This window comes from Acipenser ruthenus, chromosome 13 (genome assembly GCF_902713425.1).
Source record: "Acipenser ruthenus chromosome 13, fAciRut3.2 maternal haplotype, whole genome shotgun sequence".
In the NCBI taxonomy this organism is placed as follows: domain Eukaryota; kingdom Metazoa; phylum Chordata; class Actinopteri; order Acipenseriformes; family Acipenseridae; genus Acipenser; species Acipenser ruthenus.
Genome location: NC_081201.1, coordinates 11680816 through 11824994, shown reverse-complemented (window position 1 = coordinate 11824994; position 144179 = coordinate 11680816). Strand labels below are relative to the sequence as shown.

General features: G+C 40.1%; 4 protein-coding genes across 7 annotated transcripts in view; 2 read left to right on the top strand and 2 right to left on the bottom strand.

Annotated features, from left to right (window-relative positions):
• The window catches only part of LOC117418610 (protein NATD1), a 16113-nt gene extending 7332 nt beyond the window's left edge, over nt 1-8781 (top strand). The window contains exon 3 of one of the 2 annotated variants that reach the window (XM_034031799.3): nt 8648-8781. In XM_034031799.3, the coding sequence (XP_033887690.1) occupies nt 8648-8764 (117 nt within the window). In that variant the 3' untranslated portion in view covers nt 8765-8781. Of the gene's footprint in view, nt 1-75; nt 2330-8647 lie in introns of those variants that run through there. The other variant, XM_059035679.1, reaches the window with a different exon arrangement.
• Nucleotides 8782-26254: 17473 nt separating this feature from the next.
• On the bottom strand, nt 26255-31738 carry LOC117418479 (transmembrane protein 11, mitochondrial). Its single transcript, XM_034031582.3, has 2 exons — nt 31558-31738; nt 26255-27815 (listed from the first exon to the last, which is right to left on the bottom strand). The coding sequence occupies exons 1-2, from the start codon at nt 31602-31604 to the stop codon at nt 27302-27304; spliced, it is 561 nt and encodes a 186-aa protein (XP_033887473.1). The 5' UTR covers nt 31605-31738; the 3' UTR covers nt 26255-27301.
• A 6846-nt stretch (nt 31739-38584) lies between these two features.
• Nucleotides 38585-143050, top strand: LOC117418285 (ubiquitin carboxyl-terminal hydrolase 22). Of its 3 annotated transcripts, XM_034031182.3 has the most exons (14): nt 38585-39454; nt 40976-41008; nt 93259-93391; nt 110479-110592; nt 111337-111438; nt 124113-124279; nt 125458-125605; nt 127190-127295; nt 132212-132370; nt 136531-136657; nt 136972-137063; nt 137782-137844; nt 140614-140763; nt 142005-143050. In XM_034031182.3, the coding sequence occupies exons 1-14, from the start codon at nt 39335-39337 to the stop codon at nt 142045-142047; spliced, it is 1557 nt and encodes a 518-aa protein (XP_033887073.1). In that variant the 5' UTR covers nt 38585-39334; the 3' UTR covers nt 142048-143050. The 3 variants fall into 3 exon arrangements, with proteins under 3 accessions (XP_033887073.1, XP_058891661.1, XP_058891660.1); XM_059035678.1 differs by lacking the exon at nt 40976-41008; XM_059035677.1 differs by lacking the exons at nt 38585-39454; nt 40976-41008 and adding an exon at nt 65688-65708.
• On the bottom strand, nt 52077-53514 carry LOC117418111 (abl interactor 2-like). The gene is made up of 2 exons (XM_034030717.2): nt 52546-53514; nt 52077-52084 (listed from the first exon to the last, which is right to left on the bottom strand). The coding sequence occupies exons 1-2, from the start codon at nt 53462-53464 to the stop codon at nt 52077-52079; spliced, it is 927 nt and encodes a 308-aa protein (XP_033886608.1). The 5' UTR covers nt 53465-53514.
• Nucleotides 143051-144179: the final 1129 nt, after the last annotated feature.

Below are 144179 nucleotides of genomic sequence, written 5' to 3'. Positions count from 1 at the left end.
ACCTTCGCAAAGAAACTCTTTGTTTTCAAGCATGCTGAGATACTTGGCTGATTTCTTATGATTGCTTCTTCACAGGAAGTCGCACACTTGGTTCTGAAGCCCACAGACTGCTGCAGTGAATTGGCCTTGCTCAGCCATCATACATCGTTATGGAGGAGCAGATCGTCGTTGCTCACTGATGATTCTGCAACCAGCTCTCGGAAGAGGCTGTGTTGCAAGCTTGACGTTGCTCTGATGAAATTAATCATTTTCAGTACTACCGCCATTATTTCTTTACGTTCCCCGCTTAGCCGAGCACACAGCACACTTTGATGAATGAGACAGTGTGCAGCTACTGCAGAAAGTCGCGCTATCAAACCTTTGTCTGCCAGCCATGGAAGGGGTGCCATCGGTAACAATAAGAGAAATGTTTTCGAGCGATAGTCCATGCTGTTTGAATACGCTGAGCCTTTCAAAACTGATGTCGCCAGTTTTCAAGAAGTTCCAAACCTAACAGCATCTCTCGGACATTTTGGCCATCAAAGTGCCTGACGTACACTTGTACACGACATGTTATTGTTCTTGCTGACAGTGTGGCAGGGTAGAACAGAGCCCTGCATGTAAATAGGGGGCAGGCAGAGCCTTGCTGGTAAATGTGTTTTATTGTTAGGTGTTCATTGGGAACGGGAGAATGTATTGTTTATGGATGATGTGATTGGTGTTTATTTAAAATATAATGTTTTATAACTGTACTATTATGGCTTCCAGTAGATTTTTGCAATTTATCATTTTGTAGTTTCTTTGATTACATGATGGTAAATAATATACCTAAATTATGTTCATATCGTTTTTTTTTTTTTTTAATTGTCTCAATCATACGATTCTCGGTGATGCAAAACCTTTTGGCCATAGCTGTACATTATATTAGAGTACATAACCTACTCTGTGTTACTGAACTACCGTTCAATTTTTCTGCAACACTGTAGCAGAGTCAGTCGCGTAGTGCAGACCGCTCATGTGTGGCCGGTTGGGGACTAGCAGTATCGCACCGCAGGAATGCCCAGCGGAGCTGCGTCACCTATGTGTGTCCCGGCCGGATTTATGTGCAACTAAATATACTGAACTGTTATGTATGTGCAATAGACTGTGCATACAAATAAAAAACAGTGCTTGACTTGTTTGAATCAGTTTCACATTGACATATTATTTTGTACAGAAAGTTTCAGTACCGCTGTCAGATGTGCTTTGGAGAGTGATGTTATATACACTGTACCATTAAGGAAACACAGAGTTTGGGGTATGAGAAGATTGCTTATGTTTAAATAACCCTTTTAGGGTACAATATATATTCATGTATTGCTGTTTTTGTTGTGTTCATTCATACAAACTATTTCTATGTCCCCCAAGCTGTTTCGATGACCAGGCTTCTACTGTACTTGTTTACCTGTGATATCTCTGTGTTATATTGCTTCTTTAAACACCCAGCAGACAACATGGGAAGTGCTTTTGAGGCTTGTGACAGGGCGAGGAGCCCTGCACATGAAAAGGGGGCGGGGCAAAGCCCTGCCATAAATGTATTGTTTATTTTTAGAACGGGATACCCCTCCACCCCTGTGCAATTTATTATATTGTATTTGTTTTGTATTCTTCTTCTTCTTGTCATGATTTATTTATTTACTAAATGTGACTGCGAAGAGCTGTAGGTTTTGTTTAGTAGCGTGGATGGGAAGCCCCATCCACAATTTAAAAACCTTGTGTAGAAGGTGGCCATCTCCCGAATTAATTGAGTAATTTGTTGCTAATCGGGAGATGGTCACCTGCATATAAGCCTGCAGTTATCCCTTCTCTGTGTGAGTTGTTCAGAGGAGAGAATGGAGCGAGAGAAAGACAGGAGAAAGAAACAAGAAAGAAACAAAACGAAACAAAGTAAAATATAATAAAAAAATGTATCTCTTTTTTTTTTTTTTTAAGTAAAAATAATCTAGGAACAGTGAAGGCGATTTGCCCAGCCTGACCTGGATCATTTGTTTGGTGTTTTGTGTGTGTGATTTTTGTTTTTGTTAAAACCTTTATTTTTGCTCTGTGAGAAGTGTGTTTGTTTAAATATTTATTTTATTTTTGTTATTTAAATAAACGGCGCACGCCTGCGGTGCAAAAGACGCGTATTTTTGTATTGTTTTCTTCCTGAATTCTGCCCTGACGTCACCACTTAGCCATCCTGTCACAGGGCTGGATTGCAAACACAATATACTACAGATGGTGACAGAGAGGATATGTCATGAAAAAATCTGACTTCCAGTATTTCATTTCATGGGCGGATGCATCGATAGCAAACAAGCCTTTGGGTGAGGGTATCCTTCCGCTGCTTACCGCCCATGACATAAATACCATATAGCATGTTCTTTTCATGACTTGTCTTGTTTATGCCACGAATGTTTACATGTTCTATAACTGGGATATAAGTAAGAGATCTGAAGGTACTGTACAGTAATCTATTACTTTTTACGAGGCAGTACAGAGCTCATCTCTTCATACAGGTGAGCTGGGAGGAGAGAAGCACATTCTTCACTCAGGGTTTTGTGAAGTCTTTTTGAAATTCCTCAGTTAAAATTTCGTCATCTAAATCAAAATTTAGATAAAAGTTTACTTCCAATGTTTGTTTTGATATCGGCATTATATTTGTGTTGCAGTACGTCAATGAAAAGATCTCTAAGATGACATAACATGAAAGTAACTCGTGGAAATGTAACCACATGCCTGGGGGTTTACAGTGTTAACTGAATTAATCCCTAAATCATCTAAAGCCCTGTTCACACTTGCATTTCTATACCGGTATCCAGCGTTCCATCTAAGGTTAAAATATGCACATTTTTTGCAGTAACTGGAAACAACCTTCACATTCGGTTTACTAACTTTCGCAAGTTACTATCATAAATATCAACTCCAACATCTCGAGGTAAACCTATCATTTTGAGAGCATTCTTGCAAAGCATTAACATCAGCATATTTGTGTCTGTCTTGCAGCTGATTATCTGATTTCCCTGTAAAAATGCACGTCACATTCCTGTACAGGGTGGGCGAAGCAGAGAGAGTGCTGCTCGGTGCTGCTCATGAACTCTTCATATAATTGAATACTGATCAGTGAAGCACAATCTTCCTGCATTATTTAGAAGTATAAATACGCTGATGAACATAAATAAAAATTACAGTATTCATACTTTGACATTTTTTGTTTTATTTCCCTTTTAATAAACAACCATTTCAGAAATATCATCATCTCTGGCATTTTGAAACTGGTAAAAATGAAATCAAAATATTAATTTAGAGTCGAAAATACACATTTAAGTGTATAATATAGTAACTGAAGAAGACATACCATGTGCATTTTTTTTCTTTTTTTTTGCAAGTGAGTTTATTCATCATGTAACTTCAGCATGGCAGCTGCACCAACGAAGAAAACAAATGCAATGTTTCAGTAAAAGACAGAGCTAAAAAGCACTGCATTCTTGTATGTTGAAACTAAGGTACTGGACTGCGTTCAGACAGGGCTTTCCCTAAGTAAGTTAGTCAAATTAATAGCGTGTTTAATTATTGTTTAGTTTATTCCTTTCCATGCTACCTGCCTTTTAATAAGGTATAATTAGCAATATTAAACCATGGCCGTTTCTTAATTACATTATATTATCTGATGATGAATAAACAAGCTCAAAGCTATTTTTTCTAGCAATACATTGCTTGAAAAATGTATTGCTTTGCTGTATAGAGGATATATGTTAAAACCTCTTGGTTTTAATAAAAATAAAGAATTGTGGTAATATTTATTAATTTACTTTAATAAATTATTAATTGTAGTAATATTTATTAATTTACTTTAACGATCAACATTATATTTATGTTCAAATGCCATGTTTAATTATTTATGCACCACCTACTCGATTTAAGGCTGAGGCGATGAATCGATTTATTGATGCATTCTATTGTTGGACAACTATAGATAGTCAAGCCTATGCATTGTTTTTGTGTAAAGGGTTTAAGCAAAGGAAAGTTTTTTTTTTATTAAAATTCTTTTTTGCATGAAGCGCAGAACTTCTCTGCTCCCCTTCAGGTCTGACTCGCTGAATCTGCATGTGATGCATTGTCATTTCTTTACTTTTGAGTGAGACTTTTTAGATTGAAAGTAAATCCTAGAATGAGTAAGTATCACGTCAATTTATTGTAGCTAACAAAATAGTCCCATACGTTTTCTATGCCAAGCACATCCAGTGGCAGTTTAGAAAGAAAAGCATGTTTTAGCAAACATGTGTTTTCATTTTAAAACACGATGTATGGTACTATACTAGGTTAAAGAAAGCTTCAAAAAGAGCCTGCTGTGTACGGTTGCTGTATGTGATGGTGCTTTTGGATGACCCCTAATGTAAGTGCAAAATTGATAAGGTTTATTGAATTGTTATTTTAGCTACAATTTCATTTCTCAGCCCGGAGAGAGAAACTGTACACTTCAGCAACTCAAAAGCAAAAATTGAATTGTAGAAACTGGGCACGAACCAGAGAAGTCTTCAACATATCCAGTCAAGCTTCCCAGACATGTTGTAGCTCAAGGGCCTCCCTGAAGATTCCCTGCATGATTTTGAATCCAACTGAGAAAGAAGTAATTACTAGTGAAATGTGTGTCGAGTTGTAACTCACAAAGTAATTCCACGAATCTCGCTTGTTTGGAAGTCTGTTCCTGATTAACTTCTTAAGTCATCTGGGTCAAAGCATATTACTGGCTGAAAGGACATTAGTTATTTGTTATTGATAAGAAAGAAGGTGTTTAAGGGGTGGGGATAATTTTATTCTCCAGGTGAAGTGACCTGGGAAGTACAAGACTACCTGAAAGTTTACTAGAACTTGCTTTTCTTTCAAAACTGCACATTGCATACCTTTATAACGAATGAAAGTGCACAGCAGGTAACATTTTATGGAATCATTTTGTAGACTACAATCATTTTAATTGTATATTTTTGTATAGTTGGGTAATTTTGATAAAATGAAAATAAATGTTCATTTTGTGGTGATTGCAGCTGATAGTCTCTCCATTCATCGTATCTCAAATGTTCAGTTTTGAAAGAAATGCATGTTATAGTAAACATATGGTACTACACTTGGTTAAGAAAATCTCTGTTTGCAAGCCATGCTTTCATTTAGTGTTGCACTTGCTTGGTCACTTCAGCTCGAGAGTGAAATTGTCCCACCTCTTCACTGTCTTCTTTCCGTTGACCCAGAAGACTCTGCTGAGGTGAAATGACCCAGGAAGTGCAAGTGTAAACAGATAACCTGAGAATAAAGCATCGAAGCTGAGAGCTTCCACCTTAAATAGTACCAAAATACATTTGTTGTTTTACACTGAAGTGCAAAATGGCTAAATGTATGGAATTATTTTGTTAGCTTAAATTGCTTTAAAAAATAAATGCAAAGCATCTCCTGAGAAATCTCAAATAAACATGAAGGTGGGTGGCAGTCCCGGCAGAGATTAGACAAAGCTAACCACCGGCATGCAGCAGGCAGGCAAACAGCAGGCTTTCACAACTCGGCGTGGCCTGTGATTCACTTTATAAAAGCAGCACTATAACTGGAAACAAATGTCCTGGCCTGCTGCAAACATGCTTGGAGAATCCGATAGAAGGGATGAGACAGTGAGCGCATGGTCTGGATGCACACCACACAGGTGTGATGAATAGAGCTGGTCTGTATGGATCAGATAGAAGGGTTAAGCATGAGACAGTGAGCGCATGGTCTGGATGCACATCACACAGGTGTGATGAATATAGCTGGTCTGCAGAGATCAGATAGAAGGGATAAGCATGAGACAGTGACCGCATGGTCTAGAAGCACACCACACAGGTGTGATGAATAGAGCTGGTCTGCAGGGATCAGATAGAAGGGATAAGCATGAGACAGTGAGCGCATGGTCTGGATCCACACAACACAGGTGTGATGAATAGAGCTGGTCTACAGGGATCAGATAGAAGGGATAAGCATGAGACAGTGACCGCATGGTCTAGAAGCACACCACACAGGTGTGATGAATAGAGCTGGTCTGCAGGGATCAGATAGAAGGGATAAGCATGAGACAGTGACCGCATGGTCTGGATCCACACAACACAGGTGTGATGAATAGAGCTGGTCTGCAGGGATCAGATAGAAGGGATAAGCATGAGACAGTGACCGCATGGTCTGGATCCACACAACACAGGTGTGATGAATAGAGCTGGTCTGCAGGGATCAGATAGAAGGGATAAGCATGAGACAGTGACCGCATGGTCTGGATCCACACAACACAGGTGTGATGAATAGAGCTGGTCTACAGGGATCAGATAGAAGGGATAAGCATGAGACAGTGACCGCATGGTCTGGATCCACACAACACAGGTGTGATGAATAGAGCTGGTCTACAGGGATCAGATAGAAGGGATAAGCATGAGACAGTGACCGCATGGTCTGGATCCACACAACACAGGTGTGATGAATCGAGCTGGCCTTCAGGGCACCCTGCTTTTTATTTCTTTCAAACATCTCAGTATTTACAAAGAGGGTCTTCTGTGGTGAAAGGAATCTTTTTAAAATGTATTTAGGAAATGTTATTTTTCTTAAACAAATAATGTGTTTATTTTCATCGACTGGCCAACATTCTGTGTGATAATGTTCTGTGCGATGATATTTAACTGTTCAAATGACAAAAATTGTCATGTACATAGTAACAAAATTTAGAAATGACAGAAAAGAAGCCAACACATACATGAACACATTGAAACGGATATTAGCCTGTCCTACATTATCCAAAACTACAGCTGAAACATTTGTCATTGAATGTATTCTGTGCATACAGTATGTCACCCTTTTAGAGCTTTACTAACTGCTTATGCAATTGTGATGAAACTTGGGAACATTATTTCGCTCTCGAGTGAGGTGACATGGAGAACGCTGTACATAGTGAACATTATTTCGCTCTCGAGTGAGGTGACATGGAGATTGCTGTACATAGTGAACATTATTTCGCTCTCGAGTGAGGTGACATGGAGAACGCTGTACATAGTGAACATTATTTCGCTCTCGAGTGAGGTGACATGGAGAACGCTGTACATAGTGAACATTATTTCGCTCTCGAGTGAGGTGACATGAAGAATGCTGTACATAGTGAACATTATTACATGCACTATTTGATCATGGCAATATACTGTGCTTTTATCAGTCAGTCTCATATTATACAGATGTTCCAAAAGACTGCTTTAACAGTTAATAATATGCTCAATAGCAGAACATTTATATGTAGCTCCACTGTTAAGCTTCACTTTGCATGTAGATGGTTTTAAAGGGTACTACTTACACTGTGTTAAAGGTTAGATTTCTTTTACTTAAACATGTAAATAGATGGGTTAAGAAGTGAGTATGGAGGCAGACAGTGGGAGCTCTGTTCTTCAGACTGTATGTAGAGTTACTGAGGTCTTGCATTGCAAAGGACGTTATATCCTAAAGGCATATTATAAGGCCCTTAGGCTCATATGCTTCTATTTTGATAAAGGTTTTTATCATTAGAATTGCATTTCAGGGCAAAGGCAGATTACACCCAGCTTTTTAGTTTTATCGTCAAAAGTAATGGCAAGCGCACTTTGCTTTAGCATTAGAGGTTTGCCCTGTCATCAAAACCAGGCCCAATATGTTTGTTTGTTTGTCGTGTAAACGGAAGTAGAATTTCATCATACCCCTCTGCACTCAAAGAAATCCAGTAGCTGGCTCTTCTTTACTTTGGTGAAGTTATTATTATTATTATTATTATTATTATTATTATTATTATTATTATTATTATTTGTAATAGTAGTAGTATTAAAAGTGCAAAGAAGAGCAACCAAAATTATTATCAGTAGTAGTATTACGAGTGCAACCAGAATTACAGAATTATTCTGGGTTTAAAAGGCATGTCGTATGCAGACAGTCTAAAAGAATTGAATCTGTTCAGTCTTGAACAAGAAGACTACACACCGATCTGGAACCAACTCCCCAGTAATGTTGTTGAAGCTGACACCCTGGGACCCTTCAAGAAGCTGCTTGATGAGATTCTGGGATCAATAAGCTACTAACAACCAAACGAGCAAGATGGGCCGAATGGCCTCCCCTCGTTTGTAAACTTTCTTATGTTCTTATGCTTTAAATTACATAATCTTCCATGAGTCAGATATTAATGTAACATTTTAATTGAATAAGTATCTTGGGATGTCTTGGCACGATCAGGCACAATACTGGAATATAAGAGGAATTCCGTTCCCCCGATAGAAAGATGAGTCTTTGCTGAACAGATTTAGTTATTGCACACTTCACGCCTGTAGTCCAAGCAGTGCTGACTGGCCTCTTGCCCCAGTTATATGGATGACTGCTGCTAATATGATGACAATTCATTGAGAGACATTACCTAGATTTTGTCTTTATCTTAAAATGAATTTTCTACTAATTTTAATTTTAAAATAATATTCTATCATGAAAACACCAGCCTAGGTTAATTTAGAAGACATTGAAAAAGACTTGTCATCGAAACGTCATTGAATTTATTAAGTTTCTTTCAGTGTTTTAAATTCAGCACTCTTTACACATTATGGATGAAGCCTAAGTACTGTTGTTTTTCCTTTATGTTTAGGCAGCCATGGATTTTGTAGTTGAAGAAGACCTGAAGGCTCACCTTACCTGCTGGTATATTCAGAAGTTTGTGAAGGAGAACCCACAGCCTCAATACCTGGAGCGTGTTTTGCATTGATACAGTGGTGCGGGGGTTGGGGTTGGGGTTGGGGTTGGGGTTGGGGTTGGGGGGGGTGTTATAGTGTCTTCATGGGGCATGGGAAACCCACACCCTATTTATTTTTCATTCTCCTTTGAGCTATGCTTACATGTCTTGGTTGATGTGCTCTGGTCCACGATTGAGCTTTGTGGGGGTGATTCGAGGAATACATGCAGACAAGTTTAACTGTATCTCTTGGAAATAAAGAAACCCGAAGAGCCAATTCCTTGAAAGGGCTATAGCTGTCTTGAATCTTAAGAACCCACTGCAGGACTTATAGATTGTAAGTTCCTCCATCACCAGTCATCTAACCGTGTTTACAATAAAGAACAAAACAGTATCCCTCTATCCTTGGCAGCGCTCTGAAAGGCCATATTTCCAACTTGACAGTGCAAAGTGAAGGTTCTCCAGTCAATCAGATGTCCCTTCCTGAAGAGGAACTGATTTATCCCTCTTTATTGAGATCAGTTTGCCTCAAGAAACACACACACAGGCATTTCAATAGAATGCAATTGGGGAGCGATGCGGAGTCAGTGTACTGGGGTCTTCTCAAGAGCAGCATGTGTCTGTTCAGTGTGTGAATTCAGGAAACTTGTGGAATTAAACACGAAGAAGCAAGACCTGGAGCATCCATCGGCCTGCAGATTCAGGGTTTTTCTATTGTTTAGTGTAATAAGGGTGCAAGGCTTGTTGTTCAGCACAGTGGAGTAAGTACAGTGTGGCAGAGCCAGGATATCTGCTAAGGGTAGACCCTCTGACTCCAGAAGAACTCAAGCCCTGACTTCAATGAAACTGCTGGTGATTTTCAAGCTTTGAAGCCTTTTGACAATTTACTACTTTTTATATGCAACTGATATTCTGTGTTTACATGCAAATATTTGTATTAGTGTATCGTATTTTAGCCTGCTTGATTTGGTCAGCTATGTATAGCCAAGCAATGTTCAAGAAAATGAAGACAGCATTTGTATTTATTTTTTAAAGAGGTGAAACAGTTCACACCACACTGTTAGCTGCAAATTAATGAAGAGAAATGAGTTTCATGGAAATAAAAAGGGTTTACTAGTGGAATGCAGACATCATTCTCAAGCACACAGGACTTTTGTTTGTTTGTTTTTCAACTATAACTTGCTCAATCCTGGTTTCATTTACCTTAGCAGGTAATGCTAGGTAGAGGGCACCAGAGCCAAGCTATGCTCATATACACATTGTCATTGTTAAACCTCTAGAGCAGAGGTACTCAACTCTGGCCCTCGAGATTCAATCCAGTCCAGGGTTTTACTCCAAGCATGTTCTAATGTAGTTAATTGAAGCTGTTAAGATGCAATTAACTAATTTAGGACCTGGTTGGACTAAAGACCAGGACTGGAATAGATCTCAAGGGCCAGAGTTGAGTACCACTGTTCTAGAACATGCATGTTCCAGCAGAAGTGACTGTGAAACCATTCTGGTTAACATGGTCCCTTGCCTACTGATAGCACAGTAAAAACATGAAGACCTTGTTGCTGAGGGTTCAAATCTCTCAGTTCAGTATGTAGTTGAACTTTTCTTTTTAATGCATTTTTGTAAATTTGGATAATGTCCACTTTTCCAAAAGCAAGTCCAAGCCAGCACCACTCTATGTTCTCTGGGAACATTCTTAAAAGGAAATTGACAAAATTGCAGTCAATTATGATAAGTACAAATGTAAATTGTAAGCTAATACTTTTTCTTCTTTTTTTACCAAATATTTAACCGAATGTTTACTGTATCATGAATTTCACATTGAGTGTTTCTTCAGTAAGTGTCATTTACCGTATCTTAATATATTGTATACCACTGTACTTTACTGTTTGTGCAAATGAATGTAAAATTTGAAATAAATACAAAAGTCAAGTATAGTCAACAGTGTAGTTTTTTTGTATTTGAATGTGAGTTTAACAGTAAAGAGTTCACAAATGATTGCCTATGTTTTAACATAGAAAAAATAACAAGCATAAGTACCTTAATTTTAGAGTTTATTTTACAAATTGAAGGAGTTTTTTTTGTTTTAATAGTTAAACAATGCAGAACCCCCTGCACGGTTTACAAGAAACACATTACATTACCTTTGCTGTTGTCCATATTACAGGATTATATTTTTTAAACATTTTCGACTCATGTGCTAATACATAGCTATACCCCAAAATGTTGAAACTGTATGTATTTGTAACGTGAAAGAGAGTGTTAGTTTCCTGGAATGGGATGGCAGTTTACAAAATGTCTTTGCACTCCAGCATAGAGAACCCATATCTCCTTGACGAGACAAGAAACAAGCATTCTGTGGGGGGAAAAACAAAAACAAACTAATACTGTTTAATCAGAAGACTCTACTGGGGCTGATGTAATCTGGGCAGTGCTAACAAGTCTGTAAAGAGATCATTTGTATTTAACAGTCTCACTCCTCCCGTCTACAGATTTATTCCTGTTTAAACTAGCAATACATAACCTCATTCTACCAAGAAATCTTTTTATAGTTGTCCTGTAAAAAAAAAAAAAGATCCTGAATTTTGTTTTTTAAATGGCTATTAGTGTGATGTATCCCTGCTGTCCTGCAATCACTTTTCTTGTCAAGGTACAGTGTACTTGTTACCCGTCTCTCAAAACTAACAGCAATAAGTAGATCATGTATGGCAAAGAATCCCCACCACAGCTGTCTTTCTTCCAAGGCAGAACACTTAAAGAGCATCAAAATAAATTATTTGTTTTTCTCCTTACCTTGGTTATGTTTGCACCATTCAGAGTGTTCCTTGTTGCAGTTGCTCCAATATTTTATATGAGATGTTTGTAGCGGTTTTCTTTTCATTGTTAACATGCTGACAACTTTTTACACTGAATAAATTACCATTGAAAAATCAAATTTACCAAAATGTGTGCTTTTTTTTATATAGGAACATCTGAGACTTCCAAAATGATAGCAATAGTTATTGGTTCAGTGTAATGTAAATGTACAGTATAGTAGGCTCAAATATGTTTTTTAATGAACATTACTGTAAATCAGTGCAATACCTAGTACTTTATTTGGTGTTACATTGCAAAACCAGCATATTTGTTACATCAAGTCTTTGTTTTAAAGCTTATTGGTGAACTGATAAAGACTGCTATTGTCACCATTTTTTTTCTTTGCTATTAAAAAGGTTTGACTGTATATTAAAGCAGAGACAATAAATCAGGACTACATGCTATTGCACAGAAATGGGGTCAATGCAGATTTGTATAGAGCTCTCGAGCCCTTTACATTGTTATACTGTGCGTTGAACAGGAACCCGTTGAACAGAACAGTCAGGAATCATAAATGTGGAGAAAATCAATGGGTTTACAGCTAGAAATGTAATAAACAGATTGAATTGGAACTGATTATTGTAGTGATAATATAAATTTTTAAACTGCAAACAAATACTTGATAGGTGAATCAAGTCACTGTAGCTCTACCCTCCAAAAAGTATTGGGATATACTTAGGTGGAGCATTTGTTGCCCAATTTATCCCACTCACACCCCTTGGTTACAAGACTAAGTATGCTGGTAACCCTTAGTCGCCACCATAATAAGGTACGAAACGTTACGTAACCCTGGTTCCCTGAAAAAGAAGACGACCACCAAGACATTATGTATGGGATATGCCTGCCCATTGGGTCAGGTGAGAGGCTTGCCTCCACCAGCGTAGAGCTTCCCAGCATAGGCGAGACACGGTCAGCCGACGGTGTCTGTTGCGCTTGGGGTGTAGTCGAAGGCACTGAGCCACACTTGGATTTGGGCACATGTAGAGTAAACCTAGATGGGTGGGTGATGAAGCCACGGCCATCAGACCCAATAGTTTTTAATACAAGACCAATTGTACTGTGGACCCTTGTTGAAACAGGGCCAGACAGTTGCGAATGGCAGCTACTCTGTCATCCAACAGGTAGGCTTGCATCGTACGGGAATCCAGCCGGAGACACAAGTAGACTGTTGGGGGTGAGACCCAGCCTCAACAGATGCTTCATCATAAATCGCTGTGTGGGCCACTGCTCCTACCTGCGACTGGGGCAAATCGACCAGTAGTCCAGGTAATTCATCACCCTGATCACTTGCAGCCGCAAGGGAGCTAAGATGGCATCCATGCACTTTGAAAACGTGCAGGGGGCTAAGGAGAGGCCAAATCACAGCACAGAAAACTCAAAGATGCTCTTCGGTAAGGCGAAGCGGAGATACTTTCTGTGCGCTGGACAAACAGGAACGTGGAATCTGCGTTCTTTCAGTCCAGTGTGATAAACCAATCACCCGCCCGGACAGCCTGGCGAGTACAGCGGACGCCAGCATCTCGTTCTCGGTGAGAGTGCTACAGTAATTCCTCAACCGCTGGTCCAAAGGAATGGTCAGGGGAGGTAGGGGCTGCTTTTGAAGGAAGGAACCACCTTCCCATGAGGCCACGATATCATGGTACATCTCTGCAATGCTGAAATTCAGTTCTGTAACATCCGGGGCAACCGCCGGTGCAGGTGGGGTCAGCTCCGGGGCAGGCATTATCGGCTGAGCTGGGGCCAGAGCAAGGGCTGCCTGGCCAGGGGCTCCCAATGCCGTGTACGGCTCAGCCGTGTATTGAAACACTCAGGCACCAAGGGTGCAGACGCACTGAGGACACTGAGTGAGGTAGAATACAGTACTGGGGCACTGATGGATCGGGGCACCGAGTACAGGTGTTATTGACATGCTGTGGTACTAAGCACTAAACACCGAGGGCGCCTAGCCTTAACCGCGTGAAGTCAACACAACCCGGGGTAGCGCATAGCATATACCGGGGTGGATATACAGGCTCAAGTGGCTGTGGTAGGCAATCAGGAGAGCAGTACAGGGGAGCGCACAGTGCTGCACAAGGGTGCAGCACGGCGATAACCTGGTTCTGCACCGCGTGCAGTCACACAACGTGGCAGCGCATAGCGTATGCCAGAGTGGAGCACAGGCTCAAGGAGCTGCAGTGTGTTAGACAGGAATAAAAGTGTACTGCTTTTTTTTTTTTATCTAACTGCAAAGCCAGTAATAGGAAAACATAGAGGCTTACACACACAGCAATTCAGCTCTGGGAGAAACACATTCACCATGCCAGGCGGGTGACCAAGTGCGCCGAGTAGGCGGGCTGAAACAAACCGGCTGATTCAACTCAACAGTGGGTCCCGGTGGATATCACACTGCTACTACTTTTTCTTTTTAAACTGCAAGGCAGTAAAGAAAAAACACACACACACACAACAGCAAAGTTGTGAGGGTCAAATAGCAGTCACCACGGCAAAGCGGGTAACTGATTTTGTTTTGTTTTTGCCAGCCCACCAAGTAGGCAGGCTGAAACAAGATGGTATATGTGACTCAACAGAGCTGGGTCCCGATGGAGGAATCACGCTTGTATTATTTTTTATTTCTATACTGCAAGGCAGTGAAATAAAACCACACATACACGCACACAACAGCAAAGCAGTGAGGGTAAAACAACAGACACCACGGCAACGCAGGTGAACTGGAATTTTTAAGCGCACCGACAGGGCGGGCTGAGGCAATTTTTTTTTTAAACTGCAATAGCAGAGGAAAACACAAAACAGCAAGCGCTGTAAGGTTTGAAAGCAGACTGAGAAGAAGGAAAAAAAAACAGCGGACCCGGTCTTTTCAAAGCCCGTCTGAAAGAGTGCTGAAAGTGTCAGGCAGGAAGCCATGACAAGCAAGGAGTCCAGACTGAGGATCACTAGAGTATAGGGTTGCCACCCAAACCCAGACATATTTCTAAGTCAGCCTAGGTCTGTCAAAACTGCAGTATACTGTAATACAGTTTAACACAATACCATCAGATCTTGGTACAAATCAATAATCATGCAGTATGCACAGTATTGTGCTCTTGATATTTCTAGCACTCGAACTTGCAAACCAGAATAATAGTAGCTGTAGTACGTTAGAGGCTAATCTTACCTGAGACAGTGGCTGTGGTGATGAGTAACGCGGTGGCTAATCAAAGCAACTTCTGAAGCGAAGATCCTGTCCACCTGCTTTTTTTTAACAAATATTTTTCCAGACAATCACTGGATTTCTGAGTCTAAGCCCGTTTGTGACGGTCAGAATTATTTTACAGCCATTGTGTCATGGGAAATCCCCCCCCCCATAATAAATATTAACAAACGTTATTAATAGACATTGAAAACTACAGCACTATCAATTGTGTGTCAGTAAAAAGAGACAAAATGAGTAAAAATGTACTCAAATTTGGTTCAGGTTTTTCAATGTTACAAATGGCTACCATTAGATATGCAATGCATATTATACACACACACACACACACACACATATATATATATAAACAGACCCACTGTTCATTGACTCTTCCCACACAATGACATCATGCCACTGGTTCTCCATCTTGCTACCCTTGTTTCCTGAGCAGGCCTGTCTCCTCAATTCTATACCCCTCATTCATTTAGAATTGGAGCAGCCACTTCCGCAGCCAAGGCCAACATCAATATCCACACAATCAAAAATACAGGGCGCTGGGCTTCCTCAGTAGACGTTCATCATCTACTGACATTGCTGAAGCCCACCAAAAAATTGTTAGCATGCCCAGAGTGGGGGCAACCTGAACGCCAGGTCCACCAGAGGTTTTCCCCTAAGAGCAAAGGGTTTTTTTCCTCTCCACTGAGCAGCAGGTATATTATTATTATTATTATTATTATTATTATTATTATTATTATTATTTTCTTAGCAGACGCCCTTATCCAGGGCAACTTACAATTGTTACAATATATCATATTATTTTTACATACAATTACATTATTTTTTTACATACAATTACCCATTTATACAGTTGGGTTTTTTACTGGAGCAATCTAGGTAAAGTACCTTGCTCAAGGGTACAGCACCAGTGTCCCCCACCTGGGATTGAACCAACAACCCTCCGGTCAAGAGTCCAGAGCCCTAACCACTACTCCACACTACTGCCCTATATATACACATACCATCTCACACTAACTCTTTCTTAACCTCTCCCATTTATCTTGTATGTCCTTTCCTTGACTCATCAGACCATTCCTTTGCCCTGAGTCAGAGCCCTTTTATGTGTTTTCAGATCCTCGAGGCTTCAGCCTTCGACCAAGCCCGGTCCTACGTAAAGGCGGCTCATCGGTCGGGGATCTCATCCTATCCTAACTTCAAGTCCGGACCCCTCCAAGCCCACCTCTAAGTTTGGGCCATCAGCTCGCCTTCTATCCTAAGTCCGGGCTCTTTCTGTCCGCCTTTCTCCTTGTTTCTGCTTCTTCTGCTCTATCCTTACCGCCTCAGTAAACGCCCTGTGAAATATAATATAGTAAGTTTAGTTTATTCATTTTGTGCCCACAGGGCCAGCACAGGTACATCTCAATAGCGCAGTACAAATACAAAGAGAGTCATTTACTAAGAAAAATAATAAAACAAATGCTTCTAAAAAGTCCAAATTCCCATTAGTATTTTTACATTTGTTTTAGATTCTATTGAATTTTTAGTATTACATGCAGGACAGCCGCTATAAGAAGTTTATTACCTTTATTAAAAATGTGCATGGATGAATCTACCGATTACTCTACAGGTTAATCAACTAATGCCCATAAATTAACTGATCAGAAATTTGAATCAAGTGACAGCACTAATTTCAATATACACTTTGGTGTGTACGTGTTTTTTTTTTGTTTTTTTTTTTGTTTTTTTTTACTGTAGGGGTTCTTAGCATTTAAACGTTCAAAAAAGCACATCCCTAGAAGGGGGTCTATGGGGGAATAAACTGAAAGGAGTGTTGTGCTGGTTGCTCAGTTTAATCTTGCTGCAGACCGAAGGCCTATAACCAAGTCCATTAAGTTATTGTTTTCTGAACTATACAAAGATATATTTGACTTGAATAATATTGTTTATCAGTTTTATGTTCCTACATACAGGAGTTTCGTCTTCTCGTATGCCTCATCCACTGAATCCTCCCATGGCTCTGTTAGCTCTACCAGTAGAACAAGGCATGCTGAGATGGACCACAGGACAATGTCAGGTCGAAGGGTAGTTGTAGAAATCTTGGGTGGCGCTGGTCACCCTCTGCCTGCACTCCCCAATCTCTAGCAGCCTCCAATTGTCCCAGGTGAATCTTAGTTCCTATAACCTCTCCTGTTGATTGCTCTCCTGGACGGTGGAATGTGGTTCTGTGTGTGAGATGTTGATCTTAATACACTGTTCTTCCAGTGCTAATGCCAAGCACCGCAGCACCTGATCATGATGCCAAGTGAAGCGACCCTGGCTCAGAACCACCTTCCATCCTGTAAGAATGTGCTTCAGGGTAGCCAGGGATGAACACAAAGGATATGCAGGGTTCTCCCCAACCCACACATTCAGGTTCTACGGTGTTGGAAAACATCATATGAGGACCCGATTAGGAAGCTGATCCTCCTCTTCCATTGTCCACAGGTCTTGCCAACCAATCTTACTCTGTTCCACATTCTCCCATCTCATCCATTCTCCCTGCTAGCCTGTGACACCGCCTTCACACACCTCATCCTCTCCTCCTGCTTTACACTTCAGTGACTACCAACTTCCTCCTTTCAGCTGGAGCTGCTTTGTGCCTCTCAGGGGAATGGATCTTTATAAAAGCTCGTTCTTGCATGCTCCTTCTTTTTACAGCACTTTCATAGGTGCTCTGCTTTGGGCAACTTCGCAAGGCTATGTTTTAGATCATTTTGCAGAAGACTGTTGGCCGCCTTCTGACTTCAGCAAGTTTACAGCAGATTAATGTATTAAGTTGTGTTAGCACCATTCAAAAATAAACAATGTTATGCATTATCAGTCTGATTTTCAAAAGGGGCAGAGGGATAAATAGGTCGCAAAACACCTTTGCGACTCCAGATAAGTTGCAAAATGTATTTTCAAGTCGTAAATGGAATTTGTTGGCTTTGCGCTTTTTTGAAAATACACTTGCAGTACCGCTTGTTAAGCAACTGAAATTCATAATTGGTTCTATTTTGCAAATAACGCCTTATTTTCAAAAGGTGCAAAACACCAAAATACACTCGCTAATTAAGACAGCCCCCTCTCGTGTCTTGAACTGCGACCACTGACAAGGCTAATGAGCTGTAATCTACAATGGAGAATTTCGAAGTGCTTCCAATTCTTCGACTGCAGCACGAAAAATGACCCTACACTAAACCCAGAATATTTTGTCCCCGTCAGATATTTCTAGATGTAACTATAAAAAAGTTATGCATAGATACAGATTGGATATAGGCACTATAACGGAGTTGTGTGATCTGCTTAAGTTTGATTTAGAATCACAAACAGCCCGCAGTCACGCCATACCTGTACCTGTAAAGGTTACAGCAGCCCTTCTTTTTCATGCAATGGGTGCCATCCAGACAACAGCTGGGGACAGATCAGGCATCTGTCAGTCTTCTAAGTCAAAGATACTGACTGATGTCACAGATGCACTTTTCCGTAGGGCAAGGGTAGGCCTATATACTTTTTCCAATTGGGGATGTGGAACAAAATAGAACCAAAAAACATATATCAGTTGCCTGGCTTCTCAAACATGCTTGGTGTAATAGATTGCACACATGTTGAAATATCCTCAGATTCAAGGAATGAAAACATCATCATTCTTTAACTGTTCTTTTATGTGATGCTCAATGTATTATCATGGATGTAGTTGCTAAGTACCCTGGCTCATGCCATGACTCATTTATAGTGGAGAACAGTGCCTTGTTCAGAAAATTCAAACAGGGACTTATAAGTGGAGGCTGCCTAATTTTAGAATATATTAAATACATAATTAACATATAACCATTTGAAAACATATGTAACAAACTCATATTAAATAACATTTTAATATGATTTTTCACAAAAATACATAAACATTCAGATATTGCTTGTAAAGAATATTAATATTGCATCAGAGAATACATTGTGATATTGAAATAAATGAAGGATTTTTTTTTTTCTATAGGCACGCTGTATTATTATTAATATTATTATTATTTAGTCATTTAACAGACGCTTTTATCCAAAGTGACTCACAGAGACTAGTGGGTGTATCACAACTTTAGGTCCCAGAATCTTTTTTGGACTTCTTTATTTGTCCTATTTATGGAAGAGGTTTATTTTTTCGGTTATATCTTTCCATATTTTAAATTTCGCAGTGGCTCCGGACCTTTTGCCGAAAATAACAGTTGTATGTGTTAAAATATCATCGAGCAAAAGCTCAGCTAATGAACCTGAAAATCAATTGTCGTTTCAGTTAAATCAGTCATAAGCAGGAATCGCAAAGGGAGTTGCGAGTAGGAGAAATGAACCTGCCCCTGTTGAAAATTGACACTTATAATTAGGTGGCAAAAAAACTTGCAGTGCAAATGCATTGTGACTTCTATTTTCTCTCTGAAATGTGCCTTCTGAAAATCAGGCTTTATGTGTTTAATAACTCCCTGGATCATGTCTAGTTTTCTAAAACTGTATCTTGATTTTTTACAATATTCTTAAGAAAAAAAATAATTTCACAATTATTTGTATTTCATACGAAAAAAATAAAAAATCACATTAACGAATCTGCTATGTGCCTGCGTGTAATATTTGCCATGCATGTGACTATATGCAATCTAAACTGTTTGTTTTTGTAGTGTTTCGTTTTGTGTTTCAACCTGTTTATTTATCATGATTTACAATAAATCCGCGCAGCAGCGCTTGCCCTCACAGTGCTGTGTCTCTGTATTTCCTGGTCTGACATCACACGCAAGGCATCCTTACCACACATTAAGTGACTACAAAGTCACTAAGCTGTGTAGCTGGATAGGACCCACCATGTCAGAAATGTAAGATTCAGACTCTCATTCATGCTTTATAGGCTTGTACAGAAATTAACCGTATTTGGCATCAAATTCATAATTTCTCAAACATATGAAACCTATCACACAGTAATCCCTGATCACTGGCTTTTGAGAATGGCTTCTTGGGGTCTTCTGTTCACTAAAAATGAGTTAAACATTATGTGAAGCTACTTATCTGTAACACTAGAGACAACTTTACACTTGGAAATGTTGTTGCTGAAGGATCAGGTAGACTGATCTGCATTTGAAAAATAAGGGTCCAATGTTTCAAGCCCTTCAGAAACAAAAGTAAAGATTTTGTTTTATAGTAAAGAATGTTTTATATTTTGTTTTAAAACATAGTGTTGGAAATACTGTAAGCAATCAAGAGTATGGAGGTTAAAGGTGTATGGCAGCAGTGTGGAGTAGTGGTTAGGGCTCTGGACTCTAGACTGGAGGGTTGTGGGTTCAATCCCAGGTGGGGGACACTGCTGCTGTACCCTTGAGCAAGGTACTTTACCTAGATTGCTCCAGTAAAAACCCAACTGTATAAATGGGTAATTGTATGTAAAAATAATGTGTAAAAAAAATAATGTAATTGTATGTAAAAATAATGTGATATCTTGTAACAATTGTAAGTCGCCCTGGATAAGGGCATCTGCTAAGAAATAAATAAAAATAATAGTATAGGTGATTCCTTGTGGTTGAGGATTAAAACATATTCTATGTCAATCTTTTAAGTTATCTGTCAAAGTATTTAAAAAAAGAATTAGTTATTGGTATGTACTTTTTGTGAGAAATAGTAAAAAAATGTTTTTGAGAAATTGTAATAATGATAATTAAAACGGGAAGTGCAAACAGATAACCAGAGAATAAGGCATAGAAACAGAGATTCCTTTAACCTACAGTAGTACCAGATACCATGCATTACAATGAAAATACATGTGTGCTATAATGTGTTTCTTTCAGAACTGCACATTTGAGAGCTATTTGACTAATAGAAGTGCAAAAAGGTAATATTCATATGGAAATTACTTTAATATGCAGTAGTGAACAAAACACCTCAAAATTTGTCATTTATATCCGTTATATAACAACTTTCAATTTTCCGTCAGTAATTAGTGATATAGAAACAAGAGGCACTCATGTGAAAATGTTAGACAACTTTGTGCTTTAATTAGGCATCTTAACAACTTCTAAAAAGTCTCCTGCATTTACCAGTTGTGGCTGTGTTCCTTTTCTCTTACTATTTTAAATGAATTGCATATGTGGCCTATTAAAGTCGTCAATTAAATCAGACAATCGCTAATTTGCCTATTTTGACAATTTTCCAACATTTTCAAATGCTCAACCAATCAAAACAACAGAAGCAATTGGGTGTTCTAATTAATGTGCACACTGCTGCAACTCGCTAAATGCATTTCAGCAGTAACATGAAACCTGTCACAGGAACATGCTTCTTACATCATCTTGCTAGACAATAGCATCAGAGGAGGGGACAAGTGGGTCTCATAGCTGCATCTTTAACTATTCCGAGCTGCAGCCTGATATATGTTCAAGTAACTTGTAATGGATTGCTTTTTAACAGTAACACTGGCTGCATGCTTGTTTGTTCCTGATCCTGGCGTCCGTTCAAAGATAAAGCTCAATGTGAAACACACAGATGGCTGGACTATTAGTTTCACTTTGGCTGCTCTTATCTGTGTGCAGCAAGTTTACACACCCAGATATAACCAATTGCTTTGGACAAGGTCTGAGATACACAGTACCGGCACAAACTTTCTATTAAAACACACCTGCCATAACACTGTCAATCAGGTGTGGGGCCACGGTCGACATGACAAGCTTGCAAGATGTTCAGATTTATCAGGGGGAAAATAGATAAATATGATTACTACCCATCATGACGTGCTTGTCCAGATGTATGAAGTGTGATAATAAGAGGTTACAAGGTGCTGCCTGGCTCTACAGTGTTCTGCAATTTGCTTGTCTCCCTCCTGCGCAGCCTCTAAACATGCGACCCAGACCTTTTTCAACTGCATCAGAGCTGAGTAGAACAGTTTGGGATTCCATACCTTGCTGTATTCTACTACTGCTCTTAATTATAACAACTTCCTGTATCTTGTACTTGATTTTACTCTTATAGGTATCCGTATTCACGTTTTTTGTAATTTCTCTTATTTGAAATCAATCTCACCCATTTATCATACTTACTACGTGCTCTTACTGGACTTTACTCGTATAAGCAAATATTTTGTCTATATGTTAACTGCTCTTAGTCAAACTCGCTCTTCTATGTAATTATTTACTGTACTTTATTTTACTCATTCAAATTTGCTACTGATTTTATTGTACTTTATAACTGCTCTTATCTGTAATGTGATATTTTATAATGTGATATTTTGTAATGTGATATGTTCTATTGTGATATTTTGTAACAATTGTAAGTCGTCCTGGATAAGGGCATCTGCTAAGAAATAAATAAGAATAAATTGAGGTGTCTGTGTTCAGCCCAGATACATTCAAACCAACCTCTCCGTTAATGCAGTTACTGGAAATTGATACAAATACAGTGGTGAGACACGTGAAATAACATAAACTGCTTTGTGTACAGCCAGGATGATCCTTCATTAGAAAAACAGGAGAAAATGACTAAGGCCATTTGGGCTATCTAAGCTCGTCTGGCTCAGAATAGCTGATTGATTTAAAAGCTTTATCAAGTTGGGCCTTAAAGGATCCAAGTGTTTCAGCATCAACAACATGACTAGGTAACCCATTCCATACCCTCACCACTATGTGAGGAAGTGTCTCCTTCCCTCTGTCCCAAGTCTATCACCACTTCATTTCCAGCGGTGAGCTGTGGTCCTGGTTTCTGTACTTGACATAATGGTTTGGGTTTGTCAGCTCCTTTAAGATTTTAAATTTTGTAAAGTGGCAACTAGTCAAATTATTGGACTCATTGTACCTCTTAAATGCAGTACTGCAGATACAGTGAAAACTGCTTAATATCACACTGCTTATTATCACCACATTGAAATGTCATGACCACAATATCACTGTGGGTAATATCACACTCAGGTTAATATCAAGATGTAACAGATTGATCTCCACCACTCTTCATATCACTTCAGAATGCCTGCGTCACTGTCCTGTATTTTGACACATTCTGTATACACTGTGCTCAACAGCTCATATGATCACCCAGCCTGACATGTGGAGCTCACACGTGTGTGTGCAGTTTTTTTTTACCATTGCATAAAATAATGAAAAAGTCTCAAACAAGAATTTAAACAGAGCCGCGAAAGCTGCTATAACACAGGAGGCTGTGTGGTCCAGTGGTTAAAGAAAAGGGGCTTGTAACCAGGAGGTCCCCGGTTCAAATCCCACCTCAGCCACCGACTCATTGTGTGACCCTGAGCAAGTCACTTAACAATCCTTCTGCTCCATCTTTTGGGTGAAATGTAGTTGTAAGTGATTCTGCAGCTGATGCATAGTTCACACACCCTAGTCTCTGTAAGTCACCTTGGATAAAGGCGTCTGCTAAATAAACAAATAATAACTGCTCTATTTGAGAAAGGAGAGAAAAACACACCAATATTCACTTACAAATTGTCTGCACACCTGTCAACAATCTCAAAGGTTCTTAAAAACAGGAATGCAATTTTGAGTGCCTGTCATCACAACTCTCAAGTGGCTTGTACTATTGAAAGAATGCATACAGGTAAGTATGAGGACTTAGAAGAGAACTTACATTGGTTTAAATTTAAATTTGGTTTGTTAGGTAAGTGACGAACCCTGAGAATGTCACTCCGCTTATTGTCACAATGCATGCTCAGTCCCTTTTGAAGCGATATGCATATTAAAATAAGCCCAAAGGAAAGTGTGGGCATGGTTGAACTTGATCCTGCACTTTCAGTGTTTTTTCCAGTTCTTGATAAGAACACAGCGGAAGGCAGGGATTGCCATGACGTTGCCATGGTGATGCTTAACTGTGTGGGCAGGAAGAAGAAAGATGTCCGGCTGGCCAGGGTCCTCACCACACTGGACGTCTTATTTGTCAGACTGCACTGGAATATGGAGAAAAAAATGTAAATAACTAGATGGGGAATGCATGGCTGTTTAATACTAGCAGACACCTTGTAAATTAAAAACTACTGACTTAATGTAATAGTCACATGTATTTTGTAAGAAATGTTAGTCTTAATACATTGCATTATAACTGCAGAACCAGTTATAAGGTGGCAAGTTGTGGCTCCTATTTGCACCATCATGCATCTTCTTAATGCATTTTAATAGTCATGCATGTGGGTAGTTTAATTTTGATCCAAGGTGGAATCTATGTGACATATTGTCTATTTGTAGCACCTCAAACATTGCTTTGTGATGAGAGTATTCTTCATCAGTAATTTATGGGACAAAATCTCATGCCTTAATAGAAATGCAGAAGCCATGGTTGAACAAAAAATCTTCATGGGGTTTAAAACAACATGGTTTTTTTTTTGTGTGGCAAAGTTCAAACAGAGACACGGCACACTGAAAACAGCAAGCCACATGACTTGAAGGCCACTGCAAAGGCATTTCTTGCCTGCAGTCAGCATGCGATGATGGATTTAAAAGATTAGAAAATATTGCAGCTGGTGGGGTGGGCAGCTTACCACTGAATTGTTTAACATTGTGTTTTCTGCTATTCTTTTTGCTTTTCCTTCTGCTGACACACAATGCATTTTCAGACACACGTGCACACATAAAATAAGTTTCCAATACATTTTTACCTTTCAGCAGAATCTGAAAATAATTTATAAGCAAAAGAGAAGCAGTCAAAATGACGTATTGCTCTATAAATGTGACATTATGGGCCGGTTTTATCAACACATACATAAAGTTTTCGCACCCTACGCTTATTATAACATAATTCAAGGTAGCAGATTAAGAACAAGCATTTAGGAAACTTTAACCACTTTTTAATAAAACAAAAAGCAGTTTCTAGTGTTTAAACAAATAATCTTTATTAAAAAAAAATCATTTAAAGTATTTGTTCATAACAAAAGTATTGGCATCCCTGCTTCAGTATTTAGTGTGCCCTCCTTTTGCTTTTATAACAGCGTTCAGATGTTTATGATCATTCTTAACCATATTCCATCTTGTTGATGAAATCTGGGCCTGTTCTGTCTTGCGTATTTCCTTCAGCTCAGACAGATTGCATACACAATGCTTAGCTACAGCTTTTTTCATATCAGTCCAAAGCATTTCTATTGGATTGGGATCTGGTGATTGTGAAGGCCATTGCAAAACTTTTATCTTTGTTTTCCTTCAAGAATTCCACAGTTGACTTAGCCATACACTTTGGATCACTGTTGTGTTGGAAGATAAATTGTCTGCCAATCAGCCTACGAGCAACTGGTATCCTTGTACTGTGTAGAATGTTTTGATCCATTGCTGCAATCTTTTGATCTTCAATCACATCAACGTCCCCAGTCCCTGAACTGTTAAAACCACATATCATAATCGAACCACCTCCATGTTTAACTGTAGCTACAAAGTTTTCTTTATTGAAGTCTTTCCCTTTTTTCTCCAAATATAATGTGGTCCATTTTTGGGGAAACATTATATTCTATTCTCACCAGAGCAGAGCATTTTGTTGGAAAAATGCTTCAGATTCCTGTTCATATTTCTTGGCGAATTTTAGTTTGTTTAATGAATTTTCTTAGTGGTTTGCAGTCCAGTCAATCTGGATACCACTCTTCTGTGATCAGGTGTCTTTGTAAAGTTCTCCTGCCTGCTGTACCCATCGTTTTCTTTGGATGTCCACTTCTTTCAAGCGTTTCAGTTTAATTGTTTGGTGGTACTTCTGATTATTGCTCAGATTGTGGATTGTATATTCCATATTTCTGTGACTGTTCTGCAGCCACTTCCTTTGAGAAAAGCACCGGTAACAAACTACAACAAGCGTGACTTCAACTCTTCTGTCTTGACCATCATCTGCTATTTTGCCAAAACTGTCTTCTTCAACATGTTGGAAATAATTACCTATTTTGTGGCTATTTACTTTTTATGCAGTTTATTTACTGTGCAATGGTTTTCAATCAATGGATGTTTTTTTTTTTTTTTTTATTAGTTCCATTGCATTTTTACAGACTTAATGTGAAGGTGCCTATACTTTTATCATGAACACATATTAAAAAGTGCTTTTTTATATAAAGATTGTTTCTTAAACTACCAGAAACCAGTATTTTGGTCTGTCATTTTAATTAGTGGCTAATGTTTTTTCTTGAATTATCTTAAATAGTAAGTGTAGGGTGTCAATACTTTAGTCTTTGACTGTAATGTATATTTCTGTGAAACTCAAACTAACACATTTTGTAAAGACACACCAACACTATACAGCAAAAGGGTTTGAGGCATTAAAATGGCTCAGTATCAAGTCCTAAACTGGAAAGTACATGAAGTAAAATTGCCAGCATTCAGAAATGAGGGTGTCCAGATGAAACATGGTTCCAAAGCACAAACCATGTTAAATCCCAGTCTTTGAATCAGGTACACATATCCACTACATGGAAGGCACAAAAACACAATCACGTGTGCTTATTCTTGGCAACCAATAAGTGGAAAGCTACACAATTCAACACAGACCTAGAACACAGCTTGAACTCAGATTGGGGTATTTATTTATTTCAAAACCTGTGAGACAGAAGTCTAATTCAGTTGTTTTGATAACTGAATTTGAGATACAGTATTTGAGCTACATGAAAAGAGTACGCAAGAAGTTTGAGGCATGTCAATGCAATAAACATCATAAAACAAAATGGATCCCCCATGCATTCTGTTAAGTGTATGAATTTGAAAGGTTCTTGAATATCAGCGTGTTAAATATTGCAACATTCACTCAGTTTATTGTTTACCTAAAATTATTTCCCAGGTAATCAAATGGGCCCTAAGGAAGTTCTTAAGTAACAGCCACTAAAGGCAGACTCTATAGATCACTTCATTTCATTCCAAGAACATGTGCATTAAAAAGGATACCCGAGGTCTGTATGAGAATACTCCACCCAGCGTTGTTGTGCCCAGCACTATTCACTACATGTGCCAACACATTAGACATGTCTGCGCAACAAACTGTAAGCAACAGGGATGACAATAATTAAGCTTTTTAGCTCTGATTTTGTATGAATTTGGTTTTGATAAAATATTTATATTTTCCTGTGAAATGCAGCTCCCAAGATCTGTTTATGCAGATGCATGGCACATGTGTACCTCATTCTCTGCACTTACAGCTTCTTTATTTGCATATTCACTTTTATCCTGGAGCCAAAACAACAAGCATAAAAAGGGAAGAGACGGAATGTGAAAAAAGAGAGAGAACATTTTCTAATGTCCTAACGTTTAATGAAGGGATGTCTTTCTGACCAGCAATGAAGGGTACAATAAAACTACTAGGAAAATAGATGCATCAGGCCTTTGTTAATACTTAAAACGCAGTTTGTCCATTTAAAAGGTCTTTTAATTCTCAAATATTGAATTCAATCCAAACCCACAGTTTAGTGTACGGAGAACTGGAAAAAGAAATATGTAGAGTGATATATAATCAGTGCACTGGTGATGTTACTTCAGAGAATTAAAAAGAAAGTGTGCCAAAACAATACTAGAAGCTTAACATTCTGTCTCAATTTTTTTTCTGTTTGTTTTCTTAAATCAAACAACGTAAAGTTCATAAATCTTCTTTACACAGTATGCCAGGGCAGCTAGTGCTATCGTGTTGTGGAGTCTCTTTCTGTGAATGTCGTCCTTTCTCACCAGCACCACGGGCGTGGAAGTAGTGAGCGTATGCAGTGGCAAGCGGGACAGTTTATAGGTGTCGTACTCAACTTGGTACTTGCAGCAGGGGTCGAACTGCCAGGAGATGCCGTAGAGGGCTGCGCAGGCCACGCTGAGGGCTCCGGCAGGCAGAGCGATGTAGCGCGAGTACTCCAGGGGCAGGGACAGCGGGGTGAGCAGGCAGGCGCTGCCCGACAGCACGGCTGTTTTGTGCAGGCAGTTCCCCACCGCGACCCAGCGGGCCGTCTCGTCCCCAATGCGGGTGGGCTCGATCACGATGTACTTGTACTGCGCCTCCAGGGCTTGCTCCAGCTCGTACTCAAACTGCTCCTGAGCGTTCTCTCCATTGTAGATCTCATGCACGATGTAGCAGTCTGTGGACGACACGACTCTGCAGCGGGAACACAAAGGAGGCAACATCAGTCAATACACACACAGCAATGAAGATAGTGTGCAGTTTAATCCAGGGCAGACCTGGGGTCAATGAGAATTACAATGACTATTACCGCAGAATTGTTTGATGAAATTGCAATTACAATGCTACTTTGTTCAGTTACAATTGGCTACAATTATACGTCAGGAATTACAAAAAAATTACACTAAAAAGTAACAAACTACACACATTAACATGTTTACTATATTTGAAATAACAAAGCAATAATCACAAGTACAAATACAGAAATACACTATAGCTTATTTTATTCAAACAAATGGTCACTAAAAGTGGTTGAAAATACAAGAATGTACAAGAATGATGATCAAATGACAAATAAATGCATAACTGAACTGTAAACGACCAACTATTATACCATCATACTCATTGCGTACAGTTGTAATATGGGAAATATCATGCTGCAGCTCACATGCTCAGTGTTAGTTCGTGGAGCCCTGGTCTGAGAGAATGTAACACAGACAGCTCTTATGTTTTTACTGTACAATTGTAACCATTTATTGTTTTGCAGTATGAAAAAAAGTAAGTTTGTGATTTCGTTCTGTTATTTACGATATTAAATACACCACAGTAAACAATATCATATTTTAGATATTTACCAACCACCGTTTATTACCACAATCTGAAAGCTAAGTTTAATGAATGGCAGTTTTTTTTTTTAAACTGCAATCAAGTAAGCTGCAGTATATTTAATTTACTAAATGTTTTTTACATTACCGTGCCCAACCCTAACCCTTACATTGCCCTGCCCAACCCTAACCCTTACATTGCCCTGCCCAACCCTAACCCTTACATTTCCCTGCCCAACCCTAACCCTTACATTGCCCTGCCCAACCCTAACCCTTACATTGCCCTGCCCATCCCTAACCCTTACATTACCGTGCCTAACTCTTACATTACATTCTTTGGCTGAAGTCAAGAGGTATGATCAGCTCGCCATGTAACAAGGCAAAATTCAATCACCCTCAGACTACTGAAGTTAAGCAATGTACTGTATTTCTTTGAATTTAAGATGTTTTTTTTAACCATTTTTTGCTTTTCAAAAATAGTCTGCATCTAAAATTCGAGTACAGTATAGTGATGCAGGTATTAATCGCCAACAAAAGACATGACTACCCGAGTACACAAAGATAAACCAAAATGTTACTGCCCGATCTCGAATCATCCATAACATGTAGACATCCATTTTCAAATAAGCGTCACTAGCTTCCTAAGGAATTCAGAGAGAAGCTTTTACAATTTCAGCCCCCCCGGACTTTGACATGCCAAGCAATATCACAGTTCACAAATTGGGAGAAAAATAGGTGTGAGTAATCACGACTGGAAATGAGAAGCAGCACATAAGTGTAATGCTCTGTGTGATAGCAGACAGCCGCAAACTGCCTCCATATGTGTAATTGAGGTTGTATCTTTGTAATGCATATTTATTTGATGTTTTTTCCTCAAATTGAGGGTGGGAAATTCAAGGGCATCTTAAATTCGAAGGAACACGGTAATAACAGAATATATCTGGGATAGATTTGGTAGCTAAAGAAAATGCAACAAACGCTAAAATTCAGTTCGTATTAACTCAAAACTTTATTTAGGCAAGCTACGATTTGATTGGCGAAAGACAAGATTGGTTTATTAGAGTTCACAAAAAACTTTTTTAGCTTGATACGGTAACCTTTTCACATGCATTTTTAAATTTTTTTATTTGACCTTTTGCTTCATTTCAGCCCTTCAATATAATTATGTTCTTTATTTTAGGTTTTCAGGGCATTTTTGTTCATGGTACATGTGCAACACACAAACCTTGTGTATTTCTGTTTTTGCTCTTGTTCTAAATTTCTTGAGTGCAACGTTTCATTTTAAGCAACATTTTTACACAACAGTACTCACACACATTTGGTCACCATCACAACTGTTGCATGAACTTGGGGTTACTGTATTCTGCTGGTGTTAATACAGCACCTCTGGACTTCCAGGCATTTGTGTTCAATCAGATTGTTGTCATCCCTCTCGCGCATCATCGCGCATTCAGAAATATTGACAAGTGTTGTGAATGGAATTGGTGGGACAACCACGCAAATCATTCTATTGTTTGGACCCAAACGCTTCCTAATACAAGTGTCTCTCTAGTTGCTGTAGCTGAAAGGGCACTGCAGCCATAATGGCAGTGTACAGACATACATTGTGGCATCTGCTGCATAGCCGGCGCTAATTGAGCCCTGGACTCCCATACCAGGGGCAGAGAGCTCCACTTGCTGTTCTCTAACAGCCCATAACCTGATTTGGCATATCCTAATTTTACTACAGTCATTAGTTCATTAAACACGTTTGGAAATGGGCTATCTGCTTCTCTAGCTTGGAGTCTGGGGACAAGCCTAAAGGAATGTTTGTAAATCTGGCATTAGCAGAGCTTTCTCTCTGTTCCATCGCTGTTCTGCAGACTTTGAAGTGCTGTGCATTGCAATACGTTTCAAAAGTTTCTCTTGTGTATATCTTGTTTCACATTTAGGCAAGTTATTTTTGTCCCAGACTAATTTGCATAATTTCTACAGCTGCAGCAACTCTTGCCTTCTATCCAAGACAATTGAGATAATCCTAACGTTTGACCGATTTATGCAAGACATGCACATCGTTAGTGCGTTACATTCTCAGACCTTGCTTGTAAATTTCACTGACAGACACTGATGCCTGATGCTTCTTATGGATCGAAACAAAACAAAACAAAAAAAAAACATGACACCGGTTCATCTTATCTAGTGATGTTTCTGGACTGCTGGATTAGGACAGCAGTTTGAGGGATTGTAAATATACAACAAGACTACACGTAAAATGTACAAGTCCCAGGTCCCAATAGATAGCAGTTATTTGTGGTTTAAGTATCAACTCAACAGTTTAAAAAGGAGATTGTGGTTTCTGGGACACCCATGTCAATATAGATATGCCAAGAATAGCAAAAGCAGAAATCACTAGCAAACTGCTACTTATTTGTAACAGGAAAAAAGGTTGGCTACAGCATAGTCAATTTAATAAATAAATTATGGGCTGAAATGATGTTATACATATTAAGTAAGTATTAATATTAATTATTTATTAAAATGTACACACATCAGCTCCTAACAAGAGGTGACTAATTAAAAATCTGATTATATACATGCTTAGCAAGTACTTTCCAACAAAGCAAAAAAAAAAAAAATGGGTTCATCTTCTGCGGCCTGCGCTAATCTTTCTTAACCAGCACTAGAGGGTTAAATCCACACACACAGGGGTTGTTTTTCTTATGTATATACTATTAAAGGTTCGACTTTTTTACGTTTTGGTGTTTACTCCACCATTTGTAATGTACTTTCTACTGAAGTCTTAATACTCCTCTTGCGGAAGCCTGGAAATTGAAAACGAAACGTCTCCACTTCTTAGACGACCACTAAACAATGATTACAGTTCCCAACATCGCAGTACGTAAATAACAGCTTTTGTGCAAGTCTGTAATATAATTGCAGTATATTATTACTAGTTCTGCCAGGGGTAACCAAAACAAAAGCAGATATTAAAAGCCACCAACAACTGTCAGTAAACATGGATAAACGGTGGCCGTAAAAAAAATATCAGAAACAAACGTAATGTATATTATTAATCGTACATGTTAAACGGGGGGTTAAAGTTTGCTTAGCGGTGTAAATAAAGTAGCACTGACCTCTCCCTGCTGCCTGGGACACCGCGCCTCCTTCCCCACGCCGCCATCTTGGAGTCTCAACACACTTCTGTCGTCCAAACGTGAGCCGATGCATCATGGGAAACGTAGTTCTTTAGCCGGATGCTTTTACGTGCACACGGTGAGTCGGCAGATGCCGCCATACAGAAGGCTCATTTCCACACAGGGAAACGCTTTAAGCAACTTACGTAACTAATAAATAACGGTGGGGAAAAAGACTACATTTCCCACAACCTGGTAAATAGCAGCCGTTATGGCCAATCGAATGCAAGGACAACATTACGGTACCCTGCGTAGGACAAATTATGCCTGTTACTTATATGAGCGTGTGGAAGAAGAGAATGTGGACTTCGACATTATTTAAAAATCGCAATACAGGACTAAATCTATTTTTCCCAGAAAGTTCTGCTCTGAAAAAAAAACTGTATTCTCATCCGTAGTTTGTCATATACTCTGATGTCTGACCTCAACGCAGGTATTAGGTAGCAAAGAATGAATATATATATATATATATATATATATATATATATATATATATATATATATATATATATATATATATATATATACACACAACCTGCATTTAAAGTATTTGCGTTCAGTGTATAGATATATAACATCTATCCTGTCTAGCATGCTATTTGCATAATTAATCAACCAGGCAAGGGACTTGCGGTGTTCATATGGAGGAGCCTACAGTGAGGCAAGGAGAACAGAGGGTGCGTTCACGACAGTTTTTTGCCAGCTAGATTGCAGACGGAGCGCCGACAGCTTTGGTAGATGAACAACAGTTCTGAGCAGAACCAAAATGGAGGTGGTGATGAGACAGTGGATGCAATCGAAGTTCCCTTTGTGCTCCACCAGCTTCATAATTTACAGCATGATCAGAAAAAGTATAGTAGAAACAGTCCCTGCTATAAAGATATAATATAAACGTTGATATTAGACAGTTGTTAGACAGTACTGTATTTTGATCTGGGACAAAAATAGTTCAAATATTTGCACATATGCTGAAAATAAAAGAGCGGTTTTAGGTTCCTTTCAACCGTTTAGCATTATTATTATTTCTTTTTACATGTTTAAACTTTTAGAATAAATATCTAAATATTTGAAAAGTATAATAACTGTGTGGAAAAAGAGTCCAATAATTTTAATTTGTATTTTAAATCATTCATAAGATAACACCGTGTAACAATTTTTTTTTTTTGGTTCCTGGGTAGTAAGTGTTATTTCCTAATTGCTTATGCCTCAAAAGTATAGAAAATGCCTATTATTCCCCACAAACTTTGCTTTTGTGACCAGGACAGTGATATTTTGAAATTTACCTATTTCCAAACGGGCGAATTTGTGTCTTTTCGTTCACATAAAGTCAGAAAAAAACAACATATGAATCCAAATTAATATGTATTTATACTAAAGTAATACAAAAATGACTACAAAAGATTTAGAAGTGAGTAGTTTTTCGAGATTTACAATTATACTGTAAATCACTTTCATGAATCAGCCCCCAAATGTAGTCTCCCATCATGTTCTCCTTATACTCTCCTTCATTGACAGCTCATCCAGGAGCCTCAAAGCCGTGCTGCTCCATAATGGTAACAAGTACCCATCTCTTCCCCTGGCTCACTCGGTGCACCTCAAAGAGGATTACAACAGCATCAAGACCTTGCTGGACGCCTTGAAGTATGATGAGTACGGCTGGGACCCCCGGAAGGTGCTGATGCCACCACTGCACATCAAATTGGGCCTTATGAAACAATTTGTCAGAGCTCTAGATAAGGAGTCGACAGCCTTCAAGTACCTTCAAGACTTCTTCCCTAAGCTGTCTGAGGCAAAGGTCAAAGCCGGTGTCTTCGTCAGACCACAGATAAAGAAGATCCTGGAGTGCAATGAATTCCCCAAGAAGCTCACTAGTAAGGAGAAAGCGGCTTGGAACAGCTTTGTCGCAGTGGTTCGGGGCTTCCTGGGCAACCACAAGGCCGAAAACTATGTGGAGCTGGTTGAGACTCTGGTAAAGAACTACGGCACAATGGGCTGTAGGATGTCCCTCAAAGTCCATATCCTTGATGCTCATCTTGATAAATTCAAGGAGAACATGGGAGCATACTCGGAGGAGCAAGGCGACCGCTTCCACCAGGATATACTGGACTTTGAACGCCGCTACCAAGGACAGTATAACAAGAACATGATGGGAGACTACATTTGGGGGCTGATTCGTGAAAGTGATTTACAATATAATCGTAAATCTCGAAAAACTACTCACTTCTAAATCTTTTGTAGTCATTTTTGTATTACTTTAGTATAAATACATGTTAATTTGGATTCATATGTTGTTTTTTTCTGACTATGTGAACGAAAAGACACAAATTCGCCCGTTTTCTCATTGGAAATAGGTAAATTTCAAAATATCACTGTCTTGGTCACAAAAGCAAAGTTTGTGTGGAATAATAGGCATTTTCTATACTTTTGAGGCATAAGCAATTAGGAAATAACACTTACTACCCAGGAACCCAAAAAAAAAAAAAAAATTGTTACACAGTGCTTGTGAATTCGAATTATAATAATTTTGTAATTGCAGACCTGTCAACTCTCCCTTAATTGCTGTTTTTGGACACTTCTCCCGGACAACTCCCAGATTTTCTCCCGTATTTTGCTAAAAACTCTACTGCTAAACCCCCGTATGTTAGAAAACCTTTCATTTATGTGGCCTGTGGTTTCTGCAAGCCCTGTGTGTACCTAGCAGTGTTTAGGGCCCAGGGGAGCTCTGTGGCAGGCATGCACTCATTGCGCGAGGCAAGCTCACATACTTGACCATCTACGCTGGCCTACTTTAAGAGGTTCACACACTGCACCTCCCACCTCTACAGGGGAAACAGGGAAACAGTAAAATCGATATCAAGGATTGCCCCCACCCACATTTTGTATTTTAAAAAGTCTACAGGTATGTAATTGACCTCATTTGTACTTAGAAATGATTACTGTATTACTATTCCATCAGTGACCCGAGATTTGTACGTTAAAATAAATAAATAAATAAAACCAGTTTAACCTACCTGCTTGTCTGGAAGAACATGCTCCAGAGAGCCGGAACATTAAGACAAAGAGTATTTAAAGCGGAAATGCATTTTGTCCCGTACAAGCTTAATTCACAATAAGGTTTTGGGGGTAATATTGTTAAATAAATAGATGCACATAAATTATGTGTGCGTTCTTTTAACGAGACAGGTTTTGTTGCACTTCAACAAAATATCCACACCGTGGCGCTGCAGGATAATCAACGTACAGTGTTTCTGACAAAATTATATATAACAAATCTAAAATTATTGGGGCAAGGTATCTTAAAATATTTAAAGATATCTGAAACACCTGATTAAGGAGAGATACAGCGATGGTTGGAGGAAATATATTTATTTCTGACTTCAGAATATGACAACTCTGGTTTAGCATTTCATCTACTATTTTAAGACTCCAAAAGCTTACATATTATAAAATGCGATTGTGCAGGGTTATTTTGAGCAAATCCTGATTAATACACAAGAGGTCGCTGTTGTATTTTTAAAAAGTACAAACTTGAAACAAATAGGCTCTACACACCCCACTGAAGACTCAATTTGATTAAACGAGACCGAGAAAAAGTATTAAAACCACAAGGGGGCACTACAACTTAAAGCCTATAGAATTATTTGATTTTCAGTAACTGAAAATCATTGTGTTTTGCAAAAGTAAACAAACGCTATCTGTCGTTTATCTAAAAAATAAAAAAAGACAAGTATCCCTGTGCATGGGTCATAGTAAACAATTAGGTGTCTGCTTTAACTGTAGGTTGTTTTACCACGTCTTTAAATTCCATTCTAACATTATCACTAATAACCCATTTTACATTGCTCTGAAAACAAATGTTTCTTTCTTTTTTTTTTTTTTTAAATGTCATTCAGGATTCACACGTTTCTCATAGAAAGCTATAGATAAAAACAAACAATGCTTGTACAGGTGACACCCTCGGTAGGCCTCACACAACACAATATAGCGTGGGTCCAGATTCACTTGAAGACATGTAATCAATGGGAAAAAAATAGTCACAATTGCAGATTGTGGCAAAAATGACCTTCCTTGTATTGTCTGTTTACTATAATAAAAGAAAGTTTAATATATTACCAATTTTGCTGTGTTTATTTCTTCAAGATGTCCTTTGTGAATCGGTTCTGTGACCATCTTGGAATGGCTCATAAACTACTGGTTAGGAACTTCATATGCAACTCAATGTTTGATCAGCCCTAATTAACAAAGACCCCCCTTTGATGGTTCTGACACGGTGTGATAGTGTCACAGGTTCCCTATACTTGTGTTGAAGATTTTTTTTTTTTGGGATATAGAACTATTTCAAATACAAAAAGTTTCTGCCGCTATCTTGTACCTAATGACTTCCAGTGCTGTAGGTCAATTTCACTCCAGTTGTCTAGCTGCAGTCGGACCATGTGACACATAGCACTGGAAGTGATTTAGTACCAGGTTTTGTCTATGGGGGTCTCTGCCTCGTCCAGTCGCCCAGGCAGCAAGCCCTCAAACCAAGTTAGGTTTGATGTCAAATTAATGTGTATATACAGCATACTTCTCTGTAAAATCGCATACTCTGCATTCTCCACAATAAATATTTGTACTAAAACATTTTGTGATTGGTGTTTGTCCCGAACTACTGAAAGATAAGTACATTCATTTTAAATCCAAGGTTAGTGGTTTTCATATTTTTTGTTGTTCATCTATTTCACTTTGATGCAAGTGAAGCCCATGTTCTCAGTGCTATAAGTTCATTTCCTGTGTTACAGGAAATAGGACCCCATCTGAGCCTTACACTACTTACATTCCATCCTGAACATAAGAAACAATTATCACAGTAAAGTATTGAGGAGAATACTTACATCAAAATTTAGTGTTGCAGGCAGGAAAATAAAGTCTAGACAACAAAAACAATGGAGAATCTTGTTTTGCCAATGAGGGTTAAAAAATGGTTTTAAAAGTTCATGCACCTTATGAATACTACATACAGTGTTGGGGAAGTTATTTTAAAAAAGTCATCTCTTACAAGTTATTTGAACAAAATTGTAACTAGTTAAAGTAACTCATTACGTTAAAAATAGTTACTTTTTTGGGGTGGCCAGTTCCTGTAGTGCTGATAAATTGATTCACCATCACAACAGCTCTTTCTGATTAAATTGATTTTTACCAGTAGTTTGCAAAATTTCGGCTTCATAACTGGGGACTCGCATATTATCTTGTGTGATTGGTTGAAGTGAAACAGACATTGACGCTTATAGGATTGTACTGTTTATCTAGTGGTAGTAATGAGCAAATGGAAGCAGATAAGTTTGGTTAAAGTCTTGAAAAAGAGCGAAAATCTCTCTTCTGATGATCAGAATGAACTGTCTGTTTCTGGCAAATACGTTGGCGGCATCGAATGTTAGCACAGGATTCAGCACAGGAAGTGCACATTTATACAAGTTTCATTTGTATTTTAATTTGATCATTGTCTTATATTAAAATGAATAATACATGTCCTAATCATTAACACATAATTGCCAAGTTGTGTTATTATTATTATTGATGTTTTATTTTTTTACTGCCTGTTTTGTCACAACATATAAGATGTAAAAAAACAGTTTATGTTTAAACGCCATGTTTGGGGTTGAGTAATGATACATTAGCTGTAGTGACTGTGCAAGTAATGATTAGAAATGGAACCAGCATAACAGATTTGTGAACTAGTTTTTCCCCTTGTTTAAGTCTGTATTTCAGGTTTATTTGTAGCTTTTATCGTTGTTGTGGACTATTTGGCTGTCACTGTAGTTGCTGTTCTGTCTCGATGGCAGTGTGCTGTGTTTATTCATTTTTAGAAAGGGAAATGGTGATGCAATTTGATTTCAGTTTTCTAATGTGACCATGTAGGTGCTGTGAAACTCAGGACAGAACAAAAATGGCAGTGTGTTTCAGTTTTGCGTACCATGTGCTTTCTGATTGAATTGATTCATCATCACTACAGCGCTTTCTGATTGAATTGATTCATCATCACTACGGCGCTTTCTGATTGAATTGATTCATCATCACTACGGCACTTTCTGATTGAATTGATTCATCATCACTACGGCGCTTTCTGATTGAATTGATTCATCATCACTACAGCGCTTTTTGATTGAACTGATTCACTATCACTACAGCACTTTCTGATTTCCACGATATGCATTAGCTGTAATCCATTTTAAGAAGCCAAATCAGGCATAATGAGAATAGAAAACAGAATGAAAGCATTAGGAATCCCAAGGTAATGGTAGAATTAAGTGCTGTGGGCAAATCCTGTAGCTTTAATTTCACAACTAAAAAGGCAAAGTAAAATGCTAACCAAGTCTTTAAAATAAAATTGCCTCTTACAGGCACTGGCAGCATGTGAAAGTAATGTTAAATGAGAGACAAAATATGACTATAAATGTTACATCAAGTGTACGTTTTATTGAAAATTAGTGATTTTATGTTTTATTCACGCCACAACAATAACATTTACATGATACTTGTTGTATTGCTGTACCAATAGTTTGCAACACACATTCACCTAGTTTTAACTCAACAATTATTAAAAAAAAGAATAAAAACATGGAACTTCTTTTAACTACCTGTCTTGCTTTATATTATGTCATTTGTAATATCCTGTTTCTCACAGTCAAGCAGCAAATAGCAAGATTTTAAAGTTGTATGCATATGTAAACAAACTAGACAGCTGACAAAGCCTGTTTTTCTTTTTAAATGACACTACATAGTAGAATATGAAAACACATTTGTGTATGTTCGTGATTAGTGGTGCACTGTAGCTTTAATATGTGGTAAAAAAGAGAAAAGGTAGAACAGTTGGATTTACTGTACTCTGCCTGACATTAGCTTTACTGTTACACTGTACCATTACCACGTGTTGTTAGCCTCTGGGTCACCAGTTTCACAAACGTGACAACTTGGCACGCCTCGCCCTTCTGTTTTGAAGAGCCGGCGTGAACAGTCTGGGCCGCTTCCACAGGAAATCTCTCAGGCAACTGAGAACGCGCAACTACAATCGGAAATGACGCAGTGCCTGAACTCACGGAACACCCAAACCAGCGCGTCTGTGAGAACCAGCGCTGTAACCCCGGCCGCTGATAGCAGTTTAGTGAAGGGCGGGGTACTTCTTGTTACTAACATGATATCCCCCCTCACCGTGACCTTAGGAGCAGCTTTGTGTCCAACGAGTGAAGAATATAGACGGGTTTTCTTCACTGTGTGACATTAATTTTTGATTGACATTTCAAAGGATTTACTGAGTCTTTACCGACTGTTCGTATCAACCAACAGATCCTCAAATTCGTGGAAACGCCTCTAAATGGGAAATGATGCCGATGGGAGCCAATACAAATTTGCCTGTTTCTACACAAGGGCGTGTGTTTAACGGGAAACGACATCACCGCCGGCCAATTAGGACCTATCAAATCTGTCGGCGGGCGGGACTTGTAACGCTCGCGGTGTTCTGTTGAATTCCATTGCCGACCATTAAAAGAGCCAGGAGAGTGGCAGAGTGCGAGACAGATAGAGATATTTAAAGAGACAGAGATTAATTTAAAAACGGATTAATTTGAAAACGCAGGCACCGCGGATTTCGGCTGGCTGCCCCTTTAAATAGGAACCCATTCTGGATAATTCTTACTAAACGTTTTATTATATAAACAATAAAGTGAATGTTGTTTCTGTCATGAGTCCGGCCGGGTGCTCCCATGTGAATAGCTATAAGGTGGATAATTGGAAACAGAATCTGCGAGTCATATACCAGTGCTTTGTTTGGAGCGGGACTGCCGAAACCAGGAAACGAAAGGTAAAAAAAATACATGTATTTTATTCTACAGTTACCTGTATTTCATCACACAGAGGCAGCGTGTATGCAATTTATATATACACAGCAGGTCCATAAATTAAACTGGTAGCGCCGGCTTTGTGTGGTGGACTTGTACAAGGATTGAGTTGGGTATTTAAACTAGATATCGGAAGATACACAACTTGAGTAGCAAAACGTACAGCATGTATTCTCCCAGAAGTCGTACACACACCTTAGTGTTTTGCTTCCCGGGATATATAGCTGTGAGTACGCAGTAAATGCAGTCATTGCACAGAAGGATCTTCAAAATAGCAGTGCTTTGTGGGAAAAGAGTCCCAGTAAACGCAAAGGGAAAATGTAGTTTTGCGTTATGTTATGATGTCCAATGTATTTTCACATGTAAACCACGTATTGTGGATGTTATATATATATATATATATATATATATATATATATATAAAACGTGTAGTCCAGCCAGAATGGTTGCTTGCTTAGTGCGTATGCACAATACAATACTGCACTGTGCTACTGCCACCACAATAGCCAGTCACTCTTCCAACTTCATCGTTTTTGTTCATAACTAAGTAGGGTGGTGGGGGTAGGACTGCTAATGAAAACATTCCACTGCATTACCAGCAAAAATGCAACACACATACATATGTATATATATATATATATATATATATATATATATATATATATATATATATATATATATATATATATATGTGTGTGTGTATATATATGTCATTGTTGTAAGGTAATGAGGCTCTTTTATTTTCTGGTAGTGAAACCCCCTCGCACCAAGACTACAGAGGATAGCTGCAGTGCTAACTCTACTTTAAATTTCAACTGCTCATTGTTTACCAGTATACAGGCCATGCAAACCAAATACAAGAGTATAGCCAGACTTTAGCCAGACCTGCCCCCCCCCCCCCCCAGGCAGTGAAATGCACATCGAAAGGCCCTTTATGTTACTTCACTTTGTTTGTAATGTCATCGGACCACCAACCCGTTTGAACACACTCCCAGCTATCATTTATCTTGAACTGCTCATCTGTGCGTTTTTGAGTCTGTGTTGTTACTCACACTCAAGCCAGGGTGAGGGTGAGGATGTGGATGTGGAAACCTCTTGTCCTTTTCACTGTGGTCGCTATGTCTCGCATATTAGCCAATTTCAACAGGGTGTTCCGAGCTGTACACAGGAAGCATATACTTGGTATACCACTGGTTCCTTGTGTTGACTGTGTGTTCCTGCACTATGTCCTTAACGGTAATGATTGACCATAGGAGTCTTTCTAGGTCTTTTTATAATGCGTCCTTTAGGTACCAAACCTACATAAAGTTAGATGTCATTCTAACACAGTGAATGAATATACTGTTCTGCAGCATAACTTGTGTTTCCATAGAGAGCAGGACATTTAACTGTTAAATACCTGTAGGTTTGATGCATGTGACTTCAAGTCTGTCAAAGCCTGTCTTTTACAACTGTTATACATTTTTATTTTGTTGTGATAATAGGTGCTTCAGAAAGATGCTGGATGGACAACAATGGTGAGTGCTATCATATGTGTATTCACATAACAGCTGTGGCACAGGGACCTGCAGTGCTCCCCAGCCCTGTCCTGCCTATGTGCCACAATCCTGCCCTTGAGGGAGCCCCGTCTAACCCAGAGATGAGACGGTATCCATAACCATCCAATCCTTGGCCTTTCTCTTGAAAGATTCATTGCCTGCAAAGTGTTCGTTGCATTAACCCTTCTGCTGCTGTGACACAAACATAATTTCCTGCTTGTGACCTGTTTTACATCGCATGATTATCTAATGTCGTATTCTCATTCTAAAAAAAAAAAAATCATATTCCATGCAATAGCAACCATTTCAGATTTCAGGCTGTGCTGCACACTGCACAAGGGTTATGTTTAACATCTTCCTAGATGCTGTTTCCTGTGCATGCTAAACCATCACACATTGTGTTGCAGTTTTGTAGTCATTGCTCATGATCTGTAGATTACTGCCTGAAAGGGCTCCATTTTAGTTATCTAAATGATGCCATCTTCTAACTCTGACGTTGTTCTTATTGACTTCACTAAATATAAGACGACCACAGTCGAGCAGCAGTTTAAAATGATGATATTTGACACTGCAAGAGTGTACAAGTGGTGGTTAAGCCGAGCTGCACTCAACATGGAATCATCCTACTGACTCAATGTGTGTTTGCGTGTTTGTTGTTGAACGAGTTGGCCATGGGAATTGAATTTAGAGACTTAAGTTTCCTGCATACATTAACAGACTGTTCTGTATCTCCCCTATCCCTGTAACTATTGAAATGGAGGGTCATTCTGAATCCTACACAGTATTTTGATCCCGAGACTATATAAGTGAAGGCATCATGCATTCAAAGATCCAGTACTAAAAAAAACAACATTCTGTGTATGATTTTCAAATAAATATTCCAACATCCATTTAAATTGAATATAAAGAAAGATGAGAGTATTTGACATCTCCCCCCTGGGCCAGATATGTAGACATTCAGGTCTTTGCAACTTGAATTGGAAGATTCGCTGCTATTTTAAAATGTGTTAAATTATATAAAGTGGCAGCTATGTCTATTGCATCACCCTTTTTTTAACAAATGTAATGAACTGTTCCAAGGTTCTTTGTAAAAAGCTAAAACAGATTGTTTTGGGTATGGCGTCATTAACTGAGAATATCCTAGCCCATATGTCATCAGTGCCAGCCACTGAGGGGAAGAACCCACAGAGACCCCTTGTAGCAGCCACTGGCTTGTATTTAAAAATATATGTCAATTAAAAGAAAGAAAAACAATTTATATAATGTTTTTCATGCTTTTTTTTATTTGGTGAAAAACCATTGCATGAAATTGTATTGAAACAAATGCTAATGGTAAAACGTTAGGAATTTCTGGTTAATGTAATTTCCATGGCCACCACTCCATATAATGAAGCAGTAATACATGTGTTCCTTTTAAGGATCTTCCAGCTTCTTTGCAGGGTTTTAAAGCTGGTCCCAGGGCAAGGTTCAGGATCGCATGGGCAGACACAGGTGGGAGGGGCTCACATGTCCAGTATTGAAAGAAACACAATTTTGTTAACATGTATTTATATTTGAAAACTTGATATCTGGTACTGAGCTTGGTTACAGAAACCTCTGTTTGATATCAATGCTTTCGGATAGTGTTGCACTTTCTTGATCACTTGCAGGGTGAAATTGTTTCCACCCTTGCAATGGCTTCTTGCTATACCTGTCAATACCCAATCACCTGCTTCCTCTATTGACAGAACGCTTTCTGCTAGTAACATTCTATGACCAAGAGGACACTGCCTAGGTGAAATCACCCAGGAAGTGCATGTATAACTTATTTCCTGTGAAAAAAAGGAGAATGAAACTGTCTGATATTTAACCTTTTTACGTAGTAACAGATATCACATTTCAAATGAAAATACATGTTTGCTGTAACATGTGTTTCTTTCAGGTGGAATAGAATCTTTGAGGCCTACATAGGTAATGGAAGATTTCAGGACATTTTTAGCTACAAATACTGTAAGCGTGGGTTGTGTAGACAAAATGCAACGTGTACATTTTTGCTGGGATGGACAAATCTATTTTCCCTGCACCCAGATATGTATTGCAATTAATTTTCATAGGTATTTGTCTATTTATACCTTGTTGAAATTGTTAGATGCCAGAAGCCAGATCCATTTTTACAAAATGAAATTTAACTAATTGCAACAAAGCAAATTGATATCTTTGCATAGTACATCCAAGTTGAGGCTGCAGTATTTTTCTTTTGAATGGATTAAAACTTGCTATACTGCTGTTAATGGTAATTCCAAACTGTTTAGTTTACCAGTTCTTACTATTTCTGGCACGTGTAAAAGATAATTTGACGGTATTTAACTGACATCTGGAAGGAACAGCCCTCAAGCGCTTGGACTGTAGCCATATGCTCACAAGCAGTGCTCTGCTGTTTACTCCCAATACAGTTAAATCATCACATTAATAACCCCCTTCACAACAACTGCCTAATGAAAAACGTAGAGGGAGTGTTGCAGTTTGGATTGTAGGTTAAAGTCTTTAATTGTTTTATATGTTCAGTACAGCACTACAAATCCATTCTGAATTGGGCTCTGTTAAAATAATTAAATGTCATTGCTGACATAGAACTGGGAATGGAACAGAAATGGCTATAATTTTGTATAGGCTAGCACAATTGGCTGTCCTTTTTCTAATGCCCATTGTGAAGAATACAGAATTAGTTTTTCCCAGCACTTTAGTAGCTTTGCCTCTGATATTATATGTAAGATCTGTTTTCTAAGAGAAAACCAGGATAGGTCAGCATCTATGTAACATCATTTTCAGAGTTTGGAGACATCAGTAAATCTCTGTTAAAAATGGTGTGGAGCTATAAAAGCAAATGGCATTTCTTGTGTATATTAACTGAAACAGAATATAAATTCGGTTAAAATTCGAACTCAAAGCAGATTCATACTGTAGAAACCTTAAAGGGAGAAAGGTTGGCTGGTCACATACTGCAGCATTAAGCCTCCTTTTGAAATTCTATTGCAGTCATCCACACACATCCCTGGAGTAGCACAAGGAATGGAATCTTGTTTTCAACTTTGAGAAACAATGTAAAGCAGGAACAAAGTATTGTGTTTGATGTAAGGTAGCAGTAAAGCATTCTCTTTGTTATGCAGTACAGTTCAGGATCTGAGTGGTATTTATATGGCAGGATAAACTGCAGTGCAAATCTGTCTGAAACGGGACACTTTGTTTCTTTTATTGGTGACATGTTAGTTTACTCCAGACTGTAGATTGACTGGACAGGCTTGCATCTCCACTGGCAGAAGATTTGCTATTAATGAGAATTCAGAAACCTATAGGGCGTGGTTCCTAACAGTTTTCCTACGGACCACTTGCCACACACTTACATGTAGAAAGTAAAGTATTTATGTAACGTTCCTAACTTCATGAGATTCCTGGGCTTGAATCTTCGCTACCAATTCATCAAGGAGTATTGTCATTTTGCGCATTGAAAGTTGCTGATGGCAAAGTTCCTGTTTTCTTTTGTTTAAAAAGGTGTTTTTTTCACATTCTGAATGCTTTGTTGTCCGCTTTAGTGCACCGGGGTTTGAGATATGTCCTCAATCACTGCAACAAAACAAGTGCTCTGGCTTTTCTATTCCGTACAATGTGGGCAATAATCCTTACACTATTGGAGCACTAGAGCAGACGTTTTGAAAAGAGATTTGAACAGATTTTAAAGTTCCAAGGGTAAAAGTTGTCACGATGTGTGACTGGGTCATGTCCTGGCCAAGCTGTTACCGACAGGAAGAGAGATTCAGAGACCCAGAAAATCTGCAGTGAAGCACTAATGCACACGTTTAATAACAAAACAGTTTAAACACAAAAGACAGGAACAAAACAAAAGGCACGGTAGCTAAAATAAACAAGTTTAACAAAACAAGAGACACACTTTCAAATTCAGTGGTTTCAGGCGGAGCCGCTGCTTCAATATCCACGGCTTCATGAAACTCCCCAGAACACCAACGGTAATTCTTAAACGTATTTCACCACACACGAAACACCTACCTCCACCTCTCGCCAGCATTAACTCTAATCCTTACCTACCCATATCGATACCTACGGTATATCATGGTACCAAAATCCGACAATACCTAATATCGGGGTAAAAGAAAAATATCAAAATGTCGTGATTTTTCGATATTATTATTATTATTATTATTATTATTATTATTATTATTATTATTATTATTATTATTATTAGCTTTTAAAACAAAACCCTGTAATTCTGTGCTTTAAAAACAAGATGAACTAAGCTGACTCATTTCAGCTTAGCAGAAGTGACCAACTACCCTGCATGTTCTGGGAAAATGTAATTACTGCAGCAGTCATGGCGAATGCCGGAGAGAGAAGCTTGGTGTGGAACTATTTTGGATTTCAGCCAGATGGCAAAGGCAATCTGGTTGAAGACGGACAATCAAAATGTCTAAAGTGTTTTAACACTAGAACCACCGTAAAAAAAACTGTAAAAAAAAATACAATTTTTTTTACAGGAGAGGTCACTTGGTGCAGCACTGAATCCAGGTTGAGCTGCTGCAGCCTGCTGCTTTGCAGTTTTCTGATTGAAATGTTTCTGCCGAAGCAGTGTATCTAGCTTCAAGATGAAAACTCTCATACTGATATTTTCCCCGGTGCTTTTCTTGTACAAAACGAAGGAATTGATGGCTGCCAGGTCCAGTAGAGATAACAACAGGCTTGTATATAAAAATAAAATAGAATATTGTAGGTTATATTCAAAATAAAAACATGTATTGTAAAAGGCAGTCAAAATGACTGCTTTGGCAGTTCTAGGTGGGCGGGATTATAATTTCATTATTTTTGTAATCCTGCCTCTCAAACGCCATCAGGGTATTTAATACATGTATTTAGGAAAAGTCATAAACGGACAACCGCATAACTTTCAGACACGCAGAGTAATTTAAATTTCAAAACCTCGAACTGTCAAAATGACTGTCGTGGCAGTTCGAGTGTTAAAGAAGTGAAAAACAAGGGAGGAAACGCCACCAGTTTATTTAGACATCTTTGAGATCGCCACCCCGATCTCTTTGCCGAAGTTTACTTTTTTCTTTTACTGTAGTTTCTTCAGTTCTTTTAGTTTAAGTGAGTGAATCCCCAGTGTGTGTTACTTATATAAAAAAGGCACAGCAAAGAAAACACGTAAAACAGGAATGCGCTAAAAGCTGATCAAAAGGGAGTTTGTTAATGCTTGTTTATTTCGTCATTACAGTGCATTTGCTACAAGCTGCAAAAATATACTTTGCAGACATGTGTCATTAAAACTACCTCATGTCAAAAATGTTAGCAATGTTTTTATATTCGTTGGATTTTGTGGTAATGTATTTTGAGTTTTGAATGGTTGCATGAGCGGTGGAAAGACCAGGATAAATACAGACTTCATTGCTAGTATATCCGTTTCCCTACAGATAACAGGATCATTGTGATGCTTCACCTGCAGAGGAAGAAGCTTCCAAGTCCGCCAATGCAGATGACTGCAGGTTCTGCATGAACGTAATAAAAAGCACTTGCAGTTTACTATAATAGCCAGAGTGGTTGTCTTTAGTCTAATTTACTTTCTTTGCAAGATTTTTAATAAACAAACAAGCATGATGGGCCAAATGGCCTCCTCTTTCTAGTAAATGTCTTATGTTCTTATTTAAGGTTGTTTTAGATGGAGACATTTGGCTTGAATACGCTTAACAGAATTCTGTTCTAATAGCACTAAGAGGAAGGCATCTACACAAGTAGCCTGTTTGTTTTAGAAATGTGGCATTAAACTGGCTTAACTTTTTTGAATTTTTCACTGTTGAATTGCGTATGTTACAAGCGTTTTTAGTATTATCAGAAGCAGTTCTTTGTCAGAAATATGTTTATCTGCTGAACTAATTTTATTGAATTATTTGGAAATGGTGATTTTCAAAATAAAAATTGTAAAATGAGCTCTGTTTTAAATTAGGAAATGCAACGTTTGTGTGTATTCCCTAATGTAACACATTACTGTGTTAATGAAAAGAAAAAAAAAAGTTTTACAGTGTAGTCTAGTGTAGCATTTATACATATTTTACTTTCTAAAAGATTTGTACAGTATAAGTTCATGGATGTATTATGCTGTTGTACTTTAAGAAAAATAAGAAATGTTGCAAACGGAGACTTGGCCCATCTTGCTCATTTGATTGTTTATTGGTACAAGCAAGAACCTCATCAAGCCATTTATTGAAGTAACCGTGTGAATCAGCTTCCACAACAGTCAGTCTTTTCATTTTCATTTATCGTAGGAGGCTAGAAATCCTAAGTAGAAGGACCAGCACGGGTGCAGGAGGCAACGCCCCCCACCGAAAAATAATTTTGGGGTTTTGCAGGGGTTTAAAACTGCATATTCTGGGCCTAAATATGTGCCTTAATAGGGCTCCAAATTTCAAAATAAGTGTATTACTTTGTTCATTTTTTATGATTTTAGGCGCCCAGATTTAAAGGGCATGGAAAAGTTGCTTATATGTGTCCATGAAAAGTAATTACAAAATATATTTTTTTATATTACATTTTTAAAACCACAACTTGTCTTAGCACACAGTAAATTTCAAAGTAAAGTTAACATATTTAAGCAAAATCTGTTTTTGTTTTGCAATAATTTATTACACACAAAAAAATGGTGAAAGACAGAACCAGACACCAATGAAACAGAGAAATTATATTTCAGCCACAAAAATAAACAATGTCACTTTATATAGATACCATAATACAGAGACAGAAGAGAAATGTCAAACAATTTCTAAATTAAAAACATAAGATGAGAAGCAGTATTAATTGGTAGTAATTTGAATACAGAAAAGGTAAGCCATAAGCTGTGTTTTGTTTTCTACCTCCGGCTATTCCATTTTTTCTTTTGCATTTTATACAAAAAAAAATGAAAACTAAAACAAGACCAGTTTTAAGTTTCTGAAAATATTCATGGAACCAACCAGACATTTATTTTTAGATTCTGAGTATACGTACTATTATTTCATATTATCTACTGAGTCAGAGAATGCGCAAGTGCAATAATGAATAAATGAATTAAAGAGCTTGCGAGAACTGCAATTTCAAACACTTTTTGACAGTTTTCAGAAGTTTGTTTCTGTTGCAATTTCTGTGATTTCTACAGTAAGTTGTATTTTTGCTTTTATTTAATATGTTATGTTAACAGTTGCTTGATTGAAATAAATACAAGTAACAGTAAATAATGTATTGACATTAGATTGTATACCATCTATGTAAGACTTTCACTATGTAATACTGTTGTAGCTCAGTTTTGCCAGAACGTGTCGCCACGAGAGGCACTGAAATCGATGAGCCAACTATACAGCTGGTGAGTGTGTAGGAGTAAAAAGTTTCAAAGTGAAAGCAAACGCAGAGTTAACCCATTAATGCCTACATATTTTATACTGTGTGTCTGTTTTGCACCATGCCTTTTAACACCTTAAGACTGAATGTGAAGGAATTTAGCAATTTCTATTTTTTGCATTTGGAAAAGCACATTCTGACTCTTGAACTTGACCATTTTCAATTATTACTACTATGCAGCAGTCCAGATAAGCTGCGTACCTGCCATTTTTACGCATTTAAAAATCTGAAATGTGCACTAAATAAAAAATTAATGCATAAAAATAAGCATATCAATTTAGCTGCACAGCTTGTCTGCCTCCCCTAAAACTTCCACTCACAACTACATCTCCCAGAGCAAAATGTCATCACTTACAAGGAAACTGTACACAAGAAAAACCCACCCAACAAACATTATCCAATCTCTGGCTAGCCGGGTTGTCTTTGCAGCCAATCACAGTAAGAATAAGAAATTCAAAGCTATCAGGTTGAAGCGTAAACACCCAGTCCAGCTACAAATCCAACTGGAACCGTCGTCCCACGCAATCGCTAAAAAAGGTGCCTATAATATTAAACAAACTGTTTTATAACTTAATAAATTTCCTTATTTTATTTGTCTGTATGGCTTTATATTGAAGTTTTAACATGTTCACTGAGTTTATTAATTTAATGTTAAAATAGAAGTTCTGTTTCTATGCTATCTTCAAAGTCATATTGGCTGTGGTCAATAAAGTGAATATGAATGGCTGTTGTCACTGATTTTATTTTAATACAAAGTTTTTGTACAGTATCTCAAAGTAACACTGCAGTTAAAATGGAAGGCTCTTTTTTAATGCCTACCCCATTACTATTAAAGATTGTACAGTATTTATCCAGATTACTCATGATGACTTCAAGGTAATGTTGCATTTTACCCCCTGAAAATACATTTTACTCTCAGCGTTAAAGGTTAAGTTACTCCCAGACCCAAAACCTTATCTGGAGCGCTACTATGATGAATATGATTTTTTTAAATTGTTAGCTCATTTTACCAATTTTATTGTAAGTGCTTTGGTAGCTTTAGCAACAAATATACATTAATGGGTTAAGACATTTTGTGTTTGTTATACATTATATTGTAAAACATACAAATATGCACAGTTAAATCAGTAAAGAAGAATTTAAGCTGCTGACAACAGTAGTGGTGTAACTTTGGTTTCAAAAGTGAGGTGGGGGGGGGGCAGTTTCTGCAGCTGATGCATGCATAAAGATTATTCTATCTGAAATAATGAAAAAGTGAGGAGACATGTCCCCCGTGCCGTGACTGTCCCCTGTCCCCAGTCCCCCCCGTGTAAATTACGCCTGTGGACAAAAGGATTCAACTGACGTCACAGAACATTACTGGTATGTACTGAAATACTAAAACAAGACAGCGCTTTGTTTATATTCAAAATAGCAAACTGGTTTTCAACAAAAAAGGGAAGAAAAAAGATTCCCGTTTTTTTTTTTTTTTTTTTTTTTTTTTTTTTTACTGGAAATCTGGTAACCCTAGTTTTGATGGCAATGAGAGCACTCAAAAAGAAGATTCAATGCATAAGCTTAGTTACAGCTACTGAACTTTGGCAATAAAAATTATGAATATATCTATAAGTTGTGGCATTACTCACCTTCACTGTCCTTTGTTTTTTTTTTGGGGGGGGGGGGGGTTCGGGTAAATTCAATGATTGATTCGATAACCGCTTCATCGCTCGGCCTTCATCACCAACATCACTTGATACTGATTGGTCCATCGCGATTCACGGTGTCCATGGAAATATAAGTCAGGAAAACTAAATGCCCTCAGAGAACTAATGTTTTACTGGACTTACATACGTAATGAATTTTGGAAATTGCCGCTATTTTACTGAAAGCAAATAAACATTTTGAATACTATTCACTGGAACATATGAGCATTTTAAATTTTTTTTTTTTTTTTAAATAACTATTTTAGGTGGCTCGTCTGGAAAAGTAGACACCGACGTAGCCGGGCGCCAGCTGGAAATGAGAAGGCTGGTCCACAATCTGCAATCTCAAGGGCAAACGAAATGCCCTAAGAGAAGGAATGTTTTACTCAACTTACAGATTGCCGCTATTTTACTGGAAGAAAATAAACATTTTGAATACTATTCACTGGAACATACGAGCACTGTAAAAACTTTTCTTTCTTAAATAACTATTTTAGGTGGCTCATCTGGAAAAGTAGACTGTGATGTAGCCGGCTGCAGGCTGGAAATGAGAAGGCTGACAGTGTTTCATTTTTTCATTCCTTGCTCACATTTTTAGCACTTCTAAGATACCCCTGTATGTAAAACATCTAGTCTAGTTGTAAAAAGTCAGCTTCAAGGGAAGTATTTCTGTGTTATTTTGTTTTATATATGAATTAAGAGATTCCTTGTAATTGGAGTATTTGAAGCTGGCCGAAACGCCAGAGTTCTCTCTTTATATGCAAGAAATAAAGTCTTTTACATTTGAATTTTATAGTCAGTGGCAATGACCTTTGAATATGTTGGAACTTGTTTTCACCATGTGAATATCATGGTATTGTGTGTGGTATTGTATCGAGGCTCCCTAAATGAGGTGTCGCAGAACACTAGGCTGCTTTTGCAGGAAGGATTTTAACTTCCTCCCTGCCACCCAATGTTCCCCCGACATGCATACACACCTGTGCACCGGCAGGGCTTTCACCCTGCCACACTCCCACAGGATGTTAGTGAAATTACAGGTATGTTATTTAAACAGATGTAGCAACATGTTACTCTTTAATGAAACAACCCCTACTGATATTGCACACCAACACATCTCACTGCAGTAAGAAAAACAATCTGTGTATGTGGAGCACCTTCCTATCCTGCACTCTAACATACTTTGAGTAGTTATTTGAGGGATGCAGGGGTATATAGTGGAGGCAGCTGTACACTTCAGGTTTTATGTTTGTCTACAGCAATGCATATACAATTCTAATGAAACTTAGGGGGTACACGGAGATCACTGTCCGTGTGGCAAACTTATGTTCCTTCTAAACCAATACAGATCTAATTTCTTTTAAATATAGGTTTGTTTAATCTGATTACCGGTTTAAACTTAATATCAGAAACCCTACTCACAGTCATAACTATTAGCACATGGTATTCTTACTTTTGGTTTAAGCCATATGTCCAAGCAGTCTTTATTTTACTTTATTGATGGAGTGATTTTATAACAAACTGAATAAGATCATGAGCAGAAATGTTTAAAGTGGCGTAGCTATTTGATTCCTAAATTAAGGACATTTGTTAATTACTTTGAAACAACTGTCTAATTATTATGAGCAACTCTAAGCATAATGAGCACATTTTGTTAAATTCAATGTTAGACCCGCCTCCTGCAGTCTCCCAACATCTACAAGATCTGCAAGCTGTTTTTAGCAGACTGCAGGAGGCGGGTCTAACATTGAATTTAAAAAAAATGTCGCTTTTGTCGTACTGAAATTAAATTTTTAGGTCATCTGGTGAATGCCATGGGTATTCACGTTGATCCTGAGAAGACTGCTGCTGTTCAAGATTTCCCAGTTCCAACAAACCTCAAAGCTGTACAACGCTTTTTAGGCATGGCAGGTTGGTACCACAGGTTTGTACCCAACTTTTCACAGTTGGCTGAACCTCTAAATGCCTTAAAGAAAAAAGGGGCACTATTCATATGGACACCAGCATGTCAACAAGCCTTTGATGTCTTAAAACATCATTTAACCTGTCCCCCTATTTTGGGACATCCCCATCTAGATTTCCATTTTATTGTTTATACCGATGCCAGTGAGACCGGTCTGGGAGCCGTGCTTGCTCAGAAGATGGGGCCTGGGACCGAGGAAGTCCTGGCTTATGCCAGCCGAACCCTTAATCGTGCTGAGATAAATCACTCGACCACTGAGAGGGAGTGTCTCGCTGTGGTATGGGCACTAGAAAAATGGCAATTCTACTTGGAGAACAAGATGTTTACAGTAGTTACGGATCATTCTTCATTACTGTGGGTCTTCAATACTAGTAAAGCCAACTCTAGACTCCTTCGCTGGGCATTACAGTTGCAGAAATTTGATTTTGTGGTGGAATATCGTAAAGGAAAGCTTAATGTAGTACCAGAGGCAGGAGGGGGACGGTTGGGGGGCGCAGACGGGGGAGCAGGGGCAGGTGGTGTACCAGCTGAGCCAGCAGAGGCTGGATAGACGCTGGGTGGAGATGGGGTGGGCACAGCGATGGGGATGGGGATGCCTACACTTCCGCTCCCACTGTTCTCTCGACTGCTGCTCCGGCTGCTCGGGTGGCTGCCTCCACTGCTCCCACTGCTGCTGTATGTGCGGTTCCTCTGGTTTACAGAAGCAGTTCGAACCGGGCTCTGTTGCTGAGTGGGCACCATGTTGCGTGTCGGACTCGGCACGTAGTCGTTGGGAACCACAGGAGGGCGAACAGGTTCTAGGGTTCGATAAGGAGAGTGCCGCCCAATCGTTCCTTTCCCCGACACTGGTGGGCTTGGAGGTTTTTGGGTGGGTGGGGTGGTTCTCGGGAGACCACCCATCTTCATGTTCTGTGTGCTGACCTTCACTCCATGGCCAATGTCATCGAGCATCGTGTAATCGATGGGCTTCCGGATGTAGCGCACAGGTCTCTCCGGGTTGGCGGGTGCAATGATTTTGTGAGTTCTCGAGGTGTTCTTGTTGGTCGTCAGGATGCCAATCTCCCTCCTGGCCACTTTCTCTTTGTGAATGTCCACCGTCTGAGAGATGTGGTTGATGGAGGACTCCATGCGGCGCAGCTGGGACGCCTGGATATCCAGCATCTGAAGGACATTGTTGGCTAAGGTGTTTATCAGGTAGGCAACGCTCGCCAAAGACTGGGTTGTGTAATTTTTGGTTTCTTCTAGGGCTCTGTGTTTATCTACAGACTGTATGTAGTTGTTCTCACAATAATCTGCGACTCTTTCGAGATTGGTGTAACTGTCGAGCAAGGCTCTCCGTCCAGCCGGGATCTCCTCTTCCAACAGCATCTGTAGCTCCGCCATCTTTACATCTTTCCACACACAGCCAAACACAGCACAGGAAGCAGGGATAAAACTCCCTAAATGAGGTGTCGCAGAACACTAGGCTGCTTTTGCAGGAAGGATTTTAACTTCCTCCCTGCCACCCAATGTTCCCCCGACATGCATACACACCTGTGCACCGGCAGGGCTTTCACCCTGCCACACTCCCACAGGATGTTAGTGAAATTACAGGTATGTTATTTAAACAGATGTAGCAACATGTTACTCTTTAATGAAACAACCCCTACTGATATTGCACACCAACACATCTCACTGCAGTAAGAAAAACAATCTGTGTATGAGGAGCACCTTCCTATCCTGCACTCTAACATACTTTGAGTAGTTATTTGAGGGATGCAGGGGTATATAGTGGAGGCAGCTGTACACTTCAGGTTTTATGTTTGTCTACAGCAATGCATATACAATTCTAATGAAACTTAGGGGGTACACGGAGATCACTGTCCGTGTGGCAAACTTATGTTCCTTCTAAACCAACACAGATCTAATTTCTTTTAAATATAGGTTTGTTGAATCTGATTACCGGTTTAAACTTAATATCAGAAACCCTACTCACAGTCATAACTATTAGCACATGGTATTCTTACTTTTGGTTTAAGCCATATGTCCAAGCAGTCTTTATTTTACTTTATTGATGGAGTGATTTTATAACAAACTGAATAAGATCATGAGCAGAAATGTTTAAAGTGGCGTAGCTATTTGATTCCTAAATTAAGGACATTTGTTAATTACTTTGAAACAACTGTCTAATTATTATGAGCAACTCTATAAGCATAATGAGCACATTTTGTTAACCGTTTTCGAAAGCTGTAATTCACGGTTTGGATTATACTTGACAGATTTTTTTTTTCCTGCGATGACAATGAGGTTGTATCAGAGTTCAATTGCTTTTAAAATAGGTTTGTATCAAGGTATTATCTGAACTCGGGGCATTTATGGATTACCTCTGGTTTAATGTTTCATGATAAAGATAATCTCATGTTCAAAGAAACCTACTTCAGTAAATGCCATGTTCAGCTATAACAAATGCAGTTTTGTTTGGCTGTAAAATACAGTTCCTTGGTATTATAGGAGAGTTTAGCCTTCTGTTCTGTTCAGCGTTGTAGCATCTAAGTGTATCCTAATTTCCTTACTATGCCCTGACATAATCTTTTTGTGTTTAATGCAACTAAAAGTAACTACGTTATTGTTACATTTTGCTACCTGTCTTAAAAAGGAACCATTATTATTATTATTATTATTATTATTATTATTATTATTATTATTATTATTATTATTTATTACATATTACATAGCTGACGCCCTTATCCAGGGCGACTTACAATTGTTACAAGATATCACATTATTTTTTACATACAATTACCCATTTATACAGTTGGGTTTTTACTGGATCAATCTAGGTAAAGTACCTTGCTCAAGGGTACAGCAGCAGTGTCCCCGACCTGGGATTGAACCCACAACCCTCCGGTCAAGAGTCCAGAGCCCTAACCACTACTCAACACTGCTGAAAGATCTACTCCCCAACACTGAGTACATTCTGAAACCAAACACTGCTCCCAATGCACAAGGCTATACAGCCGTAAAACTATCTGAAACCAAACACTGCTCCCAATGCACTAGGCTACACCTGTAAAACCAGGACCCCACTCCAAACAAAATGTACGGTTTCAGCTTTGGCTTTCTTTGTGCGAAGGTGGTTTAAAACGCATCGCGACTTTGCATATTTACACGTCAGTAAAATAACAGGGCACAGGTCATCTTATTTTCCTTTTCTGTTTGGTCCCAGCTGTTGTTGCACATTAGCGGTTTCAGTGGATCTGTCTGATTTCTGCTCGCTAGAACACAGCAGTGTACAGTGCACACAGTGACAGCTCAGTCACTTTAGCCAGTAATTCATGATTCAATTCAAAGGTTTCCTTGGCTACCGCAGTATGCCAGCCAATAGCAGTTATTGTTGTCTCTCTGTTGGTTTCTATTGAGTCAATAACAATGTGTTGATTCTTATCTGCCCAGACACTTCAGAAGTAGGAAATAGATCAATGTATAGTTAATGTCAAAGTCAGAATGCTGTTTCAGGTTAAAAGCAGCATAACTAAGAGTATTTAAAATGCATATATTCCAGCATACTGCAACCTGGAATGCTACAGCTGTGCTCAGGTGCTCAGTATGCAGCTTTACATTGATCCATTGAAGTTCTTTCTGCAGTGCCCTTGAATTCTGTCTTATGCTTACAGAATATATACTACTGCATCAGAAATTCAAAAGGAGAATACTAATGTTAAATATCAAACTAGGCTTTAAGTAAGGTAACTAATGTACTACCTTTTTCCATTTTTATTATGGAAACGGCCGTTACCGTCTGTATATCATAAACCTGCATTTGTATTTTAGGAGCTCACTCAAACTGCGCTCCCACTGGCCCACTTGACCTACACAAAAATGTCTTGACATGGCTAGCACAGCAAAAACATTTAACATAGGCGCAGTTTACATTTTACAGAGATATGTTTTTCGATTTCGTCAGGCAGCAGCTGGCAATATTCTCAAACCCACGTTCCCTCAACTGACGCTATTTTCTATTGAGATGATATGAAAAGCGTGTTCATGTGACATGTAGGGTTTGACTTGTACTGTTGAAGTGCTTTCTGATGTTCTGCATTAGCCCTAGTCCTTTTTTTTTAAATGTAACAAAGTAACTTTTTTTCTTTCTTCACAATTGTGATCTGTTACCTGTCTGAAAAATGTATTCAGATTACAGTAGCATGTTACATGAAATATGTTGCTCCCCAACACTGGAAATCACATAAACAAAGGAATAGGTTATAACTTTCATCAAAACTGTAACCCAATTTACAGGAAACAAAGTGGTAATGCTGCCAACAGCCATCATTGTACAATGGTATGCTGGAAAAAAAACATACAGTACATCTGTTCATATGTATGTCACGCATACATTATGCATTTACATAAGGAGAATTTGGGCCAAGTGAAGTGCAGGGTCATGTCACGGACATGATTGCTTATTTATAGTTTCCAAAAAGGGTGCATTATATTTAATAACAAAGTAGAATGCAGAACAAATCCAAGTCTTGTTTTTGTTGCAGATGTAGGCCTACAGGTTCTTAAAAAAGAACAAAGAAAGTGATGCACTGCAGTTTTATTTGTCTGTGTTGTCCATTGGTCAACGTTTTGCATTTGTGATGTGCCAAGAAAGTGAGAATAAACAGAATTAACAGAGCGATCCTTGCTGGCAGCGGTTTTAGTGCAGCATATTTAGTAAATGGCCTCTATGGGCCTTCATGTCTTTGAATGTATGCAATCTGAACAGTTAAAGAAACCCTAAGTGCTGCTAGTTCAGGCTTAGCTTGGGAACCTGGGAAATGGCTGCAGACAACTACCTGTCTCTACAGCTTATACAGGTCTCAAGTCCTTGAACCGGATGGGATCTGTCTGGAGATGGCAAGTTTAAAATGAGCCCTGATGGCCATCCTTTTAAAGACCGAACTATACCAAATACCAAAAGGTGCTGTCAGAGGTGTTGTTTTTCATAACCATGGTACACAAGAAAACGTTAAGATAATCAAATGACCTCAAACAGCCTTGATTCTTCATGTGAAAATGCAGCTTACTATATCTAATACCTAATTGTCTGTAGTCCAGTGGGCAGGCATTTTTCGAATCTGTTTGTGTAACTTTTTTTTTTTAATGCGTATAGTTAGTGAGTAGCTATTCAGGGTGTAACTATTCTGTATGTATCAATGAATTGTGATACTTTCATTTACATGTAGAGTAAAAGAGACTGTATCATGTAATACAAGACCAAAAGCACAAGAAGGCTCATTTAATGAAATAGCCTGTCATTAAATAATCATTTGATCTTCTTATGCATCACTTTATAATATAATGTACAGGAGGTTTGTAATTTTTAACTTGTAGTTGCCCGGCTACGCCCTGACTGACACACAGCTTTCAGATGTTCTCAATCAATTGGATCCAACCTCCGAAGGCACAAATACCCTATGAAATACCCACAGTGTTTTTATTTTACAGTTTAGAAGTGTAGACAAGGGTTGGTTTGGAGGTTTTGTTAAGAGTCTCTGAATATTAAGAATTACAGTTTCATTGTGCTGTTTTGGGTCTCGGTGGTGATACAGTAGCTCTTACACATTCACTTTGTCCTGTCTCATGAATTGACTTGGTGGGATTTGAAATTGATCTGTGAGTTTAACAGAACTTGAACAAATAAAATCAAATTATTAATTACCCATCTGAAAGAGAATCTTGACAGCAAATGCCACCATTCAGTTTCATGGTAAAATCACTGACATTCGCTCAGACTTTGTTGAGCTGACCCGCTCAATTTAACCATCCTGCTTTCAGTAAACGCTGTACGTAGGCTGCTGAGAGACACGCATCAAACACGTTTTAAGTTCCTGACTTGTTAGTTTTAATTCTGATTATTTATCTGTTTATTTATGGTACCGTACATGCTTAATTTAGTTCTTTAGACATTTTCCGCTACAGCTATACAAGTATAATTTATTTCAAATAATAGGCTAAATGGTAAATTGTATTTTACTTGTAAAATTCTAAAGGAAAGAGAAAGGCGTGTGATTGGTTGAACACGAGTGACGTCACCAACTTGACGCTAAGCAATTGAAATCTACCAACGATTTGAACGCAAGGTGGTGCGTTCGTAGCGTCCGTAGCGTCCGTTTTGAATCGTATGCCCAGTGTGAGCCAGCCTTGATTCTGGAGAAGCCAGAGATCACTCCTACTGTTAAGTAACGTAAACAAGGAAACATATATTTGACCTGTATTCATTTAGAGAATCTCAACACCACTATGGGAAAACAAGTGAGGAATGTTTGTTTGCCACAGTAGCAACTGGCTAACTGACTCTAAACTAGTCGGAATGTTCCAGTGAGATTTGACAGGAGGTCACACTGTTCTTTTTTGGAAGCTGCTGTTAATAATCTATCTAGTTCTTTTTGGCTGATGCATGGAGGCTGCACTTATTTTGCAGGAGAGCAGAGATTTGTTGGTTGGGAACGAAAAAATAATCTATAATGGCCTCACTGGCTTTTGTACATTACGTCTAGAGAATATCCAATTGTAATGAAACTCGGTGGGGACATTTGAAAGTGTCAGATATGGCATATGAAGATGCGCTGTCCCCTGTCTGTTTGTCACACTTGTATTTAAACTCTGGGGATTTTGTGTTTATTGGCATGGCAGTGGTTATACTGTGTGTGTGTGTGTGTGTGTGTTTGTTTGTTTATTTACGGAATACATTAAGAATTAGATATACAGTACGTGAGGACATTTGACTTCAGGTCAAGCAGCTGTTGTCTGCCTTTGGGAATCAATATTGCATGCTATTGACATGCTACAGTCCTGCTGGGATCTTGGATGATGCAGAGACAACTCCTACAATATAGGAAAGCTGTCTAAGTTTATTGAAAATTAAGGGATCTCTCTAATGTTTTAATAAGATGTAGTCTAGATCAGTGGTGCGCAAACTTTTTATATGCCACCCCCTTTTCTTAGAATACATTTTTTTTTTTTTTTTTTTTTACACTTGGCAAATCAACATTTACCTGACAGGTTAAATCAGGGTTTCCAACAAATACATCTGTGAAATTAAATGTAAAAAAATATCTACTTGGCGAGTCAACCTTTAGCTAACATTTCTAACAAATAAGTCAGTGAAAAAATACATGCATCTTAAATAATGCAACATTATTGTTCAGCAATTAAATATGAAAAAATAAGTCTGGGTTTTCACAAAAAAAAATATATATTTTGCCAGCTAAATCTGAAACTAAACTGCAAATGAGCCCCCCGCCCATTGAAGTGTTTGATTTGGCATTGTATGCTGCAGAGCTGTCCTTACACTCTGAGAGCTAATCTCCGCTTCCCCACCGTCTCTGCAATGCCACAAAAATGTACACATTTCAAAACTTTTAAACGTGTTTAACATTTATGCATTTTTCTGTTTGGTTAAATCCTTGGAAAAAATATGCGATTTACATTAAATCCGGGGGGAAAAAAACACTGTATATATATATATATATATATATATATATATATATATATATATATATATATATATGTATATATATATGTATATAATATATATATATGTGTAAATATTTTTTTTACTCTTGGTGTCTATACTGAGTGCTGGCTGATGACTTCTAAGACACAAGAGGCACACTTAAAAACCTGTTTCTTCTAATCAATCTTCCATGCAAAAAAAATAGCTTCATTAATTTCTTTATTGATTTCTTCTAGCACAGTAAAGGAAAGGGATGAAATCGGGTCATTCTGTATGGTTTTTGACATCTTAGTAAATACAGTTCATTATTTCCATGTGAGCAGTAAGTAACTCATCATATCGAGCAGTTATTCCTGTAAGTTCCCTGTGTCGTGCCAAATTTTGCATTACTTTGAGAGATGTGCATACTCATTAATAAGGCAGGGATGCATAATTTTTCACTGTCGATATATTGTTCTCCAAAAAAGCTGATGCAAAAAGTTGATTCATCGACGTTGTGAAAGGTTAAAAAAACGCAGTCATACGTGGAGTTGTGGATTACTGTGTTACATTGCTAGTAACGCTTAAAAAATTATTATGCATATTACATTGATTCCATCAGTTTATGCATATACAGTAGTAATTAAATATATTAAATTATTTTTTTGTACCAGTTGGAGGTCAAAGCAAAATCCAAAAAAAAAAAAAAAAAAAAAAAATATTTGTTTAAATCCATAACAAGAGAAAAAATAAAAAAAAGTTCACTGTCCACAGCAGTAAAAGTATCAGAAGTAAAAAGTAGCCGCCCTTAAATTCTACCCGTGGAATTCTGCCTGAAAAAAAAACCATCCTGCAGACCTACAGTAAAAAACTGGAAGTAGCCTACAGGGTCCACCGCTTGGATTAAACCAAAGAGACTGAACAGACCGTGGATGTTTTTTGAGAAAACCACATTACTCATGGAATACTGAGGTAAATGTTTAACAACAAAAACTAGTTCTTCATAAAATCAGGATAAAACTGTTAGAAAAAAAACGTAAGTTTTTAATTTTGTTTAACATATCTATATTCTAATAGCATTTGAGCCCTCAGGAGCCTTCTCACCTTTGGCTCGGGCATGTAACTGCACGAAGCGTGCATTACCACACGATTTAAGCCCTCTCCTTCAGGCTCAAATGCTTAATTTAAATCTCAAATCAGGAACTAAAATTTTAGTCACAACCTTTTATCCATAAATAAAACTAAATTCATGAAACGATTCTAGGATCAAATGTTAAAAATGTGAGATCCTGTTTTGAAACTGCTTGTAGATTCCTGTTACTCTTCTAAACTACTAATGCGTTCTCCGCAGCTAAATGTTGTGTTTGTTGATTGGTTATTTTAAAAATCCAAACGGTCTCTGGTTGGGCATCAACAGACTATGTCATCATCAAAGCAAGCAGACACTGTGCATGCGGCTCTGCTTTACCCAATCAGAATCCTGGCTAGCGCAAGAGTCAGGGTGCGTTCACGGAGATCGTTCTGTGCAGATTCTGTGCAGAATCTGACCAATTCTTAGAAGATCATTGGCTAAATTGGTCAGATTCTGCACAGAATCTGCGCAGGATGATCTCCGTGAACGCACCCTCTGTGTGCTGAAAGAATGAGTATCGAGATGCTTCTGGGAAATGTAGTGGAGTAAAAAGCACAATATTTTCTAAACAAACATACTTGAGTAAAAGTACAAGTATCCCAAAAATAAAGTACTTAAGTAAAGTACAGATCCTGAAAACAAATACTTAAGTAGTGTAACGAAGTATTTCTACATTGTTACTTACCCCTGTATGTAATAGATGGGCTTCAGTGAGTTACAGAAAAATAATTCCATCTAGAGTTTGTGACGTCATAGATTATGAAACCGAAGGTCGAGTAATTTATAAACTGTCGCAGAAACCCGAGATGGAATTGTTTTCCTGTGCTTACTAATGATTGGACAGCTGCAAAACCAGGGCAGATCTTTGACATTCCCATTGGTTAAACCTACTCAAGCAGAGGCAGAGAATACCTTCAACTGTTTATGTCCCACCTCCTCTCACTTATGATTGGACTGCCACGGAGAAAATGCAGATCTTCTATTGGTTGATTTTATATTAAAAAAAAAATACAATTCTGCACGATTTTAAATTGTAAAAAAAATTAATCTGCGATCAACTCTTTAGTTGATTAATCTATCAGTCCTAATATATCAATATAAAGAGTAATGTTGAAACGGAAAATCACTTTGGTCTATAAATTACATTTATAGACACACATGGTTTGGGATATTTCTTATTAATTTTATTAATACAGATTAGCACAAACCGACATACCACTTCCTTAGGAGATCAGCATGAGCTACTATAGGAAATCTGGAGAAGCTTCCCTTTTTGGCTGCAGTCTGCCACAAAACACTGTAATACACGGCTAACTAGCTTTAATTTGTATTAAATTATAGTATGACCACTTATTGTTGAAATCACAGTAATGTTTATGGAAAAGGGTAAAAGTTATTAACATAGATTGTATACACTCTATTTAAGACTTTCAGTGTAATACTGTTGTAGCTCAATTTTGCCAGAACGTGTCGCCACGAGAGGCACTCAGATCAATGAGTCAACTATACAGCTGGTGATTGCGAAGGAAAAAAAAAGTTTCAAAGTAAAAGCAAATGCAGAGTTAAACCATTCATTAATGCCTACAATTTTTTATACTGTGTATCTATGTTTGCGCCATGCCTTTAGCAGCCTAAAGACCTGCCCACACCAGCATTTCTTCCTTTTTTTTTCTTTTTTTTTTTTTTTTTTTTTTTGGACACGCAGTAGACAGCGCGTCTATACCCAAGCGTCAATACACTTTCCCAGGTACAGTACTTTTATAGCATTACATTTAGCGCAAAAATACCCTCACTCCTCCCACTGTTGCTCTTACCCAATACAAAGAAAATCTGGCTGTGTTTTGGGAAAGTGTGACGTCAACAGAAGAGAAGGAGGAAGAAGAGATTCGTACTGTACATAATTTTATTATTATTATGTATTATTATTATTATTATTATTATTATTATTATTTATTTCTTAGCAGACGCCCTTATCCAGGGCGACTTACTGTCGTAAACAAAAATACATTTCAAGAATCGCAGTACAAGTAATAATACAATTAAGAACAAGATAAAAAATACAATGACTTTGGTTCTAGGAAGTACAATGACAAAATACGATTCAATAACGGAGCAGATAAGTGTCAGTGATAGTTACATCAGGATGTAATTTAATTACAAAATACTACAGATTAAATAACACTTGTGACAGATTACAGTACTCTAAAGTATAGGATTAAATGATTAAATGCAGTAAATCCGCATTTAAGGAAAAGTGATAAATGTCCAGAGGGAAAAAAAAGGAGTTCTACAGGTGCTGCCTGAAGAGGTGAGTCTTGAGGAGGCGCCGGAAGGTGGTCAGGGACTGGGCAGTCCTGACATCTGTAGGAAGGTCATTTCACCACTGCGGGACGAGGGTGGAAAAGGAGCAGGCTGTGGAGGCTGTGGAGGCAGTGGAGCGTAGAGGAGGTAGAGCTAGGCTTCTAGTGCAGGAGGAGCAGAGAGGTCGAGTGGGGGTGTAGGGAGAGATGAGGGTCTGGAGGTAGCTGGGTGCAGTCTGGTCAAGGCATCTGTAGGCTAGTACAAGAGTCTTGAACTGGATGGGAGCGGTGATCGGGAGCCAGTGGAGTGAGCGGAGCAGTGGAGTTGCGTGGAAGAAGCGAGGCAGAGAGAACACCAGGCGGGCAGCGGAGTTCTGGAAATGAGAAGGATTTTAATTATAACAACGCATCTCTGTGTCTGTGTGCTTATATAAACCACCAGGGCGGCCTCAGGTCTCCCATTCTCCATCGTGTAGCCCACAAGCTTTTGCTCTGGGTGCACGATCCCCTCCTCTCACTGCAGACGGTACACCTGCCTGGGGTGATAAACTGGCCGACGGACCTCCTCCTCAAGGGGAGTTCCCAGTGCTTCAGAATGGAGGCTTCACCCAGAGGTGGTGAGCCTCTTTTGGGAGCGGTTTGGGTGAGCAAAGATAGCTCTCTTTGCCTCACAGTAATCGACCCACTGGTTCTCCATAACAGGAGCCGGGGACCCGCTGGCACTAGATACCTTGGCACACCACTGGCCGAGGCAGCTGCTGCATGTCTTCCCACCGCTCGCCATGCTCCAGCTGTGACTGGAGAAAATCAGACAGGGTGCTATTAGTAGCCCTTTACTAGCCCAAGAGTCTTTTCAGCACTGATATATCTATTCAGGTTTCAGGGTCTTTAGGAGATAAATACCCATTAGGCAATGACTGCATTTCAATTTCAGGGAACCAGGGTTATGATAATAACCTAACGTTACTGTATTTGTGATTAATAGTGTGGAATTCTAAGTCCTTTGCCAGAACAAAACATTTTAAGTTTAATTAATTCAGTAGATTCCCTTTCTGTTTAAATTGAATGGTTGGGAATATGCATCTTTGAAAGCCTACAAGCAGGTAGAACAAGAAGCAAACTGGATGTGTTAGGCTATATTGTTGTTTGATGCTTGCATTGGAGAGACAACTCCACAGGCAAAAAGGGAGGAAAATGTGACATTCCTTGCGTCCCTCTTTTCACATGTACGTACAGTAGACATAGGTCTGTGATATTCTTTTCCATGATCCTGATTTCCAAACGGGATGTGTTTTACAAACATTCATGATCACTGTAAGTAAGAACAATGTTAAAGTAATTCTGCAATGTTTTCATTAGTTTGGACCCTTTCCCTGCAAGTGGGAACCTTGCAGGGCTGCACAGTGTTGTTTGTGGCTCTCCTGTAAATTATAACTGTATTTGGGAAAGCTGTACGTGGTTAACAATGATTTCTCATGTAGTTTCATCAAAAACAAAAACGGCTATCTAATAGACTGATGTTGGTTCCCTGGAGTGTCGCACTAATGTAACAACACTGCATTACCAGATCATAGGAAAAAATGTCAAGTTTCCTTTTATTACGACTAAAATGTAAAGTGTTTCTTAAGAAGACAACATTTTTTAGTTCAGGTTTGAAGTTTAGTATTAGGGAGGAGTTTACTTTTTTAGACGAGTGAGAAATATTCTATCCTGGAAGGAAATTAAAACCCAACAGAAAACAACCTTCTTAGTTTGCTGCAAGATTTCTAAGAGAGAAACACTGTTAATGTTCACGCAACCAGGAAGATGCTTTAAAAGAAGGAAATAGGAGCCCACATTAATAGCATTCTGAGTTGTTTACTTCTATTGTTGAAACAGCAGCACAGCAAAAGCTTGGTTAATTTGGCACAATATCACAACATGGATTCAGGCAAGAATGTAATGGTTTTATTGATGGTTTACAAACAAGCAAGTGGCCTAATTGTGCTTTGCCCTCTTTGTTTTTGACAGTTTGAATCACAGCAAATGGTCTGCAGTACTGGCACTACCATACCCTGTAATTACTCTTCTTGCTGGAAAAGGATGCATCCGGTTCTTTCTCTTTCATTAGGCAATGGAAATGTTCCTGCTTGTCTGTTTTCCATGTAAGTCCAGGATTTTCTGTGTTAAATAATAGACCAGAATTGGAATACAGTAATTCTCATGTTGGTGACTTTTGTGTGTTTTTAATGATCTTTTGGTTTTGTGAATGAAATGGCAGAATAAACACGGTCTTGCAAAAGTAAGCAATGGTTAAATGCTATTTCTACAGCAGTATATCTAATTTATGAAAAAGGAAGCTTTTTAATGGAATGATATATGCATACAAGAAACATATGTTCATTGTCAATTTTGGAATAATTTCTTTCGCTGTTAAAATAAGTAATACAGTAATGTCACGATGCGTGTCACGACAAGCAGGTCACGATAAGATATGTATCACAATGCATGACATGTGATGGTCCTGATGAGCTACTTGTATGATGCATAATGGTCATTTTAAAAATAGTCTTCATCTGGCTCATGACCAATAGGGGTCACTGTGGCAAGTTGATTCCAATCCACCCCAACCGACTTTCCTCCCTAGCCCACGGGTGTGCAAAGGCCAATGCAGCGCTCCTCAAGATTGGCAGCTCCAGATCTCTGCGGCTCACCCCAAAGTTAGAGCACATCCCGGCGGGAGTGGAAACAGGAAAGGTGAGGGGTATTTGTGTTGCATCAACCTGTTATATAATAATTCAAAATGTACAGACTTTAGAGAAATCATTTGATAGACTAGGTATTGTGAATGGGGTCATCGTGGAAAAAACAACTGGGACCTGCGAGCACAGGGTTAGCAAGTTGCTGAAAGGTTGCAGTTTTGGTCAAATATGTTCAAAGCCCTTGAGTCTTGTAGTTCTGGTTGAACAAAGTAGAAATTAGAATTGGAAGCAAAAATCTAGTGATGGGTTATTAAATGGTATGTCATTCTGTGAGTCTCTGTGTGTCTCGTGTGCTGTGCCACAGTTCTGTGATTTCTTTGGCACCTCAAGCAGCAGAGTTTACAATGAGCCTATCCGTCACTGCAGACCAGTCGGTTCAGACATGTGAATAACCATTTGCGGAAATCTAATTTTGTAGGCTACAGTACTGTCGCCACAGTTTCAAGCTATTGAATATCTTTTCTTTATTTTTTGTTTCTTATTTCATTCAGTAAAATCAGTGCAATTAACAGAATGTAGCATCTCAATGAAGTAGTTGAGTGTAGTAAAATGCCACGGACGTACAGCTGCAGCTGTATCATGATAAATGATCATCGTGATCTAGAACTGATATTTTTTTCTTCTTTTAGATAGGAACAGTTGTATGAATGGCAACAATAACAGTATATAATTGAATTTCAAAGACCAACTAATTTAATTTTTTTTTCCAGAAATCCAAACGCATTTTTCTTACAGAATCATTGTATATAGTTTGAAGCATCATAACGTACCCAAGTTTTGCCGCAGTACTGCTGTAATTTGACCTGGCGGTCATGTTGTATAGGTACCATGTGTTCCTGGAAGAAATTCCAAATTGAGGCACAGAATAAATCACCAGAGAGAAATTGTTGTTGTGACATTTATGCTAAAACAACTTTTTTTTTTTTTAATATTATTCTGTTGGGATGAAACCATATGTCCTTATTTTTTATATTCTCTTAGTTGGTCCATACACACACAATTTGACCCTATAGCAATGTAATTTGTTATACGAAAAAATATAATTTGCTTGTAACTGACGTAACACTTTTAGGTCTTATGCAATTCATTTATGTATAAAAAGTAAATATAATAAGTTTGTAAATTCACACACTTTTTGAATTGTAGTTAAAAATAGCAAAAAGCCTTTTGTTTTTTTTTTGTTGACATTAATAAAATGGAATGTCAGATTGAGAGGGTGCTCCTGTCCACCGCTTCACCAAACAGAAACGTGCCAGATACACGGTGGCAACTATTAATAATCTCTGTCATTGTTAATGCCTCCTCCATGACATTTAGAAATATAAAATTGTGTTTATTGTTACAGCATTAGTATATATGTATAGCTGTTTAAAATGTATATGCTTTATGTATTTTCTATAAGATAAAATAACTGCAGTATATTTGACAGAAGAGAAACATTCAGTCCGGAGGGAAAGCAGACTGCTGTGTACTGTATATGCTGTGATGATCCGCGAACGGTTTTGCAAGAACTATGTATTTTTTCTTGTTTTGCAATACAATCGATCATAAAAATACATAGTCTTAGTAAACAGCATATTCATTTCAACATTTTAAGACGTTTTGGTGGGGTGCTGTATTTAACTGTTAGGTACAAGTATGTGAAATGAATTAAAATCTAAAATTCACCTTTTCGGCGTAATCCAAACAAAACTTTAGGCACCCCGTTTTAAAAGTTCCTCAACACATTTACAGTAAGCAAGCACAGCACTCCCAAAGGCATGCATCTCTTGCTCTCTCTCTCTCTCTCTCTCTCTCTCTCTCTCTCTCTCTCTCTCTCTCTCTCTCTCTCTCTCTCTCTCTCTCTCTCAAACCTTTCAGTGCTTTCATAATCCTGACCATCTAGTGGGGAGGGGCGGGGTTAAGCATGGGGGAGGAGGCATCTTCATTTCCTGCTGACCTTCACCTCTTTGTCATGGTACACCCTTATAATTTAATAAAGGAGACCTTATTCTTGAGGTAAATTAAATAAATGTATGTTTACAAATAATATTACATTCTTAATATTATTGATGGCAGAAACAGTAACCTCAATTCCTGAAACATTTTCCTGTGTGTGATAAATTCGCCTACCTTTCATTTTAAGTATTTTATATATTTTACTATTTCTCTACTATATATATATATATATATATATATATATATATATATATATATATATATATATATATATATATATATATGTATGTATATATATCCATATGCACTATATATATCCATATACACTTAATCACCTAATTAGTGAGACAGTTGATTGGACACTGGATATGGAGTGATTTCAGCTGTTGAATTGCAAGCTTGAATAAAAGCAATAAAGAAAAAACAATAGTCTGTCAAGAGAGCAGCGCCTTCGTGCAATCGGCATGTTGGAGGCTGGACTAGGACAGCGTGCTGTGACTCACCGTCCTCGGGTGCTCACAGCCAGCAATTTCAAACCTGGTGAGACGGACACACTCCGTCAATGACAGGCCACGAACTGGGAGACCAAGAGTCGCAACACCTGCCCAAGATCGACAGATCATTTTGCAGCATCTTTGTGATGTCATTTGTTAATCAGCACAATAAAAAGTCACTGCACCTGCTTTTCATTTTTCGATCACATCTAGTGAATTTTATCCAAATATAAGTGATACGTTTCTTTTGATGCTCAAATATAAGTGATACTTATAATAGATGTGTGGATGTATGTATGCATGTGAGCTGACGATGGTACTTGTTTTTAAAAATGAAGGAAGGCAGAAACGATTATTTTAAATATTTAATTAGCAATTAATTTCTTCTTATCGGGTCTTTTACAAAAGTACTGGCGCATCTGAAGGCATCTATAAAAATCCTGACTTTCTCAATGATATCTTTCTTTTACAGTTTCAAAGCTCTCCATTTCTACCCTATGCATCACCGTGCACCGCACCTTTATAACCGGTTGTTCTTTATAATCATATACCACAGTCTCACTGGTAGGGGAACCCAGTGATTCTCAATGTTAAATAACTATTTTGCTAATATTTTATCTGCTATAACTGCCTGCAATGGGAATCTTATTATTATTGAAAATTCTAGATCTTTCCATCTAGCCTTATATCCTGGATTTCACCAGCATGTCGGTGGTCTCAGTTGGGCAGCATAATAGTAATCCTTTAAACAAGGTAAAGCTATGCCACCTGCTTCCTTTGTTAATTGTAGTGTTTTAAATCTGATTCTTGGCTTTTTCCCATTCCATATAAATCTTGAGACAACCCTGTCCCTATCATTAAATTGTTTTATCTGTATTTCTACTGGTAAAGTAGCCTAGATAGAATATTCATCTTAATATAGTCTATTGTGCAGCTTAAAAAATGGGTTCTTTAGGCAAAGCCTCGTACTCCAAGGGGGAGAAGAGGTCTGCACAATCTTTTGGCAGAGCAGTGAGGAGAGTGAACATTGCATTGCCTATCCGTCCCAAAAAGAAAGTTGCTGTACTGAAGAAATTGGCGCATAACCCATGACTGTACCACCTACAGAAAGCTGTCCAATAGTTCTACAAGAGGTATACCATCACACGCCATCTCCCAGGACGTAAGGACTTTGTAACTTGGGAAGTCGAAATGTGCAAGTTTTGTACCATGAAAACTTTGAAATGTTGGATGGAGTGATGAAACTGCAGCCAAATTTATCCTGTAGGAAGGCCCTTGTTGAAAAGTCTGTCTGTCTGGAACCTGAAATGCCACCTTGGAGAGTGTGGATCATGCAAAGATGTAAAAAAGAGTATGGGCAAAGTGTTATAGCAAAATGATGATGATGACAACACCCCTTGTCCATACCTCCAATGGAAAGATGAGAGTAAGAAGATACAAATTAATGCTACTCTAAACAGTGCAAAAGCGGAAATAATTTAACAACTGCGTCGCCATAGCTACATAGCTCTGTCAAGTAAGAGCTCTGAAAGAACACCTTGCAGATGATGAAACAGTTCTACAGGAAGACTTCTGTGAAAATGAACATCAAACAGCAAGATGAGATCATGTCACCGCTACTCGACCCAAGCTGGAGATCCAGGTAGAACAGTATTATGCTGTGGACTACGTGGACTGATTTCACTTGGGGCGAGATTTTACTTGAGGCAGCAGTTTTTACAGTACTGCACACTGCACCTGCCATGTTACACAGCAGTGTTACTGCTTGAGCAGACGCGTCCAGCCTCGGCTGAGGCATGTTCTAGAATGGCGAGGGGGTCGTAGGGGATGTGTAACCCCCATTGCGCTCTAATGTACCGACTCGGTGCTACAGGCCACAGTCAATCTAGCATTTGCAGTACCGTCCGGGTTCCGACCTGCTACCGACCGGTGTTACATCCCCAGCAGGCCTTGTTGACAATCCAGTTACTGTCTTTTGCAAAGCTGAGGCAGCAACTGTACATTCTTACTGTACATTGTTTGCTATTTGCGTAATGCCTGGGTTTTATCTCTAAAGCATGCAAGGCCAGCCTGCCTGTCGGGTACCGAGCAGGCTTTGTTGACAGCCCAGCTGCTGTCTTTATCAAACCGCTTTTCTGTGAGTTTTGTGCGCATTTCTCCAAGTGTACGCTGAAGAAACTGCTCTTCTGCAGCTTTACAGAGCGCTCTGTTTCTAGACGCTGGTGTTCCTGTCTGAGGACGTGGAGTCAGATAGCGCATTCCCTGCGGTTAAGCTCTCCCTGTAACAGCAGAGCTTATGCCATTGATCAGCAGGGCCACTGCAGTCTTGCAGGTGCCCTCGTTTACAGAGCGTCCACCCTGTTGCATTACTGTACAGTGGCTTTGCTGCTTGAGCAGACGCCCCCTTGAGGGCAGCAGCAGTACTGTACACTACTGTATTGACACGGTGCTACAGGCACCGAACTGGTACCAAACCGATCCCGTACCGTTCCAGTGCAGTCCCGGTTCCGACCGGGATTTTACAATCCCCAATCTGGTACCGAGTGGGCCTTGTTGACAGTCCAGTTGCTGTTTTTAGCAAGCAGAGGCAGCAACTGTACATTGCATAATGCCTGGTTTTTTATCCCTGTGCCAGCAACCCCAGGGACCGGCATAGAGGCAACTGTTATATGCCTTCCCACTGCTCGCCTTGCTCCCGCTGTGTGTGAAGAAAATCACACTGGACCGGGCCAAGGTGCTCCTAGTAGCCCCTTATTGGTCCAGGAGACTGGTCTAAACCCTGATGCAACTCCTGAGCAGCCAGCCATGGAGACTGCCCAAGCATCGTGATCTGCTCAGGCAGGCACGGGGGACCTTATGGCATCTCGACCCATCAAGCCTGCAGCTCTGGCTCTGGCCCCTGAACGGCTGCATTGAGCCATCTGGGTCTGTCCAATAGGGTTATTGACACCTTGCAAAATGCCACAGCAGTGTCCACACGTTCCCAGTACGGGTACAAGTGGAGCATCTTGCAGATGTGGTGTCTACCTCGTGGGTTAGACCCCATGACTTGTCCCATGGTAGTAATACTGCAATTTTGCAGGGCCTGTTGAGAGGAATTCCCCTCTACATTACAGGTCTACAGTACATGCAGTGTGATTGTAACACGATTCACGCAGGATTCCTACGTTACTACAGAGTGAGCGCCACGTGGACATTGCAGGAATGGTCAGTGAAAGTAGCCTGAAGCTTGAGTGAAGGACTTGTTGAGATAGAGTGTCGTCGGGCATTGAGGGAGGCGCTGTGAAGCACTGGCGCTGTGAACTAAATGCTTGTACAGCACTGCTCTACAGTCACTTCAGCAGTGATTTTTTTTTTTTGGTTTTGTTTTTTTTTCTCTTCCTCTTTTTAAAACCATTGCATACTCGCACATATATGCTCCATTTCAGTCAATAAACCCAACCTAATTGGCTTAATATTACAGAAAGAAATGTATCTTGAAAGATTTAGCATAATAATGCGTGTTACAAAATTAAATCATTTCCGTTATTTTCACAGATAAAAAAGGGTTGTTCACAATAGCGAAAATAGTTTTTAATGCGCTTTACAAACAGTGTCCAACAGGCAATACCTAACAGGTGCGTCAGTCTCCATAAGAACACAGGTAACACGCCACAGTCAATCTCCATAAGAATACAGGTAACACGCCACAGTCAATCTCCATAAGAACACAGGTTACACGCCACAGTCAATCTCCATAAGAACACAGGTAACACGCCACAGTCAATCTCCATAAGAACACAGGTAACACGCCACAGTCAATCTCCATAAGAACACAGGTAACACGCCACAGTCAATCTCCATAAGAACACAGGTAACACGCCACAGTCAATCTCCATAAGAACACAGGTAACACGCCACAGTCAATCTCCATAAGAACACAGGTAACACGCCACAGTCAATCTCCATAAGAACACAGGTAACACGCCACAGTCAATCTCCATAAGAACAGAGGTTACACGCCACAGAACAGATCCACACACTGAGGAAAAAGAAAAAAAGCGTACCAACGCAAGTGTCAATGAAAAACAAGCTGTATTTATTAATGACAGGCTGGAACACAATGTGCATACTGTGCAAACATTGACCATCATCAGTGCTACCAGAAACAAAGAACAAACACATTTATAAATGGTTGTTTCAATTAGCTTAATTGATGTAATACTAATTTATGTGCAAAACAGGCAATTGAAAACAATTAAAAACAGGTGTTCAAGTATGTCAGCATATACCATTGGAACGCATTATAATAGCAATAGCTCTTATATTTTCCATTGAGTAAAGAATATATTTCCAACGATAAAGAATTTGAAATGTTTAAAACCACAACTGGTTATATAAGTTAATGTTAGGTTTTCATCTGTGTTTTATTTAGATGTAATGACTCGCACTGTGTTTCATTTAGCAATCTGTTGTCAAGTTGACAGTGTTACAGGCCGACTCACTTCGTTCGCAGGCCTCGCACAGCAAGAGTGTGCAATAAATACGCTCCGCTTGATTAGAGGTAGCCACTGAACACTACAAAACACACAGCACAGTGCAGTTTTAACAGCGTACTTGAGCCAATCCAAGCAGAAAAGCTGGAACAATATTTTTGGAGAAGAGCAGAAAAGATGTAATGTTTATTTGATATGGTTAATTGTGCTGTGTTGACATATGTTTAGTACTGTGCTAAAGAAATACATAGTCAGACTACAGAGACCACATGTCGCCAGAGTAAAAACTCCAAAGCTACTGTTTACATTTTGTATTGTTCTGAATTGAACTTGCACAACATACGAATATCCTTTTTTTAATGCTTATGGTTGAAGTTGTCTGTAGGGTCCTATACAAGATTGAAATTAATTACAAAAAAATAAACTCATGAACTCATCCCTTACAGCACCTGTATTCCCTAAATAACTCATGTAGATTTTAATGTAATTAATTACATTTTTAATATATGAATATAAAGAAACTTTATTCGCAAGGGTAGCTCAAAAATGACATCTGAAAATCCTGCATAGTTGGAGAACTCGTGCCAGTGCTGCCGGTGGTTGTAGAAAAAGAGAGGCTACGGGAATGTAAAAAAAATAAAATAAAATGATTAAAGCTCCAGAGGTTTGTTTTGTGTGTTCATTTCTTGTACAGTGCGTTATTACGTTTTAAATTTGCTTTTAAAATTTTTAAAGTTTTATTTAAGTTTGTTAGCTTGTACATGAGTTTGGATTTGCAAGTGGTAGTTTTGGACTTAGCACTTAAAATTTTAGCAAAATATGGCTTTTTCTAAAACAGCGGTTGTATGTATATGTAATTTTTATATATATTTTTAAAACCTAGTATCTTTAGATCAATATACATTAAAGCAGGCAACAAACACTTAAACCCCTATTTTTCAGCTAACTTACTTAAATAACAATCTCTTCTTAGTGTGAGGTTATTTTAGATACCTTGTTTATCTAGTTTGGAATGTCTCTCACGGCGATGAGAATAAAGTAAAACACCCTTTGTCAGAAGCCGTCACTCATTTCTGCCTAAATATCTTAATAATGACATAAACAGCATGTACTACTTTTAAACTTAAAAAAATGTCAGTGCCAAAAAGCAACGTTGTAAAAGTGTTCAATTAGGCAGCCTGCTTCTTTTCCAGTATGTTGGAGAAAAAAAGCACTGGGGTCCTCACAGTACATCATGTTACGATATATTCTCTTATTAAGCACTTTCACTAGAAAACAAATTAAGTACATCAAACATCACAACAAAGCTTCACGTTGAATGCAGCTGATGTCTGTTATATTTCTGTATAATTGCAGAATTAATCACAATCTTGTATGTTTTTATTGTGGAACGAGGCTTCTGAATAACTGTGTGTATCTAGAAAGATCACACGTGTAGCTCATTAGTGATGAAAACATGAACAGTGATGGAATCATGCTGTATACATTGGAGTTTGCCATCCTTGAGATAGTAGATTACAAATGGGTGAATGGTAGCCTTGTTTTTTGTTCCAGTGGTGCCCCTGGATCGCATCTTGGACAATGATCTGTAGGAATGAGTAGTTTTCTGAAAAGTCCAGAAGCACCAAGGCAAAGTCATTTGTAAGATTGTCCTTGCAAAAGGAAAGGAAAGCTGCCTGAGCCTTTGCAGTGAAATGGTGTGTGGTGAGGTTCTCCATCTGCCTGCAGAGCTCCTCCACAACACTTTCACTTCTTGTGATCAGGTTGCAACCAGAATGAGAATGATACTGTTTAAAGGTGACTAGGTCCTCATCCTCATGCCAGCTTGTGTGGACAAGGTGGTCACAGAAAGCTTCAATACCTGGGCTTGAGCAAGGTACTTTACCTAGATTGCTCCAGTAAAAACCCAACTGTATAAATGGGTAATTGTATGTAAAAATAATGTGTAAAAAATAATGTAATTGTATGTAAAAATAATGTGATATCTTGTAACAGTTGTAAGTCGCCCTGGATAAGGGTGTCTGCTAAGAAATAAATAATAAAAAAATAATAATCATGCAGTCCCTGGACTTTGGATCACAGACCATTGCCGTCATCAATCAATCTTTATTTTATATAGCGCCTTTCATAGTGGACCACTATCACAAAGTGCTTTACAAGATAGTGAGCAACAATACATAATACATTAAATAGTGAAATACAGGACATAGTACATTAAATACAAACAGTAAAAAACAATGCAAATACATTAAATACAGGCATATTACAATGCAAATACATTAACTACAGGCATATTACATTAAGTACAGGGCTAGGATGTGAATTCTAAACATTGTGGATGCGTGTGTCATACAGAATCATGCGAATAAGATGGAGTGAAAAACCTGAAATAACAATTTAGACAGCAGCTAATAACAGATGAGTTCTTCATACTGTTTGATGCCTATGTGTTGCACAGCAGCAATCATCAGCTTGACATTTTGATGAATTTCACAGACCCATACAGAATGTGACCCTCTGGAGTTAACTGTAACACACCAGCGTGGCCTCAGTTCACAAAACTTGGAAAATCCAATCTTGCACTGTATCTGTTTGAAGTTCGCATACACCTCCTTCAGGTTAACAAGCAGCAGTCGTTTCTGCCTTTGTACCCTCTGTCCCTCAATTTTCAGAGAGACATATTCTTTCTGTCCTGGACACATTCTTTCTGTCCTGGACACATTCTGGAGAACTCTTCACATAGAATGCACTGACTTTATCAATAGTTGTTTGGGGGAGCTCCTTCCCCTTCTTAGTTAGCACTGGATCAGCTAAAACACTGTCAGTCTTTCTAAGATATCTTCCCTTCTTCACCATGCAAACTGAGACACCAAACTATGCTGCAGTTTTATCGATAGTCCAGCTTTGTGGAGCCAAGGTCAAGAGCATGAGTTTCTTCCGCTTGGAATCTGTGCAGGTCATCTTGTCCTTAATGGCGTCTATTAGACCGTGTCTGAATAATCTAAAATGGCTGGTGGGATTTGTAAACATGTTGCTAACTGTGACTTGTAGGGATTTGTAACTGTGCTAACTGCAGCTTCTTTGGTTTCTCCTGCTTTTCTCTTTCCATAACCTACCTTGTCTCTCTGACTCAAGTTTTTCACTTTCACAGGAGAGAGTCCTGCCATTGTCAAACTGGTATTCATATTCTGTATTTACCAAGCCATGAATGCTTGTTTGAGAACTTTGCAATCCATTTCTAAAGATGGCAACAAAGATGAAATAAGAGGTCAGCAGTACCTCTGTAGCCCCGTTACAAACCACTTGCATATAAAGAAGATTATACACATTTTACGGTTTTAGTTTTATGGATTTATTTATTTATACATGTTTTATGGTTTGTTTTGGTTTAAACACAAATTATTTGCTAATATTGTAGAATATAACCCAAAACAACTGTTGTTCATGTACATTTATTACAGATTAACAAATTATTTTACCACAAGTCCTTCAAATTCTCATCTATAAGACCACCAGAGGTCAGTTTGTTAACTCATGTCCCACAAGAGGTTTCAGCCCTTCAAAGATGGGGCCATTTTTGATACTTTCGTCCTGAAGCCTTTTTGTGGGGTCATTAAATCAGACCGTAAGGTAGGTAGACAGTAGCTGCATACAGAAAGTCAGGTAAATTATGAACACACCTGAGCAATCTGAGTGATATCTCTTCTACTTTCGAAGGAACATGCACTTAAGAATCACTCAGGAATTTGACAATTGGACAATTTTTCAATTTTAAGGCCCCCAGCAACACAGAAATACTAAAGCGGTGGTACTTTTATATTGCATGAATTATACAGATCTACCTGGCTAGCTGTACAGAAGCATTCATAGGGCTACTGACATTCTAATTATAATTTTCAGGTCCTCAAAATCAATGTGGCTACCCCCCCCCCCTCCGCACTAAAGGGGATGTATCTCAGTAAATCATCATCATTGAGCTTACATATATGGCCTGGTTTCATACATGACCTGAATCTTCCACTACACAAAATAATAACCAGAATGAAAATCTTGAGGTGGGAAGCTGTGGTTGAGTTGACACAGAATGACCCTATAGGCATGTTTAGTCTAGGGTTTAGGTTAAAATTAGATTTTAGTTTTACGCTATGAGCCGAGGTCTGCAGTCCATATTTGTTCAATTTGAATCAGTCAAGAAAGTAATGTTTTTGAAGTCCATAGTGCATACCGTATAACGGGAGATTTTGGCGGGGAATTTATTTTGGCTTTGTTGGTGGTTTTGATTGGATTGCCAGTAATACTTCTGCCAATCAGAGGGTTGCATACAGTGAGCGATCCCGCCCTCTGACAGACATATGCATCACAGGTTAAAGAAGCACTGGACAAGGGAAAGAATGTGTCAGATGTTATAGTGGATATGAGAATAGCAGTGATGAAGCCAATTTGCTTGAAAACATTCAAAGTAGGCATTTCCATCAATGGATTTAAAAAATCTGGAATGCTTGAGTGTGTTTTTTTTTCTGTCACAATATGTATAGTAACTCGACAGTACTTGCACACTTAAGTTGTACCTTCTTTCCTTTGCTGTCTTCCACAACAAAATCCCTACGGTCACTGGCACATTCTTCTGTGGTTTTTGTGTGTACGCATTGTTTTACATTTCAACACAGTTCTGTTCTAAATCCTCCGTATCTTAACTGTAATACAGCTTTAAATCCCGCTAACAAGCCTCCATTCCTGATTGTAATCTCGTTTTAAATCTCGTAAGCGGAGACTCCAATAGATGTAGGAATGTGCTGTCACTCAGTAGTTGGGGTGGGTTTAAAGTATTCAGAACGAAGTCAGGAAGGCGGGACATTGCCCAGCAGCACTGGGAAATGTATTTATTATTATTTTTGTAGTAGGTTTTATTTTTTTAATGGGAAAAGGGTAAAGTCAACATGAATTGTTTAACCGTTTCCACAATTTTTGTTATTGTGTTTATTGGTTAGCCACTGATTATTATTTTTTTTTGTATCGGGGCTGTTTTATCGGGTTTTATTGGTAAAACCAAAAATCAGAACCAATTCACAAATACTGTACCAGTAATAGCTTGTAAATGTGACAGTGACTACAGTACCTGGCGGCCTGTGTTAATATGAGAAGGACAGGTGAAGTGTGCTTGTATTATACATGCTGTGCGAGATCTGATCTTCTTTATTCCGACTCTGTAGGTAGAGCTCATCGGTTTCAACAGTGGATGTTGTGGAAATCTCAACCCTGTAAACAGCACCTAAAGATTGCGTGTCTGTGTGAGTGATGTCTGGAGGAAATACAAATGGATGCTGTAACATTTAATAGGGCTGCCTTAATGCTAACCATACCACGTGCCAAGAGCAGATCAATACATTACCTAATATGACATTAAAACCATCACGAAGAATGCTGACTGTGGAGAATGGAGGGCTGCAAACACGTGAAACACATTTTTAGGCTGGGTCTGCTGGATAGAGCAATACTGCAGTATTGGCAGTGCCCTTGTTTTTCAACGGCACTGCAGTGGTGCATTGCAGAAAATAGAGATTAGGAATTGGAAAAGGTTGTAAACAGATTGCAAATGGCACCCAGGTTATTATGCACTGTTTGTATTCAGCCCAGCCCTCCTGTAATAGATTGCAAATAGCAAGGCTATTATGATACTGTGTGTTGCTGCATGTGAAACGCAAAATGCAGCAAGGGTTCACAAAAGCCCCAATTGCTGTCTAAAGCTTTGTCTTGCTGTCTCATTCATGACAGCTATTCAGTACTTGTGTGACTAATTGAAAACAATGCTATGGAATTAGTATTTCACAATCTGGATAGCTGTATGAAACCCTAATCATTCAATGAACAGTTTACAAGATGTGGTTCACCAGTCTCACTAAAGATTCTCAAGTCTATCCAATGGACCGACAGTAAACATTAGCGAGTCTGGATAGTGGTATTGATATAGTTGATATTGGTGATGCATTGACTGACGTGTTTTTCAGTGTCAAACTAATTCTTTCTTGCACAGCTGATGGGAAGTACAGCATTGAAGTATCTGCAAGTATCGATTTTAAATATTCTTCTCTAACAGCTTCAAATCCAAGTCACCTTTACCAAAATGTGTGCGATTCTCATATCGGGAAAATCTGAGCAATATATATTGGGTTTACTAGAAATATTTTGTTGGCACCATGTATTTATTGGTACATTTCCACCTGCTATCTTTTTACAGTAGAATGAAAGTAGTAGACTCTGTTAGTTTACCGGAATCACTTTCTTTAAATTGCGTTGATGGAAAAAATGACCCACTGACCTGTATGCAAATAAATAAGCTCTGTTCAAAGAAGCAAGGAAATTCAATTCAATCAGAATTATCATTTGCTCTGCGGTTTCTAGTTCAACACATGATGATAAACTAGGCTGTCGGAATGTATTCAACCTATAACAATCACCCTGAAAATCTAATCAGAAATATAGGAGTGATTTAATCATTCAGGCATTGAGGAAGGTACAGTCATGGTTATTGCATCCACCATTCCCATCTCTGTAGTAGGTTGAAGGTGGAACCCAAGGCAGTTTCATATTGGAAGGACAGGATATCATGTAGCCAGGCTCACTTGGGTTTTCATTCTATTTTATGATTATGGCTTCTGATTTTCGGTTTTAACAGATAAAACACCCCTGATGCAAAAAAATGAAATCGGCGTATAGCCAATAAACACCGGAAGAACACTGGAAACGGTTACTCAATTCACGTTGACTTCACCGCTTTTCCCTGACTCGTACCTGTCATTGATTCGCTCTGAATACTTTAAACCCGCCCCAACTATTGAGTGGCAGCAAATTCCTACATTTCTATTGGAGACTCCGCTTGCGAGATTTAAAACAAAATTAATATTAAAAGGTTTTTTGTTTTTTTTGTGTGATTTAAAGCTATAGTAGATGGATTAAAACAGAATTGCTAATTGTGCCAAAAGGTAAAAATGCCTAGACACACAAAAACCCCAGAAGAATGTGCCCGTGACCATAAGGATGTCGTTGTGGAAGACAGCAAAGGAAAGAAGGTACAACTTAAGTGTGCAAGTACTGTTGAGTTACGATTGTGACAGAAAAAATGCCCAAACATTTTGGAAAGTAACCAAAACCATAATTTCATACAGTATATAAAAAGCGAAAGCCCCGAAAAGAAAACAATTTTACATAAAACTAAAAAACGAAAAACAGAAGCCTTATTTATGATACATTTCCCCCAGCATCCATTTATAGTGATACAGGGTTGAGAAGAATAGTGAAAAATTTAGTCATCGGCTTCATAAGTCCATTCTTGTCAAATCCATTTTAAGCCTGTATATAGGCCTTGCTGCTCATGAATATTATGAATATATGTTGTTGTTCATGCCTATATTTAACAGTACTGCAGTGAAATTCCTAGAGTAACACAGGCCAGGCCTTTGGGACATGCTGCTGTTAGACTGTACCTGCTGTAAAGGACTGTACCTGCCGTAAAGGACTGTACCTGTCAGTCTTGCAGTAGCTGCAGCTTCCTCTACAAATTATTTTTTAAAAAGAAAACAGTCTTTGTTTGCATATGTCAACCGATCACTTGAACACTTTTACCAATACCAGAAGCCCTGGAAAATGGCAGTCCTTGAAAACATGCTAGTCCCAATATAAAAAAAATAAATAAAACTGCAGGCATAATGAAAACACATAGACTAGTTGCAACTGGAGTATTGAAATGTAATGGACCTACAGCAGATGAAGTGATTCAGTACCAGGATGCCGCAGCAGCATTTTAAGTATACTGTATAGTTTGACATATCTGCACAGCCCAAATTAAAGCAAAAAACGAGCAAAGATTTTCAACGCAAGAAAAGTGGAACCAGTGACAAGTTCAACATTAATATTATGGGTCAAATATATGAACACATCTCGCTATACAGTACAGACCATCGTAAATCGAGGTTACGTTTATTGTATTTTGCCAGTATTGCATGTACATTTGTAATGTATCTATTAAAATACAGTGAAAAAGCAGTACAGCTATGGCCAAAAGTCTTGCATCTCCCTATATAATTAAATCATTTTGCTTCACGGAGTTGAATGAAGCCTGTTGAATAATTATATACCGCTTTGTAGTTTTCCATACTTAACAAAAAACTGTGACATTTAAAAATGTGACATTTCGAAATCCAGCATGCCTTAATATACTACTATTATGGCTTCCGATAGACTTTTGCGATATTGTTCTGTAGTTTCTTTGATTACATGATGTTAAATAAAATTGTTACTCCTAGTGTGTGTTTTTTTTTTTTTTTTTTTTAATTGTCTCAATCCAGAATTGTGATGCAAAAGTTGTGGCCATAGCTGTACCATCTCTCTCAGCAAAAAAAAAAAAAATGTAAAAGCGTAATATTTGATAGTTTTCAAGCGAGGATGTTTAATTTTACTGTAACCATTAAAATATTTAATACCATATTACTCTAAATTAGCGCCGCAGTCAGATATCAGATTTGTAATGCACGCCGCCCTTGAATAAGCGCCGCAGTCAGATATCAGATTTGTAATGCACACCGCCCTTGAATAAGCGCCGCAGTCAGATATCAGATTTGTAATGCACACCGCCCTTGAATAAGCGCCGCAGTCAGATATCAGATTTGTAATGCATGCCGCCCTTGAATAAGCGCCGCAGTCAGATATCAGATTTGTAATGCATGCCGCCCTTGAATAAGCGCCGCAGTCAGATATCAGATTTGTAATACACACCGCCCTTGAATAAGCGTCGCAGTCAGATATCAGATTTGTAATGCACGCCGCCCTTGAATAAGCGCCGCAGTCAGATATCAGATTTGTAATACACACCGCCCTTGAATAAGCGTCGCAGTCAGATATCAGATTTGTAATGCACACCACCCTTGAATAAATGCCGCTATTAATAATGAAACATGCAACAAACAAAAAAAATAAAATAAAAAAAACAAAAACCCTACCCCAGCTCAAATAAATGCAGCACTTGATAAAGAAACACATACAAAACACAGTATGGCAAAACATTACAAATAGAAACTAAATGAATGTAATAAACTTGAATACAATGTATTTAAAAGAATAGAATTAAACACTGGAGCATACCGGTATTTTACTGTAAAATTTATGGAACCCAAACAACAAAAGAATATCGTAGGTACACAGCACTATGTACTGATACAACAGCACTAAAATAAATTTTATATATATATGGAGAGAGAGAGAGAGAGGAATTCGCAAGAAAAGTAATACATTTTAGTTGTAATGCAGGAGCTGTATGATTATCGTTTAAGTTTCTTAAATGCATTTCTGTTTTGGCTGTATGCACGGTATTTTGGCTAATAAGAGACACTGCAGAATCCTGATCCAGACAGGAAGTTTGGAGAGTGGGGGGTGTGGTGTTTTGTGGGGAGTAGAAGCTAGTGTAGCTCTCGCTGTGGTGATGCTGTTTAGGGGATAGCCACGGGATGAACTCCTCTTCCTCACCGAAGCCCTGTCTGGATCAGGAGACCGTGAGTGTTTAGTTGTCTTGCTGGTTGAAGAGAAAGAAACGCACCATATATTAGAGTTCAACTCTGCGACTCTTAGAAACTGCTGTAAGAAAAGAAGGGGAAAATAAACCGACCTCCTTGGTGTTGAATTGACATTTCTCTCTTGTTATTATTTCCCTGTCCACGCTACACTGGTATGTGACCTCACCTAGTCAAACACTGATCTGATCTGCAAGCTCAACAGCTTTCAGTTTAAAGTTGTAGGACTTCTTCGCCATCCTCAGCAAGTAGTATCGGCAGAACGAAGACAGAATAACTTAACGAAGACAGAATAACTAAAAACAGAGGTCGGAGAACCATTGGCAAACTCAGACCACAACATGGTCTCATTTGAAGTGCTTTTTAAAACCCCAAAAGTAATGACTAAAGCGAAGGTTTACAATTTTAGGAAGGCAAACTATGAAGGAATGAAACAGAGACTAACAGAAGTAGATTGGAGTCAAATAGAGAAAACATCCACGGAAAAAGGATGGCTGTTTTTTAAAAATGTAGTACTAGTGGCGCAAAACAATTGCATCCCAAAAGTAGACAAATCTAAAACAAAATTGCCAAAATGGTTTAATAGATCAATTAAAATATTCACAGAAAAAAGGCACTTTACAGAGCGTTTAAAAGGGACCAAGAACAAAGTACACAGAAAGAGTACTTGGAACTGCAAACACAAGTCAAAAAGGAAGTTAGAAAGGCCAAGCGAGAGATAGAAATGAGCATTGCTAAAGGGGCTAAAACCAATTACAAAAAGTTTTTCCAATATTATAACAGCAAGAGAACATTCAAAGAGGAGGTACAATGTCTAAGAGATACAAATGGCAAAATCATAGATGAAGAGAAAAAAATAGCAAATATATGAAATGATTACTTCTCACAAGTTTTCACAAAGGAGGATACGGACAACATGCCCCACATGTCAACCTGTTCCAATCTAGTTTTAAATAACTTTAGCATAATGGATGCAGAAAAGGGACTAGGAGCTCTTAAAATAACAAACCCCCTGGGCCAGATGAGATCCTCCCAATAGTACTCAAATAAATGAAAGAAGTTATTTACAAACCGCTAACCAAGATCATGCAAAAGTCTCTTGACACAGGAGTTGTACCAACAGACTGGAGAATTGCAAACATAATACCGATCCACAAAAAAACCGAACCAGGTAACTACAGACCAATAAGCCTGACTTCTATGTAAACTTATGGAAACTATAATAAAATTACCTATATGGTAACAGTTATCTGGGAGACAGTCAGCATGGTTTTAGGAAAGGGAGATCGTGTCTAACTAACCTGCTTGACAAAGCATTTGACATGGTTTATTTAGATTTCCAGAAAGCTTTTGACAAAGTCCTGCATAAAAGATTAATTCTCAAACTGAACGCAGTAAGGATTCAAGGGAATGCATGCACATGGATCAGGGGGTGGTTTACATGTAGAAAACAGAAAGTACGAGGTAACCAGTGGTGTACCACAGGGATCAGTATTGAGTCCCCTGCTCTTCCTAATCTACATTAATGATTTAGATTCTGGTATAGTAAGCAAACTTGTTAAATTTGCAGACGACACAAAAATAGGAGGAGTGGCAAACACTGTTGCAGCAGCAAAGGTCATTCAAAATGATCTAGACAGCATTCAGAACTAGGCAGACACATGGCAAATTACATTTAATAGAGAAAAGTGTAAAGTATTGCACGCAGGCAGTAACAATGTGCAATATCATATGGGAGACACTGAAATTGAAGAAGGAATCTATGAAAAAGACCTAGGAGTTTCTGTTGACACAGAAATGTCTTCACCTAGACAATGTGGGGAAGCTATAAAAAAGACCAACAAGATGCTCGGATATATTGTGAGAAGCATTGAATTTAAATCAAGGGAAGTAATGTTAAAACTTTACAATGCATTAGTAAGACCTCACCTAGAATATTGTGTTCAGTTCTGGTCACCTCATTACAAAAGGGATATTGCTGCTCTAAAAAAAGTGCAAAGAAGAGAAATCTATTCAGTCTTGAACAAAGAAGAGTATGCGGCGATCTGATTCAAGCACTCAAAATTCTAAAAGGTATTGACAATGTCGACTCAGGGGACTTTTTCAACCTGGAAAAAGAAACAAGGACCAGGGGTCACAAATGGAGATTAGATAAAGGGGCATTCAGAACAGAAAATAGGAGGCACTTTTTTACACATTGAATTGTGAGGGTCTGGAACCAACTCCCCAATAATGTTGTTGAAGCTGACACCCTGGGATCCTTCAAGAAGCTGCTTGATGAGATTCTGGGATCAATAAGCTACTAACCACCAAACGAGCAAGATGGGCAGAATGGCTTCCTCTCGTTTGTAAACTTTCTTATGTTCTTAAATAAACTTCAATATACGCCTCCCAATACTGTTAAAAAAATGCAATAAAAAACTGTGCCTTTCAAAAACCATATTAGTTCTAATTACCACCTCCCTTGTATAAACATTGCAGCTGTTTTTAGTAATTTAAACAGTGCGCCATTAATTCAAAGTAATACGGTATATAAAATGTAATACACTGTTAGTATTTTGGATGTTCTCATCCACTGTTCTTGGTGTGCTAGGCAAACGTGTTAATGCTAGAATAATGACTCCATCTTCATGCCCGCCTCTTATTGTTAGCTAAAGTTCACTGGAAAAACCAAATAAATCAGTCCCATATTCCACTAGAGAGAGAGCAGAGGATCTCTCAAGGACTCGGCATTGGCTGTCCACAATATTTTTTGCCAGAGTACATCATTTTTTGCGAGAACAAAACAACCTCACGACAAAATAAATTTACATTCTAAATTCCTTTTTTGCTAGAATACTATTTTCGCCACAACTGCTACTTTTTTTCGTGAGAAGAATTACTTTTTCGCGAGACGTGTGATGAAAAAAGATTTTAAAAGATAAAATAAACACATTTCCCACTCACAAAATGAAAACACAATGTTACAGTCAATCTTATGGAGTCCCAATTATATACAGACATGTCATGGCTTACTAAAGATATATATGATTTTCAGACAGTTTCAGTTTTTTTCTTTTTTTTTTTTTTTTTTTAAACTGAAGAAAGATTAGGCCCTTGCAAAAAAGGATATTTTGTCTTGAAGCCAAATAATTTTTCGCGATCAAACATCTAACTGCAAGAGCTGTACTGAGCATGCTCAGAACCAAAAAATCTAATCCATATAGCTCAGGAACAGATTCATATTTTTGCATTAAAATGGGAACAGGAGGGGGGCGAGCAAAAGTCGCAAAGACACAGTGAGAGTCAGTCACAGAGAGAGAGCAGAGACGGAGAAATCTTTAACTGTCATGGCGGCGTGCATAGAGAGACCAGCAGATTTTCATTTTATTTTTGAATAGTGTAGAAGTTCAAATTAGTAAATTGGATAAGCACCAGTGTTTTTTTGGGAGTGTGGATTTCCTTGCCGCGTTGGAGGTTGCTGTGGATGAGTTGCGAGCGGTAGCTGAAAGAAGAAAGCTGAAGGGAATCGCAGTATAGAAAGCTTCCAACGTGTTTGGAAAGAACGCTGTTCTGTTTATTATTCTACATGTTTCTTGGAATTGACTGGCTGCATTGTGCAAGCCAGTTCACTCCTTCTCAGACAGCCTTCTATCTAGGATTGTGCCAGGTCCATGCTGTCCACTCTATTGGATGACAGAGTGCAGAGAATAGCCGCATGTTTAGAGCTCTTTAAGATCAACAGAGGGCTCACAGCAGTGACGTTCCAGAGACTTCTGGGCTTGATGGCAGCAGCTTCACAGACCCTTCCATTGGGTCTACAGCGCATGCGTCCTCTGCAGGCCTGGTTCAACTGCGACTGTCTAAAGGCGCTTTCTTGGTGGAAACAGCTTGCCCATCTATGCCTCAGCGTAGCGCTGGGAAGTGTCACCAAAAGGGAGGTCATCACCACAGATGTGTCCAGCCTGGACTCGGGCGCTGTGTGGAATGGCAGGGGTGGGCAAGGTGTGTGAAACCCCCCTTGGCAGAGTCTCCACATCAATGTTTTGGAGCTGCAGGCAGTTTACCTGGCCTCGCATAATAGATGCCTTGGCATACCAGTGGCTGAGGCATCTGTTATACACCTTCCCACTGCTTGCACTGCTCCCGCTGTAGTCTGAAGAAAATCAGGCAGGACAGGGCCAATGTGCTGCTAGTAACCCCATATTGTCCCAGGAGAATCTGGCTTTCCACTGATGCAGCTATTGAGCGGCCAGCCGTGGAGACTGCCGATGCGCCCCGACCTGCTCAGCCAGGCGCGGGGGACCTTATGTCATCCCGACCCATCGAGCCTGCAGCTCTGGGTCTGGCCCCTGAACGGCTGCATTTGATCCGTTGGGACTTTCCAACAGGGTTATTGACACCCTACAGAACACCATCCCCTCGTTCCCAGTATGGCTACAAGTGGGGGCGTCTTCCAGGCATGGTGCCTACCTACTTGTCCCATGGCAGTTATACTACAATTGTTGCAGGACCTTTTTGAAATCCCCCTCCATGTTAAAGGTCTGTCTGGCAGCTGTTTCAGCTTGCCATGTCAAGATTGATTCTGTCTCCCCAGGAGCTCCCTTCCTTGCAGACATTGGCCCTCGCTGGAGACTATATGTGGTGCTTAATGCACTTATGAAGCCTTCATTTAAATCCCTGCGTTCAGCCAAGTTGAAATTGCTATCTTTTAAAGCAGCTTTCTTGCTTGCTATCACCTTGGGAAAGCAGGTGAGTGAGATGCAGGCCTTCTCTATCGTGAAAGCCTGCTTATTTTTTACCAGGACAGGCCAGGACAAAGGTCACGCTCCGCAACAATCCAGCCTTTTACCGAACACCATCTCGGCTTTCCGTGTCATCCAGTCTATGGAATTGGAGGCTTTCCATCACTTCCTTTCCGGTCTGAGAAGAGAGCGATAGCGCCATACGCTGTGCCCAGTTCGGGCCCTGGTGTATTATGTTGACAGGACAAAAGGTTGGAGGCAGTGTGAACAATTTTTTGTCTTCTGTGGGGCAAGTCCCGTGGTCAAGCCCTGTCTAAGCAGCAACTGTCCAAGGATAGCAGACACGGTCAAGACTGCCTATGAGCTGGTCAACTTGCCCCCTCCAGAAAAGCTCACTGCCCATTCCACCATGGGCCTTGCAACTTTGTGGGCTTTATTCCTGGGTGCATCTGTCAAGGACATATGCAATGTGGCGGTGTTGGCTACTCCCCATACCTTTACTAGGTTATACAGGCTAAATGCTGGGTTTGGAACTAGAGTGTTAAGGGTAGTTTCCCAGTCAACTCTTACAATGCAGACAACGCAGGTGAAATTCTCTCTCAATTGTTCACCCTAGCTACTTGTTACAGGGGTACCGAATGGTAACGCACAAGGCAGCCTCTCAGCTCAGCCTTGTAGCATTCCGGTCGTTCTGCAGTCATTCCCTTGCGACGGCTTGGGTACACTCGCCCATTTGGTAATTGTTACATTTCGTACTTGAAAAGAAACGTTAGGTTATTATCGTAACCCTGGTTCCCTGAAATAGAAATGTAACCATTAACCTTCAAGCTCGCTGCGTCCATTATTCGCAGCAGACTTGAAGGGAAAATGACGCTGAGATCTCTGACTGCAGTACTTTTGGTCCGTCGGGGGCGCAGTCACGACTGCGTCACAGGCTAAAAAAGCAGCTTTGGTATAAAGTATTCAGGATTCGGGTCTTTAGGAGATAAATACCCATTCGGTAATGGTTACATTTCTATTTCAGGGAACCAGGGTTATGATAATAACCTAATGTTTTTGGGAATGTACTAGTTGCCAGTGTAGCAAGTTTTTAGAGAGTTTTGCACGTATGCTTCTGTGCCGCTCTGCATTAGCTCTTACACAGTGGAGTTAAAACAGTAATTTAGGCAAGTTGGTGATGTATTAATCTGGTGCCTGCTTATTGTCTGAATCGCCCTATACTATATGTGGTGAGTGGTGTCACAGTCCTTGTACAAGTTTACCACAGCAATTCTGCAGTTTCCACCTGGTTATACTATACATGTACCATGGTTTGCCATGCTTCTCTGGGCTTTACAATGCTTGCCTATGCTTTACCATCCTTGGTCATGTTTTTACTAATGTGTAAGGTTTTATTAAGGATCTGACACATTATTCAATGAAAAACAAATTATTTATTACAGACTGTGTAATAAGAAATTAGATAACATATACTTGTGATTTTATTGGGCTTATTGCCTTAACCCATAATAGGAATTTTCTAAAACCTGTTTTTCTTTTCAGTCCTGGATTCCATAGGGTAAACCATGTAGCTTGCATCTTGTTTTCTAATTCCCAAAGGTAACCTATTTAACTTCAGACATTTTATTTTGAATGGGAGAGGGAACACAGTATTTGCAACAATACCTACTGAGCCAGCCTGCCACACCCAAACCCCACCAGACCCATCGAGTATTACTGATATGTGGATTAAGAGTATGTTCAAAGTGAGTCTGGGTGTGTGTTTCACTTGATTTGTGGTTGATGATGCATAAACCACACGTGACTGAGAAACTCCCAGGGTGGGTAAAGAGTACCTGCAAAAGAGATCTGTAAGTCAACCCAACTTGGTGTGTTATTGCGCTCTTCCAATCAAAGCAAATATTTCAGTATACCTGCACAGCTTGGTACTTTCAGAACCACTCTTCCTGAATCACTTGACAACCAATTCACTTTGGGAGAGGTGTGTTAGGCTTGGAGGCAATGTTTTATAAGTGCAGTTACACACTCCAGGGTGTTCAAGTATCTGCAGTACACGCAATGAAATGTGTTATTTAAATGTGTATATACAGCTCTGGAAAAAATTAAGAGACCACTGCAAAATTATCAGTTTCTCTGGTTTTACTATTTATAGGTATGTGTTTGGGTAAAATGAACATTTTTGTTTTATTCTATAAACTACTGACAACATTTCTCCCAAATTCCAAATAAAAATATTGTCATTTAGAGCATTTATTTGCAGAAAATGACAACTGGTCAAAATAACAAAAAAGATGCAGTGTTGTCAGACCTCGAATAATGCAAAGAAAATAAGTTCATATTCATTTTTAAACAACACAATACTAATGTTTTAACTTAGGAAGAGTTCAGAAATCAATATTTGGTGGAATAACCCTGATTTTCAAGTACAGCTTTCATGCGTCTTGGCATGCTCTCCACCAGTCTTTCACATTGATGTTGGGTGACTTTATGCCACTCCTGGTGCAAAAATTCAAGCAGCTCGGCTTTGTTTGATGGCTTGTGATCAAGAGGAAGATGGATGGTCACAATACTTTTAATTGGAATTTGGGAGAAATGTTGTCAGTAGTTTATAGAATAAAACAAAAATGTTCATTTTACCCAAACACATACCTATAAATAGTAAAACCAGAGAAACTGATAATTTTGCAGTGGTCTCTTAATTTTTTCCAGAGCTGTATATATATTGCTAGAATTAATATTATTGTTATTTGTAGTATTATTGTTGTTCGATAACAGCATTTTATTTTGTTCTATTTTTTTTTATTTCACTAAAATTTAAAATATGTTTGTACATTTTTGGTTAACATCTTCAATTTTATTTTTTGCTTGCCAATCATTTAATATCAAATCTTATTTTTTATTGAATAGAGCCTTCTGATATAATATTGCCATTAATGTCTTCCTCCTCCTCCTCTCATGTTCATGACAATGTGTGCATTGCAGGGTGTCTGACATAAAGTCAAAGAAAGTTTGAGTACCGTAGCCCCCCAGGGGACCTATTTTTTTTAACTTGTCCCAGCAGGGGGGAGTAGGTATTCCTAAGCAATCTGCTGGATTCTTAGTACCTCAATAGTGGGCATTTGTATGCCAAATATTTGCATCTCCCGTTATGTTTTCAATTATTTTATGTACTGAGTCTTTACAGTTTTTGAAAGTTTATCTACTTTATTGTTGTTACAGTCTTAAGTCTAGTTTATGCACATCAGCATTGCACTGTACAGTAATTCAGTACCTCTGATTCATCTGCTTCAATAGACGATCACAACACCAGTAAGTTATAAGACAACTGTTTTAACAATGGGCCTCTGGAGAGTAAGACTGCCCCCCCCCATGAAAAGCTAGCTCTGCCCCTGACACACCCGATTGTATTTTGACACGAACGATGATTTCCCTGTTCCATAAATTATTGCAGGTCTCTCAGTCTAGGCAAGTGTATTGATAGATTGCTGTAGCAGTGGCCTGCAATAGTGGAATTCTGCAAAGTAAACAAAGGTATATACAGTACCATCCTTTCATTGTATATTCATTTTAAAACAGTGTTTTTAGTATGATGGTCATTAATGAATGGTCAGTATATTTGTTCTGCATTTCATTAGGTCCCAGCAAGGTAGTTCATAAAGCCAAGTCTAGTGAGATGCCAACCAAGACTAAAAAGCTACCATGCCAGCTATCCTCCACAGTGGCAGAAACTAGGAAAAGTATGTGTAACTGTTTTGTGTATTTTGAATTAGCTTTATTTTTAAGTTTTTTGTTGTGTATTTATGCATCTGGAAATTAGGAAAACGGGTAATTAATTCTTAATTTACATTTTGTGATTGTAGTTTATTATTAAAACTGGAAAATTGATTTGATTGGCATTTTAACAATTTTTTTTTATTACATTTTCAGAAATTTAAAGGGTACAATGATTTTAATAAAAAAAAATGCTGAAATAAAATGAAATAGCTAACATTTTCCTTAAATTAAGCAAAAGTAACTAAATGTGCATTCAATTATTGAAATTTGGGCTCAGTTGTGATGTCAACTGAAATGGCAGTATGAAGTTGGGGGAATATTTGGAGGAATGCAAGGAGGGTGGGGAGCTTACAAAAGATGAGAAGACTGTCTTTTTTAATTCTGTCAGAGAATATTATGCAGAGGCAAGTTCCTACATTACCAGAAAATTGCCAGTGCATGATGAGTTCTTAAAACATGCAGAAGTGGGTGGCTCCCGAGTGGCGCATCCAGTAAAAGCACGCGCTAGAGTGCAGGATGCGCTCTATAGCCTGGACGTCGCCGGTTCAAGTCCAGGCTATTCCACAGCCGACCGGGGACGGGAGCTCCGAGGGGGCGGCGCTCAATTGGCCGAGCGTCGTCCGGGGGGAGGGAGGGTTAGGTCGGCCAGGGTGTCCTCGGCTCACCGCGCAGCAGCAACCCCTGTGGTCTGGCCGGGCGCCTGCGGGCTTGCCTGTAAACTGCCCAGAGCTGCGTTGTCCTCCGACGCTGTAGCTCTGAGGCGGCTCCACGGTGAGTCTGCAGAGTGTAAAGAAGCGGGCGGCTGACGGCACACGCTTCAGAGGACAGTGTGTGTTTATCTTCGCCCCTCCTGAGTCAGCGCAGGGGTGGTAGCGGTGAGCTGAGCCTAAAAAATAATTGGGCATTTCAAATTGGGGAGAAAATAATATAAACTGATTTGGCAACGACTAAATTAAAAAAAAAAAAAAAAAAAAAAAAAAAAACATGCAGAAGTGGCTGACATCAGTCGGGGGGCAAATTTGAATCTGTGATGTATTTTGTCAGAAGATTTGACTTGGTATCAGGTGACATGCTAGATCAATTTGAAAATGAGTTTGCTGCATACCAGGTAGAGAACATTCCATAAGGGATAGTTTGGTCAGACAGGGCAGATAATGCATGGTTCAAGATAGGGAGGATCTCATATCCAGCAACAGGACAACCAAAGTTTGCATCGTTGCTCATGGTGATGTTAACTATACTGATAATAATACCCCACAGTAATGCAGAGACTGAGCGAATATTCAGCATTGTGCATAAAGTTCACACAGTGTTCTGTCCAAATTTGTCTAGGAAAACCGTAGAAGCTCTTTGTGTACTTAGGCTGAAACTCTTGTCTGTGGAAAATAAATGCTAAGAAGCTGTGTACAATATCAAGTTACAATATCAGAGGTATGTTTTTGTGTTATATACAGTAGTAAGAAATGTATTTATGGGTACAGTGATGCTAATTGCATATACTTGCATGTATAAACAATAAATACTCTGTACATAATAAAAATGTTATGCTGAATCTCGTTCAAATATTTTTGTTTTTAATTTGAAAAACAGTCATTTGTGCCACAGATTAATTGGCAAGAAAGAGGTAAGTCTTACTGGGACAAAGACAATAGAAGTATGATTTTATTAAGACTTATTTAGTTTTATTACAGTTAAATAATTGGCTCAGAATTATATTTCTATATAAGCACAATTAATTATTGTTTGATACTGATTGATTTTCTTAAGAGTGTGTGAAACTGATGATTCGGAAGGGATTGTCACCGAGGGGGCGGTGGTAGGGGTTGCTAGGGTTTTCTCGATGCTTTGCTCGGCAGGTGCTAGGTTTTCCATTATCAAATGTTGGTATCTCTGAACCTAATCCAAATTACATATTTATTTAGTAATAACTAAAAACGAATGACTCATTGCGTGACCTCGGAAGTGCAATCCTAAAATTTACAAGAGCTCTGATTGTTTTTTATTTTACTTGAATTGCTACAAAAAACGGCCAATAAATACATCAAATGCATGTTTACTGTGATGTCTACATCTTTCATAAAGAGACACAAGTCCTACAGAGTGATTTGTGATTCATATTTGGTAAGATTTACTAGAATTTAGCTCTGTGTTCTTTTAAGACATTGAAATTCATTTTAGATTATTTCAGTATTGCGTAAGATCTTGAAGTTGTGGGTAAATATTACACAAAGTGATAAGATCATTAAAAATGACTGCTCTGTGTGTGGGTGGAGAAGGTGGTGGCTATTTTTGTATTGCATTTGTTTTATGTCTTTGAGAGCTTTCCCTGTTTTATACCTAAATAGGACAGTTCTTTTTTAAATATTGAATGTAGCTGCAGCTCTAGTTATTTGAAGTGTTGATAGAGATGTCCTTGCAGGCCAGGACACCAGGAGAATGGGATTTGTAATTTTTATTCACAGCAGTTTTTTGTGGGAGGCTTTGGCCTCTTCTAGCATGTATTTATAGTAAATTTACTGCCCCAATTGCTGCAAGTTATGATAATATTGAAATATTCTTTTTTTTCTTTTTTCTTCACAGGCAAAGTCTTGTATCTGTCACATGTGCGGCGCCCACCTGAACAGACTTCATTCCTGCCTCTACTGTGTCTTCTTTGGATGCTTTACCAAGAAACACATTCATGAACATGCAAAAAACAAACGGCATAACCTGGGTAAGAGTAAACTGTTTCGGGCGCTGGGCTTATTTATCTTTGATGTCTTTGTTTCTCAAGCCTTTGATGTGCATACCAGTAATGGGTATAGACAGTAAAACCATGCACACACTTACACCCTCACCCACCCACACACACTCACTCAAACACCCACCCACGAGAAGCATTAACATTCATTACCTCCACACCTAGAGATGAATTGCTTTCTCTGTCATCTTCCAAAATACTCACAGGTCAGTTTCAAGGTAGTGTGAAACACCAATCCTGTACTACACATGGTTCACCTAGTCAACCCATAAAAGAAAGCTTCATTCTCCAGTACTGTTACACCTATTGTGCGATGAATACTGACTAAAAGAATTCTGTATACATTGTTACTACTATGAGCTAAAATGAAATGATATCACACCAATAAACCAATTTTGTTAATATGTACACTTATCATTGACACCACATTTTCAGAGACAATCATTAGCGGTCATCTTACATATTGAAAAACTAACATTGCTAAGTACAAAATAATGATTCTAATGATCTACCATGCTCATCTGGTGAGCCAAATTAAAGGCTGATAACGGGAGAAGGTAATATTTGGATAATTGTAACTTTCCAGGACAATAATGACCACTTCATGACATACAAATTACTTGTCCTTGGTGCATACCAGATCAGGTCCATGTGTTACTATTTACCAAAGTCAATTTAAAATCCCAATGTAGTTTCCTTTTGGTTTCGAATTTATGTAAACAGAGAGCATGTGGATACATTTGTATTTGAATTCATCATTAGAACATGAGAAAATGTAAAACGAGGGGAGACCATGAGACCTACCAGTGCTGGTCTGGTTCCTAGTAGCTCATCTCAAAACCTCTTCAAGTTGGTTCTTAAAGGATCCAAGTGATTGAGCATCAATAACATGTCTAAGTAATCCATACCATACCATACCCTCACCATTGTGTGTCTCCCCTCTGTCCTAACTCTGTCTCCACTCAATTTCCAGCTGTGTCCTCTGGTGCTGGTTTCTGTGCTTAAAGGTTTTTGTTTGTTTGTTTGTTTTTTTAATATAATTAATTAGCAGACGCTTTTATTCAATGCGACTCACAGATATTAAACTAAATATAAAAGCATATAAGTTACAGGCAATAAAAATACAAAACAAACACATATATACAATATATACAAAATAAATATAAATAAGTCTCTCTAATGTCCTTTTGGTACTGTGGTGACCTAGACTGGACACAGCACTCTTAAGTGCGGTCTCATCATTACAACCTTGTCACAATCTCCTTTTCATCTGTACTAATGCAGAAAAAGTGAAGACATCTTGAGACATTTGTGTGGAATTCTAACCATCGTGTGTGTGTGTGTGTGTGCATTTTGCACCATATACAATAGAGGTTTTCTCTAACTTGGTATATTTGTACAGTATCATAAATACTAGAATCATGTATTACAGATAATATCCTCACAGCATCTGCACTGTACCTTGTTGTAAAACATGGTGGGCATGAAGTACTTCCTTTAGCAGATTTCCTTAAAGATCCATAAAACCCTGGTTCATACGATGCATGGTGATCTACTGAAAGTACTGATTGCTCTAATTTTATATTTACAGGTCTGCTGAGGGTGTATGTTATTAATGAGCGAGATAGCAATCTTGCTGTCAAACTGCACATATTCATTATTTGGGATCAAACTTAACATGTAGTGGGGCATCCGGTAAAGGCACTCCACTCAGAGTGCAGGATGCGCTCTATAGCTTGGAGATCGCCCGTTCGAATCCAAACAATGCCGCTGCCAACCGTGGATAGGAGTTCCCAGGGGGTGGCGCACAATTGGCCAAGTGCTTCCCGGACGGGGTAGGGGTTAGGTTGTCTGGGGAGTCCTTGGCTCACCACAACCAGCGACATCTGCTTAGTCCTCCGATTCTAAGTTCTGAATGAGGCTGCATGGCGGGCTTGCAGAGCGAAAAAAAGCAGACGGCTGACGGCACTCGTTTCGGAGGACGCAAGTGCTCGTCTTTGTCTCTCCCGAGTTAGTTTGGGGGTTGCAGCGGTGAGCCAGGTTGAATAATAATAATTGGACATTCCAAAATTGGGGAGAAAAATTGGACAATGAATGAAAATAATTGTTAAAAAAATAATTAAGAAAGATTAATCTATACCTTTTTTGTTTGGTGGTTTATGAAGATAATGCAAAGGTAGGCTCGTTTTTAGGTTTGATATTAGATCTGTTTTACTGCAGCTTTAATAAAGCGTCAATCGATTGCAGTGCAGTTAGAAAGTTAATTGGTATTGATTTTGTACACTTTTGTAGACAAGTCCTTTAGAATTGGGAGCTGCTTGTATTTATCTAAATGTCAGGCAGCTGGCTTGAAAGCGGTGGCCTTTAGTTTGAACTAGTTTTCGCTTGTCTTTTAACCCACATGTTAATCCTCTTAACTTCTTGTGAGACGTAGAATCCGGGCATAGGAAAGAGCTTGGATTTATATGGCAGCTGCCAATATTTTGCAAACAGCAAGCTTTTAAAGCTTTATTGCTAAAATCAACATTAAATGTCATACCTTGGCTCTCTATTTAAAGAGAACAAGCATTGACCAAGGTCACATATAATGAATTGTGGTGGTAATGTAGTTCCTTCACCCCCTCCTTTTTGTCTCCTAAGATTTCATGTTGATCTATATGACCTGTAGATAAAGTAAAAGTAAATAAGACCTTGTTGTCAAATAATCTAGATAGCTGGGATTGTGATTTGATCCAAGTTGTCACCAGTGAGAATGGTGTCTGGTCACTGAAGAAAGGCTATGCCATCTGCTATTTAACTGAAAGGCTTGTCTATGATCCTTTTAAAAGAACCTTGCAACAAACACTTCTTGAATTTATTTTTTTCTACAAAGTCCCAGTGAATAGGACAGTGAGTAGCCTAGTTAGAGATTTGCCATTGGCATTATAGAAGATTAAATATGAGACAGTTCAGTATAATGTGTAGATGATCAAAAGGATGCTACAATTTAAATGTATCAAATGAAATTGTGTGTGATGAAAATGTCTTAAGGAGCAACTCTGTGATATACATAGGGGTTACAAAAAACATCCACATACAGTAGTAACTGTCTATACCATTCACTGCTTTACCTTGGAATAGTGTTACTGTAAATGGATGCATCTATAGCACGCTTTAGAGTTTTAAATGTGTCATAACATTCTTTAGTCTTTGAGAGTACACGAATCTGGGAATATATGGAGGTGTCCCGTCTGTGTACGTCACACTTACATTTTAACATACATTTAGTCTGTGGATATAGAGTTGGATTGTCGCTTCTATCTAACATGTTACCTAACCTTTGTATATTACATGCTTTCTGCTGATGTGCAAGACACCGTGTCATAAGATGTGCAATGTCTTGTTTGACTATAAATAGGTTGTCTTGGCAACTGCAAATAGGTATGGTAGCAGTGATGGAATTGAGAAAGCAGGAGATGTTGTGACACAGCTTGTAGGCTGCTTTTTTCTTTTATGATGATGATAAAGTTCAGGGCCATTTAGAAGTAACATTGGCGCATATAAATGGAATGCTTACTTAACAGACCAAAAAGAAACGAGCGTGGAGTGAGAAGGAACACAAGGTAGGACTATTCTAATTCACTGACACAATAGCAACTGGAATTGTAGAAGGTAATTTGGCATTTATTCACAGCTGGAGTGCAAGGTATTCTGACAGAGCAGTGCAATCATAGGGTGGAGTAGGACATGATTTAATTCAATACATTCTCAACCTAGATATTTGTAGGTCATCTATTATGCTCTGTTGGGAAAATAATAGGCGGCACCGTGCAATAGATCGGTCTTTGCACACACAATGGACAAAATGTTGTGATCTTCCCAACCTTGCTGTCTCGTTCTTCTGATGTTGCACATCGGAGGCCCTGGAAATCGGATATGACAGGTTCTACAGTATTTTTGAAGTTTTTGGCCTATAATGGGGAGCCAGTGGCAGATGAAAACAAGCACTGAAAAGGGGCCATGTTTGAGAGGTCAGATCTTTCAAAGTATTCAAGATATCTGCTTGATACTCGCTGCACACACAGAACTGCTTTATTTAATGGTGACCATCGATGTTAATGCGATGGAGGTAAATGTAGTAAGAAGTGCAATGACACCAATAAAAGTTTACGGTGTCCATTTTAGGACATCCTCAGACATCACCCTTACTGGAGACAAGTATCAGGCATCCCCCACTCAAGTCTCACGCATCAGTAACTTCCTTTATCACCCCTCCTCGAGTCAATCGTCAGACATCAGACCTCACCCCTCCTCGAGTCAATCGTCACCCCTCCTCGAGTCAGGCATCAGACCTCACCCCTCCTCGAGTCAATCGTAACCCCTCCTCGAGTCAGGCATCAGACCTCACCCCTCCTTGAGTCAGTCGTCACCGCTCCTCGAGTCAGTCACCAGACATCAGACCTCACCCCTCCTCGAGTCAATCGTAACCCCTCCTCGAGTCAGGCATCAGACCTCACCCCTCCTTGAGTCAGTCGTCACCGCTCCTCGAGTCAGTCGCCAGACATCAGACCTCACCCCTCCTCGAGTCAATCGTAACCCCTCCTCGAGTCAGGCATCAGACCTCACCCCTCCTTGAGTCAGTCGTCACCGCTCCTCGAGTCAGGCATCAGACCTCACCCCTCCTCGAGTCAATCGTAACCCCTCCTCGAGTCAGGCATCAGACCTCACCCCTCCTCGAGTCAATCGTAACCCCTCCTCGAGTCAGGCATCCGACCTCACCCCTCCTCGAGTCAGTCGTCGCCCCTCCTTGAGTCAGGCATCAGACCTCAACCCGCCTCGAGTCAATCGTCACCCCACCTTGAGTCAGGCATCAGACCTCACCCCTCCTCGAGTCAATCGTCACCCCTCCTCAAGTCAGTCGTCAGGTATCAGTCCTCCGAGATTTTTTAAAAAAATTTTCGGGGAAAGTGAAGGGTTGGACGGAGTCGTCTGAACCACCCAATCAAACAACAGCAAAAAAACTTGCTCGGTGCTTCCTTTGGATGACACAGATGTCAGTGTAGCTGCTGATTGGTGCATGCGTTTTTACCATTCTTTACCATTTAATATGTGTATTTTGAAGCGTTTTAAAAAATACTTTAAAAGTTACGAGTTATGTCTGATGTCGTATGCTGAGAAGATTTGCCTTACAATTTTAAATCCAAACGAATTCAAATAATGAAGTTGCACATCCTTAACTTTTAAAGTATTTTTTAAAACACTTCAAATATACATATTAAATGGTAAAGAAAGGTAAAAACACATGCACCAATCGGCAGCTACACTGGCATCTGTGGCATCCAATGGAAGCACCTAAAGTTGTTTTGCTCTTGTTTGGGTGATTCAGACGACTCCGTCCAACCCCTCACTCCCCGAAAAAAAAAAAAAAACTTGGAGGACTGATACCTGATGCCTGACGACTGACTCGAGGAGGGGTGACGATTGACTCGAGGAGGGGTGAGGTCTGATGTGAGAAAAAGGGACAGCAGATATACACACTTGCTTTTAATATGCCATAGATCTGTGTTTTTTCTAAGTTAGGAAACAAATCAGAATTGTGAAATGTTAGAATTAATCAATTTAGTAAAGTTTACATGCATCTAGACAGAAAATAATTGTAAAATATCAGCTAAACTATGAACAGTATCTACAATATTGTATAGAGTTTGATGAACAGTATCTACAGTATTGTACAGAGTTTGATGAAAAGTATGTACAGTATTGTATACAGTTTGATGAACAGTATCTACAGTATTGTATAGCGTTTGAACAGTATCTACAATATTGTATACAGTTTTGTCACTTTGGTTCATGAGCAGAGAACCCAGGGATGCTAGCAGGGAGATATATAGATGGTTCTAACCCTAACGTGCATAGTTCATATACTGGCTTACAGTGTGATGCCTTAGACAACCTTTAATCAAGTGTAATCATACAGACCCATTCAATTTCAAGTTTCAAAGATTCAGAGCGTTATTAGTACTCCTTCGGTTTATTAAATGCTTAAAGATGGATCAAGTGGTTACTGACCATGTCGGATCCCAGCTAATGGGCAATCTGGGAGGTTCAGTACCTTGTACAAACTTAACAGCGTTAATACTTCAAACATTTATGGTTGTAACATATTTTGCCCTTGGGCTAGATATGCGAAACGCTAATAAACTCCCATCTTTTAAAGTTAATTGGATATGATCTCATGTTTTCTACCTTTCTAATCTCTAAAGTACGTGAGGTAATCCTCAGACTGATAACATATTTTCCGGTACTACAGAGTTCTTCATTATTTATTAAGATACATGTATATATAGAGATATGTTTTTTTAAATATATAACACCAGCTCTGTTTAATTATTCCAGCCTTGGTCTAAAATATATTTCTTTCGAAACAGTAAAAGATACTTTTCAGTGCGTTCTCAATAGGCTGGTTTCTTTTCATGTATGTATTTTAACAAACTTGGGTTCTCTCTAGCTAAAAATCCCCTGCTTCAGCAGTCCTTGACTAAGCACTTTCCCAAATTCATTGCATGAAGTCATACCTTCATTAGATTCACGCGACTACTCGTAACAATATATTTACTGATAAGAAGATGCCTACGTCCTAATTCTCACTACTAAGCTCTCATTAATTTTATAGATGACATAATGAGATAATGCACTGTGGCAGGCTGGCTGGGTTGTGTGACGTCACCCGGAAGAAGACAGACACAGACAGCTCTGGGGTCTGAATGAAAGTGCTGCTTGCGCGTTTTAATTATAAATAAAAATATTTAACAAAACAGCAACACTTTATAAAACAAAAAGGCACGTTGACCAAAACAAATAGAAAAACTAATAATAACTAAAACAAGTATGGTGCTATTGTTGAAACAGCACACATACCAATTGTTTCTTTAGTTTTCTTCTTTTACCTCCTCTCTCTACTTCCCTTCTCCACTCCTGAACCCCCGTTCAGACAAAGCTGCAGGTCTTTTATATTGTAGCCGAGGGGTCAACTGGCTATCAATTACTTAATTTACTCCTCAACCACATTTGGCACGGGTTTTATCAATTTTATCTGAATGGGGCATTTTAACCCCATCCAGGCTGTAAACAATAATAAAACTGCATGTTTTTACAAAAGTAAACAATACGTTTTAAATAATAATATAACAAATAATATAATACACACAGCGGCGGGGTGTACCCCATCACTCTTCTCCCCCTTGTGTGTAGCACACATGGCCTTAAAGGCCCAAAAGTCTTGCCTATAGTCCGAAATACTGACAGCTTTCAGGCTGGCTTCATCAGCCGGGGCAGTCCTGGCAGCAGAAAGGCTGCCCGTGGCAATGCTGACAGCGGGCGAAGTCCTCCTCCAGTGGTCCTGCTTGCAGTGGAAAGGCTGACAGCAGAGTGGCTTCTCCAGCCTAGGCGGTCCTGGCAGCAGAAATGCTGCTAATGGCAATGCTGTCAACGGCAATGGTAACGGCAGCAATGCTGACAGCGGTGTGGTGTATTCTGCCAGAGGCCACAGCAAATCCCCGGGGATCAGCAGCAAATGACCCCTAGGCGGTGACGAACAAGCATCCCCGGGCGACAGCGAACAGGCCTCCCCGGGCAGTGCAGGCTCGGCAGCCCTAGGCGATGCAGGCTCGGGCAGGAGTTGATCCTTGGGAGGCAATGGCTGAAGCTGATCCTCGAGAGGTAGCTTCAGCTCCTCAGCCGGTGGAGGCAGGAGCAACATGTAGTTTCCCTCTAGTGGTGGAGGCGGGAGCAACATTTAGTCTCCCTCTAGCAGTGGAGGCGTGAGCAACATGTAGTCTCCTTCTAGCGGTGGATGCAGGAGCAACATGTAGTCTCCCTCTAGCGGTGGAGGCAGGAGCAGCAGGTAGTCTCCCTCTATCTCTGGAGACTGGTGCGGCTCTCCCTTGGTCACTGGAGACGTCGGGGCTTCTCCCTCTCGCGCTGGGAACTGGTGCTCCTTCTCTTCCTCTTCCTGGAGGAGGGGACAGTTGACTATGAAGTGGACCCACTCCCCACAGGCAGGGCACATGTTCAAAGCCTCAAGAGCGCGGAGGTAGGCCTCCCAGCTGCCCTCCGGTCGTCGTCGTTGTCGTCTTCGTCCCTCCTCCTACTCTCCGGGTGCTGGACACAATGGGACTTCGGGCTCAGCCCCCTCCTCATCCTCCTGCTCTGCAGTGAAGTACTCTATAGTACTCTGTTAAATAATAATATAACAAATAATGTAATACATACAAGGGTGGAGTGTACCCCGTCACGTGGACATTAGACCATTAACTCTGTTTCCTTGTATCATAAGGTACCTTTTGTTAGTATATATGGAGGATGATACAGAGGAACAGCCTTGAATTGAAGACAGCGGCTGACCAGTAAATCCAGCTTTGAACGCCAAGTCTCATTTCCCTGATCTGTTAATGTCTAATGCTGCTTTGCTTTAGACAGGCAAAAGCGAGGGGCCCTTCTTAGTAAATCTACTGGTAAGGGCTTGCAGCTCCATGCATGTACCAAGGTTGTTAAATTAAGTCATAGCCTGCATTGAATTGTCTCACTTTAAAGTTAACAGTTTTCCTGTAACAACAATACTTCTGTTTTCTTATTACAGCAAAAACCTTAAACAAGTAAGACACTTATGTTAGTTCAAATATTATGCTAGTTCAAGTATTCTATTTCAGTTTACCCAAGCATATTAATTCTCTCCAGAGATGATTCTTTATTTACTAGATTGCAATACTTAAGAGGCTCGATGTTAAAAACTGCTTCCAAATTAGTTACTTCTTTTCTGCTAAGACATTTCACAGTGAACACATTTTCAAGTTAATTAAATGAGATGCTAGTTTTTGCCTTTCCTCCCAAGGTTACAGGCTTCTGCACCAGCAGCTCTCAGATAAGGAAAGCTTAGTGCATTCCACATGTTACCAGTCAGCATGACTTTTACTCAGACCTACACAGATCATATAATAATAATTTTTACTGTTACACTGGAATATTGAAAAGGAATATAGGATCCTACAATATTCTCATAGGGCTAATACAGATATATTATAACTAGGCTTGCTACTATTCAATTTTTATTTTTTTGCCAAATCGACGATTAATATCAACGTTTATTTTTTAAACAATCAGGTCGGCCAGGGTGTCCTCGGCTCACCACACACCAGCGACCGCTGTAGTCTGGCTGGGCGCCTGCGGGCTTGTAAGCTGCCCAGATCTGCATTGTCCTCCGATGCTGAAGCTCTGAGGTGGCTGCATGGTGGGCCTGCAGTGTGTAAAAGAAGTGGTCGGCTGACGGCACAAACTTCGGAAGACAGCGTGTGTTCGTCTTCACCCTCCCGAGTCAGCGCAGGGGTGGTAGCGGTGAGCTGAGCCTAAAAATAATTGGCTATTCCAAATTGGGGAGAAAAATAAAAACAATTGGTGACTGCTAAATTTAAAAAAATAAATAGTATGCACAGAACAAAACATTAGATAGTTGAACAAAACTAACTTGCACTTATTATTCTGAGCTCCGCCCCTCTCCTGCTTCAGCACTCAGAGTCACTGGATGCAAGGCAGACGGGCCCGCATCGTCCTGCCATGGAGACTTCCGCTGTCGGTCAGGGTATTGTGCACAATACTCTAAGTGTTTTCCACATGCACCCCATTTTCAAATCAAACTAGTAGCTGTCACTATATATACCTATAATAGCAAAATCTTACCCACACCTTAACCCGCTAATCCTGTACTTTAGAGTACTGTAATCTCTCACAAGTGTTATTTAATCTGTCGTATTTTGTATTTAATTATATCCTGATGTAACTATCACTGACACTGTTATCTGCTCCGTTATTGAATCATATTTTGTCAGATACTTGTAATTGCTAGAACCAAAGTCATTGTTTATTATTATTATTATTTTATTATTATTTATTTCTTAGCAGACGCCCTTATCCAGGGCGACTTCCAATCGCAAGCAAATACAAATACATTCAAGTGTTACAATACAATTCATACAATAAGAGCAAGAAATACAATGATTTTTTCAAGTGTGACAAACCACAATTCAATAATACAGCAGGTAATAGTGAAAGTTACATCAGGATATGATTAAATAGTGATAGTTACATCAGGATATGATTAAGTACAAAATACTACAGGTTAAACACTTGGCAGATTACAATATTCTGAAGTACAGGATTAAATGCAGTAAAATAGGGGGCAGATAAGAGCAAAATAAAGCATATTTAAATGAAGGGTGATAGTGTCCCAGGATACAACAGAGGAGTTCTACAGGTGCTGTTTGAAGAGGTGAGTCTTAAGGAGGCGCCGGAATGTGGTCAGGGACTGGGCAGTCCTGACATCTGTAGGAAGGTCGTTCCACCACTGCGGAGCAAGGGTGGAGAAGGAGCGGGCTCGGGAGGCAGGGGAGCGTAGCGGAGGTAGAGCCAGTCTTCTAGTGCAGGCAGAGCGGAGAGGTCGAGTGGGGGTGTAGGGAGAGATGAGGGTCTGGAGGTAGCTGGGTGCAGTCTGGTCAAGGCATCTGTAGGCTAGTACAAGAGTCGTGAACTGGATGCGAGCGGTGGTCGGGAGCCAGTGGAGCGAGCGGGCGAAGCGAGGTAGAGAGAACACCAGGCGAGCAACAGAGTTCTGGATGAGCTGGAGCGGACGGGTGGCGAATGCAGGGAGGCCAGCCAGGAGGGAGTTGCAGTAGTCTAGGCGGGAGAGTACCAGGGCCTGGACCAGGAGCTGGGTAGCATAGTTGGTGAGGAAGGGTCGGATTCTTCGGATGTTGCTCAGGAAGAATCGGCAAGTGCGTGCCAGAGTGGAGATGTGCTGGGAATAAGAGAGGCAGGGGTCCAGGGTGACTCCAGGTACGGGAGGACATGGTGGAGTCAGAGGTGGGGAAGGAGAGGAAAATCTGAGCATCATCAGCATAGAAATGGTATGAGAAACCATAGGATGCGATGAGGGGGCCCAGGGAGCGGGTGTAGAGAGAGAACAGGAGAGGACCCAAGACTGACCCTTGGGGGACTCCAGTTAAGAGAGGGTGAGGTGTGGAGGTTGCTCCACGCCAGGTTACCTGGTAAGTGCGGTTGGAGAGGTAGGAGGAGAACCAGGCCAGAGCAGTGCCAGAGATTCCCAGGTCAGCAAGAGATGATAGTAGAATAGAGTGATCAACAGTGTCAAAGGCAGCAGAGAGGTCGAGGAGAATTAGGACAGAGGAGAGAGAGGCAGCTCGGGCACACTTAAGTGAGTTGGTGACAGACAGGAGGGCGGTTTCAGTGGAGTGAGCAGAGCGGAAGCCAGATTGGAGAGGGTCAAGCAGAGAGTGGTTGGACAGGAAAGCAGAGAGCTGGCGGTGTACAGTCCGCTCGAGGGTTTTGGAGAGGAAGGGTAGGAGGAAGACAGGACGGTAGCTCTGGAGGGAGGTGGGGTCGAGGGTAGGTTTTTTGAGGAGGGGAGTGATAGAGGCTTTTTTGAAGGCAGAGGGAAAGATGCCAGAAAGTAGTGAGGTGTTGAGGAGGGAGGAGATGAAGGGGAGTAGAGCAGGAGCAGCAGCTTGAAAGAGGTGAGTGGGGAGGGGGTCCAAGGCACACGTGGTGGGTTTGTGACCCTGGAGCAGGGAGGAGAGGTCAGAGTCTGAGAGGGGCAAGAAGGTGGAGAGGGAGGGCGAGTTAGTAGGGGATGTAGTGGGTGTAGGGGTTGGAGCAGGAGGGGGTGCGGGGGAGGGAGAGGTGTTAAAGAGTTTGCGGATATCTGAGATTTTAGAAGAGAAGAAGGAGGCAAAGTCGTCAGGGGAGAAAGAGGAGGGAGGAGGAGGGGGGGAGGGTTTAGGAGGGAGGAGAAGGTAGAGAATAGTTTACGTGGGTTGTTAGTGGAGGCTTGGATTACAGATTGGAAATAAGCACATTTAGCAGAGGAGAGAGTAGAGGAGAAGGAGGAGAGGAGAGTGCGGTAAAGGTCTAGGGCAGCAGGGAGTTTGGTTCTCTTCCATTTCTTTTCAGCAGATCGCAGTGTGATTCTTGCCGAGCGGAGCGCAGAGGAGAGCCAGGGATGGGGAGGGGAGGGGCGAGCAGGTCGGGAGGTGAGGGGACAGAGGGAGTCGAGGGAGGAGGTGAGTGAGGAGAAGAGGGTGGAGGTAGCAGAGTCTACGGAGAGTTGTGAAAAGGAGTCGATAGGAGGGAGGTGAGAGAGAGCAGTGGAGGCAAGGACAGAGGGGGAGAGAGAGCGGAGGTTACGGCGAGAGGTGACAGTGGGGGTAGGAGGAGCAGGGAGAGGGGGGAAGAGACAGAGAAAAAGAGATGAAATAGTGATCAGAGAGGTCCAGGGGGGTGACAGAGAGGTTGGAGGGGCAGGAGGCCCTGGAGAAGGTGAGGTCCAGTTGACGGCCAGCTTTGTGGGTAGGAGGGGACGGAGAGAGACAGAAGTCGAAGGAGTGAAGGAGAGGGAGGGGACAGAAAAGAGTAAGGAGGGAGAGAGGAGAAGACCCGTCCCTCCTCCCCGTCCAGTGAGACGCGGGGTATGGGACAGGACGTAGAGAGAGGACAGGGCAGCAGGAGTAACAGTGTTATCTGGGGACAGCCAGGTTTCAGTAAGAGCAAGGAAATCAAGCGAGAGGTGGGAGGCAAAGGCAGAGATGAAATCAGCTTTGTTAGCAGAAGAGTGACAGTTCCAGAGTGCACCAGAGAGTGTGCGGGAGGGGGGGAGAGGCAGAGAAATGAGGTTAGAGGGGTTGGAGGAGCAACAGCGGAGGGAGGGCAGAGGACGAGGACGGGAGGACAGAACAGGGATGTGAGAGACAGTCATAGCAGGACAAGCAAGACAAAAGGCACAGTAGGAGCAGTGGGGTGGAGGATACAGACCTGACTAGTAGATGGCTTCTTCCAGAGCGCTGTTAGGTTCGGATCTATTCGACCAGTGTCTTAGCGCAGGCCTCCCCTCGCTGGACTCCCACAGCTAGACTCCCGGCTCTTTTGTTGAGGCTCTTCGGTTGGCTGGCGCTTCTTGCTGGCGCTAAAATAAGCTGCTTGAATAAATGTTGTTACACCTGCTTGGCAAAAGAACCAATTAAACTGTGTGGAAACCAATCAAATAGCAAAATCAACTGCTAATCAATTTAGCCACTCACCTGGTACTAATCACACACAAACTCAGCCAATTCAAACACCACCTTACAATGTCACCAAATGTAGTAGTTACAATTACTAAAAGCAGGAACTTATCTATCTGCCTCTGTCCCTGGTTACCTGTAGACTTGTACTGTGATTCTTGAAATGTATTTTTGTTTAAGTCGCCCTGGATAAGGGTGTCTGCTAAGAAATTAATAATAATAATAATAATAATAATAATAATAATAATAATAATAATAATAATAATTTAAAAGTAGGCTCTTTGAATTATTATTTTTATTATTATTATTATTTCTTTCTTAGCAGATGCCCTTATCCAGGGCGACTTACAATTGTTACAAGATATCACATTATTTTTATATACAATTACCCATTTATACAGTTGGGTTTTTTACTGGAGCAATCTAGGTTAAGTACCTTGCTCAAGGGTACAGCAGCAGTGTCCCCCAGCTGGGATTAAACCCACGACCCTCCGGTCAAGAGTCCAGTGCCCTAACCACTACTCCACACTGCTGCCCTATGAATGACAGGCGCTGTAGCTGGCAAATGGAAGTGCACCGTCGGTCTTGATGACTGACAGTCATTTAAATGAATGAGAGCATTCTAGCGACGCTTCAGCCAACGAGATCTGTCAGAACAGGCTGAAATGACTAACAGTGAAACTCACTTGCCTATTAAGGGACCACTGAGTTGACTAACAGCGACCCCTAGCCATTCAGAGCGGAACGGAGACGGGACAGACAGCAAGTATAAAAACTACACAGACTAGATGATTTCTAAATTATTTTTGGTAAGAAAAAAAAATATACAGTGGTTTTACCGACATTTATCCTATATAAATTTATATCAGTCAAACTCATATTTTTGGGAATTCTACATTTACGAGGTTGCCACAATGTGTTTTAACTATTTGTTTACAACATCCAGTTCATGTCAAGCAGATCGGCTTGGTTCCAGCAAGATTCAAATCCCATTTCTTGTCCAGCTTTGAGTGGCTTTGTAAAGATCACGACCGGTTTAGGCAGCCATCTTTTCGCATCACAGGTATGGGTCACAGTTGCCTTCACATTGTCTGGTTCAACATTTAAATGTGAGAATTATCCCTTCAGGGCTACTACATTTAAGTAAAATAAGGCAGTGCTTAACCATAGTATGGCTGCAGGCTGGGTAGGGTTTTGACCCCATCTTTAACAACCCAGTCAGGCATTTCTTACATCCACAGTTTACTAGGGACTCTCGTACTTAGCCCCTTTGTTCAGAATCAGTCTCTCACCAGAAACAATGGTTCTAGAGTGATAACTTTCTTTCATGTATTTCAATGTGATCACAATGGGCGATTTGTTAAGAGGTATCCCCTCCATCCAAAACACAGGAGTAGGCCAGTACTCGCTGTTTTTCACGTCACTGGATTTCCAACATATTATCTCCTCTATATCATCAGTAGGAAAACACATCATAGCTGAATCTGGTTCCATCGAAGAGCCATGCACCAACACGACAGATGCCTTCCATTCAAAAGGAACTAGTTTCTTGTAGCACAGGAAGAACAGATCAGAACGCCTGTGACAGTTTGATGAACAGTATCTATAGTATTGTATACAGTTTGATGTACATTTTTTTTATCAGACATCGCTTTTATGGCATATTAAAAGTGAAAGTGTGTATCTGCTATTCCTTTGAGTTCTGGTGTGCTAAAGGGATGCCATTTCTACCCTGTGAAGCTGACATTGCTTCAGGTTTCAAGTGTGAAGTGGTGTTTCTTGGTGTCGTTGCACTTTATCTTGCAGTTCATTTACCTCCATTGCATTAACATCCCTGGTCACCAGTAGGTAATACGTTGACTCATTATTAAACTAGAAGAGTGGATCTGTGTGTACCGAGTATCATGAAGACACCTGATCTCACAAACATGACTAATATTTTGGGATTCTTCCTAAAACACTTCCAGGTACTTTCATATGCAGTATCAGAATCTGAGACAGCGAGGTGGGGGCCATTGGCCCATTTGATGTGGAATGACCCAGATACATTTGACCCCACAGAAGTTTTAAAAGTAAGATTAGATTAGTAGGACTGAATCCTGTGGAATGAGTTGAACCAGCTGTCCAGATCCTATTCCATTTCTGCAGGATTTTCCTTATTATAACGTACAGCAATCGCACATCTACATATTGCATGCTTATAACTCAGAGTACGAGTGATGGGAGGAGGACTTCAAGAGCTCTTAAGTCAGTAATTCGATCAAGAGGGAAGTCCTTCAGAATAGCACTTGCACTTCACTAGACAGTGATTCACCACCTCGTATATTTCTTTGTATCTTGATACAAGACCAAAAGCACTACATAGCTCATTGTAGTTCACCAAGTGGTTCTTGAATGAATAATAGGTGTGTTTTTATAGTTGGTATGAATACATTCTCCTCCTATCTCATTTCATTTTTGTCTTTTTAACAAAGTAGCCCATCATTTAAATGATGATTTGATCTTACTATGCATCATACAAGTAGCCCACCAGGATAATTACATGTATTGTGATGCATATCACAACCTGCAAATCACAATTTGTATTGGCATTATTAGTGCATTGTTACATCTAGGGATGGACACGTGTAAATGTTTCGTGTAATTGTTTAAAAAATTATTAAGTGTTTAGAAAATTACTAATTGTATAATCTGTTTTATATTGCAACAAATTGGTCTGCATAGACACATTAACAACGCTAAGCCTGCCGCTGCAGCCAGCCTATTACTGTAAATACATGTTAAATAAATCATCTAAATTACTCACGCTCCTGACATAAAAAAAAAATAAAACAGATGTTCTTAAAAGTGCTGGGTGATATTTAATTATTCAATTTAATTAATACAGGAGACTACAAAACAGGTATTTTACAAAAAGGGAGACCCCATGCAATGCAGTATTGTCGATTGTAATGTTTTAATTATTTATACTTAAACTGCTGTGAATAATAATAATAATAATAATAATAATAATAATAATAATATGCTAATACCAAACAGAAAATGAACGAGGCTGCAGCCATGCAACTTTTGAAAAATCCCTGTCTGATTTAAAAAAAAAAAAAAAAAAGTTTTGTTTGGGGACATTTTGCCAAACAGGAAAATTCACACTGCAATAAAAGTCTGAGCTACATGAACAGCATAGGGACAATGTTAAACCACCTGTGAGACAAGCATGTATCCACCTACTGTACCTTCAGTCTAGAGGCCAGCCGCAAGCCATGGTACATCACAATGAACCATTACAGTTTGCTACACCAAATGCACGCCACAAAGGAGTGAATAACAAACCTAATAGCTGAAATGATATCTAAAAATACACTCACTAAAAGCACTGTTGAAGGACAGGGTTAAATAAATAAATACATAAATAAACATGTTTAATGTGTTCTGTTATAATGGTGACCTAATTCATGATGTTCAGTGATTTAACATGTGCTCTGTACTACATTATTTATAAGGCTTTATGTAGCAGAACATATACCGAGACCCGAAGGTATATACTGTATTAATATGGTATGTTACTTAGTGGAAAGGTGAATTTATATTTTGTAGTTGTCTAATGAAGACATCCTTTATTGATTCACTGTAATCTGTATGTTATTATGTTGCCTTTAATTGCTGTTTGGAAATTCTGCAGGAGTTGGGCTTTATGCATTCTGTACTTGTATTATACTGTGAGGCTGCATCCTGATGATATAAAGAGCTACCTGACGCTGTCATCTCTATACCAGTTATTCATTGTTTCACTGCAAAAAATAAAATAAAAAATAATGAAAATCAGCTTCAGCTTTCAAAAGTGTCATAACACTGCTGGTGGTCTCTGACACTCGGTCAATATCAGTGCCTGCAAAGTATTTAAGATTGAGGAGGAATGTTCATGTACCATTCATTAAAAACACTTTTTTCTCTCTGCAGCCATAGATCTATTATATGGGGGTATATATTGTTTTATGTGTCAAGACTACATATACGACAAAGACATGGAACAGATTGCCAAAGAAGAACAAAGAAAAGCATGGAAATTACAAGGTATGCAGAATTCATTCATAGAGATGTCGAACTCTCCACTGTGAATGAATGTGTGATGTACTTAACCAGCAAGCTCATGTTTTTATGCAGACAGACCCTTTTTTCTCAGCAGTAACACATGTGAACTGGGGTAACTACGTTCCTCACTGTAACCTCCCCAGACATTGCATTTGTCAGTTTAACTTATAGTTCATTCTGATAGCAACAATAGACACAGATTGTTAAAACATGTATATTGTTTTTTTGTCCTATGGGTATGACGTGAGTACATTTTATTCAAGACAATTGCTGTAATGATCTGCAAAAAATGGAAAGAGACCAGTGTGCTAACTCTGGTCTCTTTCCACTTTTTGTATTTAGTGCTAATAAGGAGGGGGGGTAGGCACAGGCAGGATTAATGTACAGTTAAAGGGTATTTAGACACATTGCTAAATTAATATAATTTACTTTTCAATTTCATTCTACTCCTTGGAATATAGATACAGATTTTGTTGTGGGGTCTTTTTAATATGATGAAGAGTTAATGCAAGCAGACCTGGTTTTATTCCCTTCGATTATTGTACATTTTAAAATGTGTGTCATTTCCTTCATGTATTCATAATATCAATCTGCTTCAGCAATGACCAGACATACTGACGTTGCAAAGCATTTAACCTCCCCCCATGCTTCAATTTTATCTCCAGTTTTATCTTTCATTGCTTTGCACATTTATCTTTCTTCATACATTTATCTCTGAATTTCCAGGTATCGGTGAAAAGTATTCATCGTGGGAGCCAACCAAACGCGAATTGGAATTACTACGGCACAATCCCAAACGTAGGAAGATAACTACAAATTGCACCATTGGTAAGAAAGGTTCATTTATTGGATCATAGGTCTTTGTGTGTAGTGTAAGTGTGTTGTAATACTGCAACGCTGAAGTTACCTGCGGCTTTGTGCATCATGATAAATCAATGGTCCTCACTAAAAGTGGGGACCCAGTTTACCCAGGGTGTGTTGCGTTGAGACCACTCTGATGAATTATGGTAGAATTTGTAGAAGTTCAGAGTGGCAGAGCAACTTCTTTATAAGTAGCCCAAATCAATACTATATTTGAGTAAATTGCATTACATAAACTTAACACAAGATGTTAAGTTTAACTTGCATTCATAGTTGGTTGCTTTAGAGCATGCACTTTTACTATTTCTAATGTACTTCTTCTCACATATTGGTGCAGCTTTAGTTACAGTAACCTACTTTACATATTTTAAATCTACCTCTGCATTCTTACTAATTGATTTTTGTATCAACTTGAATCTTTTAGCAATGCAGTGAAATATATTTAGGAGACGATTGGTAGTTGTGGAGGGAATGTAATGCTTATGTGGAGATTTACTGCTTAGTAATGAAATCACTACCATGGGTCAGAAAGCCTATATAACTTATGACTAAAAATGTAACTGAATCAGCTGCTTAAAGTAATTGAAGCTAACAAAATAGTTCCATAAATTATCAGCCATGCACATCAGTTCACAATATAGGTCCCAAATGAGCAGTTTTGAAAGAAACACGTTTTACCAAACAAGTATTTTAATTTTAAATCATGATATCTGGTACTACACTAGGTTAAATAAATCTCTGTTTGCAAGCTATGCGTTTTGACTGTCTTTCTCTTCTTGGGGCATTTCTCCTGGAGTGAAATGGTCCACTGCTAGGGCGAAATGACCACGAGGACAAGACAAATAAACTGAGGTCTTTCTTTAATCTCATGTAGAACCAGCTGTCTTGTTTTAAAATGAAAATACACGTTTGCTAAAACTTGTGTTTGTTTCAAACTGCATATTCAAGACCTATATAGTGAACGAAAGTGCAATAAGTTAGCTACAGCCACTTCAGTGTGGGCATGCTTTGTCTCATACTAAGACTCTATTTACACAAGAGGACACTTCAGATCAGTTCAGTGGTGGTTACGTTTCCACAGCAGCAGTTTGAAGTGACATCCTGTATTCATTGTATGCTGTTAATAGACTAAACTGTGTATAGTTTACTGTTAAGAAAGAGGCTCTTCCGTTGAGTCTTCAATGTTAAATGAAACCTCTTTACCAAGACTGCACAGAGTCATCCGGTTGTGATTTTAGAATCGATAAAGGCTGCCCGAGTTTAAAAATGCACCGACAGTCTGTAATATTGCCATCTCCCCTACTGCAAGTGACCATCAATCAGTCATAAACCTTGACATTAGAATCAGTCTGATGGATTTGTGAACTGCATATTTAATTTATCAGCCTACCTTTCTTTGATTTCCTTATTGCAGCAAAATATAAGATGTACAAGTGATTGTAGCTAGCAAAATAGTTCCATAAATCTTACCTGGTGTGCACCTCCATTAATTCTAATGCCCCGAATGTCCAGTTTTGAAATTACATGTTATTGTAAACCTGTATTTTTATTTTCAAATATGACATCTGGTACTGGTTAAAGAAATTGTGCAACATACTGTATGACCTGAGAAAAAAGGCAGTGATATCATGTTTCAGAATGAAAATATGTGTTTTGTGGGGCTCTTGGAGTGTCTCTCTTAGTGAAAGCACGGCTGTGTGGTGTGCAAGGTAAGTCATATAGTCAGGGGGCGCAGGTGTCCCAGAGTTGCTCCCCTGGTGAAAGCACGGCTGTGTGGTGTGCAGGGTAAGTCATACAGTCAGTGGGCGCAGGTGTCCCCGAGTTGCTCCTCTGGTGAAAGCATTAATGGAATAAAACATTCACATGCAGTTTAAAAATATGTTATATAGAACAATAATCATGTTTTTATAATTAAAATAAAAATACACATTGTTTATTACACGTAATTGAGCCTGCTTGCGATCTATACAGTAAGCTTGCATTGCACCAGCACCATCTGCAGTGGACAAAGCTTTATTTAACAGTCACCGTTCCAAGCAGCTTATCAGTCACAACTTACTACTACTAAAAATATTAATAATACTAATAATATTATGAACTTACGGTTGTTAAGTGACCCCAGAGATTGGTTATGCCTCCATGATACCAGTCGCTTGCACAGTTTGCATTAAACTTTTTTTTGGTCATCTGGACATTTAACAAAAAAAGTCCCAAACAGCAGAGGGGTTTCGAGACATTTCTTTCAATACAGCCTTACGCACGCTACAACGCTTTGCTGTCAAGATGGACAATGAAGAAATTAAAGGTTTGCTTCTGGATAACACGAGCTGGAGCGGGTAGGCGCGGATGGTGCTCAGTTTTTAAAATTAAAATTATTAGTGTTAGCGTATATTTTATATGTTTCAAACATATTCTACCATCGCACTTCTCTTACACTGTCTTGTACACTAGGTATCCAGTACATATTTTACTGAAGCAATACAGCCTAGAGGTACGAGCCCACTGCTTTGGATACTTTATACCTGCTCCATACACGGCAGCGGCGCCATGTAGAGTTATTACATAACGATTTGGTAGCAGAATTTAATAACAACATTTGTTTACGTAATATGCATTATACAAATCAAAATATCAAATTTTGCTTCAGAGTGACATTTAATGTGTGATTTTATAGCATTCACATGTTGTCAAAAGAAATACAGTGCGTGAACCCGTCTGACGAACCTTCGAATGTTTAAAACAATCTTCGAATCCCTGGCTAGCGAAGTAACCTTCGGACACAGCCCTACTTGTCAGTATGAGCAGGCATTTTAAGATTCCCCCCCACTTGAGGGAGAGAGAGAGAACATTGGATTGAACTGTTTGTTGATGCACACCTTTATAAGTGGGCAAATGCAAAGGCAATCACCTTTCAAATTAGACCGTTGATGACGTGAATGTTGGCTCTTGACAGGCAGTAAATATCTGAATCAATTGCAAGCGTAGTTGGCTGAAGCCAAACTGGAGGGAAAGGAAGACAAATGGTCTGATCAGCAAGTGTCCCTATGTCTGGTAAAGGTGTGGGGAAGGATGGTCTGTAGAATTATTTGTTCTGATGAACACAAGGCTTCTAATCTTTGTGTGACCTGTGTACTTTTTGGGCAATCGGCATGTGTGCCCTTCTCAATTGCCGCAATGCCTCTCAAAATGTACCAGAGCCTGGTACCAGAGCCTGTACCAGTCGGTACTAGAGCCAGTACCAGAGCCGGTACTAGTCACCTGGTCGGTACCAGAGCCTGTACCAGTGACTTGATTGGTGCCAGAGCCTGTACCACTGACCTGGTCAGTACCACAGTCGGTGCCCCGGCACCAGTCAGTACCACAGCCGGTACCAGTGACTTGGTCGGTACTAATGTAGGTAACAGTCACCTTTACTGGTGCCAAGGTTAATACCAGTCATCTGGTTCATACCAGAATCTGTACCAGTGACCCGGTTCGGTCCGCTTTGACACCAAGACTATTACCAGTGCTCCATTTTTTTGTGTACTCTGTGTACTCAACAGTTTTCAGCACCAGCCAGCTTACTGTCTGTTCTTGTGCACATACATTGCATGGCTGAACTGTTTTTTCAACCTTGCACCATGCCTGGGTTCCAGCAGAGGATAAGCACGACAGGTGCATCCACTACCTGGGAAGGGAGCATGCAGAGGGTGCAGTTAAAGACTGCAGCTCTTGCACGGTTTGTGCTCATTTTTCTAAGAGGACACTGGAAAATCAGGCTGGCTTGCTGTTCCAGGGACAGATCTACATCTCTGACACCAGCACAGCATGACTCCCCCTTCCATCCCCTGCAGTGTGGTCAACAGAGTCCCCACTCCCTGTTACACTGGGAGCTAGGAAACGATCCTCTAAGGATAGGAGCAGGACAGCGTCCGCGCTCCTCCTCTAAATCCTCGTCTTCATCATCTGGCTCGGAGAGCTCCCCCTCTCCGCTAAGGAAGAGGAACAGGAGCCGTTGTAGCAGGCATGCTGGCAATATTGACCAGGTTGCGGGGCAAATGAAGAAGCTTTTTGGAGCTGTGAACCACTGGCAGTCCCTTTTGAGGTAGCTGCTGCGAGCCTCCCCCCATTGTCTCAATCCCCAGGGTTCCCCAGGATTATATATATAATCTCAATCAATCTAAATTCAATCAAATTTATTTTATATAGCACCTTTCATGCCAGGCATCCCAAAACACTTCAAAGTAAAAACAAGTATAAAATATAAAAATGAAAACATAAGTACTAAAACAATCAAAATGACCGACAAAAATAACCATTTCCCGATTTGAGCACTGACAAATTATCAAAGAACAAAATGAAAGGTTATTTCAGTGTTTGAGCAAGTTATTTTTCTCAAATTATGAAATGTAAAATACCAAACAAGCAAAACACGAAACAGAAAAGAAGAGACAGCTTCTTCAGTCTTTCAGTAAAGCGATATACTCAAATTGCAAAATGCGCTTTGAGCAAATGCACAGTTCCCGAGCAGATTTGAAAGATGCTGCTCAATCTGCGAACAGCAATTAATTGCGGGGTGTTAAAAATGGACATCAAGTGAAATACAAACGTTTTATACTTTTTTTTTTTTTATTGAATGAACATAAAATCAGTAAATTAAATTTATAAGATACACATCATTGATTCATTATTTATGTATTTATTATTTATGCAGGAAGTTAATCCATTGAGACTGGCCCCTCATTTGCAAGGGGGTCGTGTTAAGCAATTTAGGAGGATAGTGACCCCAAACATTAAACTTCAAGCGAGTTTGAAATAATGTTCCTAATATTCTCGCCTTATTTTTATTTTATTTTATCCAACCCCTTTGATCATGCTATGGTGATCATATCACCACTCGCTTTTGGTCTGTGAAACCCAATTTATTATACCCCAGGAAAAGTCTGAATTACTATCCAAAAAGTCTTGATGTGTGAACAAGCTGTCTCAGTATGGCTTTTACCTGCCTGGTGTTCAGGCTGTTTCGTTTAGTCATACGCTTTCTTTTATTTGTCTAGTGTAGTATTTAATAAAAGTTTAACACATTATTAGTGAAGGATATTTCATGTTTTCTTTGAGACCCATATTGCAAGTGAAAACCTTTTTATGTGGTTTAATAAACAGACATTTAACTGCAGTGCTTTGGTTTATAGCATTTCTTGCATGCTGCTTTTCATTTTAATTGAAGATGCAGCTTTGTGCAAGAGCATTGCTGGGCTCCATTGATTTTAAAGCTCAACCGCAGGTAGCAGCTGGCACAGTTACTGAGCATTAGAGATGCAGAGAGACTAGCTGCGGAGACTGTGGGAAGGGAGACTCGTGATTTAAGATCAGCTGATGTAGGTCTTCTGTGCCTCCCACAAAGGAAGGCAGACAGAGCTTTTAATCACTGTGCTCCCAGATTATAGATTGCACTGCCACCTCATACCAGAAGTGCTGCATCAGCTGATGACTTTCAGTCAAAATTGAAAACATACTTTTTTAGACTGAATTTTAAACTGTTTTTCTTTACTCTCTGTACAAATGCATTAGTTAGATGTTCTTCTGTTTTGTCCTGTACAGCACTTTGATATACTTTTTGTATGAAAGGCGCTATATAAATAAAATATTGATTTGATAATGCAGTATTGTATGCAAGGAAGGTTTTGCAATAGACAAATAGGATTGCAGTCACTTTCCAGAAAATCCACCAGCAATAGTTATAATTTGCGACAGTAATATGTAGTCATTTTAAAACGGTGATGTGTACTGTGTTAATGTGAAAGGACTCCACCACATTTCACCCCAGAGCTGCCTCTCTTGTGTTGTGTGATTCTGTTGTATAGTGTTTGAAAAGAGAGCCCTGTGTGGCTCCATTCTAATAACACATTTAGATTCTGCCTTCCAAGTCATTCACAGCTTTGACTTTTAACTGCCTTACTCTAATTTACTATAACTCCAAACCTCTTGTTCATCATGGGTCCATATTCCTCTTTATAGGGAGGCTGTTTACTGCATTTCTGCAGGCACCAGGTGGAAGGTGTGAAGCAGTGAACTAACCAAGGTGATCCTGAGCGTCAGTATGAGGATTGCGCTGCACTTCATTAGCTCATCTCGGCCATTTCAAAAGTCTGCACTTATTTAGGCTGATCTACCTTCCATTCGTCATATAGGTCTCAAATTTCTAAAAAAGAAACACATGTTATAGTAAAGACGTATTTTCATTTTTAAACATGATCTCTGGTTAACGAAATGTCTGTTTGCAAACCATGCTTTCAGTTAGTGTTGCACTTGCTTGAACAATTCACCTGGAGGGAGAAATTATCCTCTGTTGTAAACCAGCCAGCTGCTTCCCCTATTAACTGGCATGCTTTCAGCCAGTAACATACTTTGTCCAAGAAGACACTGCTGAGGTGAAATGAAGTGCAACACATGAGAATAAGGTACAGAAACTGAGAACTTCCTTTAAACTAAACTAGTATCAGATATGATGTTTTAAACAGAAAATACATGTTTTCTGTAAACATATTTTGAGACTAATGTAGCTAATGGAAGTGCACAAAAGGTACATTATGTCTAGACGGCTAAATCAGGTGACAAGATGCCCATAACCCAGCATTGAGCTATTCAATTTCCCCTACAGCCATCCGGTTATTCATGCTATACAATTCCATTTGGTATTGAAGTATGAATTGAATTTCATTTTGTATAACAGCTTTGCAGATGGGTAGATCTGTAACAATCTCTATAGTCAAGGCCGTAGTCAGCTATGAGGCACCCAAGACACGTGCCTCGATTTAAATCATACTAATTATTTATTTAGGCCCTTTTACACATTGCTTTGCCACAAATAAAAATGCATTTCATCCCATTTTGCATTTGAAGTGAGTGGGGATACTTGAAGGTTTATTTCAGACAGTGCGCGATTGACACTGGTAGATGAGTTGAGGGTTGTGTCGAGTGCATAGGGCTGCAATTTGCAAGGAGTCTTGCAGCTGGCCAATCAAATTAGTAGAAGTCAAATGCATATTCATGAGTATAAATCGGAACACAGCCAACCAGCCTATTAAATTGACTGGTCAGCCGAAAAGCTCGAGCTGCAACCCTCATTGGTTATGATGTGCTTACGCAGCTAAACTCTCTCCGTCATGTCAGCCCGCTTAAGCTCATTTTATTATTGAATGTAATTTTATAATTAATATCACACAAAACGTTATGTATGCAAGCACTTCTCGGTATTTGGATAATGACATCACTGTTAAAATGATTTGTTTTAATAGATTATTAATAGTATTTTATTCAGAAAAAAAAATCTGTTAACTAAACTTTTGTATTTAAATAAACAACATAATAATGTCCTCATATCTTTTTTTCTTCAGTTAGAAAAACTTTGGGGGGAGCACGGGCAAGTTGCTTAAAATCAACTTTTTGAAAGTGTAGTTTAAATAAATGAAAATTGTCTCTTTTTCATCTGAGAATTAAAATGCTAATTACTGTAATAGTTTTTAAACCTAATCTACCAGAACATATGAATATGATCTTGTCCACTCCTCCAAGGACAAAAAAAAAAAATGTATTTAGTCAAACTTGACCATGGACTGAGCGATTTGTAAGACATGTGATTCAGTAAATATGTTTCAGTAAATATGCGTGATTCAGTTTTATTTTAATCGTGATAACATTTGGATGGCTCAAAAGATGTTGCTTAGATTTGGGAATCCTCACCAGAGGCTTAATTCTTCAGCTGCAGAGTCAGCTGTCTCTGTCCTCCATCCTCTGTACAATATATGTAAATATGCTGCAAGTTAATGGAAAGAGGGGAGATCAGTAAAATAAAAAATGCACTGCGGGGTATAGTGGAGACAGTTGTATGTATGTCACACTTCACACAGTTTTGCATATATATATATATAGAGAGAGAGAGAGAACAAATTGCTTATCCAGTTGTCAGGAAACATTGTAGTGGCATTATTAAATTATCGAGAATATCAGATTCTAGAAATATAGGGGGTGTTAGAGCTGCAGCAGGGGACGGATGTTACGGACAGGCTTATTCAGCAGTAAAGAGGGTCACATTTTATTTTAAGGGATGTTTTCTTTGTTTATTAACTGTTAACTGTTAGTTAATAATATATAATAGGCCAGCTGAAACTGTAAACACCAGAGCCCTATGAATGATCAGTCAAACACCAGAGCCCTATGAATGATCAGTCAAACACCAGAGCCCTATGAATGATCAGTCAAACACCAGAGCCCTATGAATGATCAGTCAAACACCAGAGCTCTATGAATGATCAGTCAAACACCAGAGTCCTATGAATGATCAGTCAAACACCAGAGCCCTATGGATGATCAATCAAACACCAGCGCCCTATGGATGATCAGTCAAACACCAGAGCTCTTTGAATGATCAGTCAAACACCAGAGTCCTATGGATGATCAGTCAAACACCAGAGCTCTATGGATGATCAGTCAAACACCAGAGTCCTATGGATGATCAGTCAAACACCAGAGGTCTATGGATGATCAGTCAAACACCAGAGCCCTATGAATGATCAGTCAAACACCAGAGCCCTATGGATGATCAGTCAAACACCAGAGCTCTTTGAATGATCAGTCAAACACCAGAGTCCTATGGATGATCAGTCAAACACCAGAGCTCTATGGATGATCAGTCAAACACCAGAGTCCTATGGATGATCAGTCAATCACCAGAGGTCTATGGATGATCAGTCAAACACCAGAGCCCTATGAATGATCAGTCAAACACCAGAGTCCTATGGATGATCAGTCAAACACCAGAGGTCTATGGATGATCAGTCAAACACCAGAGCCCTATGAATGATCAGTCAAACACCAGAGCCCTATGGATGATCAGTCAAACACCAGAGCTCTTTGAATGATCAGTCAAACACCAGAGTCCTATGGATGATCAGTCAAACACCAGAGCTCTATGGATGATCAGTCAAACACCAGAGTCCTATGGATGATCAGTCAAACACCAGAGGTCTATGGATGATCAGTCAAACACCAGAGCCCTATGAATGATCAGTCAAACACCAGAGCCCTATGGATGATCAGTCAAACACCAGAGCTCTTTGAATGATCAGTCAAACACCAGAGTCCTATGGATGATCAGTCAAACACCAGAGCTCTATGGATGATCAGTCAAACACCAGAGTCCTATGGATGATCAGTCAAACACCAGAGCCCTATGGATGATCAGTCAAACACCAGAGTCCTATGGATGATCAGTCAAACACCAGAGGTCTATGGATGATCAGTCAAACACCAGAGCTCTTTGAATGATCAGTCAAACACCAGAGTCCTATGGATGATCAGTCAAACACCAGAGCTCTATGGATGATCAGTCAAACACCAGAGTCCTATGGATGATCAGTCAAACACCAGAGCCCTATGGATGATCAGTCAAACACCAGAGCTCTTTGAATGATCAGTCAAACACCAGAGCTCTATGGATGATCAGTCAAACACCAGAGTCCTATGGATGATCAGTCAAACACCAGAGCCCTATGGATGATCAGTCAAACACCAGAGCCCTATGGATGATCAGTCAAACACCAGAGCTCTTTGAATGATCAGTCAAACACCAGAGCTCTTTGAATGATCAGTCAAACACCAGAGCTCTATGGATGATCAGTCAAACACCAGAGCTCTATGGATGATCAGTCAAACACCAGAGTCCTATGGATGATCAGTCAAACACCAGAGGTCTATGGATGATCAGTCAAACACCAGAGCCCTATGAATGATCAGTCAAACACCAGAGCGAGAGAGAGAGAGAGAACAAATTGCTTATGGAGAGAGAAAGAGAACAAATTGCTTATCCAGTTGTCAGGAAACATTGTAGTGGCATTATTAAATTATCGAGAATATCAGATTCTAGAAATATAGGGGGTGTTAGAGCTGCAGCAGGGGACGGATGTTACGGACAGGCTTATTCAGCAGTAAAGAGGGTCACATTTTATTTTAAGGGATGTTTTCTTTGTTTATTAACTGTTAACTGTTAGTTAATAATATATAATAGGCCAGCTGAAACTGTAAACACCAGAGCCCTATGAATGATCAGTGAAACACCAGAGCCCTATGAATGATCAGTCAAACACCAGAGCCCTATGAATGATCAGTCAAACACCAGAGCTCTATGAATGATCAGTCAAACACCAGAGTCCTATGAATGATCAGTCAAACACCAGAGCCCTATGGATGATCAATCAAACACCAGAGCCCTATGGATGATCAGTCAAACACCAGAGCTCTTTGAATGATCAGTCAAACACCAGAGTCCTATGGATGATCAGTCAAACACCAGAGCTCTATGGATGATCAGTCAAACACCAGAGTCCTATGGATGATCAGTCAAACACCAGAGGTCTATGAATGATCAGTCAAACACCAGAGCCCTATGAATGATCAGTCAAACACCAGAGTCCTATGGATGATCAGTCAAACACCAGAGGTCTATGGATGATCAGTCAAACACCAGAGCCCTATGAATGATCAGTCAAACACCAGAGTCCTATGGATGATCAGTCAAACACCAGAGGTCTATGGATGATCAGTCAAAGACCAGAGCCCTATGGATGATCAGTCAAACACCAGAGCTCTTTGAATGATCAGTCAAACACCAGAGTCCTATGGATGATCAGTCAAACACCAGAGGTCTATGGATGATCAGTCAAACACCAGAGCCCTATGAATGATCAGTCAAACACCAGAGTCCTATGGATGATCAGTCAAACACCAGAGGTCTATGGATGATCAGTCAAAGACCAGAGCCCTATGGATGATCAGTCAAACACCAGAGCTCTTTGAATGATCAGTCAAACACCAGAGTCCTATGGATGATCAGTCAAACACCAGAGCTCTATGGATGATCAGTCAAACACCAGAGTCCTATGGATGATCAGTCAAACACCAGAGGTCTATGGATGATCAGTCAAACACCAGAGCCCTATGAATGATCAGTCAAACACCAGGGCTCTATGGATGATCAGTCAAACACCAGAGCCCTATGGATGATCAGTCAAACACCAGAGCCCTATGAATGATCAGTCAAACACCAGGGCTCTATGGATGATCAGTCAAACACCAGAGTCCTATGGATGATCAGTCAAACACCAGAGCTCTATGGATGATCAGTCAAACACCAGAGCCCTATGGATGATCAATCAAACACCAGAGCCCTATGGATGATCAATACCCAGTCGATTATATGCTTAATGTTTAGCAAATTAAATCAGGTTTTTATTAACCCTAACCCTAACGCTGACCCTTAGCTGAAAATTAACAGTTTTTGTTAACAGTTAAAAACTAAAAAATAAAATAAAGTGTGACCGTAAAGACTTACTATCTAGCGATGTTGGCCATTGTCTTTTTTTTTTTTTTTTTTTTTTTTTTTGTAGCCTAATCAATTCAGACTACTGTAACCAAACGAATGCATACAATATGTCATTGTTTATTTTTGAACAGTTCTGGCATGTTGTCCTGTTTATGTTAAAGGAGCATTGCCAGTAAACTCCAATTATAAAGACTTTTGCTCCAAATCACTATAAACCACTGGGAAAGCCTTATTCAGTTGCACTTCAGTATTAAAACAAGCAAACTTTAACATTCAATTAATCCAAACACGTGCAGTCCATGTGTAGTTTTCTGCAGTATTCTCCTGTGTCTATTCCTTCACTCTGGCACAGCTGTAATTGGAACATATAAATTAAATTAAATTCCTCTATAGCCGCTGTGCTGTCTGTCTTCATTAAATCACATGCCTTAAATATGAAGATACAGTCTCTCTGTAGAGGGTGCATATGTAACATTAAGCCATGGTGTGCTGGTACTGTGTACTGCAGGTAGAAGAATATGTATGCAAAAGACCCTTTTATTATTTGATCCTTGTCAGCACACTATTGTACAGTATTTAAGTTTACCAACGAATGTGAATTCATGCATTGAATGACATTTATATATATATATATAGAGAGGAGATAAAACACGGGTCCCTGTGATTGCTTGGGTCCTTCAGGATATTAAGAATTAGAAGCCTCAGAGTTCTCATCCATTGATCATGATGCTCAAGAGGGCATTACCTCAAGGCTACATGGCCTTCCCTCTGTACACACACAAGCCTAGATATTTTTAATCCAATTTTGACAAAACTTACTATGGCTTAAGTTATGGGTAGTCTATATAAATAATCTATATGGTGTGGTGTATAATATATGGACACTGTCTATTTATGTCACACTTAGATTTTTATATACAGTAACCAGGGTTGGAAATAAGACTCTCATTGCGTAGAAGTTTGACCAATTCCTGGTTTTACTATGGGTTCAATAAGACACATCTGAGCTTGTTACCTATTCACTGTGTCTAATCAAGCTAGCAGTAAAACATGGAAGGGGTGAAGCTGCTATGCAATAGGAGTTCTTGTTTCCATCCCTGCTCAGTGACTGTAGAACCTTATCCAATTGTGATGAAACATGATGAGGATGCACTTTAGCTAAATCTGTCTCCGAGTACATGTACTGTTAGCGGGGGTGTACAGCATGTCTGTTTGTTTTTGTAAAATGCAGTTTAAACGCACTCTCATCATCGCCTGTTGTTTCTGTCTCTGTTTGTTTTAGGTCTGCGAGGCCTAATAAACCTAGGGAACACTTGCTTTATGAACTGTATTGTCCAGGCTCTTACCCATACCCCACTACTTCGAGATTTTTTCCTCTCGGATAGACACAAATGTGAAATGCAATCCAATTCCTGTCTGGTTTGTGAAATGTCCCAGCTTTTTCAAGAGGTAAGTGTTTAAGGACTGTCATTTTTAAATGTTCAAAGCCTCCTAGACAAATCTCTGTCTGACTAACGCATTAAGAATAAAACAAAATCCACTATTAGTAAAACATTTTAGCTGTAAGTGTAGCATTTATTTTGTAGTCTCAAAACTTTGACACTTTTGTCCCAGTGAAGATTTTATTTTTTTGCAGGTAAGTTTAGTCTCCATTTTAAATAGCCATTCCCAAAGTGCAATTAAAGCACTGAATAATTCAAGAAATGTTACGATCTTCTGCTGTTCCAAAAGAAATTTGTTTAAAGATAATAGAGCTTTATTTTATTTTTCCTTACTTTTTAAAGTGCACGCATTTATTCTTGGGTTGTCTTATTATTACACTGCTATTTATTACACTGAAAACAATTCAATTGCAAATGGGAACAGTTTATAAAACAAAATTATATTGTCTGCAGCCTGAGTAGTTAGCCACCTTGCCTTGAGAGTCAGGATAGAGATGACTCAGAGCTCTGGCTGTAGTGGCCAAAAAGAACGCAGTCCAAAATGACTGCAGTGCTTTCTTTCCTGAGTTCTGGTGAAGAGCGGTTGCGTCAACAATTTTACATCAAAGATTACTGCAGCTTTCACCTCGGCGCTTAACTGGTAGTCATTCATGTTGCATCCAGGCAGTCTGCATAAGCAATCCATCATTTTATATCTAGAAAACCACAGCTAATTTATAAGGCATCTAGATGGGATAAGCATTAATGATGTATTGGACTATGTATGCAAGGGGTTGTTTTTAGTAATAGTGTCTTTTTTCCTTTATTTATATATGCTGTATTTTACTATAACCAATAATGTGCAGCTTTTACCAATCTAGAAAGCTCTTGTTATAACATGGCACAAATATATTTGATGAAGAAAACAATAACACATGACAGGATGTTCAGATATAGTCCAATATCTGCGGCCCTCGGCCCGTTACACAGCCTGGACCTGCAGATTGTGTGGTGTTGCTCTTATACCCACCACACACAAGTGAAGCGATTGTCCAGTGAATCAGGCAGTGATTCAGAAGGTTCCAAGCTGTGTTGCTATGGTGACAGGTTGAAACACTTGTTAGCCAATGAGATTGCTGTCGCTGTTCTTGCCATGTTATAAAATACAATTGTATGTAACATTTTTTCTTTTTGTTTCCTCTGTAGTTTTACTCTGGACATCGGTCTCCTCACATTCCCTTTAGGTTGTTGCACCTGGTGTGGACGCATGCACGGCATTTAGCAGGGTACGAGCAGCAGGATGCACACGAGTTCCTCATTGCAGCGTTAGACGTGTTACACAGACATTGCAAAGGTAAAAACAGGCTGTATCAGTGTGGGGCAATGGACTGCATCCAAAAATCACTGCTAATATCTGAACACAGAAGGTGTTGTGTGGTAAGGGTTTTTTCTTTGTTTTGATTTTGTTATCCTAATGACAGTTTTTGGAGTTTCTTGCTCCAGTGGAAAGTCTGTTCTCAAAGGAAAATCTTAATGTTGCAAAACTAATTTGAAACACTCAGGTGCCATTTTAATTATAGTTTTTAAATATTTTGGTGCAACTGGATCATATACAAATCATATTCTTAATATGATTTGTATATGACATATTCTTAATTGCCACACAAGTATAAGAAGTATTGCAGTATAAATAGAAAAAAAGTTATTTTTTGCAACATTATATAGGAAAATTACAGAAATTAGAAGTACTAAAAGAAACTTAAGTTAAATGACAAATGTTTTGACTGGAAGTTTAATGTTTGTCATTGAATTGATGAAGTATTTTTAAATTCAGCAATATAGAGTGCTTAATAGTTATAGATAGTGTAGACGATAAAAAGAACAAAAAAATGTGTACTTTTATTTTACTGCCTTTGTTGCTTTCACAGTAGCCCTGCCCTTTTAAATGTCAGACATTGATATTCCCTAATGATTAATGCACTGACCTCCATTGATTCAAGCAGGGCAGATTCCATTAACACTGCATTTTTTTGTTGTGAAGGTGACTCTTAAAAGACGACATCAGACTTTTCCTAATTTTTCAAATAAAAGCCTTGGAATAATCAAAGAGGATTGTAGGCGGCAGTGTAGGAAGGAGATTTTCTGCTTACTCATCTGATGAGATGCATCTGCTAAATATTTTGTATGAAAATGTCTAGCTTTTTAATTTGCTTTGACTTTCCAGGATCTTAATGTCTGATCTCTATCATCTCAAATTTCTTTTTATCAGGTAGTTTGTATCAAATGGATGGTATCATATCGTTTATATCAGTGGAAATGACATCACATTAGGATTAGCTATACTGTTTCATTTTGCTTATTTGTTCTCTCTTTCTGTGATGGTAAATGGGCCACAGTAAAGGAAAGACATATTTTTGTAGCTTGAGACGCATCTGACACATCATGAGCCAGATTTCAGCAGGGATGAAGAAACATTTGCTCTAATCAACATTTGGGCTGACAGTTCAGCCAGAGAAATTTGGATGGAAGTGTCTGTAACAAGCTTTGATATGCATATTGTTTATTTGCGTCTGTCACGCAGGTCAATCCTGCTTTATCAAAAGCAGTGTGAAATCGTGTAGCCGACACCAGGTACTGACCCGGGTAGAGCATGCCAGTGTGAAAGGGGCTTCATTTTATCGTCAGGCAGGCCATAGAATTCTTCTTGGTATACAAAAAATAATTAGAATACACAGCCCCCTGGAGCTTTGCTTTAACACTAGGAATGCATTTCGGCTGTCAGTTTCCATTTTGCTAATAAGATGTAGCTCGGACAAGTGCATGTAATGAAAGGCCATTCTTATTCATTAAGGGAAATGGGCTTGTCCAATTTATTTACATGCTTGAAATTATTTTAAATGAGGTGTTTTCAACCTGTCTCTTTTTTTTTGGGGCCTAGATGATGACAATGGGAAAAAGGCCAACAACCCAAACCACTGTAACTGCATCATTGACCAAATCTTCACTGGTGGGCTACAGTCTGATGTCACCTGTCAAGTCTGCCAGTAAGAATGTACCCTAACTTGTGCACTGATGGGCCTCTAATCAGCCCTGCAGCTAAAATGCATTCATTCTTCTTATTTCTTACTCCACTGTTTGTTTGTCTCTATTTCTGATATATAAACTTATTTTTTGCCCTTTTTTTTCATTGACAGTTAACAGTACAGTATTTCGTAGGGGTCTCACGATACACTAATGTCATAATACAATACGTTTCACGATATGCAGGTCGCGATAAGATATATATCATGATACATGTCATGCTCCTGATGGTCTACTTGTATGACACCTAATAAGATCAAATGATCATTTAATGATTTTCTGTTAAAAGACAACAATGAAATGGGGTAGGGAGAGTATGTATGTATTCATACCAACTATAAAAACACACATTCAAGAGCAATTTGGTGAACTACAATGAGCTATGTTGTGCTTTTGGTCTTGCATCACGACAGAAACGATACACACCTCTGTTCCTATAAGATATATCATGTAAAGAAAGTATCACAATGATTCTTTGTAGCCCTATACCCGAGTGCCTTGCTGCTTTTCTGGCAGGTCTGTGATTGAAATTTGTTTCACGTGTGGTGAGGTGTCGACTTGATGGGGACTCCCCGCCAAATCCCTGTTTTTGTATTGTCCAGATCCCTTTCAAGTACGAAATGTAACCACTGCCGTATGGGTATTTACCCCCTAAAGACCCCGAAACCTGAATAAGATATATCAAAGCTGCTCGCAGTCATGGCCTGCCCCGAAGGTATAACAATACTGCACTCACAGACCTCCACGCCATTTTCCTTTCAAGACTGACCTGGCAGGAGAGCCTGGTTCAGATAAGTACTTGTTACCTGTCTGCTATATATTTCGCATTTATTGGGTTTTTACACAAAATGTATGTGATATTAAAATAATCACGGTAATAGTTTTCACTAATTACGCGTAATTTGTGCACTACAGCCTGTTGCTTGTTACGTCCCACTGCGGCCTTGTGCCCTGCATGAAGCTAGCTGCTTAGTCGCTCCTTCCCAGGGACCCAGCATCATAAGTTGGCTGACTTTGTGCTCTCCCTCCAGACTGCATAGCTCCGGCTGGAGTTATTATTTCTCACTATTTGTTATGGGACATTTTATCCTCGTTTTATTATGAGACGTTATTTATGGTAATATTTTATTACTGTTTGTAAAGAAGTTTCTCTTGTTTTTTTTATTTTTTATTTTATAGAGACTGCTCACAGACCGGTCTGCAATGTGGTGCTTTGCACACGTACAGTGAGAGCTGCTGCTGGGCTCAGCAGCACTGCGCAGGACCACGATACGCACTTCGTGTGTTGATTGCAATCTCATCCACAGTATCTTGATGCCGTTTTGGTGACTATTTTTAGCATCACCATTACGAAGGCTGTTAGTACCATCTAACAAGCAGGCTTCCCTCAGTTTCGTGTGTGGCTTGTACAGGTGGGCATCCCTGTACATTGCTATGAACCAGTGGACCTGTTCAGTACCGAGGTCACCTCTCCGTTCCCGACCCACTACTGAACCGGAACCGAGGTTACCGCACCGGTGCCAGTACCTTGGCCAACCCGGTAACGTGCCTGTACCGTCCTGGTACCATACCGTACCGACCCGGTGCTAAAGTCACCGAACTGGTATTTTTGTTTTGTTTTGTTAAATTAATTATTTTAAATGATCGCATGAAACAGTAAGACTCCCATGCGCTACACAGTCTGATCACATAGATGCGTGCAGTCATGCACAGCAGTAACATACCGACACGGTGCTAAAGTCACTAACCCGTTTTCTGCCCGGTCCTACACAGCCCGCTACCGACCGGTGTTCACAGCCCTGGTCAGGTACCAAACCGGTCTTGTTTGGGTCTTGACCCGCCCGGTTGCTATCTGTAAGCACCTGTACATCTGTATACTTACACTGCATTGCTTGCTTCTTGTATCATGTCTGGGTTTTATCCCTGCAAGACATGCAATGCCAGCCTGCCTGTTGAGGACAAGCATGTCTGATGCTCTTCCTGCTTGGGGCCAGAGACTGCAAAGGAGGCACTGGTGAACTGCAGTTCGCCACACGGCTAGACAATTATTCAGGTAGCCTATCAGTCCTATTTGCTGAGGTCCCTTTCTGAGAGTGACAGGCCATCGCCACAACAGCTGGATGAGCTGCGCCTGGTTAATAAGAACCTGCTCCGTGTGTCAAAGCTCAACAGGCAGGCTGTAGGCAGGAACTGAGCTGCGCTGATAGCTGCATGTAGGCAGCTCTGGCTTTCCCAGGCACACGCGCCTGACATTCAATGCCCCTATTACACCAGGGCATATGTTTTGTCCCGCGGTGGACAAGATGCTGCAGCACTCTGTGTGCAAAAATCCACGAAGGAGCTGCTTGCTTGCTTGCTTCCCAAGCGATCATCCCTAATGTGCTAACCAGCAGCAAACTGGCACCTTAGTCCCAGCAGTCTCAAAGACTGGCACAGCTGGTTGCGCCTGCTGCCAGAGGTGATGTTCAGAATCGGCCCGCGGCTGCTCAGCTCGGAGGGTTTAGTAGGTTCCACCTCCCGGCGCAGAGACAGAAGCCTCAGGCCAAGCCACAAGCCATGCAGCAGCCCTAGGCGTTTGCTGCCACAGGTCCAGGGCCCTTTTTCAGGGAGCCATCTGGGTGCTTACTACCGTTCAGACCAGCTATTTACTGCAGTTCAAGCACCGTCCCCCTCCCTTTCAGGGTGTGAATGTAACATAAGTCACAGACCCACAGGATGGCGTGGTGGTGTCTGAGGAGGTAGCAAAAATGGGCCATTTGCATGATAGACCCCTTCCAGTTGAAAGAAGGGTTCTACTCCAGGTACTTCCTGGTGCCCAAGTGGGATGGTGGCCTCAGACCGATCCTCAACCTCAGACAGGTCAACCTGAGTCGAAGGAGCAAAATGTTGACAATGAAACAGCTGTTGCAGTCAATCAGGCCAGGTGACTGGTTCAACATGGTGGACCTCAAAGATGCCTATTTCCACATCACCATAAAACCAGCGCACAAGAAGTACCTGCAGTTCGCTTTTCAGGGAACAGCGTACGAGTTCCTTGTCTTGCTGTTTGGCCACTCCCTAGCTCCCCGTGCCTTCTCAAAGTGCATGGAAGCTATCCTGGCTCCTTTGAGACTCAAAGGCATTGTTGTGCTCAATTATCTGGACGACGGTTAATCGGTTGGGCCTTACTGTGAATCATGTGACGAGTCAGCCTCCTATCTAGGCGTGTGCTTAGACTCCAGGTTCATGCTGTCCTTTCTGTCGGATGACAGAGTGCAGAGAAAAGCCGTTTGTTTAGAGCTCTTTCAGCTCAACAGAGAGCTCACGGTAGTGTTGTTCCAGAAACTTCTGGGCTTGATGGCTGCAGCTTCTCAGACCCTGACATTGGGTCTCCTGCTCATGCGCCCTCTGCAGGCCTGGTTCAACAGCAGGGTTTTTCAGCCCCCGTTAAACCACGACCGCCTATTGAGTGTCTTGCCACTGTCTAAAGAGACTCTCTTGCTGGAAACAGCCTGCCCATCTACGGCACGGCGTACCACTAAACAGTGTCACCAGAAGGGAGGTCGTCACCACGGACATCTCCAGCCTGGGCTGCGGCGCTGTGTGGAGTGGCAGGGGGTGTGGAACGTTTTGGAGCTTCAGGCAGTTTACCTGGCCTTGCAGCATTTGCAGAAGGTATGTGCTTGTCCGTACATACAGCACAACAGCTACTTGTTACTGGGGTTCAGTATGATAACACACAAGGCAGCCTCTCAGCTTAAAGGCAACAAATTATTACATAACATGCATAAAATAAAATAAAAACTAATTTCATGAAGCTGAATCTCTAATTTATAATTTATATCTTTTAATAGAACAATTAGAAATTATAGAAATCACTTTCTTTGTAGTTCTTCTAATTTTTTTTTTTTTTTTTAAACTGCCCAAATAGTTTTGTCTGCGACTGTATCTTACTCAGTTTTCGGGTCTTTAGGAGGTAAATACCCATATGGTAATGGTTACGTTTCTATTTCAGGGAGCCAGGGTTATGATGATAGCATTTTGTATTATTGGATTCATGTGATCTTCCAATCTTTATGCTGTCCTGAAAATGTTGCAAATGTGCTACTCCTAGTTGTTTTATTGCCCTAGACTGAGTACCCTCAGCGCTGTTTAAAAGTAAATGCTCCCTGTTGGGATGGTTATATGGTGTTCATCTGAACAGAGCTCTCAGGTAGCTCTGAAAAGCAGTTGTAGGCAGAATTAATGTGGATTTCAAAAGGGATGTCCTCTTTTTACAGTGCTTGTAAAACTAAAGGGGAAGCCCCCTTGTGTAGGGATGATGTATTGCAACAGATTGCAGTCCAATCAATACTGTTTAGGTGTCCCCGTAAAATCAAACAGTTTTTATTGTTAAACCGGAAAATCTAATTGTGATTACTCAATACTTAAGAGACATGATTTACGAACAAGAAGAGGCCATTCGACCCATCTCTGCTTGACCGGATCCGAGTAGCTGATTGATCTCAATACTTAGTCAAGTTGGGTCATAAAGGATTGCAGTTATTCAGCATCAATAACATGATTAGGTGACCCATTACATACTCTCACCACTATCTGTGTTAAGAAGTGCCTTCTTCCCTATGTCCTAAGCCTATCTCCACTTCATATCCAACTGTGTCCTCTGGTCCTAGTTTGTACAAGAGAGAGCCCTCTATTTGCAACTAAATTGTATCCTGCAATTTTCACCTTGCTCATATATAGCAAAATGTACATCCCATATAATATGTGTGCAAAGAGAAATATGATGCATTTCACAGGTAGATTCTATCATTTGATTACCATGGGGGTTACTTTCTGTAGAATTGCCCTGAATCCATACAGACCCTTCACACTCTGTATTGTTTGCTTTGTTTTTCAGTGGTGTTTCCACTACCATAGACCCGTTCTGGGATATCAGTTTGGACCTGCCTGGCTCCTCCACCCCCTTTTGGCCGCTGAGCCCGGGTAGCGATGGGAGTGCAGTGAATGGAGAAAGCCATGCATCAGGAACCACCACACTCACAGACTGTCTACGAAGGTACTTCTTTATTCTTTTACACACAACATCATTTCAGAAATCTTAACCATTGTGCACTTCCGATTGCTACACAGGTCTCAAATGTGCAGTTTTGAAACAAACATGTCTCATACGACACATGCAGTTTATTTTTAAAACATGATACCTGGTACCGCTGTAGGAAAAAGGAAGAGCTCAGTTTCTGTGCCTTATTGTTGGGTTATCAGTGTGCACTTGCACTTGGGTCATGTCAGTCAATAGGGGAAGCAGCTGGTTGGTTATTAACAGGAAAGAGCCATTGAAGGGATGGGGACATTTTCACTATCCAGGTGACCAAGCAAGTTCAACTTTGACCGAAAGAATGGCTTGCAAACAGATTTCTTTAACCAAGTGTAGTACTATATGTCACAGTTTTTGTTTTTGTTTTTTGTTTTTTTAATTAAAGAGTTTACTACAATAGGTGTTTCTTTCAAAACTGGACATTTGAGTCTTCCATACTGATGGAAGTGCACAGTCTGGTATGGAATTGTTTTGTTGGCTTCAGCCTCTTTAAATACAAGATTGAGCGATTTGTCTGTTTCTGTCTTCTATGTATTGTTAGGAATGACCACAACAACAGGTTTAATCTTTTCTAGCAAAGCATTTTTGAAAAAAAAAAAAAATCTTTTTTTTAACGCCCTCCCCCCCTTCCAAACACTTACCTCCTAAAGACCCGAAACCTGAATAAAATATTTCAAAGCTGCTCGCAGAGCCTGTGACGTAGTCAGCCTGCCCTCGAGGGCATAAAATGACAGCGCTTACAGACCTCAGCACCATTTTTCCTCTCAAGAACTGTCCTGACAGAGTAGCCTATCAGGTAAGTACTTGTTGCTTATGACTGGTATCATTTTTGCTAATTATTGTGTTTTACGTCATTTATGTGATACTGTATTTACGCTGTAATAGTTAATTTTTTTATTATTAATTATGTGTATATTGTGCACTACAGCCTGTTTGTTACGTCCCACTGCAGCCTTCCCAGGGATCAAGCAACGGAAGTCGGCTGACTTTGTGCTCTCTCCCCAGACTGCAATAGCTCTGGCTGGAGTTATTTTTTTCTCGCTTTGGCTTCGGCCAAAATTATGAGACGGTTTAAAGTAATTGTTATTACTGTATTTTGTATAGAGAAAAAATATTTTCTTTTCTCATTGCATTTTTCTGTGATTTCACAGAGACTAAACGCAGGCTTGTCTGCAATGCATACTGCGGCACACCAAGAGGCTGCTTCGGTTGTGGTTGATGGCAGTCTCTCCCACAGCATCTTGGTGCTGTTTTGGTGACAGCTCTTGCATCACCATTATGAGGGCTGTTATTTCATTTTAACAAGCAGGCTTCCCTCAGTCTCGAGTGAGTACTGACAGAGTGGCTTTGCCAGTAGCTTGCACAGGTGGGGATCCCTGTACTGCGAACCAGTGGACCCAGACCAGTACCGAGGTCACCAACCCGCTCCGCTCCCACGTACCTGTACCACACCATACTGACACAGTGCTAAAGTCACCAAACCGATTCGGTACCTTCCTGGTACCGTCTCGGTTCTGACCCACTACCGACCAGGGCTTACATCCCCGGTCCAGTACCAAGCCGGTCTCGACCAGCCCTCTTGATGTCTTTAAGCACTGAAGCAGTGTTACTGTACACTGCATTGCATTTTTGCATAATGCCTGGGTTTTATCCCTACGTGACATGCAAGGCCAGTCTGCCTATTGAGGACAAGCACAGCAGATGATTTTCTTGCCTGGGGCCAGAGCACGCAAAGGAGGCACTGGTGAACTGCAGTTTCTGCGAGTTTCGTGCACATTTCTCCAAGTGCACGCTGGAGAAACTTCTCTACTGCAGCTATACAGAGCGCTCTGCGTCCCTCACTTCTGCACAGCGTTTTTCCACATCATCCCCCCCCCCATGGCTCTGTGCCAAGGGAGAGCGGACAACGGCACCCGAGGGCCACTGCAGCCTTGCAAGTGCCCTGGCCTACAGAAGGTGAGACAAGGCAGTCTGTCTTTCATGATGAGCCTACCACCTCTCTCGTGTCCCTCCCAGTGCACCCGGACTTTCTTTTTAAAGTACACGATGCGGAGAAGCTGGGCCTGGCCCAATTTCCGCCGGCAGAGGCTTCAATTGTTGCACTGGTCCAGGCACCTAATTTAGCACTTCTGTCCAAAGACACTATCTGCCCCAACAAACAGTGCCGGGTCTTGGAGGTGATCCTCAAGCGTGCCTATTCAGCCAGTGCATTCGCCGCATGGCTGGGCAACTTTAATAGTATTCTGGTAGCCTACCCGTCCTTTTTGCTGAAGTCCCTCTGTGATAGTCACAGGCCCTCCCCACAACAGCTGGATGAGCTGCATCTGGTTAGTAAGAACAGGAGCTGGTGCACTTGCCACCCAAGCGACCACCCTCAGTGCACAAACCAGCTGCAAACTGGCGTCGTAGGCCCCAGCAGCCTCCAAGACAGGCACACCTGGCTGCGCCTGCTGCCAGAGGTGGTGTTCTGAACCGGCCCGTGGCTGCTCACTGGTGAGGCTATAATAGGTTCCGCCGCCCAGCACAGAGGCAGAAGCCTCAGGCCAAGCCACAAGCCGGGCAGCAGCCCTAGGGGTTTGCTGCCTCAGGCCCAGGGTCCCATTTCAAGAAGCCATCTGGAATATTGACATCAGTGCACCACAGACATCTGGGTGCTTACTACCGTTCAGACCAGCTTCTCACTGCAGTTCAAGCACGGTCCCCCTCCCTTTCGGGGTGTGACAGTAACTTAAGTTACGGACCCATAGGACGCCGCAGTGGTGTCTCAGGAGGTAGCAGCTCTGCTGCAAAAACAGGCTATTCGCATGATAGACACCCTCCAGTTGGAGGAAGGGTTCTACTCCAGGCACTTACTAGTGCCCAAGTGGGATGGTGGTCAACCTGTATATGAGCTGAAGGTTCAAAATATTGACGATCAGCAGCTGTTGCAGTCAATCAGGCCAGGCGACTGGTTTACCACGGTGGACCTCAAAGACACTTATTTCCACATCCCCATAAAACCAGCGCACAGGAAGTAGTTCATTTCTTTCGGGTCTTGTCATTTGGCCTCTCTCTAACACCCCGTGCCTTTTCGAAGTGCATGGAAGCTATCCTGGCCCCATTGAGACTCAAGGCATCAGTGTACTCCATTATTTGTGCCAGTCTCCAACACAGGCAGACGCCCACATTGTACTTGTCACTGGCCACCTTACGGTGAATCATGTGAAGAGCCAGCTCACACCTTCCCAGACATCCTCCAATCTAGGAGTGTGCTTGGACTCCCTGTTCATGCTGTCCACTCTGTTGGATGGCAGAGTGCAGAGAATAGCCGTCTGTTTAATGCTATTTAGCTCAGCAGATCTCTCACGACAGCGAAGTTCCATAAACTTCTGGGCTTGATGGCAGCAGCTTCTCTGACCCTACCTTTGGGTCTCCGCGCATTCGATTTCTGTAGGCCTGATTCAACAGCAGGGTTTTTCAGCCTGCGTTGAACTGCGACCGCCTATTGACAGTGTCTCAGCACTGTCTAAAGGCTTGCTCTTGGTGGAAACAGGCTGCCCATCTACGCCTTGGCGTAACACTGAGCAGTGTTGCCAGAAGGGAGCTCATCACCAAGGACACGTCCAGTCTGGGCTGCAGCGCTGTGTGGAGTGGCAGGGGGGCGCAGGAACCCCCCTTGGCAGGATCTCCACATAAATGTTTTGGATAATTACCAGTACCAGGCATAGTAGAGACAATATTGGTAGCCACTCCTAATTCCTACAAGGAAGACAACGATTTAAATCTGCAGTTCTCCTTCTCCAGAATGGCCAGCTTGGATACAGAAACAACTGCCAACCAAGTGCAAGGATGGCAATAAAACTTATTGCATAGCATTTTCACCCTGTGGCTTTGGGCATCATCGTCCCCTGTTGGTAACTATAGTTCTTCCCTCCAGTCCATATTTACCTAGGCCCTGGGCAGATGTACTGCCTGCAGTGAGAGGAGGTTCTCTTGTGCCCAGAGCAAAAGCTTGCGGGCCATGCAATATTATATTGTGATCTGTCTCTTGGGCTGCAATATATTGCTTTCTACCTGTAGATCTGAAACTCCTTATACTGCCTGCATTGTACCAATAAATGCTTTATCATTTCATTTTCCAGGTTTACAAGGCCCGAACATCTAGGAAGTAGTGCCAAAATCAAATGTAGTGGTTGCCATAGTTACCAAGAATCAACCAAACAGCTCACAATGAAAAAGCTACCCATCGTAGCCTGTTTTCATCTCAAGGTAAGTATTGGATTAGACTGGGACTTTCATTCTGCACATGGACAGCAATATGATGATCATTTCAAAAGGAATCTTCTCATTAAACAAGACAGCCAAGGATTAAGCAAATCTGCTTTATAAATCCCAATTCCTTTCAGAATAATTAAAGACCATTTTGTAATGGTAGAATTGAATGTTAGGCTAACTGTATTATGCATTGAATTGCCGTTCTATTTTATGCATCTGTTTTTGATAACAAGATGGTTGCTTGTGGGTATCTGTGGAGTTCTTTGCTTGAGTGAAATCTCTGACTTCATGTTCTTTCTGTATTCCAGCGGTTCGAACACTCTGCAAAACTGAGACGGAAGATCACCACCTACGTGTCCTTTCCGCTGGAGCTGGATATGACTCCGTTCATGGCTTCAAGGTGGGGTGTCACTGCTGTGATTCAAGAAGCTGAAACACTGTAACATTGACCATGACTAGCACTGATTTCTTATATTCTCCTAATATTGTGTCTAGTATAGGAGTTGATTAACGACTGGATTAAGGGTACTATATGCAAGGCTTTTACTGAAAAGTTCCAAGGTTTTACAAAAGCTGTCAGTCAGTATTTACTGATTTTTTTTTTTCACCCCAAATTTGCAAGCATCTGAAAATACATTTATTAACCCTTTGCGGTCCTATGTCGGACCAGGCCCGACATTACAATTTTCCCTTTCCGGTTGGATGTCGAACCCTGTCCGGCATCATCAAAAAGACATAAAGCACAGGTCTCTAGTCGTTTTTTTCTCCGGAAAAAGCTGAGAAAACCATTCAATGGCGTTGAATAAATGGACCGCTAAGGGTTAATTCAACACTTGTTTTAGTGTAATATGGAAATGTCTGTTTTTGCATATTGGAGATAGGTACAGGTTAACTTCCCCAGCTCTACATGGTGTGCATTCACAAAGAGCAGAAGCAGGGGAGCTGCTTCCCTGACCTGCCCGAGTATTACTTTGATATTTAATAATGTGCTTGTTTTCTGTGATGGAGGAAATGGCACTGTGCTTATATACTTTGTTTGCTTTTACAATTGACCTTGGTCTGCTGTCTATCTCAAGCCACTGAACCACACTTTATTGTTGTGTTTTTTTTCTTTGCAGTAAAGAAAGCAGAATGAATGGCCAGTATCAACAGCCAGTTGACACTTTAAACAACGACAATAAGTATGTACTATTTCTTTTGGATTTATCTGAGTGCTTTGTAACACGAAAGACTTTATAAGAAACACATTTCTTTATCTATCCTGTGTACATCCTCTTACAGCTTAACTTGTACATGTGACTTTAGACTAAATGCCACACGCCACACCCTACTGGCATATTTTTTTAATACATATGTGACAGGACAGCATCACTGGCCAGGCTGTTATGACCAGGAAAGGAGACTCGGACACAGAAGTGACAGCAGAAATTCTGGTTCCTCCGGACGTGCAACCAGGAATGGCAACGCTAGTAACGGCAATGCTGGCAGCGGTGCAGCACACTCCAGCCCTGGCAACGCTGGCAGTGGCAACGCTGTCAGCGACAATGCTGACAGTGGAAAGACTGGCTCCTCCGGACCTGTAGCCAGCCATGGCAACACTGACAGTGGCAATGCTGTCGCGCTGGAGACAGCGGGGCTTCTCCCCGTGGCGCTGGAGACAGCGGGGCTTCTCCCCGTGGCGCTGGAGACAGCGGGGCTTCTCCCGGTGGCGCTGGAGACAGCGGGGCTTCTCCCGGTGGCGCTGGAGACAGCGGGGCTTCTCCCCGTGGCGGTGGAGACAGCGGGGCTTCTCCCCGTGGCGCTGGAGACAGCGGGGCTTCTCCCCGTGGCGCTGGAGACAGCGGGGCTTCTCCCCGTGGCGCTGGAGACAGCGGGGCTTCCCCTTGTGGCGCTGGAGACAGCGGGGCTTCTCCCTGTGGCACTGGAGACAGCGGGGCTTCCCCTTGTGGCGCTGGAGACAGCGGCGCTGGTCACTCCAGATGTGGCGGTGGCATCGGCAATGCTGTCAGTGCGGGACACTCCCGGGAGTAGCGCTGGGCACTCTGAACGTGGCGGTGGCGCTGGCAGCAGAAATGCTGCCCTCAGCACGGGTCACTCCAGCTGTGGTGGTGGTGCTGCATACTCCGGCAGTGGTGGCGCTGACATCAGAAATGATGACATCAGCGCGGGTCACTCCAACAGCTGTTCCTTCTCCTCCAGAAGGAACAGCTGGAGGGGGGGGGGCGGTTGACCGGTAAGTGACCCCACTCCCCACAGGCGGAGCACTCTTGAGACATTGAGCGCTGAGGTAGGCGTCCAAGCTGCCCCCTGGCCGTGGTTCCTCCTCCCCTAGGAGGGTGCAGTAGACCACAAAGTGCCCCCACTCCCCGGAGGTGGGGCACCAACTTGAGACCTCAAAAACAGGGAAGTAGGCGTCCCAGCGGCCCTCCTGCCATGTAGTTTGCAGGGGTGCGGGGTATTCCGGCAGTGGCAATAGTGGCTCCCCCCTCTATGGCCCTGGAGATGGCAGCGGCTCCTCCCCCTTCGGCAGACAGAAAGGCGGCTCCTCCCTTTCTGGCAGGCAAGATGGCAGCTCCTCCCATTCTGACACTTGGGCAGGCAACTCCTCCTTCTCTGGCCTTTGGGCAGGCAGCTTCTCTTTCTCTGGCCTTTGGGATGACACCGGCTCTTTTGCTCACCTCCGGCCACGGCCACTCCTCCCCTTCTTGTTTGGGGCAGGTGGCAACTCCCCTTCACCTTGAAAGGGGCAGCACATGCTATAGTGCCCAGTCTTTAAACAGGTGAAGCACCATGGACCACCTTCCATTCACCTTCCTTTTTTTCTTTTCTTTCTGGTCTCTGGGGGCACTATCACACTTCTGGCACCTCCTGTGACAGAAGTGGCAAGTTTCAAGCGTTAATGTGCACGTTTAATCAAATAATAAATAAATAAGCAAAACACTAAACAGATACGAACAAAAACACATTAACAAAATAACAGGCACAAGGGCCAAACCAAAAGGTCTGTACAAAACACTCACAGACGTGAATAATACAGGACAGGACAGCACAGTACGGAACAACAAAACACACACCTCCACCTCTACACCAACATCAATCCTAATTATTACTCACTAACACCCGTGATCACCCTGGTTATACACCTGTGGCTGGAGCCTTAATTAACCCTTTGCGGTCCATTTATTCAGCGCGTCTCAGGCGCGTCGGGCCCAATTTATTTTCCAACGCGCAGTTTATTTTAGACGCGCATTTTAAAAGTATTTTTTTTCACAGTAAAACAGGTTTAAAATGCACTGCATATCAACAGGACACTCAGTACTGCATCTCCAGCCCCGCCCCACCCCTCATTCGCTGTTTTTTTCACATACCTCTTGATAGTAGTGCATACCGATAAATCATCTCCTGATCGCTCGTTTTATCACCAAACTCCTCAATAATACGATCCAAGTCGTTATTTTATTACTATAACATCTGAAAAAAAAGCTCTGCAAATGTCTGTGATATTCTTTGAGCGCTGGATGCAGAAGCAGCTATCTTGTTTGTTTATGTCCGTGTTATCTATGTGATGCCGGGGCTATCTGTATTCATGAGATACGCCCGACATCAGACTGGAAAGGGAAAATTGCAATGTCGGACCAGGTCCGACATAGAACCGCAAAGGGATAATCATTTAATAATTTATTCAATTCCTGGCTCCAGCGACATTCCTATATGTTTTTGCGAGGTGGATTTTATCTCCCTCCCAGCCACCCAGTATTCCCCAGACACATAACCGTGCTTCGACAGAGCTTTCGCCCTGTCATACTGCCACAACATGCATCATTTAAAATAACTTCCTGATCTTCTCATTTCCTATTTGAATTGGTTTACCAAGGAAACCTGTCATGTGTTGTTGATTTCCTCGGCATGTTACCTGCATTCATTACTCCATTATAACTTCTTCTTCCCAGATATTCCTTGTTTGCAGTCGTCAATCATCAGGGAACACTGGAGAGCGGCCACTATACCAGCTTCATCCGACAGCACAAGGACCAGTGGTTTAAATGTGACGATGCAATCATCACCAAGGCTAGCATCAAGGATGTGTTAGACAGTGAAGGGTAAGCATTTCTTGTTCTTTGACACTTCCCTTATTGAAGTTTACCACAGTAAATTTGCATGATAATTTTGTAGTTTTCTCATGGTTGTACTATGCATTTACCATAGTTTCACATGGTTTGCCATGTTTTTTAATATGCTTTACCTTTCCTCTCTGGGATTTACAAGGTTTACCTATACCTTACCATGCTTTCACTATGCTTTATTACACCTTACCTATACTTTTACTATGGGAAAGCTTTTACAAGGGCCACTTTTAGGTTTTTAGAATGCAATAAAATCAACAGTATGACCGTCAGAGCCAATGTGACGCCCCCCCTCGGGGTCCCCAGCAAAGTTCGGCCTCCTTGCACAGCCTGGACGCGAACTGGTGCCGTCCAAGCTGTGTGACTCATCCTGCACTCCCAGCGGCAGCACCGCGCGTCATATTTGTTGTAGTCAGAATCAGAGACTACGTACCAAAGTGGCAACGTTTTACAATTAAGGTTTTTTTTTCTTTTTTTACAACTAAGCAACCAATAAGCCAAAAGCCCTGAAATCAATAATGATAAAAAAAGAAATTATGAAAAACAAAAAAAATAAATGAAAATTTATCTGGCTTCATGATGACAGTGAAGCAAGTGTCATGATCTATGTGGTATTTGATTTTCTAAAAGCCTTAAAAAAAAATTAAAAAATTTAAAGAAAACACACCTGTGAGAGATAAGCGATTTGGATTCGGTGTATGACTATGTAAACTGTCTGGCCACTTTATTGGGTCCTGTCTACACGATTTGTGTTTGGCATCACACTGAATGGGAGATTCAAACTAGGTAGATCATGTGATGTGGCTGTAAAGCTGTGGGAGCTGCACAATTGCAAATAGCCTACCAGAAATGGGGAAAGATTTCGCGAGAGGCATGATAGTGGATGCACGTCGAGCAGGTGTAGTAAGGACAATCCAGGGATAAACTTGATGAGTGATCCTCTGCCTACCTAAATATAATCAGCTAATCAATGAAATTATTTTATATAGCACCTTTCATGACAAGTGTTCTAGTGTCAAGGCTCTGATCAGGGCAGACGACGGCCTGACCCAGTATGAAGTACAGGTCCTAAATAAGTGAGCAAGCAGTGTGTGGGGTTTTTAAATTCCAGTAGAATACCTCTATGACTCACATGCTAACTTGCACTAATTTAAATGCAGTAGAGTACCTCTATGACTTGCATGCTAACTTGTACACATTGTTTTATGTTTTTACAGGTATCTGTTATTTTATCACAAACAGTTCCTTGAATACGAGTAGCCTAACCTGAGAAAGCGAAAGCCTTCAAAACAACACACAAACCTACCTGAAACTCTTAATGAAAAAGAAAAAAAAATTAGCACTGAGCGACCAGTACCTACTTGACAGTGAAGAAGGAAAGAAAGCAGGAACACAATGCCTGGTTTTTGCCAGGGTTGGGAGACTAAATCGCATGTTGATAGAAGATGGTCACCCTCACCTTCACTGCAGACAGACAGAGAGAGAAATAAGAGGAGACAGACCCTGGGAGTGGCACATCTCATGACTCACAAACTTTATTTTTTATTTTTTACTTTTTCCCCATGGTGCTCCATCTCCAACTGACCAAGCATTTAGAATAAGAAGAAAAAACTTTTTTTTTTTAATGCATTTGGGTCTGAAAGCAGTAAAACAATGGTATTATTAAAGACTTTGCAAGTCCTTTTTATTTGTGAATTTAGTTTTGAAGTACTGTATGAAACTCGTAGAAAGACATCTATTTTTTTTAAAAACTCATTTGGAACCCGAAATGCAGGCTGAACTCGGACAGGCTTTCAATATGGACATGTTCCGATGGACTGCAGATTCACACTGTGGAGGGCTCTTGGTTTTTTTGTTTGGTGGTTTTGTTTTTTAGGGCGGAGGGAGGCGGGAGGGGCTTTATTTGAATTCATGTTTACTTTTTCCACCCCTTTTCAGGACAGATTTTCAGAAGTGTACTGTCATGGTAAAAACTGTAATGAGTTGGCATTGTGATCATTGTGAAAAGTCTTCATATTGGTATTACAATGCAATTCGTTCACTTGGATGTGAAAAAAAAAATTGTATTATTGTTGCACCATTTATTACAGTTTGTACTACAGTGGAAGCAGGGCTGCTCATGCTTATGTATGGTGCATTCTTGCTTGATTGATCAGTATTAATCCCACCAGTATCTGTGTGTTATATGCAGTACAACAATACAGTGCTGTACTGAATCAGTACTTGTAAAACAAGCATGCAATTAAAACTGGATAAGAGAGCAGCTGAAGGTTTGTGTTTTTAACAGTTTAAGTTTCTGTCTGTGATCATCCTTCCCCTACCCCACTGCACACACACACTTTTGTTACAAATAGGCACTTGTACATTAAACGAAAAGGAACTTGTTACTTAATGTTGCTACCTTCAGCTATTTTATATTTGTAGTTTCATTATATAATGTATATCAAAGCTGCATTTCTGCAGCCTAGTAAAAGCTGAATTTTCCAAAGATTCTTCATCAGGGTGTTGGGACTGTCAGGACCTTCAAAACATCTGCACTGAAGAACATAACTCTCTTATCCACTGCAATGGCCTGTGTGCAGGCTATAGAGCCGAAAACATCCGTTTAATATTTACATCTAAATAGGCAGATGCTGAAGGACAAATCTACAATTTGAAATATGTTCTTTGTCTATTGAATCCTATGTAGGCCCTGCAGTTTTGCTCATTTGAATCCTACTTTGCATCAATGGCTGTTGCATTAAAAAATGGAAAATTGTGTAAAATATTTTTGATCGCAGTTCTTTAGCATCTGCCTTTGCTTAGATTTCAATAGCAAATAAATAATACAAATAAATAAATACAAATATTAAAACACCCTTAATCACATTTGGAGCTTACCCACCCATGTGTCTAACCCCAATATTTTATTTTTTATTTTTTACTTTTTGGTAAAACTTTAGTATGATGCTACAAAGCTTTACAGCAACAGAATACATACATCCTGTGTGGCTTTTCAGAGAGTAATGTGAAATATGGAATCAAATGAACCAATCTGTTTCACCTACAAGACTTAAAGCAGTTTTACAATGTTGGATTTAAGCTGTTTCCTTTTCTATTGTTAGTCTTTTGATCATGTCAGCTATTTTAAGAACTTCAAGGCATTAAAGAACGTTGGCTTATTTGTATAACCCTTGTTCCCTGAAATAGAAATATAACCATCACTGTATGGGTGTTTACCTCCTAAAGACCCCGAACCTGAATAGATATATCAAAACTGCACGCCAGTGCCTGTGACACAGTCATGCCCGTCCCCCGAGGGCAGAAGAAGACTGCACGAACAGATACCAGCATCATTTTTCCTTCAAGCATGCTGCAGTCATTGACGCAGTGACCTTGAAGGTTAATGGTTA

Excerpts from the sequence above, each read along its gene's own strand:
- LOC117418479 (XM_034031582.3), bottom strand. The coding sequence starts at position 31,604 with ATGGCGGCGTGGGGAAGGAGGCGCGGTGTCCCAGGCAGCAGGGAGAG. Across the intron at positions 27,816-31,557 it reads GTCCCAGGCAGCAGGGAGAG|AGTCGTGTCGTCCACAGACT; the intron begins GTCAGTGCTACT and ends TTCCCGCTGCAG.
- LOC117418285 (XM_034031182.3), top strand. The coding sequence starts at position 39,335 with ATGAGTCCGGCCGGGTGCTCCCATGTGAATAGCTATAAGGTGGATAAT. Across the intron at positions 125,606-127,189 it reads GTTACACAGACATTGCAAAG|ATGATGACAATGGGAAAAAG; the intron begins GTAAAAACAGGC and ends TTTGGGGCCTAG. Across the intron at positions 132,371-136,530 it reads CTCACAGACTGTCTACGAAG|GTTTACAAGGCCCGAACATC; the intron begins GTACTTCTTTAT and ends TTCATTTTCCAG.
- LOC117418111 (XM_034030717.2), bottom strand. The coding sequence starts at position 53,464 with ATGGCGGAGCTACAGATGCTGTTGGAAGAGGAGATCCCGGCTGGACGG.